The 114984-nt window shown below is 45.3% G+C and overlaps 2 protein-coding genes across 5 annotated transcripts; both read right to left on the bottom strand.

Annotated features, from left to right (window-relative positions):
* Nucleotides 1-5236: 5236 nt before the first annotated feature.
* mcm9 (minichromosome maintenance 9 homologous recombination repair factor) lies at nucleotides 5237-17665 on the bottom strand. 2 transcript variants are annotated; one of them, XM_064340306.1, is made up of 13 exons: nucleotides 17535-17665; nucleotides 16519-16835; nucleotides 13534-13850; nucleotides 12560-12641; nucleotides 10978-11178; nucleotides 10580-10705; nucleotides 10281-10400; nucleotides 9753-9927; nucleotides 8363-8565; nucleotides 7722-7925; nucleotides 7444-7526; nucleotides 7163-7308; nucleotides 5237-6987 (listed from the first exon to the last, which is right to left on the bottom strand). In XM_064340306.1, exons 2-13 carry the CDS (start codon nucleotides 16826-16828, stop codon nucleotides 5526-5528), a joined length of 3429 nt encoding a protein of 1142 aa, XP_064196376.1. In that variant the 5' UTR covers nucleotides 16829-16835; nucleotides 17535-17665; the 3' UTR covers nucleotides 5237-5525. The 2 variants fall into 2 exon arrangements, with proteins under 2 accessions (XP_064196376.1, XP_064196377.1); XM_064340307.1 differs by lacking the exons at nucleotides 16519-16835; nucleotides 17535-17665 and adding an exon at nucleotides 15093-15583.
* Nucleotides 17666-19555: 1890 nt separating this feature from the next.
* fam184ab (family with sequence similarity 184 member Ab) lies at nucleotides 19556-109358 on the bottom strand. 3 transcript variants are annotated; one of them, XM_064340303.1, is made up of 19 exons: nucleotides 108425-109358; nucleotides 70614-71468; nucleotides 67722-67857; nucleotides 65169-65350; nucleotides 62967-63152; nucleotides 56373-56495; nucleotides 55553-55714; nucleotides 54528-54649; nucleotides 47956-48106; nucleotides 46778-46819; nucleotides 44716-44928; nucleotides 39501-39654; nucleotides 38921-39048; nucleotides 32912-33096; nucleotides 31232-31378; nucleotides 27136-27253; nucleotides 26528-26632; nucleotides 25524-25729; nucleotides 19556-20084 (listed from the first exon to the last, which is right to left on the bottom strand). In XM_064340303.1, exons 1-19 carry the CDS (start codon nucleotides 108599-108601, stop codon nucleotides 20003-20005), a joined length of 3474 nt encoding a protein of 1157 aa, XP_064196373.1. In that variant the 5' UTR covers nucleotides 108602-109358; the 3' UTR covers nucleotides 19556-20002. The 3 variants fall into 3 exon arrangements, with proteins under 3 accessions (XP_064196373.1, XP_064196375.1, XP_064196374.1); XM_064340305.1 differs by lacking the exon at nucleotides 25524-25729; XM_064340304.1 differs by lacking the exon at nucleotides 46778-46819 and having other exon boundaries at nucleotides 108425-109356.
* Between the last annotated feature and the right edge of the window lie 5626 nt (nucleotides 109359-114984).

Raw genomic sequence — 114984 nt, 5'->3', positions numbered from 1 at the left:
TGGTGAATACTGAAGAGTAACGAACCATGCCTCTTTTCAGGATTGAAAAGTTCCACTTTAACATATACTGTGGTTGAAGAACTGAGACACATCAACAATGATGGAAAAGTGCATTCTTTTGGAGATTCGACAAACTCTAGAATCACTACAAGCGATAGAACTCAAAAAGCAAAGCCCAGTGCCCTAAATTGATCTGAGGTTTGTTAGAACTGACCAAAGCAAGATCTGTGTCCAGTGGCTTGTGAAATACCTGTGTCTGTGTTTACCATCTGCTGGGGTGAGGTCTGTGTTCAGGTTTCACAGGCAGCTGACTGATCCTCATTAGGCAGTGCTCAGTGGGGGGTGGTGGGTGGGGGTTCATTATAGTTCCCCTCCCTGAAGATCAGTGAAAAGCACAACAATCCAGTACGGAGCACTGAACTTTTTATGAAGTGTCTGTGGAACCAAACCTGACCAGACCAGACCAGATTAAAAGGCCAGGCTTCCACCTCAGGCTCCACTAACAGGTCAAACTGGCCTTTAGTTCACATTGTTACCATAATTCGTACCATCCCAAAGGCAGACTTCAAAATTCAAATAACTCAGAAAGCAGATAAACTGTGCATACACCTGTACAGACACAGTTCTGCAGTATGAGGATTTTTGGTACATCTCAGGACTAGTTTTTATTGTATACACACACACACACATATATATACATGTACACTCATTTGTGTTATAAGAGAAATATTTAACAGTAGTAAAAAACAGACTGCATCAGTATTTTTTGTGACTGCATTTCTTTTCATAGAAGTACCTGAAGCCCAAACCTTTTACATTTAAAATTACATTTGCAAGTCATTTCAATGGTTAAAGCTCATATTAAAATAAAACCTTTCATATTATCGCAAGACATGCAAACCACTCGGCGGCATCACACAGAACGCACCATTTCTGTTTTCAAAGAGAAAATGACAGAAAGACATTATATTGAATTGAGGTGGGGGGATCGTGCTAAGTCGTGCTAACGCAGAGGCTCAGATCCTGCACAGGCTGGGCTCCCAGGCCTCTGTGCTCCCCGCTGTGGGCCTGCACAAACAGGTCTGCTCAACGTCTCCCCCGGGATTACGCAAATGTGCCGTGTCTGAGAGTCACTCCTATCCTCAGGCAAGCTGCACATCTCGTACCACTGGTTTCACTCCAAACCACCGGGCTACGTTTGTGACTGTGACGTGCCACTATTGAACACAGTGCATGCATGTTACATAAGCCTGGTATAAATACAGCGGCCTCCAAAAATATGTAAACGGTTGAATAAATTTTGTTGTTTTTGCTATATACACAAGGCATTTGGATTGAGATCAAGAGATGAATGTACAGACAATCAGCTTTTATTTCCATTGTGTTTTCCATTTTACGGAAACAACTGTTTTTTGAGCTGTGTCCCCTAATTTTAAGCTGCACAAATTTAAGATAAGGATGAACTAAATGATAAATCAAGTCAGTTAAGTAATATTTAGTTGCATAGCCCTTAAATGCAATAAATCCAAGTCTATGACCCATTGACATCACAAAATGTTTGGAATCCTCTTTGTAAATGCTTTTCCAGGCCTTCACTGCAGCTGCTTTCAGTTAATTTTTGTTTGGGGGGGGGGGGGGGGGTTCTGTCTTCAGTGTCCTCTTCAGCAAGTGAAATGCATGCATCAATAGGATTTACATCAGGTGACTGACTTGGCCAGTCCAAAACTTTCCACTTTTACCCATTGATGGATGCTTTGGTTGCATTGGCAGTGTGTCTGAAGTCATTGTCTTGCTGCAGGATGAAGCGCTGACTGATGAGGTCAGAGGAACTTCTTGCTTGTACATAGCCAGACAAAATTTACACCTCCCAATTCATCATACTGCTGCCATCCTCCATTACATCATCAATAAAGAGAGCAAGTGAGCCTGTTCCAGAAGCGGCCATTCACGTCCAAGCCATGACACTACCTCCTCCATATTTCACAGATGAGGCGGTATGTTTTGGATCATGGGTTGGTTCTACCTTTCCCCACACTTTTGGCTTCTCATCACTGGTAAAGATTTATTTTGGCCTCATCTGTCCAGAAAACTTTGCTCCAGAATTCTTCTGGCTTGTCTCTGTATTTTTTTGGCAAATTCTAATATGGAATTTCGACTCTTGCTGCTGATGAGAGGTTTGTATCTGGCAATGTAGCCTCTATAATTCTGCTCTCAAAGTCTTCTGTCTACGGTGGCTTGTGACATTTTCACCCCTGTCCTCGTAATGTCAAAGACTTGTTGTTTTAGGGCTTTTATTCACAACAAAGAGGATTCTTCTGTCATCAGCTAAAGTTGTCTGGCCTGTAAGGTGTTTATTTTTGTGTCCACCAGTGGCTTCTTTATTTTTCAAGACTTTCCAACCTGCTGTACTTGATATACTCTGTTTCAGCGTCATTCTTCGGAATGAATTCATCAGTTTAGAATAGCTGTTTCTCAGCTATGATTAGTTCTCTGGTCTTCATGATGGTTTATGCCTTCTGACTACAAATGCAATTTCCACAGAAAAAAAAAGCAACGGCTAAAACCCACAAGACTAGACACTCACTGCTCTTTTATGTGTGAACAATCCATGCAAAATGAGACACCTGAGCAACAGTTAACACAAGTTAGTCATCCGTTAACTTATTTATGCACAGCTGAATAGAGAGGGACTCAACACAAAAACAGCCACTTCTCCAAAATCATTATACAAATACACATTTAAATGTCATCAGATAAAAGCAGATTGCCGGTACCTTTGTCTCATATTAATGTTTTGATCTCAAATACAAATACATTAGCCATATAGTAAAAATAACTCATTTCACTCTACTGTTACCACTACTATCATATATACATCATTCACAAGACTTTAATGTCTTTAATGAGTTAATATTGATAATTTAGTTTGGAATACACAAGAGCATTCTTTCCTTATTTCAAACATATCTACTACCAGTGGGGCCCAATGCAGTGACTCAAAAATCAGAAGCATTCCCTTTGAGGGGCTTTTTCTTGAGTCAGTTCCATTGTATCCTTGTATAATGGTATCAAATGGCCATTGTGATCACAGTAACTTTGTTTCACCCTTGATATTATGCGCACAGAAAAAGAAAAAAAAAAAAGACTTACCCGGGAGGTAATTTTGGTCGCAGAACTGCAGACAAAGCCCGCAGGAGAACGTCAAACTCTGAGTCACGCTCGCATAAGACATGCAGGGCAAAAAAAACCCCAAAACAATGCGGTCTCTGTACATGAAGGAGTGGGCACAGGGGCTGGCAGAAAGGGGGCCGCTTCCATGGGGGGGGGGACCCGAGGACCCGGGCCCCAGAACACATGTATTTGACATGGCCCGATTTATCCCCGTCGGCTGCTGCAAAGCTGCCAGAACATTCTGCCGCTGAGGAACCAGCCAGCAGCTCGGAGCTGGTGCATCGGCAGTCATTAGTCAATTTTATACTGGGGGTCTGCAGCTGAAGTGCACTTCACCTGGGCTATGGATTCCCGACTGCTTGAACCTCCATTAAATCACACGGCCGACTGCAAAGGCAACTGGCATTAACGTGAGGGAACTGCTCGTTTCAATGAGCTCTTCCGTTTACGGGTGAATGGCGGAGAACATTAGATAAATGCCAATGAGAGTCGGTGAATTACAAAATTGAAGCTCAGTAACCGCACATGCTTTTAACACTGCAGATAGCATTTCTGGTATTTCACAAACACCCCCCATTAGAACAGGCGGGGCTAAAGGGGGGGAAGGGGGCTCTAAAATGCTTTTCCTGCAGTGATTTTCCTGCAAATGTAATTACAAAAATGTCGACTGCCGCCATGAAGTACAGAGAATACATCCAACATAGCGGATTATGACCTCACACACAGGTAATGAAGTTGTCATGACGCCGCTCTAAATGCTGCTGGGCGGATCTTTTCCGGAGTTACCTCACGGCGCGGTGATGTGTGGCGGGAAACGTTTCGGCCGAATGTAAAAAATCAATAACGAAACCGAATCCGCGAATGGGACCGGAGACCGGGGGAGGAGTCGCGTCACCCATCCGGCCGGAACCCAAGTCGAGACAAGGCACCCCTGTCACTAATAAGGAAACCGAGAGAACCCCAAGAGGACAGTACAGCATGCATAAAGCTACAAGCCTGCCGGGGCAAACGAATTTGGGTTTTTAGATCCAAATAAACTTCCTTTTGTTTGGTGGTGGTGGGGAGGGGGCTTCTTTAAGGATTTTCTTGGGGTACGCACCAATTCCACGCAACAGACAGTAGTGAGATTTGGAATCAATAAGCGTTCATTATTAATGAGGCCCTGGCTTTATTGGCAGGATGCGGGGATCCATTAACTCCTCGTCTTACCTCCTGCTTTCACCCGCCTCTGACCTTCCCTCGGTCAATTACGACCTGACGGAGGCTCACCGGAGATAGACTCCGTCCTGTCTGACATTGACTGACTGCGCTCATCGTCTTTAATGAGGCTGGAGTAAAGACGTTTTGAGGAGAAGAAAAGAAATAGAAAAAAATTTGATGAATGGCAAAAAGAAATAGGTGAACGACAGTCAAATACCATCTTAAAGCATGAATGTTGCAAAGTGCATCTAAACACATTTTATTAAGTCTACACAACAAATGCCCCTTGTTAAATCAACTCTGATAACAGTACTTTCAATTTCTGTAGACTTATCCATTTCTATACATTTAAGTACACCTATTACGATGCCACTGCAGAACTGTGGATCGCTGTGCTTTACCTGTACAGTATTGTGCACTTCGAGATCTGTTATGACCTGGCAGGAGTATAATAATATGCTGTCTAACCCAGCGCTAATACCCAATGCTGTGCATCCTTTGGGGCTTGTAGTCATGGCAACAGCCCCCCCCTCACCCCTAGTTGTCCCCAACTCCAAAAGTGCCTTCTGGGAAGGTTGTGCGCTTGTGTGCTCCAAGGGGAACATCTAACTAAGCCAACAAACACAGCAAAGCCAGCCCTGGAGATAGGCTAAACAAACTGCGCTCCATCTATCGCTGCCTCCGTTTCTGCTAAATGCAATCGTCTCCAAACCGCCTGGTGGAAGTGGCAGCCAGCCATTTTCAATCAGAGGAACCATCCATCCATCCATCCATCCATCCATTATCTATACCTGCTTATTCTTGGTCAGGGTCGCGGGGTCAGAGAAGATAATGGGTTGTAATGGGTTGGAATTTGTACAAAATATTTATTTTACATCATTTATTTTCATAATCATTTTTAATTGCACATTTTCGGCCCAGCCAAAGTTAGATATTCAGCAGCATGAGTCCGGCAAGAGGTCACTAGAGGTCAGTTCATTAGAGGTCATCATCCCGGGCATTCTCCCATCACTCACTGTGGGCCAAACTTTCCAGCAATGCATGTGCGTGCATGCACATATGCTCACGTATGCATACACGCACACACGTGCGCACACACACACACACAGAAAAAAAGACACACACACACACACACACACACACACACACAGTGATCACACCTTTGCCCGCTTGCTAGACTCCTCCTCCCAGTCCACATCCAGATCTTCATCATCTACGACCGATGAGCTGAACAGGGACTGCCCCGGCAAGATGCTTTTTGACCCAAATTCAAAGCACTTCCTCTTCCTGGGGTTACTCCCATCATGCCCTGGGGCAGGGTCGCGACCCTGGCCCGTCTCAGAGCTCGCCCGCTCGCTGGCCGCAGCCTCGGGCTTCTCGGGTCCTTCCTCAGAGGAAGCCGTGAAGGAGAAGCGCGACAGCCTGGCCAGGGTGGCGGGGGCCACTCTGGCCCCGGGGGTTTGGGGGTGCGTGGGCTGCCCCCCAGGGACCGCGCCGCCCAGCCTCTGCAGCAGCTGCAGACGCCTCTGCTCCTGGGCTCCGCCCTCGTCCCCCGCCGGAGCCCGACCCTCTCTCCCCTCGCCCCGGTCACCTGACCCCGCGGGCAGGTAGTCTTTTTCCTCCGGTGCGGCTTTGTGCCTCAGTTTCTTGAGAGCTCTGCTGCCATCTGCTGGCTGCTCTGTGCCACTTCGCTTCTCGCCGTTTCCCTCTGGTTTTTTTGCCTGCCCGGCCGGGACAGCAGCCTCCTCTTGAAATCCTGCACCTCCGAGCGCTCCGTCTGCGGAGACGCCCCTCCCCGTCCCTGCTGTTTCCTCCCCTGGCCCTGGAACGGGGTCCCTGTCGACCCCGTCTCCCAGCGCCCTCTCAGGGGGACTGCTGTGGTGCTCTCCGTGGGCCATTCTCTCCCTGGGCCTGAAGGTGAAGGAGGAGAGTTTGGTCCGCAGGGCCTCGGGGGCCCCCTCCGTCTCCGGGGCCCCCCGGTCCTCGGCAGGAAAATCGTGAGGGGCGCGGCTCTTCTTCGAGGATCGCTTTTTCGCGGCTACGGGAGTGCTGTGCGAGGGCGGGGCATCTGAGGAGAACAAGAGCTCAAGATTGTCTACGCAGTCTGCACTTCCACCACCAGAGGGAGCTCTTATCTCTGCCACTCTACCCTCCTCTAAGATCAGGGACGAGTCGCTGATCTTTTTGAGCCTTTTCCCTCTGAGGCTCTTGGAAACCTTTTCAACGACAGAGTCCGATTCGTCTCTCGCGGCTGCCGGTGTGTTTTTACGATTGGACGGAACAGCTTCATCTGTGTTCTTAACGGGCGCTTCATCCGTTGTGGACTTCCTTCCTTTCTCAGGCAAAGGGTCTCTGTGACTGGGCAACGAAGCACGGCCCTCTGGTATGACTCCGGCGCTAGATGAGGCATTCTGGGAAGACGGCGTGATTGGCGATAACCTTGAGGGGCCGGACAGTGAGTGAAACCAGTCGAGCCCGCTATCGGCCCCGGCGTTCCTCTGGGGTCCATCTTGGGTCGACTGCAGGGAGTTGGTTTCCCGAGCCGCGCAGCCGTTTCCGATAGCATTCAGCCCGTTTTCACCGGGGGGCGTCCCCGTTTGTGAGCCATTACCTTGACTAAAGAGAAGAGAGCAAATCAGGAAGCATTAGGACCCTTCACTATCCGAAAGAAAACATTGCATTACTTTTTGTCAAACGAACTGTACTTCACACCACAATGTCTACATTAGATGTTCTGGTATTTTGCTACTCCTTTTCCAGGCGTAACCAAACTTGCTCTGCGTGTCGGTACCGTGAGAGCCGGTCCAGTTCTTTTGTGAGGAGATGGTTGAGGCCCAGGCCCTCCAGTATCATCTCACACTGTGTCCTGTACTGCTGCCTGGGGTCATCAGGGAAAGAGGTGTGTAGAGCATTCACATCTCCCAGGAGAGCGCCACCCTGTGGCATAAAAGTGATATTCACATATGCTCCTAAATCAATCTAACTTGATGAATTCAAATGAAAAATGACAACTATAATTTCATTGGTTGAAATGTACATCACTGGCAAAAAATTCAGCCATCGCTAAGCTACCTGCATGGAGCACTCCATGACAGAAATGACGACGACGGCGTCCTCCACCGTGACAGTATCCCTAAACATCAACCTGGCGTGAGCTGAGGGCAAGAAAAAAACCCAATTACTCAGGCCTGCCAATGTTCAATAATACCATAATACACAGCTTTAATACCCATTCTCTGGCTCCAATACCACTGACTGTATCCAATCACAAAGTCAAATTGAAATTAGCATACGACTGATAGATAATGCATGCGAGCTCAGGCCGCTAATTCAGGAGCTTTCCCGCTGACCCTCGGCGAGCCGGCCCAGGCTCTCCAGCATGCGGATGGTGGTCCGGGCCGCGTTCCTGCCGTCGCTCTGCCTCTGCGCCTGGTAGTAGCGCACCAGGACGGCGTCGGCCTCCTCCGACATCCCGGGCTGAAAGCTCTTCGCCAGGCAGAAGTAGGCCTTCATCTTCTCCATGCTCCACACGGACTCGCTCTTACTCGGGCCCCCTGGGGGCGACAGAGAGCTGGGAGTCAGCACGGTAAAGACGGGCTGCGCTTGCTGGGAGTGGCATAACTGTTGGAGAACTGGGCTTGTAACACGTGAAGTGAGTGAATGTGAGGAACTGAAAGGATCATTTGGTGGCCGGATAAAATATATGCAGAGAATATATGGTGCAAGACGCAACAGTTAATACGATAGCCTCCCTCCAATAAAGGGCGTGGGACCGTGATTCATACAGTAAGTCAGAGATGGTATCTTAAAAAGAACAAGGAGAGCTTAGATGCCATGAGGATGACTAGACAGTCAGACAGAGGTGATCTGATAGATGTAGTTGCCTCACATGGGTTGGTTTTGCAAACAGACTGTGTTATTTTATTAAAGAGTATTTCAAACCCCTCAGACTACAGGCGAACGGCTGTAATAGGGTCCACCGGACCCCGACCTTTGTTCTGCAGGATGAAGGAGGAGATGATCCTGTCCCACTCCGGGTTCTTGGTGTCCAGCAGGACCAGGACCAGGTCGAAGCGGCTCAGCAGCGGGCTGGCCAGCGCCACGTTCACCGACACCGAGACGTTGGGGTCATACTGGCCCTTCGGGTTGGTCGCTGCCAGGATGGTGGTCCTGGTGTTGAGCTTACACACCATGCTGCACACGAGAGAGCGGGGGGGGGGGAGAGACAGAGAGGGGAGGGAGAGAGAGACAGGTCAGAGGGGGGAGGGAGAGAGAGAGCAAGACAGAAAAAGGGAAAAATGAGGAGGGGAGAGAGAGAGAGGCAGGGGGAGACAGAGTGAGAGACAGAATGACAGAGGGGGGAGGGAGGGAGAGAGCGAGAGAGAGAGAAAGAGAGATGGGGAGAGAGAGAGCAAGACAGAAGGCAAAAATGAGGAGGGGAGATACGAGAAAAAGGAAGACAGGGAAGAGAAATATAAATAAGAAAAATGAGGCAGAGGAAGATACGAGAAAGAAAGCGTGTGAGAGGGACAGAGACAGAGAGAGGAGAAAGACTATGAGCGAGAGAAAAGAGCCGGGATTACCATCTACAACGGAGAATAGAGGAAATATTATCTCTTCCCACTTGACAGCCTCAGCCCATTCTGTTCCCCACACAGAGGATGTTCCCACACCCTGCTCTGCTCTGCTCTGCGTCTTCAAGTCAGAACTGCCTCAGTTTGACGTGCTCAGCTAATAAAATATACAATATCTTCTTTCCAATGTCAGCATTTTACACTCCGTATGAGAGCCATTTTCAGTGCTGTTCCCAGAGACTCCCTCCTCTGGCCCTGGTCACTTTCACAGTGTGGGCAGGGTGGTGGCTGCAAACTCTGTAATGTCTCTGGAATGTGCTGATCTCCAGCATTACAGCTTTAGGTGTACTGTGCTTCTGAACAGTCTCTGCAGAATACTGCTGTAGCGGTTATGTTAGCTTAGCATAGACCAAAGTTCCTCAGGCATGGTCCCGGACAGCCCTGGGGTCAGAATGACTTTGTTCACACCCAAGAAATCAGGTGAAGGGAATTGCCCGTGTCATCACCTTCATTGACTGACCAATCAAGTGTTAAGTAAGAATGTAAAACACAACACACTTAACTCTCCAGGCCCAAGGTTTATGTACTGTATAATGTGTGATGCTGGGTGCTGTTGAACGGTCTCAGTGGACGCTAATGTACCGCTCATGCTAGCGTAACACTCATGATAGCCTAGCGCTCATGCTAGCATAGTGCTCATACTAGCATAGCACTCATGCTAACATAGTGCTCATGCTAGCATAGCGCCTCATGCTAACATAGTGCTCATGCTAGCGTAGCGCTCATGCTAGTGCAGGCTCTCCTCACCCGGCTTTGGCCACGCTGATGGTCTGCTGCTCCATGGCCTCGTGGATGCTGGTGCGGTCGTGCTCCTTGATGCTGTTGAACTCGTCGATGCAGCACAGCCCCCCGTCCGACAGCACCAGCGCCCCCGCCTCCAGGTGCCACTCCCCCCCGTCCTTCACTGCGGCCACAGTCAGCCCTGGGGTGAAAGGGGTGCGCAGAAAACAGCAATGCGGTTTCCCAAAACGCCCACGCTCCACAATTACAAAATCACAACTATATAAATACAAATTTAGTCCTTATAGAAACCACTTACAATTTCACCATCAGTGTTACTGTACACACAAACCCCTGCCTCCATCATCAGTGGAGCAATGGAGGTTTAAAAGGGCAAGACCAGTAGATAACTCATGTCTGTCACATCAGCATTAGAACAATGGACTTATAGTTGTTTATTCACCAACAATAGTTACATTCAGATCATATACATGCATAATCCATGAACAGGGCATGTTCCTCTACCCTCAGGTTTAAAATGGAAGCTGCAGAGACCTGCGTTTGTGGAGCCTATCCCAGCCGTGAGGACGGACCGTGGTGTGATCTTGGCAGCGTACTTCAGGAACTGAGACTTCCCCGTCCCTGGGTCTCCCACGAGGAGCAGGTGAGACTCGCCTGCACAAAAATCAAAAGGTTTGATCAAAAATCCTGATTTTCAAAAGACACACTTTTATGAGAATATGTGTGATTTTATTTCAAGACCAAGTACTGGTTAGTAGAGATTGTGTACCGGCAGAAAATGTTTTATCTTCACCTCTGCTCAAGACATTGCCCCTGATTTAAAGCATACTAACCTCTGACTTTGGTTCCCGAAACATCTACTCGTTGGACCCCCCCTGCCAAAACCATGGCGACAGCCAGCTTCACGACGTACAGTCCGAACACCTGTGGGCAAAGGCTCATCAGAACCTGGTTCCGGCCTGAAAGGAGAGGAAGAGGTTCTGGTGAGACACAACTGTTCATACAGTCAGTAAGATTAAGCCAGTGACTCTTTCAGCTGTAAAAATTACTACTACCAAAGTAAGCCCAACAGTAAAGCGTGAAACACCTTTTATTAAAGTTTCATAAATTTCAACAGCAAATCTGCTCACATGAACATTCAGATCAGCAAACTGACTAATTAGTAAGCACTAAAACTGGCCAAATTAAGGAAAGAGGTTCAGCAACACCCCTTTAATAGTGCATTAGGCACCTGCTAAAGGATCATCTCTGAATTTTTCCCAGAACTCTTCAAACTCCTTCTGAATGTCGTCCAGGACCATGGCGGCCGTGGACTGATCATTGTTGACCTCAATGAAGTTTGCCTTCAGCACGATCTCCAGGTCACAGCGGGCGTCCGGATACAGGGGCTTCCAGCGCTGCCGGACGACACCGTACACCGTGATGTCATCTCCTGTGGAACACAACCGCAACCTGTGATGTCATCTCCTGTGGAACACAACCATAATCTGTGATGTCATCACAGACTTCAATTACTGCACTTTGTGGACTACAGCTCATCAGGATCGCTCCCTAAACTCACTTTGACACCTGTGAAACACGACCACGCAAATATGATGTCATCACCCGAGGGACACAATCATATGAATGGTTTTACAGCAGTGACCCCTGAAGGTCGATCGGGGGTCCACTAGTCTGCCTGTTCATTAAGGGCCTGACTTACCAACACCTTTACCACCACAACCTTTTAAGCACACAGAAAACCAATAACACGACCAAAGATTGGTTGTGTTATTTGTTTTGCACCGATCATCGGTTATTCGTTTTACATGTGCTCAAAAGGTTTGCACATATTAAAGGTCTTAGTCTTAGAAAATTAGGCCCTAATTTACTGTTTTGTAAAGATTTGTCTGTGAGCCCGACTTGCAGATCAGGCAGTGATAAGAAAGAGCAGCTGACAGCACGCGCTTCACAGGACAGCTTGAGCTCGCCTGCCCTTCCCTGACTATGGTGCGGAGGGCGTGAAGACAGCAGTGCGAGCCCGATTTGGAGCGCTCCCGAGCCCAAATTGGGCAGAAAGCAAAGGAAATCTTTAATTAGGACTCCTTAATTGAACCAGGAAGAGACGCGTGCAGTCCCAGGGCTGCACCCGGGGGGGGGGGCTTAGCGCCAGATGCTCCGCGTTAGCACATTCGCGCAGCCGGGCTAATGAAGTCACTTTGAAGGAGACTCTGGGACCAGATGTTCGTCACGATCGATGGAAAATGAAGAACGACAGCCGATGCGTCTGTGAAAGATTCACACGCTTCTCGGCAAATTGATTTAGATGTTTGAGGCTGACGCTACTCTGTCTAAGTGTGTTTCCGACTTACTCATAACTCGTATACAGTAAGGTTAGCTGGGAGTCAATATTTATACATAAACATTAATAAATGTCAAACAAACAAAACCTGCAAGAGAAAATTTTCAAAAAAACTTAAATGCAATTTGTATGATTTCCCTTGGTTGTTTGATTTGGTGTAGAGCAAAATAAGAGCATGGAAACATCCTCAAACTGCAAATAAACAAATCGTTCAATCTGGCACAAGGTTACACTGGTCATTTTTACGCTTTTTTAAAAATGCTGAAAGTAAAATCACACGAACAGCATGAAATAAATTAACTGAAATGCTGGCAAGTACAAAAGCTTTTTTGGATGACCTGTGTTAAGGATCAGTATCAAATCAGCATCTTTCTGGTGAAGTGTCCAGATGACACAGTTAGTTCCCGTGTAGGACTGAGTGTGCAGCCGGTCCACATAAGCAGCTCACAGAGCCGGAGCCAACGCCCCTCACCTGACTTACAGCTGTCCACCAGATCATCCTCCAGCACCACCGTCATTGAGCGGGGAATGCTGCCCACGGACAGCCTCTGGGCCTGCACAGGACAGCAGACATTCACACACAGAACCTCTGGGCCTGCACAGGACAGCAGACATTCACACACAGAACCTCTGGGCCTGCACAGGAGAGCAGACATTTACACACAGAACCTCTGGGCCTGCACAGGACAGCAGACATTCACACAGCAGACATTACACACAGAACCTCTGGGCCTGCACAGGAGAGCAGATATTTACACACAGAACTGTATGTCCTCAGCATCCCTCTCAATAGCACAACATTTCCAGTCTTCACGCACCCTCTACTGAATGATGGCGCCCCTCTCCGTATGGATTTATATTGCTTTTCTCCTTGACCCACAGTGATATCGCAGTGAGTCTGTGGGTGATTTGTAAAGTAATCGCCAGCTAACTTTTTCTGGTTCTGTGAAGGTTTCAGGAAAGTTAGGTCAAAAGCACAAAATAAGCAAATAGGTTTCCTGGCTGTGCCTTTGACATTACTTTTTAAGGAACGCTATGAACAGCCTTTGAAAGTTTAGTTTTATTATGCCAGTTATTTAAAAGCGAACTTGAGAACGGTCTGTTGTTCAGGTTATTTGGTTATAGAGAAACTATAAACTTTCACTGAATCTGGAATTGCAATACATTGCAGAAAATAATTAAAATAAAAATGAAATGGATTCTTTAAAAATAATAATAATTGCAATGTCATTCATGAATATTTACCATAATTCTTTTCAGGACTAACCAAGAACCAGCAGGGGGCACTATCTGTCTGTACAGGACTTGCCTGGAATGCGCTTCTGTGACTTTATAGGAAGAACATACATGTTCTAAGCCAGTTTGGGGAAAGCCACAATCATAGTGCTAACGTAAATGTAACCGGAACGTTCCCCAACGTTTCATGTGAGCCGGGTTCGGAGTCACCTGCTCCTGAATCTTGATCTCCTGGTAGTCCCTGCAGGCGGCTGGCGAGGAGGCTCCGCCCCCCAGGCAGGTGAACTTGTAGGAGGCGCAGCCGTCCTCGCTGGGGCAGCGGGTGGGCGGGGCGAAGCTGTAGAACTGCTCGAAATCCGCCTGCTCCGAGAACACGCGCCGGCACTTCCCGCACATGTAGTCGCGCTCGAACTCCAGCACCTTGGCGGCGCTGGTGCGGATGACCGTGCCCGTGACGGACAGGAAGTGGCCCACGTCCCGAGAGCGGGGTATGCGGTCCCGCGTCAGCTCGGGGCAGACGGGCAAACCTGAGGGGGGGAAGGCTTGTGTCACGTCAAACCTACAGACAGTCAGGTCATATTCTCCCCTTGATGTTTAACATTAAAGCTATAGATAACCAGGTCATACTCTCCCCTAGGTGTTTAGAGATTTTTTAAAGAAATCAATGGAAAACACCTCCCCCCATGTTGTTTCTGTACAAAATACCAACTGTATGACCAAATAACTCACAAATCTAGGCCAATTTCTACCTCAACTCCCCAAAACATTTTTGTCAATATGAATTTCTTACCACAAGGTGGAGCCCTTTTTTCACCCACAAATTTCACCCATAGAAAGTAAGGTAAAGGCTTTCAGAAGAACATACTGGCTGCTGGATTTCCCACGATCATGAGGCAGACTATTCAATAGAGGTTTAATACTTTATTGCGATTCTAAAATAAAATCCACTCCAAACAGCATTTATTTTCATTTATTTATTTTTTTACAAATATGTAAAAATAAAAAAAATGTTTTTGCACATCACTATTTACGTTTAATTCAATATTTGACCACCAGGTGGCAATCTTTTTCCATTCTTGCAAAACAAGTGCCGCTTGTTCATTGTAATAACTTACATAACACAGATGCAAATATTAAGCATGTAATATATTTGTACAGAATTAAAATTAGGCAGATGTAACAGACACACAGAACTGTGTTATAATCAAAACATTAAAAGACAGGGTAAGCATCCGAGGGCATGAATCACAATTTAAATTTGAGACACAGAAATTAATTACGCAGATTAGCTTCATTCACGAGACAGTTTCCACAACATTGAGTCAGCCTCGCGTAACGTTATTTTGCATGCGAGTGAAAACTACGTTTTTAGCGAGTGATCATTCCGTTCTGAACTGGCGCGTGAGACACCCGCTGGCATGCCGACGTCGTCAGCGCAATTAAAGGTGACACCGCTCCTCGTTCATCCCCCGCAAATCCAATACAGAAATTAAACAAAGGTACCCATTTTCACACTGGCATTATTGCCTTGTACAGATATCACTGGCCTTGAATCATAGCTCTTCCACATCTAACCTCTTTTTTCCTGTTTATTTCATTAAAAAAACAGTTTTTCTCTCAATGAGATTCTGTCTATTTTCGTATCGTGACAAGTTGTGGGCAGCGATATGGTCACGAGCTTCACACCTGAATGATACTCGTTAACCACAGAAACCACTCCAGGTTTGGATAAATATAGAAGACACATTTAATTCAGCATCGGTGCTTACCACAATCCCAGTTATTATTAACAGACGTATTGTTGAGAATATCTCCTAAGGACAGCAAGCAAGCATTATGCGAATTAGAGCCTGACCAATACCGTGGCTGTGCACAGCAATTTCCAGAAATGGATTCAGATGCTGCCACTTCAATCACAGACATCTGAGTCCTTGTGCTATTTGTAGAATGGCCTCTATATTCATACCACGTAACCAATCAGGGATAAGAATATCCATCGAGTCCTTCCTCTGGCTATTCTTTTCATTTCTGCATTCCCCGGAATAGCACACGCAACAGTAACCACTACTGCAAACATAATTAACCCTTTGAAGAGAAGGAATGTTTTCTCAAAATTCTAAGTCAGTGTTCTAGAACTCTGGCGCTTTCAATTACCAGTAGGGATTGTGACATCAGCATTAGAATATTCAGTTAAGAATATTCTAATCAGATAACTGTGATCTCACGCCATAAAAGGGTTAATTGTTGTGCAGAACAAGCTGTAAAACATGTAGGTCAGTCCGGCTTAGAGCACGAATCCCAAAGAAAGTCAAGATGGAGGAGACAGTCAAATAACGGCTGATACACCCCCCCCCCGTCTGTCCAGTTCCACAACAGAGAACTTCTGCAGCTCAGCACAACACCACTGTTCTTCTGAGCTGCATTCGCCTAGTTCCTACAGCACCCAGAACTCTCGCTTTTGTGGTGAGGGTGGGGTGAGAATTCATCGATCTTCTCCCAAAGGTCGATACTCTGCCTGCTGTGAGCAATGCCTTGTCAGGTCGGCCTGGCTGTTAGATCACGCTGGGCATCCTCTCCCATCTAACAGCTTCCTACTGTTTGCCAACATTTGCCTCCCTGCACCAGCAAAAAAAAAAGCTCTCCAGAAAACCAAAGGCAGCGCTGCAGCCGCTACCTGTGTTCCCTTTCAAGGCAGCTTCCGTCGAAACACCGAGGATAAAATGTCAGTTTTTATGGTGCTAATTACCATAAAACGCTGCACTGCTGAAGATGTTAATGTTTGCCACGGGACAAAAGCAAAGTGCAAGGGGAAAAAAACTGAAAAAGTTCTTTGGTTGCAGAACAAGCAGTTCCTCCTGCTCACCGTTAAAACAGTCGAGGTGTGCGTTCTGCTGTGCAAAACACAATTAAAGTCGCCAGCGGCTCCAGGCATTGCTTTGATTGCAACCCTCAAAGATATCTGCTCAATTTCTCCATTAGTGCACAAGGAGCAAATAAACAGCAAAAAACCACCGCCCACACAATCACAAATTAGGATTCTCAACACGCAGGGATAGTGATGCACCCAAACAAAATAAGTGTGTGTGTGTGTGTGTGTCCACTGGGGTGGAGGACACTCCCCCTCTCTGGAACACAGGGCAAGAAGCAAGGAGACAACAAACAGGCAGAGAGACATTACCTGGTAGTGCCACTCACCTGAAATCCTTGCATGTAGATTCTGCTTAATTTTGCAGTCTTTCTGCTGTGGTAGCGACTGCGAGGCTGACACCGCTGCTCGGTGCAAAGCGTTATCAAACACCGCGAGCACCTCGCTGGGGAAGGCATTGAAGTACTCGCCCACCTCCATGTTGGCCTCAAACAGCGTCATGGCGTTCACCACCACAGGGTAGTGAGCGTCTTCTTCTGGTTCTTGCAGAATGTTGAGGATGTCATTCTTGTGGTGTTCTAACACGTAAGACTCAAAAACCTGTCCAATCAAGGCTACCTGCTCAGGGTTTAGCAACATCTCGAATCTGCAGAGGCAAATACAAAAATGTCTTTTTTTTTGTTGCTACCAGCAATACAGGCCTAACACAGAGAAACAGCCACGCAGGTACAAGGACTTTATTAGTTGCTGGTTTTAGAGCTAAATCTGCAGGTCATTCTCTGCTTCCTCTGTTTGGCTGAGCATGGCTATTCACTTCTTCATACAAAACTAACGCTCCAGTAAAATAAAAAAGGGCAGTTAACTCGATAGTTGGCTCTCGGCTACATTGACTGTAGCTACATGTTAATACAATCATCATACTAGCCATAACGTTGACTACTTGATACAGCTATCCTTAAAATCAATAAATGAATGAAGTTTAATGAAGGTCAGAATACGCAAACGACCTAGCTACTGCTTGCTGGCAGAAAGTTGCCTATGTGCCAATATTGCAATGACATCATCCAGACCGGAATAGCGCTACTTGGTTAACTCGATAAAAGTCGATACGGTTAGTCAACCGATGCACACGTGTGCATTTCCGTAGGCATCATACGGACATTATTTAGCTAACGTTGTTAGCCCAATCATAGTACTCCTTATGTGAGCTAGGATAGCTTAGATAGGTTACACATCAGTTTGCTAACCAGAAAGATCCTCAGATGCAAAACAAACCACTCGTTGACATTATGCTAACTAATGAATTATGACAGCAATTGCTAACGTTAACAACAAATCAACCTACCGTTTTCTGATATCGTTAACGAGCGATAGTTTTTCGATATAAAAGAGATATCATTACTTTAAAGCTGCAAGCAATTCACAGTTCCCCACTGTTACAGTGGCTGGTAGCCTACTTCCGAAACTGAAATCTGCCGCCAGTTTACAGAATTCAACCATTTCCGGGGGAGGGGGGGGTCATAAACAAATAAAGTACAAAAATAATATACGTTTATACAATCTGGATCGTTACTGGTTATTAAAAATATATTTCCAATTGTATTAAATGTTAATTTTTGTCTGTTTTTAGTGCATGTAATTTTTAATCTTACAGTCCCTTTGAACGTGAAGTACCCTACTTCATCCTAGATGGTATGTTCCCAGGGTATGTTCTATATTATTGTGCGTGTGCAAGAAAGTACTGGGAAGCGTTGTGTAACTGTGAGTAGCTATGGACTGTAGGCCTAAACTGAATTGTGAATGACCAGATGACACCAGATTTAAAAAATCAATTTTTAAAATCATGTTGCTGCGCCATCTCCCAACCTTGTATGCTTTGGCTTGGCATATACAAAATGACACATTCATAATAATGATTAATCATTTCACTAAACAGAAATTGTAATTACCAGTTGTTAAGTATAAAATTAGTAGCTGGTTTTTAAGAATGTATACACCTGTTGAATATGCATGAGCTTTTTTCATGTTTTTATATCTTGGTGTGATTAAAATTTTGTGGGGAGGCTGCTCTACAAACAGCGTTATATGCCAAAAAAATCCATCACAGATCAGTGAATTTGGCTGTGCTGGTGGTGACCAGCATGCAACCAGCTGGTCTCACATGACTAGATTGGCCAACCAGCATGGCCATCACATTGCCAGGTGTACCACCAGAGCACCAGTTTGACCAGGTTTCTACCAGCTTGATAAAACAGCCAAGCTTGGAGCACCAATAGGAGCCATGCTGCTCCATATTGTTTTTTTCAGTCCTTTACCTTATTTAAAAACTGAAGGGATTCCAGTAATTGCAACAACATATCAGATGGTAAAAAAAAAGCTCTTTATGATTAAAATAAAGGAGAACGTTATTCATGCATTATCTAAACACTGGCACCACATTTCCCCTCTGTATTGTTCAGTCATTATTCACTTAATGTTATCCAATCTGAGCCTAACAACACACTAGTCATACTGTATTGAATTGAATTTTCTACACTTTAATTGTCTTTTGATTTTAACATACATTACTATTTAATAATGTAGGGTAATTATCTGCATTGTAATATAGTCGGGATGAGAGCTTCTGCTTAATGCTCATAACAACAACCATTGTTGCTGATGTTGTTGCTCATGTTGCTATTATTATAAATTATTCAACAAATTGGTACATAAAGGTTACAATAACATCCTTAAAGAAGATAAGCATATCAATATGCTTAGCAACAAGGAGAGCATACAGTATCTTCAAGTAGTCGATATACAGACTAAAAGCCATACAACGCAGGGTGTGAATCTCAGGACTGTCTGAATTGATTATATTTTCCTTTCCCTTTTCAAAACTGGGGTAATTTTCCGAGTGGGCGAATGAGTCACCAGAACAAGAATATTTCTTTTGATGCGGCATAATTGAGTAGGATTCACTATGCTGATGTACGAAATGGAAGGTGGTTTATTTTGCCTTTTAAAATGACTATTCAAAATGGATTTTTTTTAAAGGAACCATCTGATATGTGCTTTTAAATGGCTTCTTCTTTACCATTTACATGAAAAATGAAGACAATCATTTTTTGGTCAAACGGACAGACTCTGTTGCTATTTGTTTGGGCAGAAGAAAAAATGACTAGATAGAGAAGTAATGGCATTCACTTTTATCTTTCAGAAGAGACATGTTTTAGGGGACCATAATACTGTATGAAAATGAGATTTCTTTAGAAATTGCAAAATGTCCCATATTCTCAAGGGGATAAATAATTTTAATATACAAATCATTTATCCCCTTGATTATTTGCTACATAAACGTTCCATTAATAAGGGAAACTCCATAAGTAAATGTCACAATTATCATTTATTTTTTGTAGCATACACCAGTATAATATAAATATAAAATATGCCATTTATTTTAAAATTGGTGAGACATCATTAGATCTGTGTTGAGACAACCATACAAACAATTTATTTCTACCAAAATTGGTTATGCAGCTGTAGCAAACTCTCATTACGGTGCCATTCTAAAATAAGGTACAGAGAAAAGACAATACTGTATACTTTATTTAACAAATAATAATTAGCAGCATACGCACCACTCTTTATAAACTGCATAAAAGAAAATGTCAAACATACTTATTGTCACTGTACAAACAAGAAACCCATTCAGAGTGAAGTAATAAACAGAATGTAATGGTATATTATTAAATACAATGCTCTTTTAAATTTCTTTTAAGTTTTTTTTTCTTTTTTTTTTTTTGGTCGACATGCTCTTCAGTTGGAAAAAAGTCAGAAGGTGAAGTACTGGGCGAACCACTCCTGTCTCTGTGGGTCCGGGGAGGCTACGGGTGACTCTTCTGTTTCAGGAGGGCTGCACAGGGGGAGGGGGGGGGGACGCCAGAACAGTGGCCATTACGCAGTGTGACATAACGCAGAAGCAGCAGCAGCACACGGAACATGGCAGACATTTTACAGGCACTGTGTATTTGTTTGTATCTTTAATTCAAACCCCTGAAGGGAAGGTGTAATAAAAATGGTATCCGTGTTTTGTGAGTAGTACTGCAGGTCACGAGTCAACCTCTAATGTTCATCCATGTTCCTCAGTGAATTTCAAACAAATGTATAAAGGTCTAAGCTTCTTTTTTAATAACCATTAAGTGCTATAAAATCCCTTTTCAACTATACTGTTAATACATTTGCATCTCCATAGATGATATGGAATCTGGAGCTTACAATACGTTAGTAATATTGATATTCTGAACCATAATGAGTAGAAACCTAACTTGTGGATTCTAATCTAATATTTTCATGCTTGATGAGGGTGAGACAGTTAATGTAATGAATGGAGAGCATGACAGGACTGGTCTTAGTACAATGTGCGTCCAGATTACGACACTGCCAACAATTACTGCAGATGGAAATGCACAGGTTTGTCACTTTGGCTGCATCTAAGGTCTCGTTCATCTATTTGGATGATTTTAGTTGATGGGAATTAGAATTCCTGCTGTTTCAGATATGGATCATGTCAGAATAAATAAAACCCTAGCTCATGGATCTCCAGGACAATGGGTGGACCCCTCAGAGCTTGTGTATTGCACTAGGAACTGGTCACTTAATAAATTTCAAATGGATGAAAGAGAATGAGGAGCATTAGTCAATCTTTCCACAACTTTCGTTATTTTAGCGAATGCATAGCTATTGCCATTTCGAGGGAAACTTTTGCTCACCCTTAAATCATGTGTACATTCCAGTACAGGTGGTGAGTTCCATCAGGAGCGAACGGACAGGTGACACAAGCATCAAAGCCAGGCCTGATTTAAAAAGTGATAACGATGATCCTTTGAATCCTTGTTGTGTAACCCGCAACACTATTTCACTATTCTAATATGGCTCCGACCTTCACCAGCCAAACTGGAAGGGATTTGATCAAATCTGTATATTCTGCGTGAATATGGCTCACCGTTATCATAGCCAGGGGTTTTTAGGGAAATTGCACCAAGGATTTTGTTTGAACAAATGTGTGGAAGCATTAAAATGAAAACCTTAAATGTCACCCAGTGTTTGTGATTAATATTTTTCATAATTTTCCATAAAAAAATATTGGCTCTCTAATCCCTAAGAGGAGATTAATAATTAGAATTCCAAACAGAACAGAATGTTTCTCCTGGGGTTTACTCAGTCCAGTGAGTCCTGAGTAAAATTAATAGATCTTTCTTCATTTCAGTGATGCATATAAATTTTACCAGCCACTAATTTTGATTACACAATGTGACACTGGTGTTACCTACCGTTATATTAGGCCTATTACAAAAAAAACATTGCAGCATCAACTATGAAGCTAATTTTGATTTATCCTGGGATAACTAATTTGTATATTCTATTAGAGTAGTCACTTATCAAATATATCACATATTACCCCAGTCTGAAGTGATCATCTGCCTCAAATCAAATGTCAGACTAGCAAAATACGCATCACTATCAGAGCATTTGTGCGCCTTATATTCGATTTAAGAAATACACCTTCATTTGCGTCTCTTGTAGGCTAAAGGAGTGACTGTTGTCTCTCAGATTCAGTCCAATAGGGGTGTGTCCCATCACTTTTCACTCCTCGCCTCCTTTCCTCCACTACCGCGCTACCACTCGCCTCCTACCCGGAAGCATGTGCTGGAAAGGTGGGGAGGAGACGAGTCTGAAGCCGCTTCTCCAATACACTTCTGTGCGCTTCGCTCGTTTCCTCCAACACCGGGATACTGGGGGGAGGGAGGACGCAAAGATCAGTTTCCGAGACACGGAGGAGATGAGGTGGTAGTGGAGGAAAGGAGGACATGTTTTTTGAGCACTGGGAAGCACCCTAGGTCTCTAAGGTGAGGGACCCTTCCATCAAAGAGAACCTGGAACATTAGAGAAGGAGAGGAGGAGTGGCTTGTCAGGGAGTCCAACGCCCTGGTCCTGGAGATCTGCAGGTTTTGGCTTCCATGTTAAAATCAGCACCGTTTCAGACTGAAGCAAGCAGGTGAGGTGATATAACTAATTTAATTGGCCAATTAATTGCTGAGTAAAATGTGTACACGCTGTTCTACATCCAGTGACAGGGCTGCAGACCCCTGATCTAGTCTTTTTGGACCGTCTGGAGTCAGAAACTGATTTGGCCTTAATACTGAATGATAAAATGGCTTAATAAAATCAGGCATTGCTAAGTGACAAAGCGTGACAAGTTTGCTGATGACTTGAACGGAGTTTAAATGTTATATAAGCCTACAGACAATGAAAAAGACAAAGCTCCTTGAGTTCCATTTCATATGGGTCTGCCCATTAAAATAGTTCCATTGAGCAGGTAAAAAAGTGGATTACTCTGTCAGTGGAGGAGGAGCGAGATAAGGATTATATTTACTGGGGCAGAAATGACTATACAACATCAGACAGTTCTTGAAGATAAAGGGAAATTTAGAAAAACGCATCCTTCTTTTGACACGGGAGACGATAAGGATTTTCACACCATTAGACAAACTGAAAGCACTCTCAGCTGAAGAATTATTTGCCTAGCCCTCTATTACTCTCCTACATAGCTATTACCATTCCCATCGGCATGGCCAGAGGATGCATTAATGAGTCAATTCAGCAAAACTTTTATCTCATCCAGTCATATCTTTTAGTGCTGGATGCGCACTAGCATCCATAAAATCTTAAAAATAGTGTTTGTGTGTGAGTCAGTGCGAGAGATCAGAATGTTAATGCAATACTAAACACTGGGGTGCAGTTCCTTAAAATCACACACCCCTAACTTTATGCCCAGGATTTCAAATGGCCCAAAAGGGGAAAACGAAGAATCAGTCATTCCTAATCCACGCTCTGGTTAAAAGACACAGTACATAAGGCAATACAGAGATCTGGCCTTGTAGGAGTCCTTGTTTGATCACATGTTCATGAACTTATGTGTTTATTCTAAAGATGCCCAGCCCAGAAAAATTAGATAAGACTGGTGTGGCATCAGGAGGGCGTCGGCACTTACGCCTCACGGCTGAAAAAGTCCAGTCACCCAGCCAACCCGACTGAACCCCGTGCAATAATCAGCCAGCCTACAAATGGTGCAGAGCTCGAAAACAGTAATATCTCTTTGGGCAATATCTTAAAAATATATTCTCTGCTCTGCGTTCCATCCCCGAAGCCTTCCATCCAAGCAAACTCAATTTAGCGCTCAATTGAACACTCGTATTGCTGTGTTTATCACCAATTTGAGGCCCGTACCTGGGCTGAATCAGCCAGTTAATGGCTTTAACTGTATCGGTGGCTGAACGGAAAGCAGACACTAAAGATCTATACCTTCATGAATTGAGCAATCAGTTTCAGTAAAGCTGGAATTGTGGCCTTAAGCTTGGCCAGATTAGCGCTACCTGCTGCCCACCTCAACCATAAAGGCAAGCAGTGAACATAAGTAGGCACTGTATTGTTTTGTTTTCGGGCCACAACATATTGTGTTAGAAATTAAGGAGTGACATATCCTTAAATCTCTCACTGAATTACAGAGACGGCAAACAGCAGACTCCGTCTGAGCATTTCTCAGACATGAAGGCCAATGCTTCAGACGGCCTGGACCTACGGGGTCTGTGGAATGAACACCTGGAAATTAAATCAATTATTCTTTCATTACAGAAAAGAACACATTGTGCCTATATTCTATAATTTGGCTGTCTGACTCCATGAGGAGATGTGCTGTATAAGTGTGTGCAGACTCTGATGGGATTGGGTTAGGACGTCTGGTCCCGTGCAGGATCAGGGTCACCTTTACATGAGCTGAGACAGACAGCCTTGCGTGAGGGACGCTGGGAAAGGAGGGGTCCTATGATGATGGATGTAGGGGGAGGGTGGGGGGGGGAGGGGAGTGGGGGGGGTTCGGTTCCACACATGCCCACCGTAGGTCGTTTACATTCACGGCATGCATCAATCAACCCCCCCGCTTTAAAAGCAGGGGACATTCACGTCGCATTCGTGGACCAACGGAAAACATTGCAATAATCAAAATGCACATGCGTTTGATAACACGCACGCCACACGAATGCCAATGTGTGAAAAGGGAGTAACAAAAAACAAACATCACCATGCAAGCAAAGCAGGGTCAAGGCACAAGACGGGAGTTTATTGATGCCAAAAGGGAAAAAGAAAATTGAGCGTGAAGCCAAAACAACCAGACTTCCACACCCTATAAAAACAGACAGGACATCACATGCAAAGGGGACACAGTGTCTCAGTGAATAACACATCATGGGTCAGAATGTACCAAAAAAAAAAAAGAAAAAGTTGGCATTTACAGGGCAGCATAACACATGTAAACAAGCTGTTCAGAGAGGACAGTGGAGGGAAATGGAAGACGTTCCAGAAGCGGTACACAGTCAGCGAGTTGTATAACTTCCATAATGCAGCACGGAAACAAAAAAAAACAACACAAGGCCACGAGAAAACACAAGGACACAGAAAGACGAGAAAACGGCGACAGCGTGCACACCTCGGTAAGCATGTTAGGGTCGGCCGCGTGGTGACATGCTCCCGTTTGCATTCCAAGGCCATTTTCAGAAAAGCACATGTATGGAGACCTGGGACGCTAGCGTTTCATACATGTCCGTTCAGCGTAGAAAAGCTGTCTCCAATATCCCTTTGTTTCCTCACGCCAAAAGAAACGCCAGGGGAAAAAAAGGGGGCAGATGTTCCAGTTTTCTCCAGCCTGATCTCTCAGGATGTAATTAAAACCCAACTACGGGCAAAGGATTGAAAATAAAATAATAATAATAATAATACTAATAATTTAAAAAAATAAATAATAAATCTTGTCCTTCAAACACTATATGGAGTCGAGGGGGAAGTCCTAAGATGAATCCACAGCTGGGAGCGGGCAAATGAATCAATTATCAAAGTTAATTACTCTTTCAGCGCAGTTTGTGTATTTAAAACCATAATTCCTCATTTTCCGCTGGAAGTCTGTTGGCGAGTTGCCACGGCGAGGCGAGGCGACGCGCGAGCTGCCGCGGCTGTTTCGGCGCAGCTCGTTAGCACGCTAAGGCTCTACTCTACGGCACGCGGATCGTTCAGAAATGAGAAGAGCAGAGGGATACTGCAGCAGCTTCTACAGAGGTCCGTTTTTTTTTTTTGGAAACCCAAAACGCAGCCCTGAGGGCAGGCACAGTGAGGTCACACCTGCGGCAGACCGCCCTTATATGGATGCGGGCCTCTGTCGGGTGAGTCGGCTTGTCTCTGTCCGGCAGGATGTGGCTGGGTGGCTGGGTGGGTGGGTACGGTCAGGTGACGAGGTGCGGCTCACCTCATGAATTTCTTGGGTTCGGTCGGAGGGGTCGGTGGGGGCAGAGGTTTGCTAGTGTTGAGCTCATGGTGGTGAATGGGGGAGTTTGGGATGGGTTCTAGGCGGCTAGGCTGGGGCGGTCCGCTCCCCGTCCCCAAGGCCTCCAGAGCTCTGAGATTTGGAGAGCTGCTGAATCTGTTTGCTGATTTGTCATTCTTTCTCTTTTGCTACACAAAAGAACAAGGAAACAAAAAGAACGGATTGGGAAGATGCACTACGTTAAGACTAGAAAATTGGAAAATTAAAAAAGGAAAGATCTGGAGAAATTCTTTTCGAGCTCAAGCGTGCACAACTCCACCACTGATGAGACAATAGCTCTCAGTTAATTGGTTGAATAAATGAGTCAAAAGAAATGCATCAAATGAAGAGGCTACTGAAATAGCACATCAACAGATAATGGCTTGGAAAGCAAAGTAGAATTGTATGTCCGAACAGGTATATAACATAGACGCACACACACGCGCACACACAGACACGCACACAGAGGTAACACTGAACCAAAAAAAAAAAAAAAAAAGCGGAAGTTATAAAACTTAAAGGACGTTAACAATAACATGTTGGTCGTGCAATGTGATCCATTCCACTTGAACAGGGTTGCTGCTTTTACATTGGAGCGGGACAAACTATTTCCCCCACAATGCACTGGGAAACCACATGATCTTCCCTTAGCTTCTAATCTACATTTCAGTGCTTGTCAAGCACATTAAGCAGAGCACTACTGTGACAGCTTTGCCAAGCTGTTTCAGTTTGTACTCATGTTATGTGAATCTCTTTGTTAGCAGAGATCACTTGTCCCTGTAAATTCAGCCGCGTCTTCATCCATTACAAGGCTACGTCTGATTCCTAATTTGACGAAGTTCGGATGTAATTGAATGAGCTCTAGGTGATTTTATATAACTGATGGTAGTGAATGATCTTTCATATGCGGAAATGGTGCAGTAACTGCGTGGGACTGGTTCACTTACCTTAATGAGGGGGTTAATTACACCGACATTGGGACTGGCATTGAACACTTTGTTGAAATTAGTCTCCCTATTCACCAGCTCCAGCTGGTAAAATTTTTTGTCATCCTGTCCACAGAGGAGAGATTCTAGTCAGTTTCTGTTCGTACCCTTCATTTGCATACATTTATTATTTAGAGCTGTATTCATTATGCAATACTTTTTTTTTTTTTTTACCACCTATGAATCTGTTTCTGTATCTGAAAGTAACAGTCAAATCTGGTACATGACTATTTTTCTCCAGAGGGTTACTCTGAATCCAAGAACACTAAGATCCCTGAATGTATCCTGTGACATTTTTTCCTCTTTACACAGGAATGTTTCCTTGCATACCACACATGCATTCTGAAAACACATTCAGGTGTCGTTCTCCGTTTTCAATAACGCGGCTGATGTTGTCATGGCTACTGTGAATTTCTGTCTCAGATGATTTGAGGGGGTGGCAGCGAGCCTCCGGGCTGTCGGTCGCTCGCCGCTCTGAGGAGCTCCGGAGGTTCGAGCGAGCCGCAATGGCGCCGCAATGGAGCCGCAAAGGAGCCGCAATGGCGCCGCGCGGCACCTCCTCCACTCACCACCAGCTTTTTGACCAGCGTCTCGCGCTCCGACACCATGTCCTTCAGCTCCGCGATCATCTGCAGGTCCTCCGGCCGGCTCTCCCTGTTCCGGAACTTGTCCTCCGTCCCCTCCAACCTGAGAGGGGGCGAGGAAGATCGCCCACGGTGAAAACCGAGGGCGTGAAAGGGAATGCAAAATCTTCTCAAGGGTAGCCAAGGCTAATGGTGGTTAGCTTGGAGGTGAGACGTTTAAGTTAAAATGCGCAGGTACTGACATTCCAGTACCTCTGCCTAATATGTCTAAAAATGAGGCCAGCGGCCTTTACCCACAGCAGAAGAGAGACACAGAAGAGAGGGTGACTGCTGAGGAACGGGAGGGGGGAGTGGCTGCTCCATAACAAAAAAAGAAACATTTTGTGGGCTTTGGCATTTAAAGCCTACAGCTTTAGTAAGAAAGGGCCATACACAATCAGGTAAGACAGTTATGAATCGGAGAGCATCCACTTTTTAATGAAAAATTCATGTCCCATCTGGCAAAACACAGAGCTAGCAGCGTTGTGGGAATTTGGACCCTCCTCCGAATTTTGGGGAATTTGGGTGCGGATGCTTGTTTGCCAGGCCACGTAATAAATATCCCAGAGACCCAGAGGCTGTTCATTTCTTTGAGCTCTCCGGCGAAATCGCGCTCGCACAGATGCGGCGGGCCGGGGAGAGCTGGGAAACAAGGCTCCGATTCGCCGCCAGGCGAGTCCTGAAAACCGCTCGGAAACGCAGCGGAGGGAAATCACGTAAACGACCGCTCGCTCGGAAAAACAAAAAAACTGATAAAGTTTTAATGGAGTGAAGTGTAGCGTAGCGACAGCCGGGGACTTGTTTCTGGGGCGGGGGGTGGGAGGGGGGTGGGGAGGGGGGGGAGTGGGGGGTTGATGCGGGGATGCGGCTGTGATTACGCTCGTTAAAAACGCAGATCGGAATCAACGCTTCATTAGGAGCCGGCAGATCGGAGCCTCGTCGGTCGCTCTCGGGCGGGACAGATGGCCGGGGCCGGGAGGGGGACTCGTCGTTCTCACCAGCCAGTCGGGCTGCTTTACAGCAGCCCCGACGCGAGCGCTTTCGCGCAGCGGTACGCAGACCTGGGGGGGAGATGTCATGCAGAAAAGCTCCAGGGGGACATTTAGACACCGCTGCACTTCGATCGCAATAAAAACGGAGAAGAAGAGTGGATATTTGGCGTGCGGCGTGAGGGAGTGAGCGTCTAACTAATTCACAATTCTGCCTAAAGCATGAAGAAACGTAACTGATGTGTAAAACATATCTCTGTTGACCCGTAATAATCCACTGTGATGAATCAAAGCATTTCACGTTATGTGTGCCTCCACACAGCTAATTAAAAAAATGCTGGGAAACGGCAATCTCATTCAGGTGCAGGCAAACACCAAGAGCAGGGGTCCTCAATCTTATCCAGAAAGGGCTGGTGTGGGTGCAGGCTTTTGTTCCAGCCAAGCAGTAACACACCTATTTCTACTCATCAAGGTCCTTAGTAAAGATTCCAGTGGTAGCAGAGTCAGGTGTGTTACTGCTTGGCTGGAATAAAAGCCTGCACCCACAGCGGCCCTTTCAGGATGAGATTGAGGACCCCTCAGCAAGAGAATATCCAGAAAGCCTTGCATCAGAGCAAGCCTATTTTTACCAGGAGCCCTGCAGTTGCTTCATTTGTGCCTAGGTGGTGCTCTCGTTCAAGAGAACCCGAAATTAGGTCATCGCTGCTGGTGAAAGCGACATACCCTGAGCTCTGACTGATGCTCTACATCTGTCACATCCAGCGCATGTGCACCGCTACGAAAACAGTGTACACACATGAACACACGCTGGCACACGAATTCACACCAGTACGCAAACAGACACAAACATACAGCTTGCACACACAGACACACATTTCACTACACACGTGTAAACAGAAAGAATCACACACTCATGCATGCATTCTTGCAAATAAAGCCACACACACACACACACACACACACACACAAAGCTTCACTCACACGCATATACACACAAATATAGTCCCCCAAAACATGCATTCCAAAATTCACTACTCTGTTACACTAGAACATGAAATAAACACATGTTCTCAGTAGCTTCATACTGTTTATCTCCATATGGCTTATCATGCTGATTTCGGACTATGTATCTGCTTGCATGCCCGTTTTCGTGTGTGTGCGCACACAGGTGTGTGTGAGTGAGTGTGCACGTGTGTGTGAATTGTGTGTCTGTGGGTCTGTGTGTGTGTACGGAAGTGTGTGTGTGTGTATGTGTGCATACGTGTGTGTGTGTGTGTGTGTGTGTGTGTGTGCGTGCGTGCGTGTGTGTACGTGTACATGCGTGTGTGTGTGTGAGTGAGTGTGCCTGTGTGAGTGAACTGTGTGTCTGTGGGTCTGTGTGTGTGTACGTAAGTGTGTGTGTGTGTGTGTGTATGTGTGCATACATGTGTGTCTGTGTGTGTGTGTGTGCGTGCGTGTGTATGTCATTTGTGCGGTGTGTGTTTTGTTCATGCTGTGTGCGTCGTGCGTGCGTCTGCTTGTATGTGTATGAAACAGGCTGGGTATGAGAACTCCACAGCAGAGAGCACCCAGCGGTCACATGCGCGTCTCCTGCTGACAGCGCTGCTCACACGTTTCCCAGCCGCAGGGGCAGCCCTGCGGAGCCTCGTAAATTAAAGCGCAGAGCACTGTCTGACCACCAGGGGGAAGACAGCGGCCTGAGCACAGCATGTCTGGAGCAGGGCCTTTTCCAGGTGCTATTCCTCCTACCCTCCTTTGGCCACACCCACAACAAGCTCACACTGAGCTGTTCCCTCTACTCATCACACACACTCTCACTACACTCTCTATTCCTGCCTCCTCCTCACACACACTCTCAACACACTCTCTATTCCTGCCTCATCATCACACACACTCTCAATACACTCTCTGTTCCCCATTCACAATTTTAACATAGCAAATTAAATGCCTGCAAAGGCGATAAGTACACAAAAGTTATCTATGCATTTTTATTTGAATAATCTATATTAAAATGCATACACAAAAAGGTCATGGCCCATTGGTAAATGCTGGAATAGGGAAGAACTGCACTGCCTGACAGGCAACACTTGCAGCGAATGAGCTTTGGAGTACTATGAATTTAAACTTTCCCACCTAGGTAGGTGGGGTTGTCACTCTAAATCCTAATGTACTGTAAAAGAAATACCACAGTGGTTGCATTAAAATATGTTATTCTTTCCTTAATGTTGACAGATGGTTCTTGCCAACCAGTCCAGACCATAGAGTGATGCTGATTAATGCGAGCCTAGAAATTCTGCCCCAAAGTCTTTAGTTGCAATATGTTCATTTTTAAGTTAAAAAAACCCCATTCGCCTCACTTGATTTGATGTTTGCACATTTCTTGTAATTCTGAAAATGTTATTATTTGTAATAATTACTGCAATACAAAAACTGCAATTCACAAAGTGAATCTCAAAACCCACTGAGAAAATTAGCTTATAAACACACAGTACTGCCATTTTAAGTTGCAGCCCTTGAATAGAGATGGAATTAAATGTAATGGAATTGGAAAGAGGCATCTTCACCTTCCGCACACCCACATACAATCAAAGCAGTGGCCTCTCTGTGGCTCTCCCTCCACACCCCACCTCAGTCTATCTCTCCTCTTTCTGTTCTGCCAGGATGTCTGGCCTTTCATCTGCTGATAGGAATTTACATATTTTCACCTGTCACCCCCGACACGCACACACACACACACACATATTTTCTTTTCATTCTTTCACAACCACACACACTTTTTTATATTTTCACACACACACACACACACACACAAATGCATATAGTGCATGCATACATTTAACATGCACATATGCAGACAGACAGACACAATATTTCATCATACCTTAACACACAAATAACAAACTTCACAAACTCACTTCACTCTTTCTCTCTCTCACACACACATGTACGCATGCACGTATGCACACACGCACGTACACACACTCACACTTACACACACACACACACACGCACCCCTCTTAAAACACCAAGCACACGCGTTCTCTGGTACGTACAGGATCTGGAGCGCGGAGATCTTGTCCTTCAGCAGCTCCTGGGCCTTGTTGAAGTCGGACAGCATGTTCTGCGCCTCCCTGTTGTGCGCGGCGTTCATCTCCGCCATCTCCCTCTCGTGCTTCTTCGTCAGGTCCTGCTCGTGGGCCCTGAGGACGCGAAAGTTCAGCTCAGTACCAGACCGAACCCAGCTCGCGTCCGGCCAGACTGGCACACAACACTCACACTGCAGCCAGCGCATCACTTCTGATTCTTTTCACCACATTAAATTTTCATCCGTCCATTTTTTTTTGCCTGATACAGTAGCCCCTTTCCAAGAAAGACATCTATAATTTACTGGGTGTCTGTCGGAGACGATATCACTGGCTCTCATAAGTGGAAACACTTATCTCTATTTATTTATTGATTTATTTTTGTGCAGGACGGTGGCTTTTCCGTCAACCCTTCCACAACATTACACCTCTTGCCCTTCTTCCGCGCGTCATAAAAAAGCCATCGTTCACATACACACACACGCACAAACTCTCGCAGACTCCATGCACACACACCACACACACAACACACACTCTCACTCCACACACACTCACACCCCACATCACTCACACACATCTCAACAGCACACTCGCCCAACAGGCACACACACACACACACACACTCACCCACACCCCACACTACACCCCGCACACAATCACTCACCCCCAACACGCATCGACGACACCACACACACACACACACACAGCGACCCGGCACACCCACAGTCAGACACAGCAGAACACAAGTGGACAAGGCAGAAATGCATTTGCCTCTCTCCCACAATAAGGCTCCCCCAAGGGCCCGACTGCATTTATTTATTAATTTGATATTTTTATCTCGGGACCTAGCATTCGCAAGCTTGTTACATAATTGGAAGTGAAATATGCTGTGTGCGGGGCAATGAAAGACTAGCAATATGTATTGCTGTAAACACAGTTCCTCCCCCACACTGCTAGACTGCGCTAGCCTACCTCCGCTAGCGGTGAATTTTTCTCTCCTTTTTTTTTGAATATATTATTAGTAGTTCAAACCGTGCAGTCCCATCTGAGCCCCAGCTCGCATTAACTATTAATACAAGATTCTGAAATATTCATTTAAGTTTCTGTGGAAAAAAAAAAAAAACGAGGAATTATTTTTAAGCATGTGCATATATCAAAGCCTCTGAGGTAGAATTTAAATGTATTTGCGTAACAGCTGAAGCTAAACTGAACGTGAAGGACAGCACGTGGATAAAGTGCTCTGGAATGTGGACTTACTTTGGTTTCGAGATGTCAAAGCTCCTCTCATTTTCCTCTAGTCAGCATCTTTCCCTTACGTGCTTTCTCTCTCTCTCACTTCTGATTTATTTTGTTCTGTACAGTTCCAAGTTGATAAAATGAACCTATAGTGTCCCACAGCATTCTATTAGCTGGTCTAAGTATAGGAGATAAGCCCCCATTGGTCACACAAAAATAGTGGGAATTGTATTTCAGCAACACGGTTACATACGACAGTGTAGAGGAAGTATGGTCATTGAACTTCCTCTGCAGACCTCCAGGTGATCCAATAAAATCAAGTGGGCGGAGCCCAGAGTTACACGCTTCCTATAACTCCCACCCACCTGCATCTAATCCAACCAAATCCAAATCGACCCTGCCACACCCACCCACCTGATCTGCTGATTGGCCTCGCTGCGGATCTTCAGCACCTCTTTGCCCTTCAGCTCCAGCTCCTTGGTGAGCGTGCTGATGTTCTCGTTCAGGGTGTGGATCTCGTGGTCCAGGTCGGCGATGTGGTTTTTCCTGCGGTTCACCTCCTCCTGCAGGTCCGAGATACGTCCCAGCAGCTCCCTCTCCTGCGGATTAGACGCAGACACAGAAACACACACACACACACACACACACACACACATACACACACGTTTTGTTTCGCCTTTCATTGGATGATGTTTTTCAGCATCAAATACAAAGACATGCTAAAACTTTGATACAAAAGCTGCCATGTCCATCTCCACATGGTTCTTAACATAGGTCTCTCCCACAATGCATCTGGGGACACTGATATATACGGTGATGATGCGGATACTTATTTCCTGTTTCTCTGAATCCATATACGGTGGTTCATGCAAATGGACACTATATAAATAAATATAATGCTGTCAATGCTGCCATTAATAGCAGATCTACCACCTTTGCAGGTTGCTGTAAGTTGCAGGTGGGGTCCAAATTTCCACAAAACCCCCAACAGACAAATTTTTGCCTGCCATGCAATTTCCCAGCACGGTCTCATCTCTGTTCTATCCATGTTAGGGCAGGAACCTCTGAAAGATGCCCAAGCTACATGCCACCGTTATGGACACGATGTGACAGTTGCAAGTATCACAGAGTGAATGAACTGTCGTGTCACACTTTGGTCCGTGGGCCTGGAGGGAGCAGGCCGATTGTGAAAGTCTCTCTCGCTGTAGACAGCATCTGTCAAGTTCTCCGTCTCCCTGTGTCTGCTCATTTGGTTTCAAAGCCGCGCTTGACAAACAGACGTATCACGCCACCCCAGAATACTAATACAAAGCCCGTACAGAAAAGTATTTACCCTGGAGACTGTGCAATACAGCTCACCATCACTTTAAACGGATACACTGAGCCATACAAAATGGAAGTGTATATTAATCACACTTAACTTGTTTCAGGACTAATTTTCCACTCCAGTAGCAATCTGACTTAAATTCCTCCTGTAAAAAGGGCCATTTGGCAACTCTCTCTGCAATGTGAAAATTGTGTATGTTGATCACAGATTATGAAGTTAATGGCTCTTCTGTAATCAAATTACAGTCTGCTGCTTTCAACTTTGCATTTAAGTAAAACATTTAGGTCAAAATAACAATCTCCCCATCCCTGTCCTGTATTTCGCCTGCAATAAGGAACTTGTTTTTTTTTACATGGACAAGCTGTTTTTCTGTTCTTAAATACTGGGGAGGCCGTGGGCATCAGACTCCTGCAGTGTCTGAAGCCCTCCCCTCCAGAGTCTGAGTCTGAAGGCTTTCTCAGCCGAGCTTCGCTCGTGAGATCAACAGCTGCTCCCTCCCCGGGGTTTGAATGTGATCCGCAGCACGGCGGCTAACAGGTACCCTGGGAACGGACCCCGAAACGCAAATGTCAGAATGCTAATGAAAGCACTGTTAGTCAAAAACACAAGGCAGCTCATTATGCACAAATCAGTCCCTACCCTGCCTTCAGAGACCACTGTTATGAGCTGCATTGTGGGTAAAACTACAGCTAAGAGCTACAGTTGCTTGTTTACAGAAAAAAAAAAAAAATCTAAGCATCTTACAGGCTTACAGTTCTCGGGCATACTGAATAATGCATGACCTCCTGGTGTCTTCTGGTTATTTCTTTAATTATATATCTATTTCTTTACCCCAGACCCAAAGAGCCGGGTGTCAGGGGGGGCGGACGCTAAGTCGCTAACACAGCTGGCCCAGGAGAGATACGGCATCGGCGGGGAAGAACATATTTCGCCGTCGTTCCCGCGACGTCGCTCCCTGTCCCCTCCCACCTCGTTATAAAAAGGCGCAGGAAGGGAGGCGTCTGGCACTCAGGCGAACATCTGCGGCCCGCCGAAGCAAAGGGCAGCGTAAGTCCGCGCCGAGCAGCCTCCCGCCGTCCGTAAACAACGCCCCTCCGAGGAGCGGCCCAAGGACACGACCGGCGCGCGTGACGCGCATCAGCGACCGGCAGCGACGTCCAAATTCGCCACGAGCGAGGACGCCGGGCGCGTTTCCAAATCGGAGACGGCTTTTGGGGCGGATTAGGCTTGAAAGTGGGGGGCGGGGGCGGGGGCGGGGGGGGGGGTGCTGAGGTGCCTGACGGTTTTGGGGGCTACAGAGCAGCGTTACTCCCGATCTCCTCGTAGCGTGTGCTCTTACCCACATGGGAAATGGGAGTCAGAGACGAACGACTTTGACATTTAAAAAAAGTTTAAAAAGCCTTTCCAATAACACTTCACCGATATTACTGCACAACAAAATTCTCGGTGTTACATCAACCGTATCCCCCAATTGGGATAGCAAAATGCATTTTACAGTGAAAATGATGAGTCTTATAAACATATTATTACATAACAACTATATTATAGTAACAATTAGAACTTAAAGAAAAAGAAAAAATCTAGTGAAATACTTATTTTGTTTGTGTTATGGGTAATAATGTTTACATAAACAGCAGTTCACAATATTTTTACAGAAGTACACACACTGTACTTTTTAATTATTAATAGCAAAGTTGCACTTGCACCCCTAGGCAGTTATATCCAAACACCATGACTTCCAACAACGAAGGAAAGGAAAGCCTTACCCAAGATTCAGACAGCGACATTGTTTGCAAACCTCAGCCGAATCAGAAATCAGAAGTCAAAGCAATGTCTCGCAAAATTTTTTAAAAATTATCATACCTTTTGACTCCAGGATGTTTATTCAGAAAGTAACTGTCATTGCAGCCTTGCTCAATTATGTTATCAAAAGAAGAAAAAAAATTTGGCATACCACTTTACATTGTTTAACACATTGAAAACGGTTTCCATCTGAGTCGGGATCTTGGCTGTTTTTACGGGTGATGGGTAGTTTCTCCAGTGTGTGGATGGCGCTGGGTTGTACAGAGGGGGGGAGGATAGAGTGGTCCACAGTGTCAAATGCAGCGGAGAGGTCTAGTTTTTACGGGTGGGTAGTTTCTCCAGTGCGTGGATGCCGCTGGGCTGTACAGAGGGGGGGGGAAATACAGGCCTTGGCGCAGTGCTGATTAGCAGAGGCGAATGCAGCCCCCGCGAGACCGTCGTGAACTCCGTGTCATCGCACAAGGCCCCGGCTTTCAGGAGATGAAATATGACAGGGAGAGGATCAAAGGAGCCCCCGTCACACAGTCTCCTGATCAAGGCCCACATCCAGAGGGATGTGGGGGAGCAGCCGCACCTCGTCCCTGGTGCTGTCTGACAGCCGACACCCGGTCGTTCTCAGTCCCTCTCGGGCCGTGGGACGTTGAAGAGGGCGGCGCTGATCAAAGAGTTTTGGGCGCAGATAGGCGAAGACGAGACGCGATTGTTGGGGGGGGGGATGCCATGACCGTGAAAACTCTCGGCGGCCCTCGTTAACACAGGGGGGGCCGCGGGGACATTTTTCCCAGTTTGCGAACAAACCAAACCTCCAGGGATCGCCCAGCCGATGAAGCGGGGACGTTCCGGGCGAGGACGCGTCGACGCAAACACTTTGCGCTAACAGAGCTGATTGAACGCTAACCAGACCGAGCAGGGATTTCATTAAGAGGAACGTCTTTCATAAGTGGCTGTTTGCTGAAGCAATCAGGCTCTAGGGAAGACCGGAGAAGCTGGGGGTGGGGGGAGGAGCTGGGGTTTGGGGGAGGGGCTGGGAGGAGGGGGGGTGGGGCCTGGTAGCTCAAAGAGGAGGGTGCAGAAAAGGCGAGCTGGTGGGATGGTGGGATGGCGTTCCCCGCTCGGAAGCTGATGAGGGCTGTGAAATGGAGCGGAGCGGCGAGGAAACGGAAAGGCCGGGAGCGCGGGGACCCGCCGGGGCAGCCTGACGCGCGTGACGGCCGACGGCTACCCGGCGGACGCGATTCTCCACGGCGCGGACGCGGCCGGCTAATCTCACAGCTCATTAAACGAGCCCGAGCCCGAGCCCGGCGTCTCCTCGGGGAACGTAATTAACGATAAGGCGACGCGAGACGGGGATCCTCAGAAGCCTCAAACGGTCTTCGGCAAAAAGGACCCCGCGACACTTTCTGCCCCGCCCCCCGCCCCCCGCCCCCCCCCGCCCCGCTTGCTTCAGACGATGCCGTCTTTTTTTATCCATCTATCCATCTGGCAGGGTAAAAAAAAAGGGGGGGGGGCCTTTTAAATTAAAACAACGCGCAAAGGCCCTTTGATTAGGCAGTAAAGGGACGCGCACGTTTAGAGGATCAAAGAGACCGGTCCCTTTCTGTTTAACGGCGCGGAAAAAAACATCAGAAAGGCAACGGCATGCTGGGACGCCGCTGAAGCCCTTTGATTAGCGCGTCCTCCTAATTCCGCATTGAGGACGCGCAGGTTCAGAACGCTAGAACTGAGATATTAAAGATATTAAGACGCGCTCCCACGCAGCGCGGCGCAGCTGCTGACAATTCCGACCGTCGCCAGGGAGATGAGGTGTCCGCGTGACAGCGGGGGAAACAGGGAACAGGCGGCATGCTGGGATAGACTGCGAAGAGATTGCCTGGAACGGGTCGAGTCACCAGGTAGCCGTTTTTTGCGCCGGTGAAATCTCGAGGGACGTGTCTGAACTCGGCAAGCGGATCTGAGACCGCTAACGCCGGGCACGACGCTACTGAGCAAACAGCACCCAGCCAGGGAGTAAAATAACGCCTCCAGCTGTGTTGTTCTTTGCGGTTTTTCAGAAAAAAAAAATCAAATGATTAATTTGTTTACGGCAATACCTGTTTGTTTATTTCTCGAATTTAAACTCGTGCTCGCTCACTCGGGATATCAAACCTCAGAGACTAAAAAATGATTTAAACATTATCGTCCGCGTTTTCCTGTGAATATTTGCATCGTCGCGGATCCGTGTCTTACATTTAAAACGCGCGAAGGAAACAGAATGCTTCGCCTCGCTGCTACCGTCGCTGGTATTGTTTTCATTGTCATGGAAAATCAGTGGCAGCCCATTGAGTCTTGATGTTAGACCACTTCACAGGAGAAAGCAGTTTTGAGAGATAATGCCCTCTCCCTTTAATTTTCCGAACACATCAGAGAGCCCTTCATAGCAAATTGCCTTCCTTAACACCGAGCACGCCACGGCTGGTATTTGACCTTGCTGTTTACAGAAAGACGAGCAGTTTGGCCCTCGCGGGACAGATGTGTCTGTGTGACTGAACATCTGGATCTGTGCAGGGGAGGAGCGTGAGACCGTGCAGCGAGACTTCGTCTGTCATACTGATGTGGGTGATATGCAAATTATCACTTTGAGCCGAAACCTCGGTATTAATGTACGGCACGTTTCCAGCATTTCTAACCATACTCAAGCCCTAAGGCCTGTTGTGCTGATTGGGGCTCTCCCTAGTTCTATAAACAGTGACATGTAAAATTGCTAATTAGACAAAAGAAGAGAATGGCATTCGAGACTGTTCTTTTTTTCTTGCTCATTAATGCTGATAAGTGTCTCAGTTCAAGGAATTTTACTTCTGCTGAGCTGAAATCTTTGCTGAGCTGAAATCCATGCTGAGCTGAAATCTTTGCTGAGCTGAAATCCATGCTGAGCTGAAATCTTTGCTGAGCTGAAATATCCACTGAGCTGAAATCTTTACTGAGCTGAAATTTTTTCTGAGCTGAAATCTATACTGAACTGAAATCTATGCTGAGCTGAAATCTTTACTGAGCTGAAATCTTTGCTGAGCTGAAATCCATGCTGAGCTGAAATCTTTACTGAGCTGAAATCTATACTGAACTGAAATCTATGCTGAGCTGAAATCCATGCTGAGCTGAAATCCATGCTGAGCTGAAATCCTTGCTGAGCTGAAATCTTTACTGAGCTGAAATATCTGCTGAGCTGAAATCCTTGCTTAGCTGAAATCCTCGCTGAAATGTGTGTGCTCAGTCTAGATCTCAGCCCGTGCAGGCGAGCAGCGCCAGGTAAGGCTCACCTGCTCTCGGCTGTGCTCCAGAGCGTTCTCCAGCTCCAGCTTGGCGGCGGCGATCTCCTGCTGGTGCGTCTGGCGCAGGTGCTCGATGGCCGAGGCGTGGAGGTGGTTCAGCTCCGAGCGGAGGGAAGCTGTCAGCAGGAGGGAGAGAAATTTCACTTCCTGCAGAATATACGTGTTTTTTTTTTGGCATAAATATTATACTCGACTGTCGAATGCTACTAACCAACCGCCTCCTCTTCTTCCCCTTATTTACAGATTTCAAATATTGCCATTCTATTACTGAATTTCCTCTCTATATTTACATTTGTATTCCCAGTCTTCTACCATTGAGCTATCTCACTGTAATCCATCTGTCCGGATAAAGAGAAACAAATCTACTATTCTCTTGTGCGATGTACAGTAGCTCTCAATAGTGGTATGATGTTTTTACAAATATATTAAACATATTAAAGCTCAGAATCTTTAAAGACTCAACAGATTTTGACCTGAAAATGAATGTTAATCTTTCTAATATTATTTTGCGGTAAGACTAACAGGGAGCTTAGCTGCAGTGTTTAGGGTGATTTATTTGGGAGTTTACCCAGCATGGCCTTGCCCTCGTCCTCCAGCTCAAAGCGCAGTGTCTGCAGCTCCTGTTCAGACTGCTGCTTGAGCAGCTCGATGTTCTGTCTGTGGGTCTCCCTCAGAGTGTGCAGCTCTGCGTGGTGCTGCTGTCTGAGCCGCTCCTCCAGCTCCTGCACTCTCTCACACACACACACACACACACACACGCACATACACACACATCCATGTACACACACACATACACACAGAGACACACACACGCATGCACACACACACACTGGTCAGAACTGCTCAACACAGGCAAAATGGTCACACAGACCTTACAGAAGGAAATGGGTGACAGAAACTATTTTACTGGGGAAAACACAGCCACATTACTGACACGCTATATACTTCAGAACAGAAATATCTATCAGGTCTAAAGAGGCAGTTCATTTGTGAGTGACACTCTACAGTTCATGAGTGGGTTCAGGCCTGGTATAAAAAAAAGTAAAACAGACAGCTTGTGAGTGGTTTTAAGACCAGTAAAAGCAGAGAGAGAGAACAGCTTTTGAAAAATAGGCTCCTTGCAGACTAGTCCTTGGCTACGAAAGAGAGGCTGCATAATACACAAAGGTAGGCACATCTTTTGTGAAAGACAGACCACAAGACCAGGGCGTGGACTAATTGTGGTGGGCTTGTCCCTTTGTTAAAGAGGCCACAGAACCGTTAAGGGCAGATGACTAGTGTGGGAAAGAGGATACAACAAATGATGAAGAGCAGAGTTAGGTTACATAACAGGATCAAAGAGGGGAGTCACTTATGTTACCTGGGACACAAAGTATGTTTCAGGACTATTTTGCCAAATAACTGGAAATTCCAATTCCAATCAATAAACAATTGAGCTTTTCAGCAACTGCTGAGGGATGTTGGAAAAACCGTTCTAGTTTTCTAGCCATGCTTAACGTAGTGGCCGAAATACTCAGCACCCTGTACCACCCTAAATGAAACCGTGTAGAAGGAGTTGTTAACATTAAGATCATTGTAACATTGTACAGGTGAACGAATCACAGAACGAGGGGCGCCAGCTAAAGCCTCCCACTGTCAGAAATGCACAACGACAGGCTACAACATCCAGATTAACGATGCAAGTGATATAAGTGCTGGACGGAGATGCAAGTGTAACATGAACGTGTTACAGGAACAAATTAGGATTCAAATTGTGGGAGCAATCCTTGATTGGGAGTGCCCTGCAGAGTAGTGATAGTTAGTGCAGTCAGTACAGCCTGAAGAGATGCGTCTTCAGGCCACGGTGGAAGATGGGCAATGACTGAGCGATTAGCAGAGAAACAGGGAGCTCGGTGGAGAAGCTCCGCGGTCGGAACGAACAAGAAAGCAAACAAGCAAGAGTGAGGTAGAGTGAGGTATGTATAGGCTGAGGTCCTGTAACTTCTTGCAATCAATCAGCACGAAAGCTATTCAATGGCTTGCCTTGAATTCTAGCGATCTGGACGTGGAGATAAAGCACAGTGTGTGAGAGACTTGGTAGCTATGATGTTAACTTGGATTAAGGTCTTATTTCACAACATGAAACTAGAAATAAACTAGGCCAGGGAATGTGAAAAAGCCTTAAATGTAATCCCAGTGTTCTGAAGAGGCAGGATGTGATCACCTAGCCTCAGGATGCTTATTGCCCACATGCCCCCGCCCCCCTCCCCTCCCTCCCCAAAAGAGACTACATCACAGAGCACAGAGAGGTGCAGGAGCACCTGCGGTTTCTCCAAAGCACACCGCAGGCTGGAAAGGCGCCGTTTCAGTGGGCCGATGAAACGGTCAGGCTGTGCCAGAGCTATTAAAATGGGGCACGAGGGACCCCTGATGCATGGGTGCGCAGGAGGATTCCGGAAAGTTCTTGCCCCTGCTCCTGCAGAGCTCCCGTGGCAACACAGGCTTTTTAAAAAGAATAACAAACCGGGCATATTTTCAGACACCTAACAACGCCGCAGGCGATGTCCCATGGAAAAAACCTCTGACGGGGTAAACCTTCTCATAGCGGAGGCCATCGCACTGTTTTTATCGTGCGTTTCTGAATGACCCTGAAGGAAACAACAAACTCACATCAGCAGGAGTTCCTCTTTAATACAGGCCGGAACGAGATCCGTCTGCACGACCCTGTTTGTAAATGGACTCTCGGTCGACGCTCCTCGATAATTAGCCCCGGGAAACACGTGTAGCGGCGACGGCGTGTTTCCTTAGCGTGCTGCCGAGGCTTTTAAAACGTCCGCCGAACACGAAGAACAAACAGGCATCCGCGAGACGAGGCTGACCGCAGAACCCCGAGCCGCGGTCTCCAGAGACGCTCGCCGCGCTCGTAGTGAGTCGAGCGCTCGCAACCCGCCGACGACAGCGACCATTAGAGAGAGCGCATATCTGCGCTGTCTATCCCATGCTAAACTGCCACGCACGATCACAGCTTTGCATGACTTTGCATGTTGGGTCTGTCCCCGAAATCATACGATAATGAGAGTGCCACTCGCACGCCCCGTCTCTCTCAAATCGGTCTATTTTTCATCGTTGGGAAATACAGGACAATTCCATCGGCGCGACCTTCGTCGGATAACGCAAACCTCGCCCCCTTGTAATCTAATGTGGCGGCGGGGGGGGCGATATTCGCGTTCCCGCTCCTCCCGACGACAAGCGAATAAAGACCGTACATCTTCATTTGGCGAGCGGCGCCATACGTGAATCACATCCCTTTTTACGACGCTCTTAACTAAACCCGTCGCCGTGTAAGCAAACATATAGATTGAAACAAACGTTGCTACCGCGGGCGGACGTAAATCTCAGCTAGCGAGCGCTCCGGAATATGTTTTATGCCTTTTTTTTTCTTCTTCCTTGGGTCACGCCGTTATCAGTGACTCATGGTCCCTCGGTCCTTGTTCCACGGTCTGGAGCGGTAAAGGTGACGGGAGCCGCTGAAGACCGTTAATTGCGCCCGGCCCTCGCGCCGGCTCTCCGGGTTTAAAGCCCTCTGAGATCTTATTAGGGGTCACGGGCAATTAGAGGACCCCGAGCTTCAACATATGTGCTCAAACGAGGGGGCTAACTGCTCCGGAACACCAGGACCTGTCAACGAGGACCGGAAAAAAAAGCAAGAACAACAACAACAAAAAACTACCAAAAAAAAAAAAAAAACAATGAACAATGAACTACAGTAATGAATTCCTTTCGCTTCAGGCACAACGCGGAGGGACGCGTGAGGGCAGGGGGGTGTAAATATTTCATCGTGTTTCTCGAGGTGCACGAATAGAAGCCATTGCCCTCCCAGGCCCAAATTTTAAAAGCTCTGGGAGCTGGGAATGCCCGAGAGGTTAACGACTAATGGCACCGGATAAACGCTCCAAACAAAGGGAGAGACTGTATCACCTTTTTTTTTTTTTTTTGGCTAACCTTTTGTCTCATTTCGATGCGAGGGGCCCTCGCCCAGCGCAGTTAAGAGGAGTTAACGCTACAGTGAACCTGAAGAGCCCGTGTTTACTTATTAAACACCGGTGAATAAATCAACAGAGCCATCGTGTTGCTGAACGGGTCCCCCCGCTTGGCCGTGCTCGAGCTGGTCTTCTTCGAGTGTAGAGAGTTCTCTGAAGCTGAACTTACAAGATGCAGCGATGGATATGTCCTCACTTACACGAGTCACACATATATTAAATAAAAATGTGCAAAGTGCAGAACCCCGGTCTATCAAGATGGAGTGCGGCAGAGTGCTGTAGTCTGAAAGAGAAGGATACACGAGCTGGTACTTATGACTCAACGGAGCCGGAATAGGAAATTGGCCATTGGCACATGAATTACTGCCCCATATTCCCCTCTGAAAACACTGTAACAGTCCTTAATATGAGCACTGAATAATTATAACATTATTTTCTTAGAGGGGACCTTATTGAGAGTTACCTAAAAGGCTTAAAATGGCTTCATCTCACGGCATTACTCAATTCACACAGCATGGTCTTAGTGGAGCTGTTGTACTGACGTATGAGGCTCAAGGGCGCAACAGCACCGCCCTACCCGAGATTCAAACCCGCAACCCACAAGCCCCAGCGCTCAAACCGCCACGCGACTCCGCTGCCCACTCTCCCTCTATCAGAAGTTTGACTAATGCTCTCAGGAAAAGTGACTGCACTAGCAGCCCCCCCCCCCTCAGAATTAATGTAACTCTAATTCACTCTGTCAGTCTGCACTCCACTAACCTCAGATGCAGTTCGGGGGGTGGAGGGGGGGTAAACCACCACTCCACTGCTCCACAGTGAAACAGGAAATGTTCCACTGATCTCCAGGGAGAGGGGAGAGGTAACCACTATTCCACAGTGAAATAGGGAATGTTTCACTGATCCCTTGTGAGAGGGGGTAACTGCTACTCCACAGTAAAATGGAGAATGTTCCGCTGATCCCTAGGGAGGGGGGGGGGGGGGGTAGCCACTACTCCATAGTGAAATGGGGAATGTTCCACTGATTCCCAGCGAGGGGGGTAACCACTACTCCCCAGTCAATTGGGGAATGTTCCTTTACACCCTGGGGATGAGGGGTTCTGGCTGGAACCCATGACAGCAGACACTAGTAGTGAATAGTTTACACTTAGGAAGTTTCCACAGTCTTTATTTAAACAACTCATCCTCATTTCCTGTCAGGCCCGATCCCACTTTCATGAACAAAAAGGGGAAGAAAAAAAAAAAAAGCCAGCCAGTTTCATCGGAGCCACAGGTAGCTGCATTACACCACGTCAGAGTGGAATCTGACAGATGGGGGATATTGAATTGGAGCTGTGACAGCAGACGAGGGCAGATGGATGACTCTCTGGGCCAAGTGAGCCAGTGTTAGCGAAGTCACGCAGACAGCGGGCGGGAACACCAGGGAGGGCTAGACATGAACCCAGGGCAGAGAAAAAGACCAGACTAAGCACAGAGCCACAGGTAAATGGCGATGTAGGGCAGGACCCGTATTATTAGCCCGTCCCAGAGCTGGTGTCCTGGCATGCTGATCTAGGATCAGGTTAGCCTGTTAGCTTGTAAAGTAAAAGGCTAGAATAAGGACAGGGGAATCCTGAATCTAAATCAGAGCCCAGGTCTCACCTTGAGCTCCCAGAGCTGGTGTCCTGGAATTATGATCTAGAATCAGCTTAGCCCGTCAGCTCGTAAAGTAAAAGGCTAGATTAAGGACAGGGGAATCCTGAATCTAAATCAGAGCCCAGATCTCACCTTGAGGTCCTGCTGGCGCGCCTCCTCCAGGTCCTGCATGGCGCAGCAGTGCGCCTCCTGCAGACTGTGCTCCCTACGCTGGTGCTCCATCTCCAGCTCCTGCAGCTGCTGGCTGAGGTGCTCCCGCTCCTGGTTGAACTGCGCCTGCAGCTGCTGCAGTGAGCTCTGCGACTGCGACAGCTGCATCTCCAGGCTCTGCTTCAGCAGCGAGATCTGGGGGGTGGGGGTGGGGGGGGGGGGTGGGTACGGGGGCAGGGGGAGAGGAGAGGGAACCGTGTTTCAGATTGAGCCCTATAGAGGAGCCTCCTCTTGGGCTTAACAGGGTGAGAGGAATCAATCGAAGCCCAAGAGGGACTTGGCGTTAACACTCAAAACAGAAGTAACACCGGGTATCTTCTGTTATTAATGTATCATATTTTAGCTAATGTTACATTAGCTTCCAGCTCAGTTTGGCACAAAGTAGTATGTGGTTCGATCTATGCTGCCTTTCGATTGAATCATCCGCTTAATCCTACCGTAGCTGCAGTTTAGCGTAAACCTTTTTTTAGCCTTCAGATTCAGCCCTCGTCTCTGGGGGTGGCCATGCGTGTGAGCAGTGCTGGAACTCGAATAGCTAAACTTCATAAACGGGTGGGAGGACTTACTAGGAATGTGTGGCTTTCACGTTCAAATGAGTAATGAGACAATGCGTGAACGTGGCGTAAAAAAAAAGCTAACTTTCGTCGACTCGCCAACTTTCCCTGACAATGAAGCTGTAGGACAGCCACGTTTTTGTCTTTGAAATCCCTCGCTAAATTTGCCATGCCATCTCCTGAAGTGACTGATTGATTTTTAAGTCTAATTACGATACGGTCGACACTCGCTGGAGATGGAATGAGTGTGAGCGAGAGAACCAGACATGACGTCCGTCTCTACGTGTCATCGTCCGGACCTCAGCATTCAAATTTAATTCATAGAGTACAGATAAGAGCACGTCAAAGGACTTGCGTGGATTCGGTGTAGACTCACAAACATTATATTACATTTACTTGGCAGACGCTTTTACCCAAAGCGCTGTACAATAAGTGGATACCGAAGGTCACTGGAACAACTATGGAACACAGGTCAAAAAGTGCAGAGTGAAACAAAAACTACGGAAACAAAAAAGGACCATTCCCATCCCTACATGACTAAACACACATTCTGGGCACAGAGTGAGATGAAGCACGTTGCAACTGTGATGTTCATGCACGTGTGCCGCAGCGTCGTCAGAACCTGCCGGAAGGTCAAACAAACCGTGTGATTTGCAATCGAAAGAGGTGCTCCTGTCTCTGTAAAGGTAGAAACTCTGGGTTAAATATAGAATCTTGCTGATACCCTTGCCCTGATTTAAAAAAAAAAAAAAAAAAAAAAAAAACTGCTTAAAATTCCCAAGCAATCTGAAAAGATGCTCAGATGTGGCAATGACACGACATATCATACACCGCAGAAGAAAAAAAATCACACCGCACGGAAAGGGTGCCTGTCGCATCAAAGGAACAGAAAAATACACTTGTCACAAAGACGGTAAAAAAAAATTAAAAAAAATAAAATTACCCAGCGTGCACCAAGAGTCCGAGCACAGAAATAAATGTAAATGTGGAACAAAAGCCTTATTAAAATAATGAGCGTTCATGCGCGTTGCTTGGGAACTGGATGATAGTAGCTTCGCTGCCATGGTCGAGTACGAGAGGAGAGGCCGCGCGCTCTGTCAGAAGACGTCTGAATGCAGCGCTGACCTACTGGCCCCGGTGTAGCACAACTCACCGCCCTGGAGACTCAGAGTCACGCTACAAATACTCTCAAAGAAAGTACGGAAGAAAAAAAAAAACAAAGGCAGAACAGACGCTCTGAAATTGAAACTAGCATTGTTTGTGCAAGCCAGAACATGTCCAAATAAAGAGAGGGAAAAAAAGAGAAGAGAATCTTGCAAGGCCAACATGCGAGCCACACAGAATGAATATATATGTTTGCATATATATATTTCGGTCAAGAAATTAAAAAGAAACAAAAAGAGCAAAGTGTGTAAGTGGGCTTCACTTACATTACTGATTGACTTATGTAAAGCTTCACCAAGTGATTGCCGCTATGAGGGAAAAAATCACAGGAATAAAGGGACACATTCAGGAATCAATGAAGCAAAAAAAGAAACTAAAAATAATCAAATTCTGTTTAAAAAATACAAATAAAAAATAAAAAGATCCAAAAGGAAAGAAGAAATTTAGGTCCGGGTATGGCAGCTAAGTAAAAAAACTAAAACAAAAAAACAGCCATTTTAGAGAAGGTGTTAATTTATAGTTATAGATTAAAAACACCATATAGTTCAGATACAGCTGGTATGAGAAGTATAGACAATTGTGTCAAACCAAAGACTGTTTTTTTTCCAAAAATTAAAAGAGGGAAATTAAGCACGCCTTTCGCATCAAAGCCAACAAACCCCCATCCCCCCCCCCCCTCCCCACCATCTGATTGATGTCCTTAACCCTTCCGAATATTAATGCAATTATAATCCACAAGTGCTCTTAAAAATTCAGTTTTAATCATGTATGATTGCTCTATTCAGTCCATGCCGTGCAGGCTGTGGGCTGAGCTGATTTAAATGCACCGGTTCGAACATATCCACGGGAGAGAATTAAAAATGACAACCTAAACTGCGCAACATTCTATAAAAAGATGCGTTTCTTTTCACGTCTCCCCAGGGAGGCGCTGACGTGTGTGCGTGGGCGAGTGCGAGACTGCGTAGTGCGGTGGATAATACGGCGCAGTTGGACGGAGGCAACTACACACAGCCATATCTTACTGAGGGGATCTGCGCAGCTCTGTAAAGCAGGTAGATGTTATATGTGAGGTAAGATGTGGCTCGCTTACTTTGGAATGGCCAGTCACATGCCTAGTCACCTACATGGCAGGTGTCGTTCATTCTCCACAGACAATGACCAGGCTCTATGGCTGAGTAGCCAGGTATTACCAGAACCACTACATGTGGAGGACACAGCAGTAACACAGTCTGGGATACACAGGTGGGACTGATTGCTGTATCCACTGACTGAGTCTGCACAGGGTAAAGGGCTCTGTGCTGACCCGCACATTCTGGGAGGCCAGTAAGGAGCCTGCACGGTGTCTGGGGGGCTGGTGTGTCCGTGTGTTGCCGAGCGACTGGGTGTTGCCGTGACGCCGGGTGTCGGTGCGACTCTGCGGCGCTTCGGGACGGGCGCGGGTCACCTGCTCCAGGAGGTCCTCCACCTTCCTCTGCCAGCCCTCCCTGGCAGTGCCCAGCTCCTGCTCCTTCATCTGCGCCAGCTGCAGGAGGGCGGCCCGCTTGTCCTCCTCGTGCCCCTCCCGAAGCTCCTCTCGAAGCTTCTTGCACTCTTGCCTGCGGGGGGAAGAACCAGAGGTCGCACATCTTTAGGCCTCCGCTCACACACACACCATACCCTGCATACACACACACATACACACCGCCCCTGTATTTTCCCCAATAGAAACAGGCCATGCTCAAGATCCTGGTAGAGTAAACAGAGGGACAGTGTGTTCTGTTACTATGCAGCTCGGGAATTTGACTGTACATGAACCCTGAGTCTATGGAAAGGGTCATTCGTGCTGTGGAAATCATCACTGATGAAGAGCTGACAAGCACATTGTACACAAAGTTACAAAGAGAAATAAGTTCTCCCATGAGAGGCAACAATGTCCCCAAAATGATTTATCTGATATTTTGTTTTTCATTATTATTCCAACATAGCATATATATGGATTTAATAATAGTATTCATATTGTGATAGTATTGTATTATTATTATATACCATAAATATATACTACTGTAAACTTACACATTTCAATAAATACATTTGTCAACACAATTAACTTGTGTTCAAAGATTCATGTCATATTGTACTTGCCGTGGTGTTCTTTTCAATGTCATACTTCCTGGATTCAACAAATTGCAACATTAAAAGGGAAAATGATGAAGTAGGAAATAATTCCAACATTACTAAATTTCATACATCTACAAAAATTCCCCCCCTTTGAATATTTCATACCCTTTGCAGCTTTAAAACCTTTGTAAGGACCTGAATGCTTACTTGGATGAATGATGTTCGGTATTTGTTAGGAGTGTGGAGGTGGTGGTGATGGTGGGGGGGCGGTCTGACACTGTGCATATTTAATAAACAGAAATCCATTTGCGCTCCTCTCTCTCTCTCTCTCTCTCTCTCTCTCTCTCTCAAGCAGACCGCTAACAATCATAAAAGGAAAAAAAACGGAGACGGGCAGCCATTCGCAGTGCATTCTCTGTAACGGAACAGAGGCAGATGCGAGATGCGGCCTTTAATGCATCCGCTCACATTCACAGCGGGAGATGCGGGGGGGCCTATCTGAGGTTAACTGCGACAATATTGCCCATAAACAATAATGTACCAGCGGCACAATGTGCTGTGTCTCCAGCAGTCTTTTCAAATTCCAGGTACTCCCCCCCCTTGCCATTGCAGAGTGTAAGGGAGGGATAAAAGTAATGACCTGTGTGAGAGTAATGTTAGTATGTGAATGATTCTAAAACGGGCAGTGATGCCCTTTTTTCGACAAAGAAAGCAAACATGTTGAACTTTATCTGAAAGACAGCAGCAATGCGAACGGGCGCCAGCTTTGTCTTGGCTTCCTTTCAGCCAAACTGTCAGAAAAGAGTGAAGAGTCCAAGTCTGGCCCAGAGACAGGCTCGGCAGAGCATCGGTGATCCTGACTGGCTGAGACAGAACCTTCTCCGAGAGCAGGAGAACAAAGCCAAAAGCTCCAGTCCTGTTTAATTACCTGTAAAGCAAAGCAGGCGCCACCTGATTAGCTTTGCCCAAAAAGCAGGTGGAAATGGCAGCTTGGGCGCAAGACCCCGCTGGAGTCTTGGAGCATAATCAAAGGCGGCCCTTTCCATAACCATGACCCTGAAATCTGTCAGTCAGCCATGGCCAATGTCATCTCAGACAGGCTCTTATGGAACTGACATATCACCCAGGTAAGGGCTTAACTCATGCTGACTATCAACTCTGAAGGCAACTGAGTAAACTTGAAGCGACATAAGACGCTAACGGGTCACTGCACCACCGCACAGCACCTAGAGAGCACAAAGGCGGTTTTGTTTTGAAAAAGCACACAGCAAACCTTAATGGTAACACAGGAAACAAGAAGAACGGCAAAAATACTGAGCTAAATCTAAATCCTGCTTTAATTCAATGCAGTCTTGCAGGTGTTTGGACCCCTGAAAAGAGCATTGCAAATGTTACACCACAAGGGACCAGAAAGCATTGCCAGGGCCGCTGCTAACGTTGTTAACATTGCTCAGCGTGCTAATGCGCTTAGTGCAAAAATGGAACATTATGCTACATAAACAGTGGAGCCTTTCATCTGAAAGCTGCCCCTTATCTTCATCACCTCTGTCAAGGGGAAGCAACAGGCCTCTATCTGACAGTCAGTCATTCGTGATGAAAGGCACATCTGTAGCATGTGAGTGAGAAAGAGAGAGAGTGGGGGGGAGGGGGAGAAAGAGAGAGAGAGAGAGAGAGAGAAACTGAAGGTGAAGGGGAAGGTGAAATGGGCCAGGCAAATGTTCTTTGTTTTCTATCTCCCTCATTAAACTCTCTGACACTCCTGCATCCTGTTATCGTGCCATAGCAGACACATAGCCCGGGTGGCTACATAAATCCCTGGCTACTAATACAGCAATGTGCAGGTCACTTGAACATGGCTCCCTGTGTGGCCTGCATAACCGAGCAAACAGAAAAAATACCTACTGAACATGAAGAGGAATAACGGTGCAATATTTTTTTCAGAGTGATGCATTTTGAAATAGTTAGGGGCCTCTGGGCTTATCCAAAATTCCACCTCAGTAATAAATCTGGTTTTAGTACAACCTGTGCATACAATAATCACACTTTCCAAGGATATGCAGATTGACTGAACATCAGATCAGAGCTCATAAATATTTTTGAAAAAATAGAGTTATATTTCGTAACATAATATTATGTAAAGTTATACAGCCTCAAATAAAAATGGAAGAGGCTACAAGCCAGCTAATTTGAGAATCCGAACAGCTCCAGGATTGGAACGGAAATGTAATTTGCAAAACAAAAAATATGCAAAGAATAATTTTGTAAAAATGGATACGTCAAATAAGTCCAGTGGTATTTCTCTTTAATTTACCATTTTGTCTGTACTACAGCTGATGCATCTTACTATGCACTTGTCCAGGTTTTAAGGAGACTCTTGTAAGGGTCAGAAAGTGTTTCTCACCATCCTCTTGTGAAACTCTGCACAAACATCTCCAGGGATGCTGAGAGTCATTCAATTTCAAATGCCCTGTCATTGTTCCAGCAAAGCCCTTTTCCATTTGAAATTCACAGGCAAATCCCAAACCGTGCTTACTTCATTAAGTTCTTACCCTTGACTTTGAGCCGTATGGGCTCAGTTAAGAAGATCCCATTCTGACTGCTCTGTCACTATAACTGAAGAGAAGCCACTTTCAATGCAATACTGAGGCAACGTATAATAAAAAATGAACTAACTTATCAAAAATTGACTCAAAGAAAAAAGTTTCAGATGTGACAGCAGAGAATTTCTCATGCTAACTACGCTGGCCAGAAGGAAAAGTTCTGCACATGGATTTGGATATTTGAGGCAGTCACTGAGGAAATGCTAAGGTTCTGACAATGGGTGTCAATAAGTTTGCCCAAAACCATAGGTCCTGTTACGTTCATTCTCCAAGGGATCTGATACCAACAAATGGCCAGAGACCAATGAGGATGCAGTGTTGACTGGAAAAAGTACACATCTCACTCAACCGGCTACCGCACACATTTGAGACAGGAGAACCCCACTTGAACATTGCTCAGGATGAAATCACCTTAAGTTGACAGACCAAGGCCTTTGGTGCATCCAAGCCAGCAGTCGAATGCATGGGATTATACAGTACAAGTGATAATGTGATAGAGCAGCACTACTCAACCACAGGTCTGTGGATATTTGCTCCAACCATGCTCTACACCATCTGATTTCACTAATTATTTTATCTACTTACAGTACTTATTTTACCTAATGAGTAAGCTCATTATTGAAATCAGGTGGTGGAGTGCATGGTCGGAGCAAATACCTGCAGACACTGTGGCCTACAGGACCTGGAGTTGCCTGCGATAGGGGAATAATATAATAATAATAACCTCGGAGGTTGCTCAACCAACCAGAGGCGTATCACGAAGACAGATAGGGCAGGTGTGTTTAAATAAACCTTTGGTGCACTTCTGTGTCGATAGCAGACAGGAATTCCACCACTGCCCTCCCCCCCCCGGCTTGAAATTTAAGCAGGACTGGTTCATTGGTCATACTGACAAAATGTTGTCTCCAACTACATTCCAAACAACATTTCTTCATCCTTAGGGATTACCTTTTTTTACGTGGATTGCAAAATTAGGAACGCTGGGGGAAACAGTGTTTCCTTTTTGGGACTTGAAAGAAAGTTGTGTTCGGGACAAACAGCGTAAAAAAAAAAACAGCAGCATGAAACACTGTTTTGTTTTCTGAAGTGTCGGTGTCTTCATTACATTACGCTCCGAGTGCTCCAACACGTCAAAGCAAATGGAGCTTGTGAACACAGGAGAGGTGGTGGGCGGAATGCCCTAGGCTCACAGCTCTCCGTGCTGTGCGTGCTTATGGTTCACATGCTGAGACGATAGGCCTATGGGAAGAAATGATGAGTTCGGTTGTTAGGACCCGGCTGATGCAACCGCCGTTCACTGACAGTACAGGCAGCTCGCTGATGTGCCTCATGGAGCATATGGCTAATATAACTTTAAGGGGACAGCTTTTCGAAGCCAAATTGCCGAAAGGTTCATAAGGACGCAAGATGTCCTAGAACGGGCTCCAAGTCTACGGAAACCACAGTCTGCTGTGGCATTTTGGAACCTCCAAGCAACGCCGGTGGTGGTTGCATCTTTCCCTGTGGAGCAGAACCCTTGGTGTCAAGGGAAATGCACGTCCCATTTTATAACTGAATTTCCCAGTTTGGAGACAAACCTTCAGCTTAGGATGGTCCACAAAAGCATGTCTCATCCAACGAGAATGCTGCACTAATACAGGAAGCGTCATGAGAGCCAGGTCTACAGCCTTGAACTTCAACACATTGGTATGCATCAAAACACATGCTGAAACCTCCTGTGGTAATTTCAAACTGCTCCCCAGCCAGCCTGTGAGAGAGGCTTCCACCTCACCCCACCCCACCCAACCCCCACAGGAATTCCCAGAGATAAGAGACTTTTGCTCCGCTGTAGCTGTCTTCACCTTCAGCCGGCTTTTGTTTGGCTCTCTTTGGGTGGAGATGGAAGGCAATGAACAAGGGCTGATGGAGCCACACCCACAGCAGGGCCCAGGAGCCAGTGAGTCTAAGCCGCCGGACTGCAGAGCTGCCTGAATTAACAAAGACTCCACACTCACTCTGTAATCAAAGCAAGAGAAGGTTCCAGAACATCTTGTCCTGAAGGCGGAGTGAACAGGTGTGCTCTTCTTTATGGTACAGGGCTAAGACTGGGAGCACGCGTGCAGGTCTGAGAGAGTGTATGTCCAAATGACTAAGTGAGAGTAATGCAGCTGAAGAGCTGAGGAGCTGGTCAGCTGAAGAGAGCCGACAGCTGAGAGCTTTTGCTCTCCGTTTGCTTTGTTTTATCTTTGTTGTTTCAGTTTGTTATTTTTGCTCAGAACCCATGAGGGGGAATGGTAAAGTTTTTTGTTTGTTTGTTTACATGTCTGTGTGGGTATGGGATGCTCTCTCTCTCTCTCTCTCTGTCTCTCTGTCTCTCTCTTCATCTCTTTCTCTCTCTCTGTGAGAATAAGAAATTGAGGTGAAAACCCGGAATCGCGGCACCTCCCTCCCAGGGGTGTCGCACGATGTGGCGACATGGCGGCGGTGCACTGTTTTACCTCTCACTGACAATGCACACCTCTCTGTGGCACAAAAGGACCAAATGGGCCTTCCAGGCCATTAGGGGAAACATTCAACAGGGAGAAATTGAACGCCGCTCACATTCGGAAGACTCCATATGCGTCTTGTCAGTTATTTGTCTCATCTCGAACCCTCCAGGCAATACCGGCGCGTGGGCTAAGCGGCCCCCAGGGAGTCACAGCCCCGCCACACTTATCCAACGCGTCGTCCGACCGATTTCCATCTCATTTTACATTTGAGTCCTCACAGCAGTGTTTTCCGTGCCAAAGCAGGAATCTCCTCTCTGGCGCTCCATCTTTTCCATTCACATCGCCGCTCGCCAAAGCGTTTGATAACTCGCATTTATTCTACTTAAGAAGAAGTAGCGCCTCAGAGCTCTCGGTTATGCTGTGAAGATTCCTTGATGCCAACCCAGAAAATGGCCTGTAGGCTGAGGCAGAGGCATCGAAGGTCACTGTAAATCTTGATCCAGTTTGGCGAGGTTGGAATTATAATAACTGTTGGCCAGGACTCAATCAATATTTGCCCTTAAATGTAACTCAGAACAAAACGCAAGCGTTATTTCGTTTGTGTCAATCAAAATTTTGGCAAACCGCTTTGCCTTCGAATAGCTCTTGGAACAATAAAATTTCAGTAGAGTGCAAATTTTCTTGCACCACACGGGCCTCTGTAATCATTTGTGTCAATCACCAAAATAATCTAAAAAAAAAAGACCACTTGGAATTTATTTCCAAGTGGAAATTTGTTTTGGGGGGTGGCGTGACTGTAAAGTGCTCTCGCGGGTCTAAAAAAAGGGTTTGATCGGACGGCAGGGCCTCACCTCAAGGTCTCGGTCCACTTGAGCTCCAGCTCCAGAGCCATCTTGTCCATCCTCAGCTTCTCCTCCTCTCTGGTGGCGATGAGCTTAGCCTCATGCTGCTGCTTCTGGCTCTCCATCTCGCTCTGTGGGACCGAGACAGTACCGGGGATAGGGCAGGGGGCGAGGGGGGGGGGGGGGGGGGTGGGTTGGGGAAGGGCCAGACAAGCCATATTAGGGTCGGTGGCAAACAACTGCTCTTCATTCCAATGAATAAACTCTTCTCTGAGAGAAGAGCATGAGGCCTCGTTTTATTCCTTGTGTACAGTATTTTGTGTTCGCCTGCTTCTCGTAAATTTTGGCACCCGTTCTCCCTTCAAAGGAGGGTGCTCACGGGACCTCGGCCCACGTGAGGATTCCGAGCTCAAGCGCCCGCGCCCACGAAAAAAAGCTCGCCGTACGCTGCGATTAATCAACTATGAGACGAGGCGGTGGAAATAAGCTCTGAACCCTCGTCATCAATTTTCATCTCCAGCTGAGGGCCACGTCTGCGGTGACATTCAAATGAACCTGATTAATTACCCACAGCCGGTGCTGCGAGTTCTAGGCGCCGATCGAGGGGCGAGGGGAACTCGGAATCGCTGAGGAAGATGTTAATGGAATGTCAATGCGCGTTGTCACTTGAAGGCGGGCAAAAAAAAAAAAAGGGCACGATGTATAATTCAAAGGGGCCCGATAAAACGTCCCCGCAGCGAGATAGGCCCGCTTGGCCGTGGAAATATGAGATAAGCCTCGCAGGAGGGACATCAGAAAATAGGAACAGCGCCATAGAAATCCTAACCAGCACGCGTAATGGCTGGGACAGATCCAGCATGTTGCAGCATGTCTGGTAATTATTAATTCATCCACCTCACGTAGAGATGATTAATGACAGATCAGTCCTGTGCTAAAGATACAGCAGTTCCATGAAGGGGGGTCATCTAGGCAGGTTAATCAGTGAAGCGTGGGGGCCAGGGTGATGTGCTGTGGCGGCCGGTCGGAGCTCCAACCTGCAGGGCAGTGAGGAGGCTGCTGGTCTCCCTCAGCCTGGAGCGGGTGGCGTCCAGCTCCACCAGCAGGTTCTCCTGCGCCTCCTTCAGGCTGGAGATGTGACCTTCGGCCGAACCCAGGCCCTGCTCCCCCTCCTTCACCAGCTCCTGGAGCCGGTTCACCTGTAGGGTGGGGGGGGGGGGGTGGAGGGGACGACAGAGAGCGAGGTCGATGTCAAAAGCGCAAGCAGAGATTCGGATTAGGGAAAAAAAATGGACGCAAGATCACAGGTTGGTGGGAGGGGGAGAAATAGCATGACACAGGCGAGATTCACAGCACTTGGCTCACTGAGGCTACCAGAACTTCCACCGTAAACCAAACGCCGCGGGAGACACCGTGATTGACGCTTGGCTTATGGGGCCATTTTGCTGTGCAGACCCTCCGTCGTCTCCAATGATTGACATCGTGCAATCGACCGTAAAGTGGGATTGGATCCGTGAGGGCGAAGTCCCGGAGAATCCCCGAACGCTAATTATGAATCACCAAAGAGGCCTCGTCGCCATCCGAGACATTAATCCCTAAAATTCACTGACACACACGGGCTGCTTTACAGCTTATTAAATTAAACAGAGAGCCACTGAGAGAAAAAAGGGGACAAACAAAGTAATGAAATTCATTATCCACAGGAAACTAATACACCGGACAGACGGGTTTCCTGTTTTCTTAAAGGGGGCGGGGACTGTGGATGGAGGCTCTAGATAAAGACCTGCAACCTCCTGAAGAAATGTGTAACACCCTGAAACAATCCCCAACTACAAATGACCGTGGATGACTCCTTGCCTCCTGATTGGCTGTGTCTAGCTTGGCAGTAAGCTCCTCCCTCAGGCTGTCGAGCTGTTGCCCGAGGCGATTCTTCTGCTCCTCCAATGAAAGTCGCTCGCTCTCGAACCGCTGCTCCATCTCCTGTAGACGGATCACAAGGGGCTGTTAGTCAAGAAGAGGTCAAGACGATTGAACCATTTACAGAAAAATGGCTGGGATGTATATTAAACCTAATGTTATTGCTAAGAGGCATATGACTTCGAGTATGGCTTTATAGGGTTACTTAAAACTGTGTGAAATAAACAGCCCAAATCATCGGAAACAGCTAAATTAAAAAACATCCCAAACCATAAGAAAACATCTTTCACAAGGTTTAAGTCTTTTCTCTCAGTATACTCACACAATAAAGTCATATGTTGAGCATAGAATATTGTTTTTTTGTTTTGTTTTTTAGTATGTAGTTAAGACTGAGGCAGCCTAGATTTCACCATGCAAAGATTTTCTTCTCTATAGCACTGCATGTTTCAGTGCTCTAAAAAAAGATCATTTAAACACAGGGCATTTGTGCATCTTCAGCTAACAATTTAAGCCTTTTCTCCCATACCAATTCTTGGCTTGATGTAGACAGTTAATTACAGAACCCATGTTGTGCAAATAGGCCAATAGGAAACGACAGGAACTGCGTGAAAATGACTGCATCACAACCGCGATGCAAGAAGAAAAATATTCAGAGGCTTCGCCACTATCAATTTTAATATCGCGCAGTTGGCATGAACCCAGTAGCACATCTTTTTATGTAATAAAAAGCCATTTTTGCAACAAAAAAACTATAAATAAATAAAAAATGAACGTTACCTTTGATGGAGGAAAAAAATATGCCTTTAGGATGTAAACTCTTCAAGAAGGGCAAATAAGGCTAACTAAGGCTGCTAAAAGCATGCACACATCAACACAACCTGCTGCACACACTCGGCACTCAAGCACCAGAGAGCATGCCAGTTAAGGGAACGGAGTGAGCACTACTTATGTTGGCCGTGATACCTCTTACTACCTTTAATAAAGATCCACACTCAACGTGTTTTTGTTAAGATGAGGCTAAAAGAGGACAAAGAAAGCCATTGTGAGGATGGGAAAAAAATAAATTAGAGCTACTGCAGAATGTTTGTGTATTCCAAAGTAATCAGTATAGAATGTCCTAAAGAAGAAACCGGAGGACCTAGGAATCACCAGTGAGCAGGCTGTCTGTGGAAGACATCAGAAAGTGATGACAGGACGATTACAAGAGCTGTGAAAAAGATCCTAAATTGTCAACATGAGTAACTGCTAATGATCTCCATAAATTGGGTGAGAAACTATCACAAGAAAAGGAGGAAGTGTTGGATGTGGCCCAGACAGATTTAAACCCCATTGAACACGCGTTTCACTTGCTCAAAATGAAACTGAGTTCCTAAACCCCAGAGAGCACACAGCAACTGAATGAGGCAGCGGAAAAAGCTTGGGGGAGCATCTCAAAGGATCACATTATGAACTTACGTGAGGCCCGTGAGTCACAGACTCAATGCAATCATCAAATAGAAGGGGTATGCAGCAAAATATTGACCTTGCAAATCATTACATTTGTCAAAACTTACTGTGTCCCAACACTTATGCTGACTTGAAATAGAGGGACTCATTTAATGGCATTTTTTAAATATAGTTCAATATATGCTAAACAAGCCATGAAATAACAGTAGATTCTGAATTTCTCCCTCATAGCTTGATTTGAAATATATTAGTACAGAGGAAAAACAACCAGTCTGCCATGACTGTCCCAGTAATTTTGAATTTAACTGTCAGTTACATAGAAATGGATGGAGTTCAATCAATGCACTATTTAAAATGCCTTTGTTCGTCTGCATCAAAGTTGAAGCCCTTTTTAAATATTCAGCGAGAGCACCAACTCAATACTCAATTATCGAAAGGCTGAAAGAAATCCCTGACATACTTTTATGAAAATACAGCATGCAATATTCAATATTTCTGATACTGAAAAGCACCATTAAGAAAGAAAAGGAACTATGTGTGTGTGTGTGTACGTGTGTGTGTGTGTGCATGTGCGTGCATGTGTGCGCATGTGTGTGTGCACGTGTGTGTGTGCATGTGCGTATGTGTGTATGTGTGCGCATGTGTGTGTGTGTGTGTGTGTGTGTGTATGAACAGGCCTGTCAGAAAGCAGCACTAAGTCAGTCCAGCTGAATAATTCATACCAAAACGAATTCAGAAAAGGGTTGCGAACAGAACATAGCTGCCACGGCTACATAATTTACCTCTCTTGTTGTTTCAGTGCACACAGTTATGAAAATGTGACCTCTCCTCCTTGTTTTATGGTACTGCATCCCATCATAAAAGAAGAGAATATGCTAATAATCTCATTACTCTCCCGCTAAAGGGGGGCTCTCCGGTATTCCATTTTAACCGTGATTTCAAGGTCATGTATGGAGATGGCTTTGGGGTCCCATTCACATACTCACTCTCTTAGGAAAGTACTTTTTTTTTTGTAATGCATTGTTCAGCCTCCGTTTGAGACTTGTAAAAGGGGAAGCTTACAATACAAGTAGTGTTGTAAAAACCGCGCCCACACCAGCGTTCACGCCGTGACTCACACCAAATTTTGGGGGCAAAAGCGCTAAATTGCGTACGGTGCTAGTAGCGAGGAGGAATGTAGGGAAAAAAAGCTTTGGGGGGGGGGGGGGGCTGACTGAAATAGGACATCCACGGTGGCGTCATCCCACATTTTTTATGACCGTGTGAGTCACCGACAGGCAAACATATGCCCTTCTCCTCCTTCATCATTTATGTGCGCTGAATTTCTTACTCAGAATTTGCATTTCTAAGTCGCGGGAAAATGCTGATAAGCGTACGACGCAGCAGCAGAAGCCGTGGAGCGGCTTTAATGAGATTAAACGCTCACAGCTCATTTTCCACGGCCCTCCACCTCGCTGCCAAACACTGTACGCGCTGCTCAGCGTGGGGGTGTGCAGGGGTGGGGGTGGGGGGGGGGTAGGACACAGGCTTTGTCTATGGCAGAAAAAGCTTCTGGAATATTCAGCGCGTGCTTGCGCATACGGGTAGAAGCACACTGCGGCCACCACCGGATGTTCATTCCGATCAGACAGTGAAGCTTCGCGACAGATACGAGTGGGTGAGTGAGTGAGTGAGTTGGTGGGTGGGAGTTTGCTGACAAAAGCCACTTCCTGTATCCCCACACACAAACACACACGCACAGGCATGTACGTCCATGCGGACACAGGCGCATACATGTACATACATAAATGCTTCTGCATGCACATACAAACACACCAACATTCTCTCATACATGCACACACACACACACATGCACATGCACGGGCGCATATACACACACACACACACACACACACATACCCGTACACCTACACACACACACACACACACACACATACACACACTGAGTGAGCCATTAAAAACATCCCCAGTGAAAGTCAGCTCAATTCTGAAAGATAGTGACACAGGGAACAATGGTACATTCCCATCTCTGCAGGTTGACGACATGGATATGTACAGTATGTCATACCTAAATGTCAACGACACTGAAACAAGCCCCCTAAGCACCTCCATTCATCACCTTTCTTTAATTTAAGATCAATTGGCTGTTCGTTAATGAGGTTAATTTATAATTGCGAGTGAATTTTTAATGCAAAATTATTGGATTGGAATGCCTCACACTGTCAACTGCCATGTTGTTAAGTGGCAGGAGATAACAGATTGTCTTTTGGCAGAGGCGATAGTGCGTGTCTTCGAGCGCTTTCGTTTCATATGTTATCAACTAAGGATATCAAAACAGACAGTTTAGTCACGATTCTGACGCAGATGTTTTCCCGCAGATTAAAGAGGGAAAAAAAAGAAAGTAATTATTTAACGTTAACGGGAGGGAGTTTTACAGCGCTGCGCAAAATCGATGTAGAAGGGGCTCGTCAGCAATTTCGAACACCTCCGCCGAACGCAGGTCTTAAAAAAGGCACGTTTCAGCTCTTAGCTCAGCCCGCTGAACAGAATGAAATGGAAAGATGAGTTTTCATTGTTGGGGTTAATGGCGCGTGTGGGTGAGTGGGGAAACGTGGGGCCTGCAGCCAGTGCACCCGGAGCTTCCGCAGCTGTGGCCTGGCTCAGGGACAGACAGAGCCGGGCTCAACGCTGAGCTCGTAAACACGACAATAAACTGGGACAAACAGGAGAAACGCGCGCGCAATATCAGTACAAGGAGAGCCCAGAGAAACACACACCCACACACATACACATAAACGCACACACACACATGCAATATCAGTACAAAGAGAGCCTAGAGAAACACACACCCACACACATACACATAGATGCACACACATACACACATGCAATATCAGTGCAAAGAGAGCCTGGAGAGACACACGCACACACACGCATACATACACACATGTACGCACACACGCGTACTCATACGCACATACGCACGCACGCATGCACGCTCGCACACACACACAAGCATGCACACACACATGCTTAGGCTTGCACACATGCACGTGCACACACACACACACACACACACACACACAAACACATGCATAGGAACGCACACACATGCACACGCACACACACACACACACACACACACGCACACACACACACTCACAAACCCTGAAAAAAAATCCTCTGGATCTGATCTTAAAACTTATTAACCAAATAATGCATATTAACTTACAACCTTACAACAGACAGCTAATCCACCACAAATGAAAATAAACCAAAAACTCCCATTTGGAACACATGGTGAAATGTAACCAAACCTCAAAGCCAACTTGATTGCTCTCATATCCTTAAACAATGAATCCATGTTGACTGAGTATCTCTTCATAAACAGAAAGAAAAATCAGAGGCAGATCCTGACCGAGAACAGGTTCAAGAACCACAGACTGACAACTGAGAAAAGCCAGTATAAAAAGTCATGGCTGCCAAAACAAACTACCATTATGCAGTCACCGTGATACAGGTGAGGGAGAGAAAATCAGGTTTTAAAATCTAAAAATACATATTAATAAAAGTTTGAAATATCACTCCGTCAAGAAATGACAGGAAAACCATCTGTCATGCAGGCCCACAGCATCACTAGCAGCGCAAGTTGTGGGAACGTGCCATTGTGAGACTGCACAAGCAGCTGCAGCATCACGTTGTCCCTACAAGGGGTTGGTTTATGGTCTTGTTATCATCACTTTTTTTGCATTAATTATCATCACGCTGCTATGATTTTTCCTTTCACTGATTGTGCCGTCTTTGCGGTACAATACCTAGTGCCTATTGTGCTAATGAAAGCTGATTTGAATTTAATTGAAGTCAGTTGAGAAAGAGCGAGAGAGTAGAGAATGCATCACTGCAGAATTGCATTATCACAGAGAAAGAGCAAGAGAGAGAGAGAGAGAGAGAGGGAGAGAGGAGGCCAAAAAAATCAGCAGGCCTCAGGGATGAGATGAAAGACAAGGAACTAACTCAGTCTGAGGATTTTATACAGCAAACCAAAAGCGCAGAAATGTCTGCTTGTTGGATTGATGTGCCAGGCAGATGCCCCCCAGACTCGGACCACTAGAGCCTGGAAACGCTTGTCATTTTCTGCAAGGCTTCCAAAAAAACAACTGAAAAACGGAACACGCTCCTGTCCGGGGAAATTGATGTTTTCCTCATGTCCTCAAGTCCCGGCTGCCACTCACGTCTGATCATTTGCATATCCTGATCTGCAGCTCGTCAGCGAGGTTCAGCGGCCTCTGCCACAGCTCCGTCACGCCGACGGGTCTCAGCTGGTCCTTTTCACAGGACTTAAGGAACCTGGGCTCTCGCACCTGGCCACTGTCGCATGAGATTCCTCACTAATGACATGACTGGCTGCCACACTAACTGTCAACTCATCTGTCATTTGCAGCGATGACCTTTGGAATACAAACCAGTTGGGAATGCAAGGGACTGAGGAGCCAATCAGATGTAGGGAGGAGGATCAGGTGACCAGATGTAGAGGGGCATTATTTTTCTTTTATCAATTTTAATAGGACACTGTGGTTAATACTCCTACTCTTTTGAAAAGTACCATGGGATGGGACATGAGAGGGAACCTTCCACTGGTCAGTGCACCATCACTGCTTCGGGGCACTGGATTGTGTTTGGTCTGGGAGACAAGTGGGCCCTCACTAAGCCACTAACAATCCTTCATAGGACCCCCATCCAAGCAGAGCCGCCTGCTGGTATAAACCCCCTATGCAGCCATTATGGTCCACAACCTGGGCCACAGAATTCACGCTTGAAGACACTTCAGTTGTACAGTATTGTTATTAATGAGTCTGTGGTGATCGGTACCCTGCTCCACAATTGCTTCCACCCTGCCACTTCCCCTGCTCAAACAACCTCAAACGTTCTTTCGTAGGGCCACCAAAATCCAACAGCCAGCTCTACATCAAAGCACTGACCAAGCCAAGCCTAACCCTGCTTAGCTTCAGCAATCTGAGATTATGCTGGAGGGTGTATAGATCGTACAAGCGGTCTCACTTCTATGGTGTACGTGCTGTTAACACTCACGGCCAGTAGCCGGTTCTTCTCCCGCTCGGCGGCGTTCTGAGCGTTCTCCAGGGTCGCGCGGTGTTTTTTTGACAGGTCTTCCAGTGCGCGGGCCTGGGCCTCTTTGAAATGGGAGGCGTCCTCCTGGTATTTGGCACGCAAGTTCATGATCTCCTTCTCATACGCCTGCTTCTCCTCGCGAAGGGTCTGAGCGCAAGAACACAGAAGGAAAACCTCAGTCAAAAAGTTAAATACTATGCTCCTCATCTTTGGCAAGGTCAAGTATAGGCGCTTACTTTGAAAAGCAAGTTTAAACGTTGTTGGTTTGTTTCTCAGGCATGACATTGTCATTGTACCCTTGAGAATGCGCTTGAATTGCTGCAGTAAACTGTATAAACAGACTGTACGCATAAAAAACGTGAGCTGTGTATGTATTTGTGAATGAAAACATGTGATGAATGCCTAAAATGTACATTTCTGTGGTGAAATCAGGTGTAGTCAACCGTGGGATCTGCCAATCATCAACAGCATGAGTGACAGTGCAATCATCTCTCAAATCACTGCACTTTCACACACAGCTGAATTCAAATAAGATATTCCATTCTAGGCCACAACTCATTGTAATGCAATTTATTATATGTTGTCATGGTAACTTGTATTAATAACTCAATGTTGATAGCAAATTTTAAAAAATAAAAACCTTTATGAGTACAAGTCTGCAGTGCCCACACAATGGCATTATCACAGACTGTTGGACTCATGTACAAGTGCTATGAGACATGGCCTTCAAGGGTTACGCATTGTTGGATTTGGGTGCTGCTTAAGCAGTGTGTTGCATCATAATGTTAATATGTAAAGAAAAGTCGATTATCTTTGGCATTTACATGAAAATACATTTTCTCTCCCAAGCTGTTGTTTCTATGTGGGGTGACCTTTTCGATTTAAAACTCCTGGCTAATGTTAACCGAAAAATAAATAAATAAATAAATAAATCAAATCCCTTTCAGGACAAATAAACCTTTGTTTATGCATTTAATTCTGAGCCTGAAGGCTTTAGTAGGAATATTACAGTGTTCGCTTAATGTGAACTTTGCTGCCAAAAACCTAGAACCTGTACACGGTTCACCGAAAGGTCTTCAAAAACTTATCAATATTTAATTGACTATCGATGTCATTTTAATAATTGAAATGAAATGTTCTACACTTCAGAAATCCCAAAAAACATAGTGCAAATAAAAAAAAAAGCTGTACAGTGTGTACATTCTGGCAAATATCTAGTGAAAGCAGTAAAATGTGACCTAATTAAAAGTTCTACGGTTTTTAACACAGGAGGACTTCTGGTAATTATGTCTGACATCTGCTCTAGGACTTCTACAAGAGGCCCTCTTCAGAGGGCTTAAAACATTCTCTTTTTTCCCCCACAATGTGCACTCTGGTGAATTAAACATGGACGAGAGGATTTAGGCAGGGCTGCTAATGGTCAGTGAAGCTTCAAGCCTTTAACACAAAAGATCCCTTGAAACCGTAAAACGTAATATTCAAGCAAATGTGCGGCGAATGTTGTACATTGTAGTCTGAAGATGAACCTTTTTGTCTGAACGGATTCACACTGAATCCAATGAACAGTTGCATCGTTGCTCCAGGTAAAGAAGTGCTGTACTGTACTGATGATATACCTTATACAGGTATAGAACTTAAACTCCAGGAGTTTATGTACCTTACACAGGTGTAGACCTTAATTACCAGGTGATGACATACCTTATACAGGCATAGACCTTAAAACCCAGGTCCATATGTACCTCATACAGGTATAACTATATTAAACCCCCAATATGTACGTCATACAGGTATACATATGCTAAACCCCAGGTGCATATGTACCTCATACAGGTATAGATATGTTAAACCCCAGATGATAATGCACCTCATGCAAGTATAGACCTTAAACCCCAGGTGAAAGTGTCTTATACAGGTATAGACATGCTAAACCCCCGGTGCATATGTACCTCATACAGGTATATACATGCTAAACTCCAGGTGCATTACGTACCTCATACAGGTATATACATGCTAAACTCCAGGTGCATATGTACCTCATACAGGTATAGACACACTAAACCCCAGGTGCATATGTACCTTATACAGGTAGAGACCAGACCCTAAACCCCAGGTACATACGCACCTCATACAGGTACAGACCCTAAGCCCCAGGGGATGAAGTACCTTCTCCAGTGTGAGGATCTGCTGGCGCTGCCGCTCGTCCAGGGCCTGGCTCTTGCTCTGCAGGGAGCCCCTCTCCTCCTCCAGCCGCAGGACCTTGTCCTTCAGACGGGCCTTCTCCGACTCCAGGTCCCGGATGGCCGCCTCGTGGGTCATCTGGGTGGCCTGCAGGCTGCCGATGTGGCCTTGAGGTGGGCGGAGCACAAAGGTAGGCGGAGTCAGGTCGCTGCGGCAACATTCCCTCAACTCCAAATCCCAATCCGTTTTGTGTCACTTTCTGGCAACGGGCTTCCTTTAGGTGTCTTTGGTAAATGAGCCCTGTTGACAACACATCCTCCAAAATTTAGCATGGAATTTGTCTGCGACGGAAAGAGCTTATCAGGGATTTGGGAGGGGGCATTGTGCACTGCCAATTTTAAAACTCTATTTTGCTCCATTTTGATTTATTTTTCAAGTAGTCATAGGATCACTTCCAGGAATCAGTAAAAAAGAAGGCCATAACTCATATTTAGACGGGCACACTATTCATTTTTATCCAGTGACAGCGTGGGATAAACCGATTAATCTGAGCCCTCAGCCCTCGGTGGAAAACCACACGTGACTCGGCATCCTCAGTAGGCAACTCCTTCATCCTCTACTTCATGTGCTTTTTGAATCACATTGCACTGCCGGATGAAACATTGATGAAAGGCATCAGTGGGAACAAAATTAGATCGCATAAGGCGTGCCTTTCAGAAGAGGGCTCAGAATGAAGTGCGTCTTAAATTGGGTACGTTGCATTATTGAGTACAGTTCCTATACAGTCCTGCCTGCAGCCTCTTGACAACAGCTAATGCTGTTTGTGCATTGAACATGTAACTGAAAGTTCATATGCGGCTGTGCACTGTCTTTGTGTACATAGTTATCACTTGAATAATTTTCCATACTGTATTTACCAAGTAGAGTTTTACTCCATGAATATGAGAAACATTTCTGAGCTATAATTATACCTGTGAAGACCATACAGTACATATCTGGTCTTCCCAGTGCAAAACAAGAGCCAAGTTCAGTATTATGAATTAACACAAATTCTGTAATAACCTTGGGGGAGCCACGCACTCGTCAGTTAGTCAGTGAGTAAGTGAGTGAGTGAGGGACAAACCTGGGGCAAACACGTATTTGTTTTGGATTCAAACACTTTTCTACTCTTTACTGATCTTGTCTGGTGTATTAGAACCAATAAAATATACTCAAAAAGTGCACACCCCATCTTCTGGTCATATTGACAGGCTGAATTACACCAGGCAAGATCAATAGAGCACAGAAAAGTCATTGAATCCAAAATGAATACGTATTTGACCCAGGTCTGGTGAGGTACACTGTCCTTTCCAGAGCTACTTGGCTGCAGCCAGTGAGGGCAGCGGTAGTGCGGTTCAATAGGCCACACTGTACACTGCAGGTAAGGATGCTTGAGTAGAGACACAGAAGAGTGAGTACGACGAGACACTTTGAGACAGGTATTCATAAACAAGACGCTCCCGTGACATCGGAGCCTCACTCAGCTGCACTGTGCAAGAAAAGGGTATTTTGGACAGCAGACACAGGAGGGCTGGGTCAGTGATCAGGTTCCTCAGTCAAAAGTGAAATCAGTCAGACATCCACTGTCACATTGGAAGAGTATCACTGTAGCTTAAATACATCTATCAATGATAGAAACGTGTCGAAATGCGACGTTGTCAAAATGAATTTAATTTGTAATTGTAATAGATGTTCAAAAAAGCCACTTAGCTATCAGCTGCATGGAAATTTTGCTTGTGACATTTAACACCTGAATAGTTTCAAATTAAGACTAGAAATAAAAATTTTCCTTTGCAGAATTTGTTGAATAAAAGGATAGAGAATTAATCTGGACATAAAGCATTTGATCTCCACAAGGCTGTCTCCCTGGTGTTTCAAAGAGGACGAGTCCAATATTCAAGATCAAACAGAATGATGGCTGATGACTGTAATTAAAAACCAGCGATGAAAGAGCATTATAAAAATATGTCAGGGGACTCCAGTGGCTAACATTCCCTGTTTTTAAAATTCTTTACTCTCTGACCAGCCAGAGCCTCTGTGGTGCACAAGTAAAAAGTTAAGAGGTGTTTCTGAAAGAGCAGGTGTTTTTTTTTTGTTCAGGTGTGGTGATGTGCTGTCTGGTTCCTCTAGGGAACATTCCAGAAGCCAGGTGATGAGGTGAGGAAACCTGGCAGATTACACAGCACCGGGCAACACACCGTGGTCCTGTTGCTAGGCTACCGCGAGGCAATCCATCATACGCAACCTCCTATCAAAACGGGCGCACGGGCTCTCCTTCGCTTGATTGGACGGGATGTGACGGCGTCGTCTCAGCCGCACGGGCTATTAGAGTCTGGTCCCGGAGGTGTCAAGAGTTAGGCGGATAGCAAAAACGGTTCAACGAGGACCATGATTAGCTTAATGATGCGGCTAAGCTGGCGGCTTGATTGCCGCTCTTGCGGCGCAGAGGTGAGATGACGCGACTAGCGGGGTAGCCGAATGAAGCGGCGGCCATCTTACTGGCTTTGAGGAGGATCTCGGTGGCCTGCTGCTGCACTCGGTCACGGGTGGCCTCCAGCTCGCACTCCGTCTCCTTCTGGCGGATCTCCAGGATCTCGCCGTCCTGCGTGGTCTCCTCCAGCTGCTTGTGCAGCTCCTGCCACGCGGGGGGCACACAGACCAGGGTCAAGACACGACCATCGCCGTAACGAGTTGCCTCTGTACAGAACGCCTGAGGAACAAGATTAGCTCTCTGTGCTTCAGCAAGGACATAAACCTGGAAAAAACTAACTCCTAGGAAGATGCTCAACTGTTAGTCAAACAAATGATGCGACCACAGAAGTACCACATTTCGCAAATGCTAAACATACCAGCAGGTTTATTTATTTATTTATTTATTTACAAAAGGATTTTATGAAATCATTTCCTGTTTCCGCACGGCAGCAAGAACTTTCAGCTATGCATAATTTATCAAAACGATAGCTATTTTGCACATTTCAGAGTTTAGAAACATTTGAAGAATAACTTCAATCTCCCTTGTCGCCGGGCTTCTGCCATACAGTATACCAAACATCTACTGCATGTTAACTCATTAGGATTAAATGTATCGTCCTTTCTGCTTTGCTGTCATAGATGCAGAAGTGAAGTCAGCTGCAGTTTGCCATTAGAATCCCAGAATATCAGGCTTCTGAGGGTTTTTTTGTTGTTGAAGATCTGATGTTAAAGATCCGTTGTGGTGGAAAACTAAAACCTACATCCCTCAGGCTGGGTAGAGCTCCACATTTTGATGCACTGGGGGCCTAGCAATGCAAGAGAATGCCTGGGGATTCTGCACAAGCGTATATGTCAGAAGCTCCCAGCCCTGGTTAATCCTTTCAGCGAGGCTTAGAGGAGCACGCCCTAATTACATCCAGTTCTATTAGCCATTGACCAAAGCAAAATCGTCTTCTTTGTAACCGATCACGATTTCCATGGGAGAGTCAGAACGTGATATAATTGGATGTTAATACAAAACAGTTGTCTGAGTGGACTTAACCATTTTGCTTGGGTCACGGCTCACTTCGGCACAAAGATGCTACAAGATGAGACTCGGGAAAAGAGCAAGGCTAACTAGCCATTTTGGTCCATTTCCCTTCTCTCAAAGAAAATGAATATGACTTTGAGAGAAGATTGCCTGATTCCACAATAAACCCCCCATTGAATGAGCTTATAACCGGGAAACTCACATTCTTCCAACCGTAACCAGCGCTCCTGAAAGTCTATTATGAAAGCCACAATGGCTTAGCTATCATTTTTAGACCAAATCTCCACTAGGGGAAAACATCTTCCTGCCTGTATAGGAAAACTTTTAGTATGCCAGACTATTAAAGGAAGAGTTGAATCAGCTTGTCACTGTTTTGTATAGCACAACTATGTGCCACTTTCTAATACTATCGTGCTTATAAATATCTTTTTCATTTCTCAAAGTAAACATTTAAAGGTCCCGAGGATGCATCAAAAGTAATAAGGGTACGTCTGTATTTAATTTTCATTGAAGTTTCATTTTACTCTTGTGTGGAAAACATATTCATACACTTCCCACAACACAGGACAATAAATGGGTTTGTTGGTAATAAAAATAACAAAAAATGGGTCAGCTATGCGATGCTGAAGAATAAGGTCTTTACCAGTGAAAAGAGACTTTTTGAATCAGGTTGATAGTATGTGTATCTATAAAGAAACTGTAATCAAAGATTAGAAAGCAGAAAATAATTAGATAATTAGAAGGATTAATTATCGTAACATTAATTATACAGTGCCTCTTCAACATCAGTCATAGTTCCGTACTAGTTTCATTATTTCTGCAGATTACAGATTACATTTAGGACAGGCTCGAATTTATGATAATCTGCTATTCAAGTATGAAAAGCATGTAAATCCAAATCCAAAATTAACTACGCCAGAAAACAAATGTCCACCAAGGAAAATACAAAAAAAGGCTACCATGAAAATTTAGCAAGGGGATTTGTGTTATATTTATCTACAGTCTGGCGGTGGCTGTTTCCCCATTCAGAGGTCATGAGACAAAAGGTGCTGTGAAAATGAAATTCATTATGATGATAATGATGATCACTGTTATTATTCTTACCGTTATTATAAATTATATAAAATTATATTATATAAAAATAAATATATATGTAATTTTTCCTTTTTTCCCTCTACATTTCAGCCAGATTAACATAAAGAAGTTATGCTTACAGTGCTTTTCTCAGCCACTTAAAATATCGTGTTACATGCTTACTGTGTTTTGTTAGTCACGTAACATACTATGTGTTATGCTAACAGCGCTTCTGGGGCTAAAGGGGTGACATTAGCTCAGGAGGTAGAGCGGTTGTCTGGCAACTGGAAGGCTGTTGATTCAATCCCCGGTCCTCGGAGTGCATCGAAGTGTCCTTGAGCAAGACACCTAACCCCCGATTGCTCCCTACGAGCTGGTTTGCATGGTTGCCTCGCCATTGGCGTGTAAGTGTGTGTGTGTGTGTGTGTGTGTGTGTGTGTGTGCGTGTGTGTGTGATTTAAAAGGATTGATTGTAAAGCACTTTGCCCGTTGTTGCTGGAAAATGCATTATATACAGTTAAAATAAAAAATTAAAATTAAATACAGTCCATGTATCATTTGTTGGTTACTTAGCGTACCCCGTTTTATGCTTACACATACATCTGCAGCGTTAAGCTGTCAGTGAATTAGCGTACCTTGTTCCATGCTTACACATAGAGTACCGCAGCAGTGTTAAGCTGTCAGTGAGTTAGCATAACTCGTTTCGTGCTTGCACATACTGCTGCAGTGTTAAGCTGTCTGTGAATTAGCATACCTTGTTCCATGCTTACACATACATACCGCAGCAGTGTTAAGCTCCTGGTCGCTTAGCATACCTTGATGTTGCCCTCCGCGACGTTGAGCGCGCTCTGCAGCCGGACGGTCTTCTCGCGGCTCTCCCGGGCCTCCTCCTGCACCCGCTGGAGCTCCGCCCTCAGCTTCCCCAGGGTCTTCTGGAGGGCCGCCTCCTGCGCCTGGAACTCCTTCCGCAGCTCCGCCTCCGTCTTCTTCCAGGCCAGCAGGTTCTCGGCGGTCAGCTGCTGCGTGCGCTTCATGGCCTCCAGCTCGCGCTCGTAGTAGCCCTGGGCCTTGCTGAGCTTGGCCTCGTACTCCTCCACCAGGCGCTTCTTCTCCTGCTTCAGCTCCTCCACCCGCTCGGTCAGCGACTCCACCTCGGCCTTGTGCAGCTGGCCCAGCTTCTCCTGGTCCTTGCTGTAGTTGGCGTTCTGGCTCTGGTGGCTGCGGAGCAGCTCCTGGATCTCCTGGCGGTGGGCGGCGCGCAGCTCCTCCAGCGCCTGCCGCTTCTCCTGCTCGAACTGCGCCTGCACCTGGCCGAAGGAGCGCAGGCGCTCCTCGAAGCCGCGGCGCATCTCCTCCACCTCGCGCGACATGGTGACCACGCGCTGCGTGTGCTGCGCCTCGGTGCACAGCTGCATGTCCTCCACGCGCTGCCGGTACGTCTCGAACTCGGCCAGCGCCTGCCGCTTCATGCGCTCGTGCAGCTCCATGGACTCCTCCAGCGACTGGATGCGCCGCTTCAGGTCCATCTCGTCGCTGATCTTGCTCTTGTACTGCATGATCTTCTCCCGCGTCTCCGACAGGATCTGCTGCACCTCCTCCTCGTGCGCCTCCTTCAGGGTCTGGATGGCCGCCTCGTGCTCGTCGTTCTTTGTGTTCAGCGCATAAATCACCTTTGGGGGGGGCAGAGTGGGAAAAGGGGTTAATGCGGGTACTGATGGAAGGTTTAGCATGTATCATTAAACAAAGCAAGGGCCTGGATTAAATCTACAGTAAATTGTTCCTTTGCAAACAATGTTTTGTGATTTTTTCTGATCAGCAGACTGTGTTTGGGACTAATGTTAAAGTTAAGGACACTGAAAATGCAACGCAAATGCAACAGGCCCATAGTATTCCTGAAAAATGTGCATTGCACATCTTGAGAAGTCTAACATCCTTGTGAGTTGGCAACTGTAAATTTTGCTAATAGGACTACTGTAATTAGTGTCTTGTCATAGGGCAAGAGAGGGAAAGGCCGTTCTTGATCCAACTTGGCATTGAATTTTGGCTTTCGGTACTACACCTCTGACTGAAAAATATATTGTACTACATTAAAAACACATAAAGTACAATGTCAATAGTCACAGGTTCAGAAACTGAAATCAATGGCTTAAAATCATAATAATTTCAATGAACTTCATTCTGCTAGGATATCACATTGAGATAATAAGAAATAAATGTCAAAGTCAAAGAAGGAAATCGCTACTAAAGATTTTTGAGTTAATGGTTCACTGCCCTTGAATGATATATGCACTAGAGAGCTTAATGTGACTTAATGTGACAAAGGGCGAAGTCATTACATACAAATTTTACAGCTTAAGTGCCCTATAACCTTAATCCTCCCCCCTCACCCACAGCTGCACACCACATCCACTGTTTTTACCCATCTCCTATATTCCGCTTTCAAAAACACGTCTCCTATGTTCCGCAACAACATAAACAGAGTCAATAATGCATAACATTAAACTTCCAGAGATTTTAGCAATCCTTGTTCACTTAAAAAATATTACATAGCAACCCTCCTCACAATAATTTCTATATGTAATGGCCTTGTAAATGAATAAGCGTAAAACACTTTCCTGTATCATTCTGCAAATATTTGCATGGTCTTGTCTTCATTATAATTATTTTTCTGCTGGAGTTGTGATTGGGGCAATATTAACTGCATCATTTCCCAAAAAGGGTTTCCATAATGTGCAAATGTATGCAATGCTAAATGTGCCGGTCTTTTAGTGTTATTATATAAATACATTTCTAGGTGTATGATCCAAGTTAAAAAAAGAAAACCAGGCTTCAGCAACTGAGCTCTGAATTCAATCAGGGGTATAAAAAGTTCTTAAAAACAAAAACTGCTGACATCACTCTCCTTAGCAGAATGACTTCACATTTTGTGACAACAAATCACAGTTGATTACATGCACCATCGTGGAAAAATACCACAGACAATTGCAGCCTACATCTACTTCAGTACCGTCACCAAGGACTATTTTATCCCAGGCAGTTCAAATTGCTTTAATTCTTTAAAATGAGAATACAATTACAAAACATTGGCACATTGTTGCCAGATAATTATAATTTCACAGATGCTGGCTTCAGCTTTAACGCTGATTAGGAACAAGGGTGGAAGCGTCCAGGGCCAAAGCAGTAATCTTCAGAAGAAAAGAAGCTAAAATGGTGCAGATCCCAGAGTTAGATTAGCGGGCTGAAACAGAGCACCTGTCGCGGAGCAGGAGGATGAAGCGATATTTTCTGTGTTTTATCAATCCATAATAGCGTCTTTCCACTCTGCTACCCGGGCTAAACCCCATCCGTCTGCGCAGAGCCTCGCGCTCGACCTCATCGGCGAAGACGCGAGTCGGGCTCTGACCCGTGAGGAGCGGCGCCCACTCTGAGAGACAGCGTGACACCGTCCACCTCCACACACGGCGCCATTTGCCAAAATTCCTCTTTCTAAATTGTTGCCAGCAGATGGATTGTGGAGGCCAATTTCAAAAGTAGCATCGTCAGGGTTCATACACCTTTTCAGGGGTCATTTTCAATGACTTTTCCATGACTTCTCCACAACCTTTAACTGAATTTCCATGACCAAAACAAATGACTTTATCTCAGTGGGATGATTTAAAATTATTTATTGTAACGCTAAGTAAAATTAGGTCTGCATCTGAAACATATGGTGCCTCTCTAAAACAAATAAACACCAGACAGACACACACTTATGCTGGCCCCACACTAGAGGACAATTGGGCCGAATTTGTGCCCGATTCGCTCTTCCCGACAATCGCGGGGGCGTTCCCAATCCGAGGTTAATCTGAACCGATTATTTGACCAAATTATCCTGTAGTGTGAGGGGTTTACAGACATCATCTTAATGTTACTGGATCGGAGTCTCCCCGATCTCGAATCGTAAATATCAAACATGTTTGATATTTACGATTTGAAATCCTGTAGTGTGAAAGGAACAGCGATGGCATATTGAGCAAAAACCCGCAACAGCCAATGAGAGCGAGCTGACCGGGAAGCGTCACCAACCGAATTTATTTCGGTTTGCCGAAAACGAAGAAGTTCTCTGCGGACGATATTGTTTTTTTACTCGATGCAGTTAGGCAACTGCACGTAGCAACAAAAGTATCAATATTATTGTATTATGTATATATGTAATTATTGTAACGTTGTGGTCTCCACTGAGACGGGGAATCAGTTTGCGGAAATAAAAAAAAGTCCCTGGAATCGCCACTCTGAAATTGTTTAGTATAAACGCCAAGTGTGTGGTCCTGTGTCTTGACTGAATCGTCTGGTGTGTGCGTTCTTACGATTAAAATATAAAAAATCGGTTACATCTGTCGTTATGTCTGTGGTCTCCCACGTTTTTAAAATCGGTTAAGATTTGAAAATCCTCTAGTGTGCACCAGGCTTTAGATACACTGTCTCATATTTTTATTCGAATAGTTTAACATTTTTGTCAATGTCTCAAACAGGGTTCGAAATTGCGACCATTTTGGTCGCATATGCTCCTGAAATTTAATCTGCGCGACCTCGAAATATAATTGGGAGCATTTGTGCGAGTGCAAATAATTGTTCTGGTGCAACCCTTTTTTTTTTTTTTTTTTTCCCAGTCGAACGTCTTTTTCCCTGTACATTCGCTAGTTAGTACACTCAGTATGTGCTTTGTGAGCTGACGGTGACCCTTCTAACCAATCGTGAGCTTGACATTCTTACCTTAATGCTGATTTTAAATTGGTTAATATTAGCCTTCAATCACTCCCTTTCGCTGCACTCCACTGTCACGCGACATAGAGAGCTAATCCGTTAACTAATGTTAGGCCTACCTGAAGACAAAAGTTTATGTTCAATTTATTAGCGTTATCGAAAGCTGAAAAGTTGAAGCGAACGATTACGTCATTTCTTTTTAAACGTTAACGTAGTGTTTTGTGTAGCGACCCGGTTGAAACTGCCAATTTCTCCGATGTAGTTTACTGGCGGTTGATTTAATTAGCGGTATTAATGTGACGAGAAGCGCTTTGTCGGTTGAATGCATAACACGCACTTCCTTGAAGAGTCGACACATTTTAGGCGTGACAGTTTAACTGGACTTGTAAACCGTAAAGTTATATTGTCGTTTTTTATCAATAAAAAATCTATTGCATATATGGTTGGTGCTCCTTACATTTTGGTGAGTGCTCCTAACTTTTTGAAGTTGGGAGCACCAGTGCTACCAAGTAGGCTAAAAAAGTTAATTTCGAGTCCTGATATTATTATTGAAGCTGCACTTCCCTGACATAGGCTATTGTCGGCACAGTTGGGCCTACGTTTACTAACTGCTACATTAGCAGAAGCGTGCCAGTTGGGCGTGCCTGTAAACAGACTGAGCCAGACCGAATTAACTTCTCACACCACCAAAATACCGTGAAGGTTACGTGCCAATTTACGTTATATTACTAGCCTATAGCCTACATACTATTTTTATGATTGGATTAATTAGTAATTATATTTGATGCAACTTTAGCTATATTTCCATTACTTTTCAAAAAAAATTATTTTCCATAACTTTTCCAGGGCCTGGAAATTGCATTTTAAATTTCAATGACTTTCCCAGGTTTTTCATGACCGTACGAACCCTGCATCGTTAGCAGAAAAATACAGTTAGGCCAAAAATGTCATCTCTAAAACCTATGCATCCAATAGAGTTTACTTTTTAAAAATTTCTGTCAAAACTTCAGACTGAACTTTTGAGCCATTTTTATCAATATTCAACTCCCTCTTTTTGTTCAAACTTTGTTTTTAGCTAGTTATTAAAACATTATATGCTGTAAGAACTCTACTCATACAAATGTACAAACATTAAACATTCTATGAATTATCTAAAGAGAAAAAAAACATCATTCATTTCCTACACCAGTATGGTATGAATCTAATAGGCCTACTTGGTATAAGTATTATACCTAATACTTACACTTACCTACTTAAAGCTCTGGGTAAATTAATTAACCCATTAGATTATAACATCATATCCAGAGCGATTAAGAAAAGTAAATCACTCCCCCTACCTTAAGTGACCATACCTCACAACAGTTAGCTCTCCATCACACTTCTTTCTACTTTGCCTGTGGAACTGCCATTGTTTAAACGGACTACTAATGCATCTGATCAGCTTATAAGAAAGCTAAGGTTTCAGACCGTGGTCCAATTAGATGGGTGAGAAAGAATGTACACTGCGCTGTCAGTGCAGCCTCAACCTGCCAAGACGCATCAGCAATAGAGAAAATAAGTGTTCAATTTCAAAGCTAATGAAATAATGCAAGTGTGTTCTTATTGGTTTCTCCAATCCATTACGGCAGATTTAACTCAATCTGTTTCTGTCTGTTTGTTAGTCTGCGGTTTGTACAGAGACGAAATCCCGAGAGTAATTATTCATCTGTTTATGTTTCACACATAACACCCTGATCCCTCCAATCTGGAAAGGCTGATTGCCATTCAATCCTGCCACAGCCCCACAGGCAGAGTCAGCCATGACCGCAACCAGGGCAAACCTGGCAGCACCAACTGCCCCGGCCCTCTGAGGAACCCCGGCCAATCACACGACAGTCTGAGAGCCTGACAGTTCTCAGTTATCTCCTTCTCTCTGAGCTCTGAATGCTGTATTAGCATGCCATGGTAGGCTGTTTTAAGATGGGTACTGGCAAAGCTAATTGTTAAAGCGAAAAGTTAATTGTATAGCAATATAACAAATGCACAGTTAACAGAAAATATAACACAAACAAAGCAAGAGATTCATCTCCTGGGATGATTTGCATTGGTTTTGTTTTGAGTGGGGTTAGCAAGTTTAGCCGTTGTATAGTGTCTCGCACACCCTCCCTGCTTATCTCTCTGTCTTTAATTCAATCAAATTTTTATTCGAACCAGAATCAAAGCCAGAGATGAGACAACAGTTAATTTCAAGCATCAAGCCCAATAAATGAGGTAAGGAGGCCTTTTCAGTTATAGTCACTTAATCTGTGAATTCCAAACACAGCACTTCCTTTGGCACCACGGATTTAATCAATGTACCTAGACTAGAGGTCATAGAATCTGCCTTATCTTCAGGCAATGAAACATCCACTGATGATGGTAATGACCACCATTTGCAGAAAAAGGTTACACGGATAACACTGCACAGCACAATAGGGCTCTTTGTAAATTGGTCCAGTTTAGCTTTGGGCCATGGTAACAGTGACAGTGTAGCTACAATCACATTCTGTTCTCCCTGAAGTGTCTCCCATGCACGACTAAAATGGAGGACAGTTATGTCTCATCACCTTCAAAGCAATGGAAGGAATAATGAAGCCATTCAGCCATTCTGGGCCAGAAAATAGCCTTCCCTAAAAGGCATATCTGTCATTTACTTAGCTTAGGTTCTACTTTAAATGGGCAGAGGTATATGCTGTCATGTCTTGCTCCAGTTGTATGTGTGTGCTAGGGGGAAGGAGTGGCAACTCTATACCTGGTCTGATTCCGCACAGATTAAAATGCAGAAACTGTGCTGAAATTGTGCCAAAAAAAAATGTAATGGTGATTTGCAGCCACTGAATATGCAATAAGTGTGGTAATGGATTTTAATGAAGTTGAGAGATAGCGCTAATTAGAGTAATTATATGCACAGGATCCGCTAAATTGCAAGGTGTACCCTAATCCATGAGGTAATTAACACCGAAAAAGACGTGGGCTGTGCAAACTCAGGTCTGTCTCCGAAATGTAAATTCATCTTCCTCCAAACTAGTCTCCGCCTCTACTTGCTCGAATCACTTTATTTTTGCACTGCCTGGCTGTCAATCATTTCTGAAAGCCAGACTTTCAGCCACATCCTGCGAGCGCTACTTTAATTTCCTTCGCCATTCATGGAGTTTTTCCCCCCAAGCACACAGTGTGTAGCGGCACGTCATCGGGAGTCACATTCGCAGCAATCAGCGGTGCGAACCGAACGCTCTTCTTCAGAATGTGCTAACCAAACAGCGTTGTTAATGAGTGTGCGACAGCAATGCATGTGTGACTGTGAGTCAGTGTGTGAATGGGACGCTCAATTAAAAGAATGGGCAGAAGTTTGACAGCTTCTTTAATATGACGTGTATTTGCCTCAATGGACGATGCCAAGTCATCTGTACTATTTGTTCACCGGTCATGGTCCAAGGGAAGGGGGTTTTCCTGGGATCACCGTTGTGCTGCTCAGAAGCATTGCTGTGTTACAGTACAATTACCAATGTGCAAATATTACTTTGTTCACAACAAACAATTGTAATTACAGACCGCGTGAACAACCAGCTGGCAGCTGAGAAAGCCAAGGTCAGGGTAAGTGATGTCCAAAGCGATTCTAATCAGGTAAACACAGAGCCACAAGAGTGCACTTGCTCTCGACACGACGCCTGCAACAAATCACGCGCGAGTCAGACGCGCTGCCTGCTCCCTCCCTCTTGAGTGCCCGAAATGGAGAAAACCCAGTACAGCATTCACGGATGGATTGCCAGCTTCCCATTATTGAAATGCAACGATCAATTATGATGTCTTCGATTTGAACAAAGTCAGCAGATTCACAAAGTGGGTGGGCAGTAAAGCGATAAGGCAGTAATTGCCAACTCTGTTCCAGGAGATCTGCCGCCCAGTAGCTTTTCACTCCGACCCTAACAAACAAACCTCATTCAGCAAGCTTAAACCGCTAATTAGTAGAATCAGGTGTGCCAAATTGGGGTTGAAATTAAAACCTACAGGACAGTAGATCTCCAGGAACAGGGTTGGGAACCACTGTGATCGGGTATGTAGGAAACAGTAAGCCAATGAAAAAAGTCTCCTGTTAAATGCATTAAAAGCAGCCAACAGAGTAAAGGTAAACATGAAACCTCTAAGAGGATCGTGTTTATCTACAGTACAAACAGGTCCATGTGAAATATATTTTAGCAGGGTTTTCACCGGGCAACACCTACTGTAACACAGGACTTCCTTCTCTATGGATGTGCCTGGAATTTCTATATAGTCATATCAGTGAAATGTCAGCTCTTTGTGGTATCACAATATTCTTGTCAAAAACCAGATGACCCAATGAGCATAGCTTCCAGTTCCACTGCAAAATAACCCAGCAGAGTTATATTTGAGCCCCGGACCACAAAATGAAAAATGGAGAGTGCTCAGTTGACCCACAATTCCCTGCGGCTGTGTGCTGCTCTACACAACTATGCAGCTAAATCACAGAGGCAGTTTTTAACATAGCACCTGCGACAGCCAACCAGAGAAAAGCACTAGGTCATGTGATCAATGCCAGGCACATGAGAAGAGAGAAGGCAATCTCACATCATATAGAGTGCAAGGCCAAACAGCATTATTACAGATTTTACGTCAAAGAGAAAGCCCTATAAAATGCACTTAGAGGCATAAACACACAAGGACACCGCGTGTTGTCTGCCCCCCCTCACCTCCCCCCAAAACCCCCAAGCTTAGCGGGAACCTAGCAGGGAGATGCTGGAGCAAAAGCGTGGAAAGCCCTGATTGGCTAGCGAGGCGACTGGAGTGAGACAAGGACGCCGCGATCGTTTCGCTCCTGTTGTCTGGAGACCCACGGAGACTGCGTATGGACGTAAATAAGAGGTTTAGCGAAACGCAGAGCCGCTGTCACAGGCCCTGCTGGGGGATGAACTGTACGGCCAGTCGGGGGGAGCGAAAGACAGAGGCGTCCATCACAGGGTGACAGCTCTCCCTCAGCAGGCGGCATCGGCGTCGTAAATAAAGCGCGGCTCGATAGGTCAGGCGAGGAAGATGGCGGGGGGGGGGGGCGGACAGGGCGCACCTCATTAGCAGCAAGCGTCGACGGCGTCGAGCTTCTGCGGCACTAAGCTCGGCACACGCTGCGATCGCAGACAGACAAACAAACGTCTCCACCCCGGCTCTTAACCTCAGTGAAATCAAATCCCCATCACTGCAAGATACGGACCTGTCAGAAAATACACCACACGCATGCCACAGGTTGGCAGGAGCCCAGAAACAGAAGTGACTTCCTGTGTGGAGAACAAAAATGTTCACTGTATGTACTCAAATGCACTACTGACCAACTTCACATACCTATTTGAACAAGGTCAGTAATCAAAACTGACGGCAGAAGCCGAAGGCTTGTTCACTCGTTTGGTCAGCGATATGAACACAGTCGGGTGATGTACTGCGATCCTGTTACAGATTCTACATAGAAAAGCCATTAAAAGCTTCCTTGGCCTGCCTTTCTGTTAGAGTCCCTCTCCATTCCACATAAAAACTACCACTGCAGTCCCTGCACAGCTCTCAGCCTTGCTCAGGGTGCTCATTCTGTGAAAGAGAGGCCCTCTGGTCCACATTCCTGAGATACGACCAGTAACATTTGTGCCAAAGTGGGTCTAATTACCCCTACAGGCTGCAGGGGGGTGGGCTGGGGTCATAGAACAATTTGGGCCAGGAGACCACTATGGTCACCATCACTCAAGACAAGACACCAAGTTGTCTCCTGGGTCTGCTGGCTTGCCGATTTCTGGGACACTACCCCTCCCCCCAAAGTCCCCCTCCCTCCCTAAAGTATGCTGTGAGCTGCAGCCTGAGTGGTGAGAGGACAGCTGAAATTTTGGCAGGGCTCCTATTTGCTCACACACTGGGAAAGTCTGAGCACCCCGCCCGGTTCTGCTGACCCCAGCGTGGGCTCGGACTCACGGCGAGTTTGGGCAGGCAGCGAGGGGGGGGTGAAGCAGAATCAATCCCGCCGTGGTTTGTCAGCAGCCCGCCCGCGGCTCCCCGCCCCGGCCGGGGGCCCTTCCACATCGCCGCCCGGATCTTGAGCCTGTCACTGCGCCACGGCCGCGTGTCACGCCGCGGCTCTTCAGCCGGACAGGAGGAGCGAGGGCTGGCTGTGTCCCTCGGAGGGCTTCTGGATGCTTCCGCGGGCTCTCCTCTTCGATACCATCACAGGACCTGCCGCTCCGCATCGATCGCCACCTGATCCCTCACACCAAACATTTGCTAACTCTAAACCCGCCGCGTGCACTAGAGAGGGAGGGAGGGATTTATCAACATGCAGCGATGCTTTCTTTTTTGTGTAGTCCGGGTAACGCCAAGAGGCGCTCACGGTACACTCCCCATACAGATTTCAGGTTCCACACGCAAAGATTTTTGCATCAATCAAAAACCGAAATGGCAAAAAATAATATTCCTAAAACTTTAGGCTACTGCCTGGCATCAAGTTAAACTAATGTTCACAAAAAGACAGCGACTGTTTCTCTGAGAAATAATTCATGGACTCCAAATATGAATTCTGCTCCAACCGCTCAGCCCCTGGGCCCAGGGGAACGGACCTGGAGTTTCACTTTTGAAAGAACAACCGAGGATCATTTCTGGAGCACAAACTGCCATGAAATCCAACCCTACGAGCAGCCTCTAAGGGGAGGGGGGGGAGAAACAATAAAATGTCACATTCAGACATCTCCGACATCAGCGGCACGCAGCTTGACTTCCCGCGCTTAAAATTAGCCCCTGGACAAAAGACACTTATCGTCACTCCGCGGCAGAGTCTGCGAGCGGGAAAGGCCGGGGAAGCGGATTTTTGAGGTGCTTTTTCAGAAAGAACTAGAAGTAGGTCACCCCTTCACTGGCAGGTCTTAATCAGTACAAGGAAAGGCATTGTCTGGTACTGTCGTATCCATCCCTGGCTCACCTACGCCTGTCATAATTCGGAACGATAGCTCAAAGGGTGCACGCGTGTTTGGGAGAGGGGCGGTGGCAGAACAATGCCACAATCGTAGGGGGGGTCCAGGGACAGCTAACAGTAAGTAACCGTGGCGTGAGATGCAGTGTTAATTGAATGCCATTATGCCTTGAGTGGCATATTAAATCTGCAGGACAATGAGGAGGCTGGTTTGTGGGAGAAGAAAAAAACAGCAATATCTCATGTTGGGGGAGTGCACTGAGAATGAGCGTTGCTTTCCATGCCAGTTGTAATGTGATGAAAGGGGCGATTGGGGGGGGGGGACAGTGGGAATAGGTATAATTTGGACCTCATCATCTTCTCATTTCAGTCTTACAGCACATCCGCAATTCCGCCAGTGTTGATTATTTCGGCGCGCACCCAACTTTATTGTAAATTGGACTCAACCCAGCCGACAGCAACGACACCGCAGGGTAAGCAATCCCCCAACCCGGCATGCGTGGGCACAGGTTACAGCAGAGATGGAAAATCCAGGGTCGGAAAGTAAAGATCCTCTCCACGACTTTGTTCCAATCACCTGGCTTTGCTAAGTAGCACCATTGTTATGCCAGGAGGTAGAGCTAATTAGCGAAATCAGCTGGCTGGAGTTCACGGCTGGAAGAAACGCACGGCAGGACTTCTGCTTTCTGACCCCTGGACTTTCCAACCTCCGCATTACGGCTCTAATTGGGCAAACTCGACTGAAGCGCAGTAGCAGGCTGCATCGGTAAACACGCTCCCATTTCACGCCCACGGGTGTTCTGACCTCTGGGGGGGCAAGAGCACAAAATAAACCCAAAGGTTAAAATTCTCTGCATTCCTGTCCGGTGAGATGGGGTCGAAGAGCCTGGCGACGGAGGCAGAGGAGAACGCGTGGAGGAGCCTCCCGGGACGACCCGCAGACCAAGCCGAAATTATCAAGCAACGCTCCGCAGGGGGAGGTGCAGCCCCCGGGAGCCTTGTCCTTTCTCGAGCGAGCCTGCGGACAGGCTCCAGAGACTCCACGGCGGTCTAAAAGGATCTTTTCAATCGCGGACAACCAGCAATTGTGCCCGCGCCCAACCGTCACCTAGCAACCCCCGGCAACCGAAACATTCGATTGAACCCCATTTGAATGAATATTTCAGGCTCCTGGCCAGAGTTCAGTTTCAGAATCGAACGGAGAGCTGTCGGTTATTGGATGACAAGGTGGCTCTCGGGTCAGTCACGTACTTGCTTTTCCAGTCCTTCATTCAAGGCTTTTTCGTGCGCCGCTGAATTTTCGAGCGAGGCGTTTTTGTTCCGCCGTTCAAAAGAAAAAATTCTTTTGGACACCAACCGCAACGACGGACACGATTTATTGAATGAAATCTCTAACGCTCTCAAATTGATATTTGACCTTCACGACCACTGACCTTCATGAAACAAACGCAAACTTGCATAACTCCCAAAGGCAGAGCCAAAGGTCAGATGTTTTGCTTCTTTTGAATAAAACATCTTATTAAATTCACATCTTTTACTTCAAAAAAACAGAATGCTACAAAATCCGTGGCAGGAGGATTTTAATATTATGCCCATATCCTATACAGCTGGCTAATTGGTATTTCTTGTATATCCAATATATGTTTTCGGTTTGATATATCCAACTTTATGCAGCATATCCAACGTGCTTAGACTCATTGCATTTTTCTTAGCTCCCTGACCAACCCCACAACGAAGCAGCCCCTCCTCAGACTGTTATGAGATGTTGTCAGGTAGCAGGCAAGGTTGGCAAAAGGCGGACACATATGTTGGTTTATATTGAGATCTGATATTGGCAGAAACCGAGGAAGGCCATCCACAAATGTAATTAAGCTTGATTTAGAACAAACCGGACACGTATCAGGTCTCTTGTGTTTAGACCACAATCATCAATTGCAACACATATCAGATTTGTCAAGATATTGGATTCATGTTGCATAAAAAAGACAAGTGTAAAATTACCCACAGTCTCACAAATATAAAGTGCATTTCCATTAGACAACAATGGCAGCGACTATACCCAGACCCAGACCCAGACACAGACACAGAGACGTGACGTACGCACAAAGGAAAGAAAAAGAAGAAAGAAAAAAAAAACGGACAAACATTTGCTCCAATGTCCCTGAGGCTCGAAACAAGCCGGAGCGAGAGGATGTTGAAGGTCAGGTCCACTTTGGTCATTACAGGTACGCCTTTCAACCTTTTTAAAATCCGGAGCTCAAATAACCAAGCCTCGAAGGGGAGCCCGGCAAGGCTGTTTATGCCTCGCGTTACGTAATCGCCACGTCCTGGAGGCACCGAGAAATCTGTGACAGAATTAACCTTTTGGAGCGTCAGCTTGGATGCGTAAATTAAATCACTCACGTCGGCAAGTTGCTCTGCAAGACATGCTGCTTGTGCGTCGCCTCCCGCGACTTGGCAGGATGTGAAACTGTGCAAGAGTCGATATGGAAAATTGAACACTACGTACATAAACCAATGAGAGAGCTGAGGCACTGAGAAAAGCCAGTGAAGTGTGGACTAGAACATTCTGTACTTTAGCCCTCGAGGTGGTCGGTTAGGACCCGCTGGTGAATTGTGGGAAGGGCTGTGGCGGTTGGAGACTCGAGACATGAAGCAGGAGCCTTGCACAGTGACACCGTAGCCTCCCTCTATAATACCGGCTACAGACAGTGAAGTCCAGTGAAATGGCTCAGTCTTCACCGCCAAATGAGCCCCTTTCCCACTTCAGAGAGTTCTGCACGCCATGTGGAGGCCGGGTCACCATCAAAGAGCTTCCTCCATGTGCCATTCATCTTTCATCTCGCCAGCTGAGCCCTGGCGGTGAACTGGGGGGGGGGGGGGGCTGCTGATATGCACATCCTACAAACCAGGCCACCGTCACCGCCTTCCCTCACCTCTCTTTCACCTATCAAACACCATGAATTGAAACTCCAACTTTCCTATAGCACATTTACCTACAATGTAATGCACGAAAAAGTAATATCTGTTTCCAGTATCCCCATTTGATTTTTTTGGAATAAAAACACTAAAATCCCGACAAATTGCGAATCGCATGTCCCAAATTGACCTTGTTCCAAGAGTCAGCAGTTCTGGACGTCATCTCCAACTACTGACACAGAAAAACGGATTTGGGTGCGTTTTTCAAACGCGGCGTGTTTTTCTCTTACATAACCGAGCTGTTATAAGTGCAACTGTTTTAAAGGGCAGGAGGAAAAGGCTGAACGTTGTTGCGCCGGGGAGAAAAACCGCAGGACTGGAATGGACAGAGATAATCAAAGAGAAGCAAAAAAGCAAAACCTCCTGGTGAGCTTAGCCGGGGCTAAATGTGAAGCTAATGACGTTTCTTCAGAAAAGCACAAACTGGCCATTTGCCTTTGAAGTGCAAGTCGGGGAGCGACAGAAAGTTCTGTTCTTCTGGAACTCTGCAAAGTCATGCTGACACAACTGTTCAGAACACATACATATCCCCACATCCCTCGTATGCACTCAAAATTGACTCGCAAATATGAGTAGCCTCTGAGCTCCTTAATATTCCATTATTCAAGCCTATGCCCTTACCATGCAATGCTGAGGGGGCCTTAATGCCAATATGTCTTTTGAGCAGTTAACTATCATGACCTCAGACTGTGGAGAAATGTAAGGGCACTGACTGCTCTGCCAGTAAAATGTTACGGCAGCACACACGTTTCCTTAACGAGGCTTTTTACTGCAACAGACATCTGTTAAAGGTCTTTAGCACTATGCCGCCACTAGAGTCGTAAGCAGGCCACAGGCCTTTTGGATATTCGCCAGGAGTACATTATGGCCTTTAGTCAATAATGAAAAAGCTCATCGCCTTTTAAACTTTCAATATTCCAACAGCATTTCTAGGTTATTTTCCCAAAAAGCTGCCACTGGCCATATTTGACTGTATCACTCACCCTCTCTTTGTGTCACTGGACCAATTGTGAAGAAAATGAGGAAGGAATCTAACATTTAACTTTTTAACACAGAATAAAAATCGGCACATTTGAAATACAGTACATAATTTTCAGACATCAGCTGTATTTTGTCAAAGCAAAGCCAGCTACTATTGACACTGTAACAAAACCATCTAGCTATGTAGTCTACTACTACTACTCATAATAATAATAATAATAATAATCAGGCATATGTAATAGTATGATAATACTTTACTTGTAACACAATTGATTGTATATCCAGTATAAATATCATGTATACACTTGGCCAGACTGAGAGTCACGAGAGAATCTGGGGAATTGTGGGCAAAAATGGGCAAACAGATTACTGCAGTGCATGTATAATCCTCACCATCTATAGCGGCACAAAGCAGCAGGAAACTCATTTTATAACTGCCGTGGAAAGAGAATCATTCCATTGCACTGGAATGAACAAACAGAGACCTGCTGGTGATGGACTTACAAACCAGCAATTGTCCTGGCCTTGGGACCAGGGATGACTAAGGGAAATGCATTCGTCTCTTTACTCTGGACTCTCAAGGACTTAAACCTAAATGTTGCTATAACTACTACTGTTTGTATCTATCTGCAGTCAATAAACTGTTATGCCTTTTGCTTTAATTTCCAGCGTTGATCTTTCTTCGTGCAATTCTGAATCTTTGCAAGAAATAAAACCTGTATTTTAGTCTGAGCACAATGAAAGAGGCGAGATTGTCCCCAGGTTGAGGTATAATTTTCTGACGAAAAGGAGGCTAGACATGAAAACATGATTCAGCCTATATGACTCAGTGTTGACTTGAGCCCTCCTCTGTGTGTCGAAGTTAAACAAATGGCCTTTCCCAGTATCTGGAGAGGACAGAGGGGAAATTATTTACATCACTCTATTCTGCTGTCTGGGGGGAAGGGCACAGACCAGTCTAGAGTTTCAAAAATGAAAGGAGCGGTGTCAGCTGAGAAAGCAGAGCGGGCCTTCTCTATTAAAGCAAGTCGTGTGACACTACAGGCCGGTTGACCGGGGACATCGCCTTGGTAGCGAGAGAAACAAACACATGGCCTAGATGTTGTTGTGAAGACACAAAGAAACACTCAGCAAATGACTTTTACAAGAGCTGCAGTGAGATATGACTCTTAAAGGGTATGTAATGTTTCATTTTCTCCGAAATAGCAGGCATGACATTTTGTACGCCAACACAATTGGCATATAAAAGGGGCATCTGCCAGGGCTCCATGCACACAAAGTTCCTAAGTAAATGACAGAGCACCATCATTTAGAAAGTACATTACAATACATTACATTACAACAAATGCAGAACCACCAAGAAGGCATGGAGGACCATTTACAAGCAATACAGGTGCCATACAAAGTAGCAAAGTAGCTCCATTTATTTTAAATAGGTCTGTGGCAAAACACAAACATGACAATTTAAGAGAAAATCTTTTAGAGGAAGCCTGTTGTAAAGAATAGTTTATGCTGTCCTGGTAAAGAAAACAAAAATAAAAATGACAGTGAAAAACATCACAACACTGATACAGATCCTTATAGCCATCCAATTTCCACAAAAATACAAGATACAAACATACAAGATTTAAAACAATATGTTTTCCTTTCTATCCTGGTTCTACCCATTTCTCTCTCTTTTTTGATCTGCACCAGCATTTGGGCTGAGATGTAGAGCTTCTCTCGGCTGCTGGTCACTTCTGCAGAATATCACAACACTACAGATCTCTTAATATGCGCCAACTGGCACTGATTTGTCACACATAAAATCCTTAATTATGACAGAACCATTAGGATATATCAATCCCTGTTCATAATATAGACCAATTATTTAATCTGTACCAAAATAGCTGATTATGGCCTTAAATTTCAGTGGAATATAAAGGCTTGGCATGAATTTTTTTCTCAAAATAATTTTTTATAAACTTTAGCCTGGTGAGATTTGAGTTAATTCGCAAATGTAGGTTTTAGGTCTTGGAGGAACAGTAACTCTAAGAACAGGAACAACTTCCCTAATTTCATTAGGCTATTTATGCATGCACTTTCACTTGAAAACTCAAGAAACTTACACATTTAACTGCTTAATATCAAAATAATTAATCCTGAACTTTCACGCATCCATTTCGAGAACAGTTTTACGTGCTTCTGTATAGCATTTTAATTTATAAGATTCAGTTAATTAATTTCAGGGCTTTCATATGGCGTCCAGTATATTTAGCATCGCGTGGGAGGATTGTAATTACGCACCACTGCATGAAAATCGGGGAATTTAGGCACTTTGTCGCCTTCTCTATCGACACTACCAACTTCACAATAAAGAACGGAGAGTTACCGTGGCAACTAGACACAGCTGCCTCTGCAAAGCACCAGTAAAAGGCGTAAGCAGCCAGGTTTCTATCGGCACTGCCGATCCCTTTCTGTTTTGTTCCGTGTTTATTCATCGCAGTCTAAATTTGTTTGTATCAAGATGTTCAAACTTCCATCACTCAATTATTTGCTGGAATCAGTTAATTGCACTCAAATTAGCATCTTCCCAGTCGGTAATGCCTTCCGTGATTACTGTCATTTTCCAACTTCCAATTGTTTAAATGTGCATTGAGCTCTTTCTTAAAGGGTCCTGTGAATATTTTTCTCCCTCCGACAATCTTTGTGCTTGCGCCTTTTTCATGTTCTTATATCTGGTGCAGTTACTTTTAAAGAAATAACAAACCAAAAAACACGGCAGCAAGGAGAAAAAATATTTATAAATGATATTTAGGCCTGTTCATTGCTTTCAGCTTACACACATGAGAAACTGCCTTCAAAGGTTTGTTCTCCTTGACTGGTACATATAGTTATCATTTAAAAATACATTTAGCAGATATAAACAATTGGTCATCTTAACCAAGTCACAACATTATTTGTCAATAATAAATTCAGTCATCACGTACTATGTTTAAACTAACAAGACAAATAGTTTCGCTAGCTCAGTTTTAGTTTACTAATATTTACAGTACAGAATGAAAACTTACAACTGGCCTCATGATTGATTAGTCTAAGTTCTGCGACTAGCTAGTACGCTAAATTATGAAAAGCAGAAAAGGCTGCCAATGATGTTGCTTAGAAACGGTTTGCTGTAGTGAAAATACATGACACTCCATTGCCATTTCATCTGTGCTGTGATTAATACAACCCTTTGTTTCAGCACCTATTTTACTTATGCTGCATCTATAATTTAACTTGTGTCATAAATAAAATAATAATAAATAAATTCATTCAAAGAGTTTCTGAAGATAGAGCAGCTGGAGTCATATAAATGCAGTCAAATCCCCCTCGTACATCATGTACATTCCAAACTACCTGTATGACTTAAATGCTAATTTCCAAAATGTTACATAGCAAAAAATAACTCAGAGTCTATAGCACCATCCAACACATTACTGATACATACAAATTTCACAGTTTACGCACTGTATGTGGACAGGTCGACCAAACTACGCTCTCTCATTTTACTTAATCGACCAAGAATGCAGGATTATTTTGTACTTGCGATCACAAATATTTTTGTTTGTTTGGATTTTTACCTTCTGGCAACTTTCTCTACAGCTTATGAATCTGTCTCTGAAGTCTGAATAAATCCATTCCGCCTTTTTCCAGTTTATTAATGAAACATCCCTTAACAGGGATGTTAATGAAGCATGTTAATGAGGCACTTTAGCTAATTTAACACCTAGACTGTTTGTACTAATGGCATTTTCGGCAGCAGTGAGCGTGATGGCCACTGAACATTAAAATGGGTATCCAACCAGGAGAACAGAGACAAAATGTGTCTACAACGTGGTCTGGGTTTGTGCTTCAGTCTCTCAGGAGGATTTTTTTCCCTTTAAAATACACTGGAACAAAGGGTAGCAGGGTCTTACATGGTTTATTAAGCACCATCGTAATCAAAAAGTGCGTGGCCTATCTTCACAACGTGTAGTGGAATTAACTCTTCACTGCATGAGGCTGGAAGACAGACAGAAAGAGAGAGAGAGGGGGGAGGAAGGGAGGGAGAGAGCAGGAGAAAGAACAAGAGGGAGGGACCGTAAAAAGAGAAGGAAAGACAGCAGGGGCAGAGGGAGCCATAGAGGGATGGAAAGGAGTGGAGCGGGCGAAAGAGGGGATGGAATGAGGAGAGAGAAAGAGAAACAGAGGAGTGAGGAGAGAGAGAGAGAGGGAGGGAGGGGAGGTAAGCCAGGGAGAGAAGCAGATTGTCTGCGGTGGAGAATCGGGCCCTATGAGTCATCAGCAGAAAGCGGCATTCCGCTAGGGGTAAGAGGAAGCAGGGAACACGACTCTGGTTGTATTTGACATCCTGAGCTTTATTATGAACGTCTGCTCTTCAAGTGTACTTTCAGGTCATACTGCATTAATGTTCTTTAACCAGCTCTCTTTTTTTTCACTCTTACTTACTTACTTGCAGTAATGGCAGTTTAAAATGAATACTCTTAAATGAGGCGAGATTTAGCCATTGAGTTAATGTCGCCTCCATCCACTACGAACAGTCCGTAAAATGGGAAAAATGGACAACCTTGCGATTCATATTTCGCTGAGGGAACGAAAAGGCCTGGTTAAAATCAATGCGATCATGACAGCAATTCATGTGCATTGCTTTTCTCTGGTTGATGAACAGGGTTTCCTCATGAATTCTTAATAGTTCACAGTAATGCAATGATTCAGATGCCTTCCCCACACACAGACTCACACACACGCCCGCACTCACATACACGTGCACGCGCACACACACACGTGTGAGTATAATGACAGAAGCTGTTACACACAGCTTTCCCACGTGTGCAAACACTGTGAGTGTAACCCGCTCAGCTTTCAAACAGATCTGCCTGCAGTATAATCTCCTCATAGCCATCCAATTTCCATAAAAATAACCATACAAGATTTAAATCAATGTGTTTGCCTTTCTATCCTGGTACTACCCATTTCTTTCTCTCTTTTTTTATCCACACATCCACGCTGTCCTTCACACCCGTTTTCAGGCTGACACGTGGAGCTTCTCCTAGCTGCCGGTCTGGATCCAGAGGCCAGCTGGAGGAAGCGATGCCAGGAGAGGGGTGCCTGATTGGCAGGCACCTGAAGCCCTGCCAGCCTAGCCCATGACAGGGGAGACCTGGGAGTGGGTGGGCGGAGACGGGAGCCATTGTGACATCACGCTCATGGCCAGCAGCACGTCACCTGGGCGCGGGACGGGGGAGGGGCCTGGGACGGGGAGACTAAATGATGGATGGGCTGCCTGGTCGTGCCTCCCTGGCCACCTGGGTGTGAAATTGTGAACAGCATCTGATCTGGCGTGGGAGTGGGGGGGGGGCAGCGGCTCCGAGCTGGGCCGCCATTGCCGCCATCATTCATGCCGCCCAGTGCGTCTCATCAAGCACCGCGCGGTAGAGGAAGGGGAGGAGAGAGAACCTGTTTTTGGGGCTGGTGCACCAGGAGCAGATACGGATGAGGCAGACCTCAATCAACCCCACCATCCCCCCCCCCCCCCCCCACCCCCCCCACCCCACCACGAGATCAAAAGCAATAATTCAGCACAGCCGACAGTCATGAGGCTCGGTAAGGAAAGCACCCCCCCCACGCTCCCATTTTTTCCTCAAACCTACCCTGAAAGCATAAGCATGCATTTCATCTAAAGTCCTCCTGAGCAAAGTGGGGAGGTCTACTGCACTGGTCTGCATCGCCGCGGGCAACCATGTCCGCATACATTAGGCCGCATCAACTGGCGGATTCCTCCTCCAAAAACTCCTGCGCTGGGTGTTTTTAAATCATCCCCCACCCCCCCGGTTCCTCCCCGCTGCTAACTCAATATCCCGCGCACATCCGAAGGCGAAAGAACGACGGCTTCCCAGGCTTTCCGGGAGGGCTAAAGGCAATATCCCGTGTCCTAGCACATAACAACGTGTTAATCAATAACACTGTTGCAGGGACGATCACTTGGACAAGACAGCTTACCACAGCCTGGCTTTTACAGCCAAAGAGCGACCTCTTTAAAAAAAAACAAAGGTCGTCTGGATGAGTGAGAACAATTTTCTGAGTCCATAAAACAGGTGCAGACCAAAACGTTTAATATCTCATCAAGGGTTTATGGGGGGCTCTGTCTAAAATACTGTCTAAAACAGTAACTGCCATTTGTGACCCATTGCCAAAATGTACCCTTGATTTTCAAGGGCTATACATACGAATTTTATTTAAATCAGACAATAAATCTTTCTAAGATTAATGCTGATTAACAAAAAATACAAATATCCCTTCAATTTAAAAACATAAAAATGGGCAGAAAATACTAAAATCAAGCAAATTCAAGACTTTCTTTTCTCTAGCGAATGTAATAACAGGGTGCATCTGGTGACATTAGTTTGCAATTTATTTGAAAGTGACTGGTTATTGAACAAATGGCATTTAGGCAACTGTCAGCAGAAGCTGAAATGACAGCGGTTGAAGGAAATGGGATTCACAATTCTGTACCGCAGAGCGCTACTCAGGGACTATTAGCCGAAATGCACTTAAGCTTCTGATTTCTGGCGCAAATGGATCATGTCATTACGGCACACGCTGACCCAGAGGTAAACCGTGTTCGTTCGTTCTTGTGGCGGTACCAGCTGGTTTATAATGACGATAAAGGAAAGAAACAAGGGGGCTGAATCCAGTCCTGAACACGCAGTAATACGTTACTGTATGTGCCAAATCAACTATGACAGAACATTTTACTTTGACAGAGAACGTTTTTATCTGTATTAACTCCGTTAGAGCCGAATTAACACTGAACATTTTACCGTGCACAATGCCACTAATCGGTCTGACGGGTATGAAAAAAAATGTCCTTCAGTAAATTTCCACACAGCACCGACGCGTGAAATCCAAACAGAAACACTGGATATATGAGAATTTGTTCCCTCCTTCTACCGTTATTCTTTTTAAACCCAGTCTCTTTCTCATTTACGGACGTCGGGTAGCCTACAGTCTTGTTCTGTGAAGGACAAATTTTTATCGCCCTGCAGTTTACGACGTGCGCTCCAGCTATGTCTGTTTCAAAAACACAAATAAATGAATAAAATAAAATAAAATAAATAAATAAATAAAAAGACGACCTTGAGCTCGCTGCTACAGTCACAGAAAAAAAGTGGTCCTCAGTCAATAGAGAGACCATCACATCCCACCTACAGCATTGGTCTACAGCTGGGAGCCAGGGCAGTTCTATACATCACACCCTGAGCTACACTGCTCTGTGGCTGCCTGTGTGCACCGGGCAGTGAGGGAAAATCATTAGAGAAAATAAAGCCCTGGTAATGGGGGGGGGGGGGACAGGAGAGGAGTGCAGCACATTTACATCAGCACAGTAATGGAGCTTTAGGACCGTTTTGTACCTGTGCCGGACGGCCCCTCGGTCCTTCGAAACCCACTGCGTCCCCCTACCCCCCCACACTTCAACAGTCAACGAATCTTAATTTAAACAGCAAAAGAGGATGATAAGGCCTTTTTCTTTTCTGTCCATTGCGGAGTGTTCCTGCTCTTGCCGACCTTGATGGCACCCCCGTATTGAGGGCGAGACTTTTCGGAAGCGCGGAAGGGGGCGCGTCTCTCGCCGGTCTCACAGGGTTTCATTAGCGCTGCGTGACCTGCTAAGTGCAGCCAGACCAGACTGGAGTCCGCTCCAGTCTGCGGGACGTTCGCGTGCTCGACGGATAATGTCAGAGATCGCAGCGGAAAGGCAGGAACACGTTCAATAGGCACGGCAGAAAAAAACCAGCAGAGTACAGCTATTTGTGTAAATTCCCATTTAATGTGGTTCATTTAACCAGGCCAAATTACCCGGTGGATTGGAAGAGGAATCCAGTCAAGGACTGAGGCCCAATTAATTTCTTTTCAAACTGACCATGTTTCCCCAATTCCATTTTATTTCATGGAGCCATTTCCTTAACTGGAACAGTAGACTTTCAGAGCGGGTCACATAATTTGCGATCATAATTAATTACACATTCAGAGATATTCAGAGTTCTCTACAGAGTATTTTCCTCAATGAGGTTCTACAAAAAACTTTCTATTTTTTGACTTTCGCCTTCCCTTCACTAATTAAAATTTCTTTGCATGGCTGGCATGAGGCCATTCAAACTGGAACTAGCTCAAAGACAAGCAAGCATGCATTTGTTGATGAACCAATAATGATGATGGCGATCCAAGTTACCAACAGAGCACTGTATTGAACAAACAACTATAATTGCGTCCTCATGTATGACAGACAGAAAGCACTACGACGTTTAACAGGTTTAATATGCAGAAGTTTCAAGATGAAACTTCCGCTTTATTATTCAAATGAACAGAATAATCTGTTAAATTAACTGGAGTCAAAAAAAAAGTTAATGAACTAAAAAATGTAATCAACTGACAAGCCGTAATTGTAATCACAGTAGCAAGTGCAAGTGTAGCTACTGGGGTTTTTTCACTGAGAAAACATTTAAACACAAAAATTTGTCCCATTTTCATTAAAGGAAAACAGCATGCAAAACTTTTCTGGAACATTCTCTCTAAACCCAGATTGAGCCAGTTAAATCATTGTCTTTAAAGATGAAAGGAATCTTCTTCATCTTTAATACAAGTTTGGGCGATTTTGATGGAGGTCATTCTGGCTGAAATCTGCAATCAAGTTCAAAATGGGACTGTCTGCTCCATTCTTTGTGGAAAAGGTAGCATGAATGGGTGTTGAAAATAGGACCAGGATTCAACCAAAATTTGTCCTCCAACTCACAATTACATGCAAGTGTTATTTTATCCACAAAGGTAGTTGTGCGAGTGACAAAATTATCTGTGATTGGCTAATACATCCATTTAATTGTAAGTCAGAGGACAAATGAAGACATGAGAATAACAAGTTGCTTCTTATTTTTCTACGTAATTTCAATTTACATTTGAACATTTATTAAACAAACCTATCACTATTCTTCATAAAAAATTTGTTTAAATTCTTATACTAATACTAATAATCTAATAATACCATATTACTAGATTTCATGTTAGATTCATTCATGTTAGAAACATATCGCTGAACTTTGTGAGGGAAAAAATCCATCTGCAGTTGTCCAATGTTAGACTTTGCCATATCAGTACTTGTAAGGCACTGAATTCATGAAGTTAAGAAACTATAGAAATAGCCTAGTTCTGCTGGGTCATGTGAAAACTTTAAAACTCACTATCTCCAAACTGCGGAAATGGCAGATAGGAACCTGTAATTCTAAATCTCTATAAAGTCAATTGAATCCAGGCCTCAGTGTCTATTTTCAGTGAGATATTAATCTGCCTGAAAACAGACTGGCTAAAGAAATATTCTAGCAAATAACATTCCTTGGGCTGAACATGATGAGCTTTTAAAGGTTCTACAAGACACATTTCGGAAATGCAAGTTGTCAGCCAATTCATCACTTGCAAGTCCAAGTGCTATGTTTAACTAAGAGAGGTACCTTCATTCCCACAAAACTAGTAAATTCAAGGGCAAAGAATCAAACCAAAATAATATAATGTGCATTCAAGCTCTTTCAGTCCTAAAACCATAATGGCACAAAACGGCCGATTGCTTTAGATAGTGCTGGCTGTTACAACCTGACCCCTAAACCCACCCTTAACACTTTCTCATGGTAGATGTGAGCCTACTCTCGCATTTTGGGCCTGTGTGTGTGCATGCACACGCACAGAAGGAAACCTGCAAGAATTTGCAGCGATGCAGTCCGAGCACAAATGCATTAGAGGTTGGCGAATCGCCCGATCTGATATGCCCCACCACACGCCTTCTCCCACTGAGAGCGTGGCCCGCAGGCTCCATAACAAGGCCAGCTCTGCATCTCAGCTACGTGGGCTACTCCTTTTTTCCGAGTCCAGCTTGCGTGCGCACAATTCCTGTGAGTCGAGTAATTGGAACCCAAAAATACGGCACATAAACAAACACAGCGGGGACCAGAAAAACCTCTCTACTCACGGCATTCCTCAAAAAGACTTTGCAACTCGACGGAAAGTTAGCCTCCTCAGAAAACCAGCAAACACCTGCGCTGGCTCTAATTCATCAAGGACCCAAACTGTTTGGGGCCCAGAGACAGAAAAAGAAAAGTCCTTTGAAAACATTGACAAACTAAACTTGCACAGATAAAACATTGCCACAGTCTCGCTCAACTTTCAAAGTTCCATTCCAAATCCTTCCAGGTCTTGAGTCTTTTAAAACCCCTTGGAAAGTACTGCCCTCTGCTACATCACTGGGTGTACACAACATGCCCATACAACAAACAAAAAAATCTGTATGTGTTCCTACCACAGTACATTCAAGCCCTCAGTTCCCAGCATGTTATGTACTGAAATAGTGAGGAGGCAATGCAGAATATGGTAGGCCCAACAGAACTCTGCCAAGCAGACGGTTACCCATATCGCCAGTGCAGATATATATATATTTAATTATTGAGTTCAACAGCAGTGCTGTGGACAGCCCGGGGGAAGGGCAACCTGTCACCAGGGCTCAGCGATCACCAGCGTCCTAGCGACCACAGGAAGAGGACCGCCCGGAGCCCCATCTCACCAGCGAGCGCAGGGAGGGGGGCGGGCTCGTCCACCCCTCACTCGTTTTTTCTCCACGACGCAGGCGACAGTCCAGCGGGGCTGCACCACGGAGCGCGCCCCCGAACACAACACCGCGGCGGCCGTTAGCGAGGAAGGAGCGGGCAGGAGTCTCGGGGAGGGGACCGCCATTTATCTCACTACAGTCCCGGCCCAGGCGCTCCGGGCTTTACGGGGCGCGCAGAAGGTATTTAAAGTCGACATCCATTAACCCCGTGCCTTTTCTGCGCGCTAAAAGGCACGTCACATCGCCTCCATCTCCCCTTAATTGAGGAATGTTCCGCGGCCTCTGGCAAGCGCGGGCGGTGTGGTGGGGGGTGGGTGGGGGTGGTGGGGGGCCGTCGGCATGGAAACGCTTCAACTAAACGAGAAGGGGAAGAGCGCCGGTTTTCGCAGGTGACGGCGACGTTCGTCTGAAACTGATGAAGCCGAGCGGGAGCGAAGGAGGCAGACAGGGCTGGCACTTCGAGCGACGGCGTCGAAAAACGAGGGAAACGGCGCCGTTGCGGTGTGACGGGGAGGAGAGAAAAAAGAAAAAAAAAACGGTTTAAGTCCGGAAATGAAAAGCCAGGTTTTTCAAATAGCACGGGGAAGCGAGGGCCTTATCTCCGCTCCCTGCTGTTTTCACAATTATTCACAGCTCACGGCCGCGCCGAGTCATTTTAACCCGGGACTTGGCACCGTAGGCCGGCGTGGGTTTAATCGCTGGGCCTCAGGGTCCGCCGGGGTGCTGCCAGGAGCACCCCTAAACCGTGACCCCTTTGACCCCTTCCGCCCCAGCCCCCCCATCTCGCTACACCGCCGCACCGCGACCAACGGTACAGCAGCAACGGACGTTCAGCGGAGCCCAAATCCAGCAGGAGGAATATTGATTTGTTTACGCTATCATTTTTCCCACGCTAAGGCTCTTTTGCCGTAGCCGAGCGCGCGGCGAGGTATGTTTTCATACGCCGCGCGGTAACGACAAACCTGAGGTGCGAGACCGGGACGCACGCCAGCCAAGTGTGATATCGAGCCGTGCGCTCGCCGGATGGAGGCGCAGGTAGAAGTATCGACTTCCCGATTTCCATTAAGCCCGTCCCAGCGTGGCCAGAGCGATGCACACGGGCCCCACAAATGTGTTTACGAATCCACAATCCGAATAACGGGGCGGAAGTAACCGGGAGATCAATTTCATATCTACAGAGGCAAAATGGTAATTCGACTTGTGAGATAAGCAGTCCGCGAGGAAATGGAGCTATATGAAGAAATGTGGCGGCCGTGTACGGCAAACAAATTGGCCCAATTAAAGAACAGCATAAGGGTCTACTTGCATGACCGGACAAACACAAACCTTCCGATATACTGCTTAAATGGTCCGTAGACCGAGGTCCGTGGGGGCATACTATAAGCCAGGAGGGCCTGTTTTAGTGTGTTTCGGCACCAGTGAGCCCTCAACTGGCTGAGGAATCCACACGCCGTGTTCCCCTGGCCTTAATTAGCTGCTATATGAAAGGAAATCCACAAATGCCTGGAGACGCTGCAGACCTCCAGGACCAGAGGATGGCACTCCTGCTATGAGGCCATTAGCACGGCTTGGTATTTTATTAATATTTTTTTGTACTTCCTAGCGGGGGGAAGCGAGGCGGCGGAGAACGCCTGAGCGAGCATGCCTCTGAAACAACGCACCCGTGTAGCAGCCTCTCTCTCTCACTCCCTCTCAGCCCTCCCGCTCCCACAGGGTCGCTGCTTTTCACCATGTTATCCACCTCACGCTGGCTCCCACCTGTTAGCCCTCCTCCTCCCCCACCCCCCCCCCCCCTTCCCCGAGCCCGCTCGGATCTGCCACCCCCCGCCGCGAAGCCCCCCTTCGCTGATTACAGCCGAACACACCAGAGGTATAAAATTAGCAACCCGGCGAGTGCGTCTGATCATTGGTTTAGCTTGAAGGAACACGGCCAGCCAAGGAAGCATAAAATGCTTCCGCACTGGCAGCTACTCCAGAACAGGAGAAACTGCTGCGAGTGATCACCAAAGACTAATGTTCTCTCGCCTAAAAATAAAGAAATAAATATGTGCATAAATTAATTACATTTTAAATGTGCCAAACTGCCATTGAAAGCCTCTAGGCACTTCCAACAGGGCTGTGGGAAGTTCTATTCTACCCTATCCTATCTACAGAAATAAATAAGAAATATATGTAGACCATATAGACTCCTGTGAAAAACACACATCATCTGGAGCATATGGAGAAAAGAACAGATGAGCATTCCTGCTGTGATAAGTCTAATCATCACCCTATGAGAATGATTATCTTAACACTCCTATCAAGCCAGACATATTATCTCGGTGGAATTCGTTTAGAGGATGTCAGTTGAGAAACCCTGAGAAACGCAACATATACGGTGTAAGTTCAGCTGCTTTTCTTCTCATGTGGAACCATACCTGGCTGTACTGCAAGTCCACAATGCAAGTCCACCCCCCCAATCACCCCCACTCCCCCCCAACCCACACTTCCGCCCCTCCCAGCACCGTATCACCCACAATGCATACTGCTGACACGCCGAGATGCCCAAAGGCTCAGGAGAGAAATGCTTCGATTAGCGGGGCGAGACAAAGAGCTCTGCAGGCCTCGCTGGCTCACACCGAGCCAGGCGACAAGGAGGCGACCGGCGGCAGTGGAGAAGAAACATCGCAGGAGAAGTGTCGAGGGTTAGGGTTTAAAATTAAAGCACGCTAAAAGCTTCATAGAGGGAACCTGGAGGCAAGCCGACTGACATCTGAGTCACTTGAGGTGCCTGGTCGCCTGTTTGTACAGACAGATGACAGAACAACGGTCATGATGTAACGGGACAGAAGGTTGGCCATACCGAGGCAGAGAGAGACAACAGTTTAGGTCCATTAAGATGTCAGTCCAACAGGCTAAGGAGAAGAAACCATTGTAGGCAATAAGTAGAATTTTAATTAAGCATGATGACGTTTCGTGGATTTACACGCAAGCACAGTTATTGAGAAAACCTGTCTGCCACTTCCTTTGGAGACATTAAGATTGTAACGCACAGCTTCAGGGTGGCAAACCGCAGATTCACCCAACAGCTGAGGCCGAACATAAAATAAATTTAAAAAAAACTCTACAGCCACTTAAAGGCGATGAATCACTAAAGGGCTTTAGTTCCTTAAAATTTTCTTGGTTTCTGAAAAGGTAGCCATAGGGAGTGTTCATATCTAAATGAAATCTGCAATGGTGTCGTGACAATCAAATTACACATTCTGCCAAGGTTAATAGCATGACTGCACCCTGAAGAGGGTGGCACAATCTTGATTGCCCATCCCTTCGCCTCTTTCAATTGATGTTATTATTGTAACCGAAAATAGCTCAATGTTTTTTTTTCTCTTCCAAATTCATAGCCATCCCAATTCCTGACAGAACAAAAAGACAAATTTTGCTCTTTTCAGCACATTTACCACAGGTGCTTTCCTGTAAATGGGCCGTCCGTGTCCAGACCAGCACAGCCTGCACTATCCAAATCCATTGTTCACACTTGCGTTTATCTCTACTTCTTCTTATTATTATTCTACTTCATAAGGAGAGCATTTTTATGCACAGGCTGTGATTTTAATGGGCCACCGGGGCTGTGTATTGCCCTTATCTAAAATACAGAACAGAAGGTGATGTCATGTCCGAAGTGACACATTGTTGCTCTCTCTAGCCATTCGGCTGGATCTAAGCCCAGGACCGGACCATCTGTTCAGCAGCCTGAGCGAGCCCGTGTCCACAGTGCAGGAGTAAATTCCTGTATCACTGTAACCCAGGGGTGTCCAATCTAATCCGAAAACGTGTCGGTTTGGATGCGGGTTTTTGTTTCAGTCCAATGCCACGACACCTGATTCAACTAAATAACCAGCGCTGGGCTCTGACAAAAGTCTGTGCCCACACTGTCCCTTTTCGGACAGATTTCACACCCCTGCTTAACCCCACAGCTGCAGCTCAGAAGAACAGCATGATCCGAGCCAGGCTTGAAAAAATCACCCCCTCCCCCCCCCCCCCCAGGTCTGGAGTGACAGAATTTGGTGGTACTGAACTTCAGTTGGCAGAGGGAGTGAGGGGTGTTGGGGGTGGGCGGTTGGGGGTGGGATAATGGGGGCAGGTGGCGGTGTGGGGGGCCGTAAACTCCGGGGAAGGTGCCGCAGGGACACCTCCGCTCTCCCCGTTCCCCCAGAACTGCGGCGTCAGGAAGAAAAACAGGGGGAGCGGCGGAGCGTGAAATCGGGCGGATATCGCCACGGACACCGGGCGCCAGGCGGGAGGAAGCCGGCCTCCGCTCTCAGCAGCGAGGGCAGAGCCGTTTTTATGAACGTTATTTCACATACCTCCGAACTATGGACATATTTATTTATTTTTATAAGCACCTCCATCTCCTCCATTTCCTTGATTAGCCCATACCAACCTGCCAACCGCAAAGAGATAAAAAATTCTGATGTGGTGGCTCCAATATTGTTGTTATTGTTGTTATTATGACAGTTATGGAAATCACAGCGAGTGCCAGAATGGTCCGAATAGATCTATATCAATTCAGTCATCAACTGTCAGCCCTAATATCAGATGGTTAAGTTTTCTCGTGCCGCAAAACAATTTAGCCACTGTCAATTAGCATCCAATATCCAGCACGGTTTCCAGCTTTAATGAGATGTCACGCTGTGGAGAGTGTTCTAATTGCCCGCTGCCACAGATACAGGTAACTCCAATCAACCGTTTGAGCTGTCCTGCTAATATTCAGAAGAATCTTTCCATGGAAAAAATGAATCTGAACATGTTTCCGTGCTTGTATTGGTTCACAGCTTGGAGCCTGTTACTATGGGAGCAAGCCTTTGATCTATACTCTTGGCAAACATCCTCAATAAAATTCAATTGACAATAAAACAGCCTTTTCACAGCAGTACGAGCAAAAACCTGAATCTAGAGTCCAACCTATCACTATAACGCTGTCTCGCATCACTGCAGGCAATAACATAATCAAAATTATAAAAAAAGAGTTATGTTTTATGAGAATTTTTTGACATCTTGCAGAACAACAGTGAAATGCTGCATTGCGCAAGAATTTTTTTAACTAACACGATTGGTTTCTGTGCAATTCTGTTTCAAAGAAAGAAAAAAATTCAAAACACCAATTCCACACGAGACAGGCAAAAAGAGAAACCTAGAAGGTAGAAATAGAAGGTGAGGCAGAAAACAGTCTTTCCTCAGAAACATCTTCAGGATGTCCCACCAAATCATTAAAGTGAAAAGGCATGCAGGTCCTTAGTTAGTATTCAGGGTTCGTACGTTTTTTTAAGGTTGGACGGTACAGAGAGTCTTTTTAGCACATAAAAGGATGCACTCATAGAGGCAGGGCTGTGTGGAGGCCTTTTGAGGGGCAGGTGCTCAAAGTGAGAAAAGGGCATGCCAACCTATAAAACTGTTATGCAGCACCCAGTTATTGTATGAATGGAAAAATGAATGAAAATCAATGACATGAACAATAATAATACAAATATAATTTAAAAAAAAATCTAATCAAAGGGACATATCAGGCATTCGGGACAAAGGGGGCAAGTGCTCAGGCACCTGGAGGTACCCTTTGGAAGTACATGCTCATAGGATGCATGTTAGTTCAGCTGCCATTAAACAGAAGTCTTTCTAGAATGCTCCGGCATGTGTGTTCATTAAAGCTTAAAGGGGCAGTTCATTCAAAAATAAAATAAAGCCATGACATTTCCACGCTATCCATCCAGATAATTTCTCTGAGTTTTCAAGATGTCCATCGCAGCTCGCTCAGCCTGGTACAACAGACTCAAGTTTTTGTGGTGCTCAGTAGTTTTTTTTAATGTACATCTTTGGTGTTTTGAGGACCACCAAAAACTTGTTCCCGTTGATGTTCATTCTATCAGGGTGAGCGGCAACGAACGTCTAGAAAACTCGTCAAATCTCAGCGAAGCTATCGGGATGGCTACATAACACTTTGGGTAAGTGGACACACAGCTTTATTTAGTTTTTAGGTGAAATGGCCCTTTAACAGAATCCACTTACACGAGAACTCTACCACACCAATGGAACGATGGCTGCCTGATGCTAGGACTCCTGCTTTAAGGGGCCTCACTTGGATCACATACGTAGAAATAGAGGGCTGTACAGGCAGGCGGATCCCAAAAAGCACAATGTCTCTCTCCGCCGGCTGGCTACAGTTCACATTGGGTATTCGGGTCCACTCCAAGCCGGCTAATCTTCAGCATCTCCCATTTTAATAAGTGCCCATGGAGAGGGTGCAAATTGTTTGACACCATGATGATGACACGTCCCGGACAGCCCCGGTCCAACTGTCACCATTATTTTGCCTGTGCTGAGGTGACACTGAGGGCTCTTTTTAGCTACATTTACATATTCTCTTTGCCACCTGCGTTGCGTTCTCAAAACGAATAAAGGACAGCTACGGTAGGGCACGGGGAACAGAGGCCAATAACGAATTTTAATTGATGCGACTGTGCTGCCCTGAATCAAAACTCGCAGGCAAGACGGTGTGCTCCTCAACAAAATCTCCTTGAACAATCCGTTGTGCTATTTGCACACGCTCCGGAAGGCAAATTCCAGGCTCCGATTTTTGAACGTGGCCTTTCAAAGCATGGCAGTCCTTTCATCTTATTCACAAACGTGCAATTTGATCCCCAAGGATCTCTCGGAGTAGTCTAATTCAATTACCTCCACGCAAATAAAACGAGGCCGACAGGTCTCGCCGAAATAAAAGGTAGCTTTACAGCACACCACGGAGAGATCTTCCAGGCAGATGTTGCACCTAATCTCTCCATGAAACACGACCTTCCAGTTTGGGTTCTAATCCATTTCTAATGTAGGCTTCCCTCTTAATGTGATACAGCCAGCCATCATATCACTCCTGTTCCTTTGCGCATGAAGATCGGTGCTTAGTCTGAGACAGAGGCTTTTAAAATGGAAACCAGAAACAAACATCCAATTTGCTGCCGATTTCTAAAGACTTTCTGAATCTGCAGTCTGCACAATAAACTTGATTTTATTCACAGAAAAGGTGAATAAATCATATATCCCAAATTTCAAAATGTTTCAAAAGGAAATATTTATACAATATTATATATTGAAATACATCCTTGTTTCTTTGCTAATTTATTTAACCTATTACAGCTAGTGCCCAACTGACACAAAATATTGAAGATGAAGCAGTCTCCTCCAAAACAGTTTTCAGTCTTTTCAGTAAATGTTTTCTTTTGTTCTAGTTTGCTATTTACTCTTAAAAGTGTATTTTCATAACAACATTAAATATCTGCACAGGAACATAACCTGCTGGGAACTCATTTGAATTGCTTACTGCTCAAGGGTAGTCATTTACCTACATTCTAGATTTACACAGGCTCATTTTGTTAGAAAAATAAAATAATTTAGATTGTTTGATAATTCTCAAATCAATCAGTGTATGTTTATGGATGTTACTGGCGTAAATAGTTTGCAGAAATTCTAAGGCATCAATGAGCCTTATAGCCAGAGTTTGCTGGGTTCAGAATCAGCACTTGAGCCATTCCACAGACCACCAGCCAAGAGGAGGCAGTGAGAATCACAGGTTAAAGAGAGGCAGCTAGCTTCTTTTCAAGAGAGACTTGACAGCACACAGTTTAATGTTGGTGAAACTTCTTTTTATTATTCACCAGACTCACTGCTATGCACCACTTCGTGCCAATTTTCCATCCATCAAAGGATAATGGCTACAAATAATACAACTAAGCAATGATAGCACTCGCTGCTATCAGAATAAAGACTATACCAACTACAGTGCCTTATATAGTCTTTTAATGCAGGACAATATGCCTTTCGATAGATCCATTATTACATTCCTGTTACATCCATTCTATCTCTACACCAGGCAAGCCAGCGAAGGATAGGCTCCCCCTCTATAGCCGGGTTCCTCCCAAGACTTCTTATTATCGTGGAGTTTTTTTTCACACCTCTGCTTGAGTGTTTTTTCTTACCACCGAAGAGTTTTTTTTTCTTTCTTTCTACCTCACTGCTTGCTTTTTGGGTGTTCAGGTCTGAGTTTTTTTTCCAAATTATTCTTCTGTCACTCTGTAAAGAATCTTTGTGACAGTTCTCTGTGAACAGCGCAATACAAATAAAATTGATTTGTTTTGACTGTCTTCACTGAAAATAATTTTTAACCGTGATATCCTATGAATGTAACCTCCACCCGGAAGGCATGCTGTCCACACAGCACTATTTTTATTGACCACAAAGCGGTATAAGTATCTTTTGTTCTAACGACATCTTTCTTTTATATATATACACTTCAAACCTGTGGAGCTACTCTAGTTTTGTTGTGTATGTCCTAGATGTCACTATGAAAACAGGGAGTAATCAGTCATAAAATCAAAGTGCAAAAACTACTTTTCCTGCTGGAAATAGGATCAAGATATAAGATTCCCAGACTAATTCTTTGTAACAGAAATCTAATGTAACTGCCTGTTATGTGTACTGCCCCACAATGAAGGCTGATATACAGTTGTATGCCACAGATGGGATCTTGTTAATGGAGTGTCAACATTAGCAAGACATCTTGGCATGCTTTAGAATGGCTTGGCGACTAGCACAGCTTTTTAAAATACCTGTCGGTGACATTTCCTGGTGATTCAACATGTTAGAATTGACATTTCAACATTCTTGCAGGTCGGCCTAATTATTATCCCGAGGTCTTCATGGCCTGCGGGTCCTAACTGACAAGACATGGCACAACATCACAGTGTGCCTGACCAATCACAGAGCTGACTTGGATGTAGCTAGATATAACCATCCTCTTATCTAAGCTACACAATTCATTAGTGATAACTGAGCAAATTGCAGAATCTGATGACATATTGACAGTAGACAATCACAAAGGTAGCTAATAATTTCACTAAACCAAGCTTGTAGAAGCGTATTTTTCAAGAATAAAACAGAATACATTTACCTGCAGCCACAACAAACATATTGCCTATTATGGTAAGAAATGATAATTAAAGCTATCTGTTCAGTGTGTAAGGCATACAGAAAACATTGAAACATTGCATAATTGCAAAAAATGAAACATGAAATCATTTATCCCAAACTTAACCTTTTATACACAGTTATTGCTTATTTTAAAATGAGGGTTGGCAATGTCTTTCACTTTGATAAAACGCAGCGATGATGCCACGGATCAGGCAATCACAAAGCTTTTCCGTAGGTAGGTAAGCGAATAATTCTGGATGTGGACTGGCAGGAAGAGCACCCTCAGTAAATGGGATGAGAACCCCAGAATGCGTCATAATCAGTGAACCTGCAAAACAGTCGCACAGCATCGATTCAAAAATAAATACGCTCAACTGCCCCGGCAGCTCTTCCTTGCAAAGAGCCGCAAGAGAGTCGCGGAATAAAAGACTGTTAAATTGCCGTAAAATGGCTAAAGACAACATCCACTGACAAATTTGAGCGTGTGCTCCTCAGTTCTATAATTTGCAGAACATTTTCAGTTTATCTCCGAGGACCACCAATCTGATGATATGCAAAAAAAGGAGAACTAGTAGGTCTATAAATTGGTCCACAAGTTAAACTCAGATGGCAATGGGGAAGGATGGAGTAGCCTACCCTGCTAGAGTGTAGTTTTATCAGTCTCTGTAACATCATTTAATCAATACTATGTCTTACCGAACACCCAACCATTTATTTTACTCCACAACTTGGGTTGCAAATGAAAGTTGTATGTCCTCCAATTCAGGAGGGCGCAAACGTGTTCTCCGAGGCGTGAAGCCGGTTGATCGATTATTTTCCCCACTGTAAGCTGCCAGTTGAGCTGATGCAGGTACGTACTGCGCCAGAGCGCTGCGCAGCTAAAGCAGCTGATCGCAGACAATCAACTGGCCGGAGGAGCAACGGAGCGATAAGGAGATGCCCTGCTGACTAAACGCCTGCTTATTGGGCAAAATTACGGCCAATTGCATATTTTATAGAACGGCCACAACATTAGAATCTTCATTAAGCTGATTTACCACCAGCTGTGTCAGTCAATAGGGGGTTTATAGTGAAAGTCAAAGCCAAGTGAGTGGAATCAATAGCATCAGAAGGCTTATATCCTCAGCTCCGGTTTCGCACTAAAACGCTGGTGCTATCGTGTGAGTTTCTGTCCAATTCCCCCGGTGGCGTTTTAAACAGGGCCAGGATGCCCATTTCATTCCAGCACATCTCTTCAATCTTTAATGGGTCTAAAGTCTGGTGAGAGGGGTACCCATGCCATAACGGTCACATTCTCATCCACAAAGGAAGCTTTTTTTCGCACGAGCGACAGCAGGACACGCGTCGCCCTTGTGTAATGTTGTGTCACATCAAAACAAGCATGCTAGAGAGGCAACAAGGGCACTGTCAGTATGCTTTCAGCCACTAGCGCTGGAGCAAACACAGACTTGCTCTTACCGCTGGACCTCCCGATTTATTGGTTTGTCTGGATTACATCAGGAGTCAGCATTTCTGCAACACACTCACTGTTTTCCACCACGGTGGTCTAAATGAAACTTTGTTCCGTTGATATGGAGGACAGCACTCGGCTCCAGACAGACGGCGATACACCCGAGGTTCTGCTAACACCACCTCGCTCTGTTGCACTTTTGTGTCGGGACTCGGGAGTGCTTAGCCCCTCTGCAGCCGTCTTGCTCTTCCTACCATGACTACGTTGCTGCCGCTTCACAGTTGAACTCCCGCCACGCACAGGTTGCCGCGACCCGGCTTTCTTGATGCTGCGGTGCAGACGGTGTGAAAACAATCGTGGAGATGAAGCGCGCGGGCGCATCCGTCCTGCCTAGTGAGTCGTGGCCTCCCAGGCTGTGGCCTGTCATTGACGGACTGTTTTTGGCTGCAACATCTGGCCAGGTTAGAAACTCGCTATGAACAACACCCTTGAGAGTTTCGGTCACACCGATGACATTAGAATGACGTTCTTCCCTAGATAATGAAGACTTATTAATTTTTTTGCACTTGATTTTAAATACTGGTATTTTTTTGTAAATTTTCAGGATTGATATTAAAATCACTAAAAGTGCATCTAACCAAAGTGTCATGATTAGCCATGGATAATCACATAATCACTTTGATGTCAAACAGTCAAATACATTTAACATCAGGTCCGGTTGTTTAGGCAAAGTATGCTCAGTAGGTTATATATTTAAAACGAACTATTGGGTATCGAAATCTGTAACTAGAGTGGCTATCGGGAAACATAAAAATATGTCTACTTTCTTCTGTTCGAAAAGAGAAAAAAAATCTCACAAATTCATGCACAACTTTTTGAGATGATGCTCGCAGGCAGACATAGCCTAAATGTTTTATCCAGGCTGTTACCACCTAGCATTGGATCGGACTTCTAGTAAATTGCATTGATCTCGACGGAGATGCAGTCTTTGTTTCAAAAGGAGACTGGGCAACATTTGTTCAAGGTTGGACACGTACACCCACACACACAAGCGCACTCACACGTGCGCATAAACGCGCGCGCGCCCGCACACACACACACACACACACACACACACACACACACACACACACACACACACATTTGATGATATTAACAATACTAGTCAATAACAACAGAAGATCAGACACCTACTCGTGTTGCCTACAAGAAACAGTATTACGACCATGACATAAAATAACCGGGATAGTAGCCTAATCTTGCAAATTGCATTTCAACAATATATTGCAGCATGATTTGGCCTATTCAAAATGAAACGATGATAAATAAAATTGTTTGTAAATCGAAGGCATTTTCTTTTGAAATCAATGGATACAATAACCTACTTCCAAAACTTTAATCTAAAATTAATCTAAATGTTCACTAAAAATAAATGGTCAGACAGATGACATCGATACATAATTAACCGACATTTCAACTAGTTCAATATTAACAATAGGATCGCAAGCAGCATTATTAAATCTCTTTAAATGGTATAGCCGAATAGCCTTGAGTGAAGCGTCCCATCTCCCCTTGGGACGTTTTTTTTAGAATCGTTATATTTGCCTCATTGATCCGTATTGAAACATTTGGAGCAGGACGGTTTGGAAGTCAAGTGCATCGCAGCGAAGGCACAGTTGGCTACCTACTTGATCAGTCTATATATATAGATATGTTTGCATTGGTTTGTGCAGAGTAGTACCCTTAACGTTAGCTATTTACCATGCCATCTTTGGCAATATACAAGGACCGATCCATGCATTTTTAAACATCTGCCACGCTTAACAATAAGGAGTCATGTACGTACCTTTGTAAGCTGTGCTATTTTCTTGCTCATTTTTAGGTGCAAATCTTGTGTATATTCCAGGGTTATGCCCGATTGGTAAGACATTGTCGATGTTGTGGCAGAATTATATTTTCCCGATCCGGTAGATGAATTACCGGCAGGGCTGTAGTACTGCTGCCAATTCGTTCCAGTCGCCATCTTCACGATCCTTCAAATGCTGTTACTATATGATTATATTATAGGAGTATTATTGGCACAATTGTCGGCGCAGCTCAGAGACCGCGGCAGGGAAAAATAGGCAGACGATACTCTCCGTTTTAGTGCGTCGTTGCAAAATTCATCAAGACGAAAAGCTAGCCTGCTTCTAGCTAGCTATGTAAATGTGCCATTTTATAATGGGTAGATGTACGCTAGCGCAGTCAGTTTAGAGAGAATTCCAATTTTGTTCAGTTCTCGAGCTTATGGTGCAGCCACCCTCGTTATTTGAACCCAGACATATAATTAACACAACAGAGGATATTAATCATAGTGCTGTTTTGAACGCAGCAGGGCTTTAAAATCATAGCTACCATCACAAGCACAAAACATCTGAAGGCTGCGTTTTGGTATTTTAAATTCCTGAAATTCCTTGCTATGTATACAATCCGAAACGCCGCGGTTTGTTTCAAGCACCTAGCCTACCTCGCGCAGTTTCTAGATCTGCCGGGTGCTACTTTTACACAACGAGCTTTCTGGTTGCAGGTGTAACACTTTTTAACCAAAAAATTATGCCACAGAGAGATCCACACTGTAGAATCCAGCGACTGTGTAGGCTATGTTGTGTGTACGGCAGGTTGGCTGGTTGCAGCACCGCTGAAGCCTGTTACCATGGATCACTTCAACAGTTTACATTACTGTCAGTGTCGTCAGTTCCGCCCGGCCCCCACTCCCTCTCACTCTTTCACGCAGCCCCCTTGATGCGCTCAGATATTCTTGGATGCATTGTATGGTGCTCACAGCGGGTCTGATCCCGCGCACCTGCCCCAAAACAGCTCCTACCGGCGCCAGGGAGGCGGAGTAATTATTCAAAGCCAAGAGGTTTACAATGAATAGGTCACTTGGCCTCATTAAAAATGTTTTCGTTGAATCTTCAGGATTATCTACAGAGATGTACATCTGGCTATTTTTCAAAGAGCTGTGGTTTAAATAAAAGTTTAATTGCTATAGCCTATACGTAGTCTAATATATTATTTGTGTGTTTTTCTTGTCGGTTGAAAGGCTGCGTGCCCCTGCAGTCCCCTACCACTTCAGTAGTAAAAATGGTTTATTAATAAGCGATCGAGATGTGAGAACTTCTACATGCCTCCTTAAGAGCTCTTTTGACTCTTGCCATGCCATCATTGTAAATAAGATTCCAATCTTAATTGACCCACCTGGTTAAGCAAAGGTTAAAGATTAGGTAAAAGTAAAATTAAGTTTACCAGAATGGACCACCATAAATTAATTTTAGTCCTACCGTTGTTTAGATAACTTCTTTCAACTTTGGGGAAATACAATTTTCTATTGTCTGAGGGCATAAACAGTATGCATAACAGCAATAACAACAGCAACAACAACAACAACAATAATAATAATAATAATAATAATAATAATAATAATAATAATGCCCACGCACCTGGTTACCAATGCCATATACATTGCCAAAATGTTATATGTTATGTGAAATAGCCTTACAAAAAGGTGTCCCTGTGAGGTTGTTTGTAAAAAAAAAAAAAAAACATCATGTTGCCAAAATTAAACCTATTTTCTAAACAGATTTCATACCAATAAAAAATGAATTACAAATGTCCTATTATGTTTTACTATTGTTAATCTCTTTGAATCAAAAGCTTGGCACACCATCAAGGGCACAGAAACCATGTGATCAAAAATGAAATCAAATAAATACAAGCACCATTACTCACAGTCAATGAGACAGCTCTATGGATCAGTATTAATCATCTCTACATGACTAAACTAAATCATTTATCAAATTGTACCATAACAGAATTGTATTAGGCACAGGAAGTAGAACAATACAAATACATGGATAACAATGATTAATAAATAATTTAGAAACCACTGCTACACAGTCCTCAACCCCCCCACCCCCCGCACCCCCTCGGCCCAACCCCCTCGGCCCTCATGTTGCTGTGTCCTTGCTGAAGAGAAACATTCTCAGGGATATAAATCTTTCATAATACAATGTCTTCCTAAGCTTCTGACTGTGATGTGTGTGTGCGTGCTTGTGTGCATGTGTATGTGTGTGTGTGTGCATGAGTATGTCTGTGTGTGTTTGTGTGTCTGGAGGGAGTGGGGCATTGCCTTTTTCGGAAGACATTAAACACCCCAAAGACCCAAGGATCTTGCGGCAATTAATTTAAAATCGTCCCAGATCTATCTCAGCTGGGATGTTGAGGAAGGTAAAGTATTATTGTGTTCTTATGTGGCATTGAATCTTATAATACATTGGACTACCTGAACATTTCATTGTATGTGTGAGAAGATGACGTGAGTTTGGGTGGGTTGAAAATTACTGTATAATGAGTTGCAAATGACTGCAACTGCTGATGGACAATGATTTGAATCAGATCTTTGAATGACCTGGGACAGCATACTTACAATGCATATGCAGTCAGTAGATCCATAAGAATGAGAACCTGCAGAAGAAGAAACATGGAATAGCATATGCAATGCACAGAGCTGTAGGTTTGTACAAATGTGACTAGAACACCAGTCCCTTGGCTTTGTACTGGAATAACTACAGAGATCCTGAGTCCTTCATTGGGTCACAATTTCTTTGGCTCCATTATTTGGTACAATTAAGAACATGGAGGAAAGCTGTCATATATTAGACCACACATTGTCTTTACAGTGTCTTTAACAACTGAATAGGTCTGCATCAGTATTCATAATTATATCAAGTAACGCAAAGAAAATTACTGGGGGATTCTAAACAAATGGTTTTGCCCTCAGAACAATTATACTGTGGAGTCTAGACGTTACTTTCTTGTGTTTACCATATTACTTCACCAAATGGATCCTATGAGGTGCTCAACAGGTATATGTAGCCTATTTCATATTGATACCCGAGGGATTGTGGAACCAGCTTTGAAATGGGAGTGAAAGTGAAGAGCGAGCACTCAAGGGAGCCTGCAAGATATGGGAAATGAGGAAAAGAAAATATGGAATCGATCGCGCTGACACGTGGGGGCGGGGCCCGTGGCCGAGGACCCCGCGCGAGGCGGTCGGTGGCTCGCCGGAGACGGGATGGGATCGAACAGATGTTCGCGGGAGGCGAGTGACGTCGCCTGGCAGCGGCAGCTGATTGTAACAATTTTCTTAAATAGGGCGCTTCCTCATTTAGCTCTCCTCGTATGAATAATGTATTTCCTCGCGCCGTCCGGAGCCCGCTCTTGCGGAACTCGTTCCCAGCGCCGCGCTGTTTTGTCGCCGCTTTACCGCGCCTGTGAGGGTTGGCGGGAATGTGGGCCAGCGGCGACATTAGCGCGTCGGCTAGCCGAGGGGACCCGCTGCCGGGGAGATGACTGGGTAATCTGCTGCGGGAGGGATAAGCACTGAGGGCAAATGGATTGCCTCTCGCGCAGGAGGAAATGATTGACTGCACTCCGTCCTTATCCTCTAACAAAGACGGATATGAATGGGAGAGGGTTTACACACACACGCTCACGTGTGCACACACACACAGACACACACTCACACACACACACAGCACGCACGCACGTCCACACACACACATACGCACACACACACACACACACATATACGCACACACACAGATACACAGACACACACAGACACACACACGCGCGCACACACACACACACACAGCAGGCACGCACGTCCACACACACACATACGCACACACACAGGCACACAGACACACACACACAATGCCTGTTACACTGTGTCATGCTTGATAAATTAACTAGGGCGTGAAGAGATCGAGAGAGGGAGGGAGAGACAGAAACAGAGAAATAGAAAGAGAAAAGAATGGATAGAGCAGGGGTAGGCAAATCTGGTTCAGTGATGTTTCTGGTTTTTGTTCCATCTGAGCTTGATCACACGAGGTTGATGGATGATTCAAAGTCTGAGCCTGAATATTCTGAATGGTGAAACACAGAGTGCCTCTAGCTCACAGTCACCTGTATTCATTAAGCCTGATTAATTAAAATGAATCCAGTTATATGCGCATAGGTCTGGATGGAGCAAAAACCAGGAGCATCTCTGGCACTCCGAGGCTGGGGTTGTCTACCCCTGGGATAGAGTAAGAGAATAAACCATTTAGATAATACAATCAATGTTTATACTGACAGGAGACAGTTAGCTCTAAACATTTCATCTGTTTAAAAGATGCCCAGGGATTACAGAGGGCTTTCATTTTGTAATTATTATCAGACCTTGCCTTGTTGACTGCTTCATGGATTCTAGTGTTCGTCGCATCTATGCTCCCAGTAATCAAACCAGGGCAAATGTATGTTGCATACTGGTCTTTCATTGCAGCAGAGTCGAGATTATGAATCCATTATCAAGATATGGCCTCGCCCGAAACCACGGTAAGCTGCTTACATATTATTACACAGTTTAAAATGACAGAATGTGTTGTAGAAAACGTGCTCCAATCTTTTATTTCCATATTCATTTACACTGATTAACATATAAGGTTGAGTATATAAGGTTGAAAAGTTGGGAATACATTGGTAATAATGCAAAATATAATCAAATGGAAACTCATAATAACCTCTGTAATGAATGTCCTGCCCATCATCTTAATTTGAAACCATCACACACACAAAAAATCCACATACCATACACTTGTGGCTATTAGCACTAATTGCAAATGCTAATGCTGTGTTGGTCGTGGTTAACAAGGTTCAGAACACCATCTGAAAAGATTATATTGAAGGAAATAAAACAACTCCTTATAATAATACTCCATTTTGATTTGTTTTGTACTGAGAATGGTTTTGTTGTTGGGCAGCAGGCTTAGGGGAAGCTTAGATATTGGAATAAAAGGTTGTGACACCAGTTTAAAGCCATCGTACTCCATGAACATTTATCTTTTATAAAATGTGGTCATGCTATGCCACCCATCTGAGTCAAATACAAGGTCATTTAGTTCAAGCAAAGAATCAACTGAGCGGAATAGATGCAGATGTCATCTGCATCTATGGTACTGGAGATTCAATTCTTGTTCTGTCCGAGTGAATGAATCAGTCCCTGTTCTGAGTTTCCCCATGGACTTACAGGTCTGTTTTTCGCTCAACAGTTGAGAAAACCTGCAGTTAGTTTCCTTAAAGTGGAATTGGCTTTGATGCCCAAAGACAGACTCATAAGGTAAATGCTGTGCTACTAGCAGATTCTTCCAATCGACAAATCCCTTTATCAAAACTCACATACACCAACGTGGTGATACATAGTAATCTTAACTTCACGGTGACTTTTAGAATGACTTGAATAGTAAACTGCACGTTTAAAAAAATAACATACACGGTTTTCTCTGCATGAAGCCAGTCGATTGTCATGACAGCCATGCTCCACCGCTGTAGTACAGTGTCGGTAACAACTACCAGTCCCCACAGTTTCAACTCAAGATATTTTGGTTGGATCCCTGAGTTGCTGAGTGAAACAGCCCTACTCTCACCTTCTCTGAATGTGGTTTGAGACACAATAAACACCTCCACAGGAGGCGACAGTTCTCCGGAACAGCTGAATTATCTTGGTCATGTTGGGGCAGGCTTTATTTTCTATGCGGTGACAGCTGCTTGGCAGGTATAGGGTTCCTGGCAGGGAAAGGCAATGTGGAGTTCAACGATATCTCCCTTTAATTTCTGCCTTTACGGTCCTGCAACTCACTGTGGGAACTAAATCTGCATAAAGCCCGAATGTTTTATCTGCTCGGTGCACACAAGCTACGATGCCAGACCTGGAGAAATGCATTTTGCTCGACAGCAAAATATTGCCAATCTTGGGCCTTTAAAAGATATAATATTTTCCCCTTCGGTTGTGAATGTTGCCTACAAAGATTTCTTTAACATCAGTGAGAGGATTGTGAAACATCTTTTGAACTGCACATGGAGTCGTGAATTCAAACAGTATTTCAACATCCCAGGAACAACAAGATGGGTTTGCTTCTCAAGGGCAAGGACACTGTGCAGGAACACCTCTGGTAATAATACTTTCAACAAATGAAATTTTCAGTTCCAAATCTATATTTCATAGAATGCATCTTCATTCTGTTATGGATTGGAAATATGTAACCCTTTGAGCATTGGAGATGAAACATACTAGTGTTTTTCAATCCTTTCTCTAGGGGTACTCTATATTTTGTTTTTTTGTCAAATTGAACTGTGTTTTTGCAAGCTGCTCAAACTGAATACAGACCTTTATTTGACAAATGCAAAAATAATCTGTCATAAATTATTTGCAGAAGAAAATAACTGAATGTTTTTCTAATACAATGTAGTGGGCTCATCATATTTTGTCAATATATGGCACTAGGAACACATCTAATGTAGCTTTCCCAAGCTGAAGTGGTTGTT

This window comes from Anguilla rostrata, chromosome 6, assembly GCF_018555375.3.
Source record: "Anguilla rostrata isolate EN2019 chromosome 6, ASM1855537v3, whole genome shotgun sequence".
NCBI classification, from domain to species: Eukaryota; Metazoa; Chordata; class Actinopteri; order Anguilliformes; family Anguillidae; genus Anguilla; species Anguilla rostrata.
The sequence above is the reverse complement of the archived record's forward strand: the minus strand, read 5'-3'. Positions and strand labels throughout refer to the sequence as shown.

Coding starts and splice junctions, on each gene's coding strand:
- mcm9 (XM_064340306.1), bottom strand. CDS start 16,828: ATGTTGCTAAACCCTGAGCAGGTAGCCTTGATTGGACAGGTTTTTGAG. Junction 12,642..13,533: donor AGATCAAGATTCAGGAGCAG/GTGACTCCGAAC, acceptor TGTCCTGTGCAG/GCCCAGAGGCTGTCCGTGGG. Junction 7,926..8,362: donor CTTCATCCTGCAGAACAAAG/GTCGGGGTCCGG, acceptor TGTCGCCCCCAG/GGGGCCCGAGTAAGAGCGAG.
- fam184ab (XM_064340303.1), bottom strand. CDS start 108,601: ATGGCGACTGGAACGAATTGGCAGCAGTACTACAGCCCTGCCGGTAAT. Junction 54,650..55,552: donor GCCTCCTCACTGCCCTGCAG/GTTGGAGCTCCG, acceptor TCGGTCCCACAG/AGCGAGATGGAGAGCCAGAA. Junction 27,254..31,231: donor ATCTCCGCGCTCCAGATCCT/GTACGTACCAGA, acceptor GCCCCCTCTCAG/GTTGGAGGGGACGGAGGACA.